This window comes from Xenopus laevis, chromosome 3L, assembly GCF_017654675.1.
Source record: "Xenopus laevis strain J_2021 chromosome 3L, Xenopus_laevis_v10.1, whole genome shotgun sequence".
Taxonomy (NCBI): Eukaryota; Metazoa; Chordata; class Amphibia; order Anura; family Pipidae; genus Xenopus; species Xenopus laevis.
Window position 1 is genome coordinate 59403423 of NC_054375.1, and position 126198 is coordinate 59529620.

Below are 126198 nucleotides of genomic sequence, written 5' to 3' on the forward strand. Positions count from 1 at the left end.
CCGAAAAGTCATCCTACCCTTTTTGTGTTATGATTAAAGAAAAATCTGGTTCAAAAAATGTATCCACTTAAGGAATGACACTGCATGCATAAAAACAGGACCCCCAAGTTGATATGAATTGGCAGCTGCACTCCATATTTATGAATAATAGGATCTAGTACCATCATGATGGCAAACCTCACATATTTATTATGGTGCAGCAAACTGGCAGCCTATTTGTTAATTTCCCATGCTTCATTCATGTGCAAAGATTCATATCTGTGTAATTATAGAATTGCATAGCATATCAATATGGATTTTTTGGTAGTTTTGATATACCATAATAATCCCCTACAATAAATAATAAGGATATTAGAAGTCACTTTGGGGGCCAAATAAAGACACACATTTCTGCAGGTTAAGGCAAAGTTCCAGAGCACAATGGCTTTTAATTGTCAACAGGGTGTACATTATGCATTTTAAAAGATAGATGCAATTGTTAAAAAGGATATTTTTTTAGTCTTAAAATTATGTGTTGGACATTATTCTCAGGCTTTGTAGCGGACACAGGACCCCAAGGATCTTTCCAATTTAATTAAAACAAACTCATCATCCTTCAATAGCCTCTGGCCATAGACTGTTGGCCTGTTGTTGATGGAAATCATCAACAGGTGGAGGGAGATCCCTTTGTTATGGCCCCATACTGATTGCACATTTAAAGTCTAAAATTCTGATAGTGATTACAGGAAATAATAAGCTAATAATATATACCATGTATAATATTACTAAATATTATTATATGTGATATATTGTAGTGTGGGCTTTTTCTCATTCACATGATATTTCTAAATAATTATGTTTTGCTTAAAATTAATGTTGAATGTGGTCACTGGCTGCTTGTGTGAAATTAAAATGTGGACATTAAATAGGGAAGCCCTTAAAGCATTTATCAGTCTAAATATGATGTAAAGAACAGCTAAGATCACTGCCTCTGCTCTTGGTAACATGCGGTAAGTGCCTATAAAAGAGAGGAAATAATGTAATAATTGTCTTGGACAGATTTACTTTAGTAAGCTTTGTGCAGTCTTGCATACCAGTGGTTTTGTGTGCTAATGCAATTAAATAGATGCATATAATAGATGTGCACTAATGTAATGAAATAGATGGGATATTGATGGGTTTGTGACATAAAACAATAGACATGTGCTCACTTTCAGACTGCTTTGCTGCAATATTGCCATTTGTGGATGTGCCATTCATTATTGGCTCAAAAGCAATGCAAATTTTCTTAAAGCTCATAAAAATTTCAACAACTTTAGGGGTAGATTTATATTAAATTTGAATTCGAATTTCCGAGTGTCAAACTTCACACATTCACATTTTAATCCCCCTATTCAAATGTAAATTTGAATGTGAGATTTATCACACCTTGACAATGGAAACAGTCCTAATTCGAATATTCGCCACCTAAAACCTGCCGAGTTCATTTACAAGTCAATGGTCTGTTGAGCCATTGGGGGATGTTAAAAGCCTTCCTGACATTCGAGTTTTTATTCGGGAGAAAAACTCGATTTGTACAAATCGGATACAAATCGGACATGATTCTAATTTTCGGGTCGGAACAATTCGATGAAATAATAGACATTCAAATTTTTTCTTAAATAACCTCCCAGTAAAATTATGAGTATATTTGAATTAAAAAAAATTCACATGAATTCGAAATTTGACTTTTGATAAATGGACCTCCCCATGTTAACAACAGTACAACCACAGGCAGTTGTCTGTATAAATATGCTCCACAGACCAAAGTACCATGTGACACAGTAAGAAAGATGACCCTGCCCTGTAGTGTGTGTGTTTGTGTTTGGGGGGGGGAGGTAACTTACAGGAACAAATAGGTTACTAAGAGGGCACTAAAACAGTGGGGTAAAACACCGCACATCACCAGGCTTCACTGTGTATAAAACGGAGTACATTTTTTGTACTGTATTTAGAATGATTCCGCCAGAAGCAATATAAAATAAAGACAGCAACTCTGGTGTTTGCATGGTGTAAAATTACACACACCTTGATAAATTTGCCATTTATTTTACACAGCTTTTTACGTTTTTGGGTGAATTTAGTTTTACACTGCATAATAAATATGCCCCTAAGTGTTGCTATGCACAATGGTTGGGAGCATTGGCCCTTAAGTGCAATGTTGGCATAGATATGGGGGGTTAGTGTTCTAAGAGGTAGGATCAAAGGTTAGTTTTGGGGATAGGATTTCAGAGGTAAAGAGCAAAAAGATAATAAAGTTTAATATGGGAAATAACAATAGACGTGGGTAGTGTTAAAAGTCAGTGGCTTTAAAGTGATACTGATACTAAATATTTTCTCTTCAAATATTAATATACATTAATAGTTACCTATAGGTCATATTGATAATTTTTCACTGATAATTCTTCTTTTTAAAGTAATTGTTACTTGAAGTCCCTAAACCTGACTGTTTTGCCAACCAGACTGTCCCATCTAAGACTTTGAGTTAGAGTTTCTAATGCTTATGGACTCCTGCTGCACAAATATGGCAGCCCCCTCATAGAGGAACACGGGGGTAAGAAAGGGCTTTAAATAATAGCAGAAGCATTTTGGAGGCATTTAAAAGGGTATAAATAGGTGATCTAGAGAATTCAGACTCAAGAGCAAAAGAATTAAGGGAGGTTGACATAGCTAATGTCTGTAGACCTGGCAGTCTATTCGTGGATGGAATCTTTTTTGTTTTTAAGAAGCCAGCAAAGTGGTCACTAAGTGTGCTTGGGACATCAAATTGATAAAGGGCACATAGATTAAAGGTGGCCATACACAGGCCGATAAAAGCTGCCAACAGACCAAAGTCCAGCTTCTTGCCCATTGTATGGGGCCCTCCAACAGGCAGATTCAAAATCTAGTCGGATCAAGGATCACATTGGTTCATTGATGTTGTACTTGCTCCAACCTCCTGCATTCCTGGTGTTGTGATCCAATTGCTGTAACTCCAAGTATTTAGGATTTGGGTTGAGTTATGAAGGATTTCAGCAGAAAGAGAATTAAGTATATTTTGAGTATCCAAGAACTCTTTTTGACTGGAAAATCAATGCACATTACCTAGTATAAAGGTAATATGATATATTCTTTTCCGTTTTTCTGCCGAAAAAAATACTTTAGGTAGCATGAAAGGTAGATGCTTGGAGCACATTGGGAAGTGACCCAGAAGGTAGCAACCTCCGGTGTACTATGATAAAAGCACTAATTAAGAAAGACTGACAGACAAATGATAAGCCGCAATATATGGAGTCACAACGGAGTTCATACTATGCTATTTAAAGAAGTTCAACATGGACATGGTCTAGAGGATGCTGCTTAATACACTCATTGTTTTGCCATGCACCTGATCTGTTGGGATGAAGCTTACAACATAACAATGTCTTTTACCCATCACTTTTCACTTTTAATCCATATTTACAAGCACTGATTGCACTACTGTAGTGCAGGGGTTATGCAGTCACTGAATCAAGATGTGTCAGAATGTGCAAGCATGGAATAAACTGATAAAGAATTACAACAGGCTTCTGAGCTATTGTATGGACACACTACACTAATCACATTACCACTTCCATTTTGGAACCCCTAGACAATTATTTGTTGTACCCCACCAACAAACAATGAGCAGGAGGGTGGTAGAGTGTTATGTCTTGGGTGGAAGGTTCTTTTTATTAAAGCATTAAATAATTCTAGCCAGGGGCTGGCTTATAATAAAGGAATATCAAGTTGAAAATAAAAGTGTAACCTTTAAGGATAATAAAAATCAAGTCTGCTTAACTGCATTTAAATATGCTTGTTCGAAAAAGATGAAATTGGAAATCATTTTAGGTATAAAGGTGCAGATATTTGAACACACTTGATAAATCACAGATTATATATATATTTTTACACTTATATTTTATGCATCTGCAGCACTTTAGACCCAAAAGTATAACAAAATCCATGTTGATACTGCACAATGCATTTGTTTTGTGGTGCAGACTATGAGGGTTTGCACAATTAATGTTCCCTGCTGCTTTTTGTGTTTTTTAATCCTTCTTGGAGGAAAGTTATCCCACATACTTGGCTCTGAGTTGGCAGCTTATCTGCACCTGCATGGGGTACTCTGATGGGCCTACCAAACTGATATTTGGCCAAAAATTGGCCAGATATTGTTCAGAAAGGCTTGACAGGCATTGACTGATTATGCGGTTCTTGTCTCAATGGCCTGTATACCCATTGTTGTGCAATTGTTTGTTTGCTAAATGGCACTTAGCTTTTAAGATTTGGGGACTCCAACAAATCCTCCAAATCTTGAGTGCCATTTAGGGGCAATGATGTATTTAGTATATTGGATATTGCTGAAAGTACTACAGCATGACTGATATGATAGAGTCCTTTACAACCTTGTTGTTATAGGCTTGAACTCAAAATGTCTGGTTCAAGTCATCCTGATGCAGTAAAGTGAGTGGCACAGCCAATATAAGCTACCTGCTGGTTGCTTCTAATATGATTAAAGAAGGTACAATACTTTGATTGATAGGTTGATAGGGTAACATATGATGCAGCGCTAATAGAGACAAAATATCAAGTACCCTGGGTATGTATATCTACAGTGCACTAGTGCATATCTCCTGGGAAGTTTTTTCCAAGTTTATTTGCCTCAAATGTATAATTAGCAATGTACAATTATGCCACACATATTATCACATTGCAGTTTAGAGGCTGGTTTACAAAGGTGGTGCAATTGCACAAATAATAAATATCTTCGTGTCAAATAGTGCCTGCAGTTGTGAAAATAGGCAAGTATGGCCCTAAGCAAAATGTTGAAACAGATCCAGAAACCTGAGTTTTATAACAACCGCTGAACGTCCATTTAAATATAATTGTTTGGGCCTTGTACAATTTTCACAGGGTGAGCTGTAGGTATTTACAATGACTGTTGTGTCTGAAAACATGTGGCATATAAATGGCAAGACCAGGTGGAGATTGGTGCCAAAGTAACATTATTCCATAAATCTTTGCAGTGCCCCAGCTTATTCAATAATCCATATAGTGTGCTATTACTATGGGCAGCAAGTTATGCTATCATATATTGCAGCAAGTTATGCTAACTTATATTTCAGCTTGTGGGATTTTTGTGTGCAGTGTAGCTTTGCACAATGAAAGACAACGTAATGCAACCATAGGGCATATTTGGTCCTCACTTTCTCCCAAAGTTCCCAAAGTATTCCATGAAGTTTCCTTAGTGTAAAAAAGAAATACACATTATACACAACTAATTGCAGTTAAGAGTTTGCAGTATTTTCTCTAATACTTAAAAAATGCAGGTATAAAAATGGCATTAGGATGCATGTGTTGCTTTTGTAGAACTGTTATAGAAAATGCTAAAAATGAATGTATTCCCTAGATTGTCTTTTAAATATATGGTATCAGCGGACCTGCTGTATACTAATGAGTTAATGAGCAGAGCCTAGTGAAAAATGCACAAGGCTCTCTTAATATGACACCTTATCTTATGTCATCATCACAATTGTTATAAAAGGGTAAGTCCGCCTGCAGCAGAGGAAAACGTGCCAGTCTGCGTGAGCTTGTGCAACTGATACAGACAAGGAGATATCATGCATCACTAATGAGGAAATCTCAGCCAAGCAAGTCACTAGCACATTTTCCAAAGCCTCAAAGGCAACTGAAGACTGAACAACTTAGTCTCTTTAACTCTCAGCTCTGACATGGTAATAATCCACGCTCAATGAAAGATCGAAATAGTCTGCAAAGAAACTTATTACTAAGATGCCATAAGAGTGAAGGTCAGTATTCTGGATGCGTTTCTGGCTGCCAAGCTACACTGAGATGAACATTGGGGGAAATCTCACTTTAATGATACCTTGGAACAAATTCCTCCTGTGCACACTTCTGCTGTCTCTCCTCGGTAAGTATTCCACTACAGTTTATTTACAAACTAGGACAACATTTGTGCAATAAGTTGCTGCTAGTGCAAAGCATTCTTCTAGATTTATCAGAGCAAAATCCTAGTGTTTTTCATGTGTATCTTCTTCTACTTGCCATGTTTCCACTTTAGAATGTTAAAAAATTTAGCTGTTAAATATGCTCCACCAAACAGATTAAACTATAGTTGTTGTTTTAGTGAATAAAAGCAATAGTTCAAATAAGTAAATGTAACTGAAAATACCAGTAATGAGTGAAAGATTATGGGTAGGTGAACTTGGCAAAGCATGTGTTATTTAAAAAAAGAAATCCTGTTCCAAAGAAATATAAGCAGAATCTAATCTTGCACAGCTGCATGTAATAATATGTAACTGTTTGATGTAGTGGGGTGCTATGACTATAATCTGGGACCATGCTGTGGGTTCCCCAGCTTCTATAGAACTGAACCCCAAAAGACAGGTCATGCAGGCAGATGAAGTTCAACGACAACTGGAGGACATCAGGCTGGACATTTCTCTCCTTTCATATTATGAGAAAAGAGGTTGAGCTGTCTTACAAAGAGGGACTTCATAGATATGGGATGTATGAACGTGGATTGCACTTTATAAAGTAGCTTACCAACTAGTGATAGTTTAATAAGAAGATGGTTTCATGTAACTGTTCTGCCTTTTCAGGGTCCATTGCTGCAGTTTCTGGTCTGAAATCGAGGACATCAATGTGAGTGCAGAGGATTCCCCTGGGTGTACTAAAATCTGCAGCCTATTCCGGCTTTATTGCTTTCTGTTAAATGTTCAGCAGTCACTTGGGAGTTTCATGCTACCAAATGTAATTTGCTATCCTAGGCATTTGTGTGGTCTTGCATTTGCTCTGTACAATGAAGACCTACTCAAAAAATTTAAATCATTTTAACTCTAATTCTGCTCCACTGTGCCATTTTAATTATTTTGTACATAGTTCTGTAATTCTAAAATTAGAAATGGAATTACAATGAGGTCAAGTTCATGACCTTGCAATTATAGGAAACTCTATCTACCAACAACAATTTCTCGCCATTGACCATTAAGGGAGTTTGGGAGTTGTAGTTCTCCGTAGCTTGTGAGGTCCCTGTAGTCCAGTAACTATACTTGCAAATATATATTTTTCTCAATCTTTTAAAATCATGACGTAGAATTCTTTATTTACTTTTTAGAAAGTAAAATAATTTGATAGTGTCAACTTAATTATTCACATTTTTAATATATAGGGATTAATTTAGTCCTGAGACAAAAACATATTTTGCCACCATGTTTTTCCCACAATGCCACATACAGTATTTCACCCAGCATGCATCAGTGTACAAATATGTGTATAAGTTAGTAAATTTAATTTTACTTTGCTCAAATGCTAGGAGCAGACAGCAGCCAACATTTATAAAAAGGCATATATTAGTGGTAAAGAAACTTTTTATTTTTGGTAAACCCTTAATAATTTACTTTTTTAACTCTTTTAAACTCTATTAACCAACCATCCTCTATATAAAATAAAAGAGGCTGTGTAAAAGAATTGAAAAAAACCCGTTCTGCTTTCTAATTTCAAGCAGTTCATTCTCTAGAGCACAGATCTGTGAAGCTCTCTCTTCAATTGTGTAAGATGAGATCACGCGCATACAAGTTACCTTTTTAAATGTTAACCCAAGAAAGGCCTCTTTGATAGGTGATGGAAATCAGAAAAAAAAACCTTTCCCCCAGGAATAGCTTATTCAGGTTGCTCCTGGACCTTTGAAAATACAAGATACTTTTTGTTTTCTTCCAGAAACGGGTTTAATGCAATTCGCCAGAAAAGAGATCTCTTAACAGCAGAGGTAGGTTATACCATTCGAGAGAAAAACTCGCCTCTGAAATGAGTCTTGCACTGACAATGGAGTCTTTGTCACACCAAAGAAATGGTAAAAGCGCGGGGAGGATCAATCCTCTGTTTGATACCTATTTTCCTGTGATTCTCAAACTTCATTCTGTCTCACTTATCAAGCAAGCCCGAGTTTATCTTATTCTCACACTCGCCTTCCACCATCAGATATTTCTGCCATTGAACTCTAAATCCCCTGCTAGTCTGGTTGCATACACATTGACATACACATTTCATCAAAAAAAGATGAAATCTCTTTCACACTGACTGTAATGCAGCCCATAAAATATTCTAAGTAGTTTTTGTTTCTAGATATTATCTAGATTTAAATTTTAAAGAACACTTTGAATTTTTTTTAACTTGCATGTTAAGTAAATAAAAGTATTTAGATAGATACTGTAGATAGATAGATATTGTTTTTGGAAAAAAACTCATACTGTATATTTGCATCACAATACAAGTAAATGTACGGACATTACTTTTCATGATTTAGGTTGATATTGGTAATGGCACACCTGTTTACATCTATTCATATGATGATAAAATTATTTCTTTTATAATAGTTAAGCTAAATCCCATAAATCATGTTTCTACATACAGCTCTGACCATCTCCTATAGATACCATTTGAATCAAATAATTAAAATTCCGAAAAATTATTTCCTTTTTCTCTCTAATAATAAAACAGTACCTTGTACTTGATCCCAACTAAAATATAATTAATCCGTATTGGAGGCAAAATAATCCTGTTGGGTTTAATTAATGCTTAAATTATTTTGTAGATTTAAGGCATGGAGATCCAAATTACAGAAAGAACCCTTATTGGGAAAACCCCAGGTCCCAAGCATTCTGGATAACAGGTTCTATACCTGTATCAGCAACACAAAAACCTTTATCTGTCTGTCTGTCTATTTACACATCTCTCTGCAAATGTTTTGCTAATTTTCTTCAACTTGGGAAGCAAATTGAATCTGAAGACAGTAGTCTCAAATGTCTCAGATTTTAAGTAGAGCTGCGCTAAAAACGTATGTTTTATGGAGGGCACACGCTAAATTAATCTGCGTAATGCAAAATAATTCCAAATGTCACATTCGGTTAAAAGTCAATAAAACGATTGCTATTGTTGTTTTTTTTTTAATGAAATATGAGTTATACTTGCTGAGGTCACCACCTCAGTGGTTCATAACAGTCAAATAAAAATATTTTTTCATAATGGATCAGAAGAGTAGAGGGTAATATTATAATGCAAGGGTATGTATTTAAAATTACTGTTTTGAAATAGGGTATCATTAAAAGGGTATTATGGGCAGCACTTAAGTAGTGAGGCATACAGCCTAGCAAACCATTGACCTGTAAATGTTTTTAAATAATTTAACAATATCCAACATTTATCCTATTTTAGGGAGGAAATACAAATGTACAATCTAATTATAAACAGAACTTGTAGCTCTATCTTGTGACATATGATACCATTCTTATGCATGGAAATGATATAGCAAATAATAATTATTGGAGAAAGAATGCAGTTTGCAATTTGATGGTAGTCATCTAGGATTTGCTTGGGGTTTATTGTATGCAACATATATTGTTTATAGTTCAAGCTTGCAATAATTACCAAAAATAGTCCTACACAGATATGAGATATGCTTTTTAAAAGTCTTATGATATGCTGCATAATATAGGGAAGAATGTAGTTGGCATTGCATATATAAGGACTTTATAAAGGCATGAGATTAAAGCACAAGAGCTTTTATGCAGCTCATTTAACTTGCTGGGAAAATATATTTTAAACAAGGGGACCATTAATTTCTTATGATGCACACATTTTGTTGTGACATCAATTACTAGCAATTACATTGATTACATGGCTCATAAGGATACTGTGTGTTAAATTATTTTAAACCTACAGCTGTAATTTTCACAAATTTGTATTAATGTTCATACGGGGGATTATTTATCAAAATCCTAAAATTTCTGATAATTTTCTGTAAAATAGCCAAACCTAATCTGCACGGATTTTCACCCTTACTTATCAATACATTTGTGAAAAAATTCAAATCTTACGAATTTCATGGATTTAGCGTTCGAAAAGTCAGATTATTTCAGATTTTTGCCCGAAATCCAGAGCAGATCAGGATATCCTCTGGACTTCTCCCATTGACTTCTACATGAACTCGGCAGGTCTGAGTTGGATTATTTTTTTTACTCAGACTTTTAACACGTTCGGGAGGTTTAATAGATTACTAAAAAAATTGAGTTTTCCCACTAAAAATTCTGATTTTATAGTAAAAAAAACTTGAATTTTTGAGTTTTTGGCATTTGGACCAACCCCCCCAAACTTCAGTTTTTATTATGATCACATTTTTCAGTCTTGACAAACACACGTAAAATATTTATCAAGAGTGTTGGATCATATCTTCAAGGCAATTCATGGGTTCTGTTTACCCATGTTGTTACAGTAATTCTTACATGCTTAAGATTATTTACCAGAATAGCTCTAGCCCAGTATCACCTTTGTGCATCTGTTATTAGTAAACATTTGTCAGCAAAGCATTTAAGGCCACTAATGAAACCAGTGGAGTAACTAAATGTTACTGGGCCCCACAGCAAATACATTTTAAGGCCCCTAAAATATCCAGAGGTTGTCCTGTTTTACCAATATATATTGTAATTGCTTTTTAATTAGGGCTTCATGGGGCCCATCTATACCTCCTGGGTCCCCTGCAGCCACAGGGTCTGCTTCCTCTGTAGTTACGCCCCTGAATCTAACTAAATGAAAATGTATATAAGGACAGTACAATTGACCTTGAATTCCCGTTCTGACAGTAGGGAATAACAGGCCAAGCTTAATGACATTGTTTATGGATATTCAATGAGCAATATGATTTACCATTACAGAACTATATATCAATATGATAATTTTGAGATCAACGTCTTAGTAATGATGTGTTTTATTATACAAAATGTCCACTCTGTAGGAAATAGTCCGATGATGGTGATTCCATTGTATTTACAAAGGCATGGGTGCTAGCAATCACAACATTTATTAGAAATAAGGTATTTCATGGGCCATTTTCCTTGATGTGGCCTCATATCTCTATATGAGATATATATAATTATAGTCCGATGGGTCAGATGTGTCAGATGTGTACCTCCGTGGTATTTTCATAGCCCCCAGCCTGCCTATGAATACCAGATTTAGTTTCATTATCTCAATATAGTTAGGCCAGCTATCTGAAAGAGTTTAGACAGGAATTATAAGATCATGGTATTGCATGCAACCTGCATCCCACCAGAGCTTTATGGACAGCCTCCTAGCTGCACTAGGGTATACTGGAAGTTGAAGTTTAATTACGCAAATCTGGTACCAATGTGGACATCTCTATGTTATATCCTTTCAACTCATGTAGTAAATTATTTCTTATACTTTGTATTCTGAGAAATTATTTTCCCCATATCAGGGTTATAAAGTACATTTGTCAGAGCTGTAACATAATATTGTTAAAATATTATTATCACATGTTAGAGTATTACAGTTATTCAAATATAACACACTAAAACCAAGAATATCCTGTATCCTTATATCGTCAGTTATAATCCGTGATTAGTGATTTAACTTGAGTATTATAAACTTGAGTATTATAAAATTAATAATGTACCCCCTATTGCAAGATATGAGTATATTAGATGTCACCTTGAAGTTTCATGACCTGTATAAAAGCACTTGGCCTTCGGCCTCGTACATTTATATGTTCATGAACCTCCTTGGTGATGAATAATAGTTGCAATGTTACAACTATTACAATTCTTCAATATGTTGTTTTACAGAAATATGAACCTTCTTCTGGAGCTCGATCTCTTAGGGTTTTTACAGAAACTTTTATTCCACAAGAAGGTTTGTGTTATAATTTACTTTGTTATATATACATAATTTCATTATGTACCATGTATTTATATTCGTTTATGCTGCCTTATTGTCCTTTATAATCAAGCAATGTGTATATGGGCTTCTAGAACTTTCAAGAACTCACAGTATGGGGCAGATTTACTTAGGGTCGAATATCGAGGGTTAATTAAAACTCGATATTCGACTGTCGAAGTTAAATCCTTCGACTTTGAATCTCGAAGTTGAAGGATTTAGCGCTATTCGTTCGATCGAACGAAAAATCGTTTGATCGAACGATTAAATCCTTTTAATCGTTCGATTCGAAGGATTTTAATCCATCGATGGAGCGATTTTTGTTCGACCAAAAATTGTTTAGGAAGCCTATGGGGACCTTCCCCATAGTTAACATTGACTTCGGTAGCTTTTAGATGGCGAACTAGGGGGTCGAAGTTTTTTCTTAAAAAGACAGTACTTCGACTATCGAATGGTCGAATAGTCGAACGATTTTTAATTCGAATCGTTCGATTCATTCAATTCAAAGTCGAAGTTCGAAGTAGCCCATTCGATGGTCGAAGTAGCCAAAAAAAAAACATTTGAAATTCAAAGTTTTTTTCCTCTATTCCTTCACTCGAGCTAAGTAAACGGGCCCATAAAAGTATGTAACAAAATAGATAGGATTTTTTTTTGCTGAGCACAGTAAGCTTTTATTACTAAAACATTGATATATGCCTGCCCCTACACATATTGATATATTGTTTAAGGATTATGGATATCTTCAGATCTTTGTTATCTTAGTGGGAAACGACCATCAATTTGTAAGCAAATTTATTCCAACAGTGTCAGAATCACATCAAAACTAATTTTCTGGCCTATGTTCTTTTAAAATTCATTTTCTGGCCTATGTTCTTTTAAAGTTCATGCAATGATTAGCCAATACCGTCACAATGGCAAAAATTAAGGGAATACGTTGTAGTCTGTCTTATCCTTTGTACTGTACATTTTGGATAGAGATGTAGCCAATAACTAGAGATTAAACATTTATAGCCAACAAAAAATTGCCTAAAACTGCCTATGCTTCTGGTACAGGTTGGTTCTCATCCCAGAAATGTTTATTAGATCTAGCATTGTCAGGTGGTTCCCATTAAAGGCAACGGGAGGCAGAAGGAAAGATTTAGGCACTCTTGAGCTGGCTGAAATAAATCTGAAAAAGAAGATGCCCTCTGTGCTCTCTTTGACTATGTGCTAAATATGCAGCCATTGCAGTGCTCAAATCTAAATTTAAGACCGGTTTTCAGATCTTTACTTTCATCAGCCTAACACAAAAACAGGCTAGTATGAATTTGGGGCATTTAGTTGATTTAATTCATGGATTAGTGTACAAATCTGAGTATAGATGATTATGAGTTGGGGTTACTTTGATCAGATAAGAGTCTGTGTTCAACCTCCTCTGTTTTCTTTTTGGGAGTGGTAATATGGTTTTGGGAATATTCTGACAGACCTTTTCTTTTAAAAGATAGAGCATGCTGAGTTTAATACTTTCTTTGCAGTGGAAACTTGTAGGCCTTTCTGCCATTTTTTGTTTCTTATCCTAATGTAATGGAAAACATTTTAAAAGCTAATTCATAGGATGCATTTTGCAGGTTCTTGCCCTCACGCATGCCTCAATGGAGCACATTGTACAGATGCTGGTGTTTGTGACTGTGAAAACTTTCAGGCACAGGGAAACAGGTGCCAGTTTGGTAAGATTTGCTTACTGTGCTTAATATAAAAATAAATATCTGCCTTGTACAGTTGTAGAGTGTATATCAGGGGTTTTCCAGGTTTTTTAGTTCTGTCCTTCCTTAGCAGTCCCTTAGCAGTCCAATAGTTTGGTCAGAGCCCCCGTACTATGCAAAACAATGTTAATAATATATACAAAGGTGTGTATCAGTCACTCAATCTCAGCCATCATTCACAAAAAGCAAATAAGTGTTTACCACAAATCTACCCCTTAATTATTTAAGGCTGGTAATTAAGCCTAACTGTTCTTGGGACCCTTAAAATTTGAGAAACACAACTTTAGATTAATGTTGCTACTCTCTGGAAAAATGTGCATTCTCTAATATGGATACTTTATTGTTCCTCATATGCTTAAACCACTGTTTTTTTAATACACATTCTCTTTCATTTTCTAAAGCTGCCTACACAAATGTGATCTCATCAGGCCAAATAGCCAGATCATATATGATTCAGCCACTGTAATTGTTTAGCAAATTGTAGTAATTTAATTATTTGATCAGATCAATTTTGATTGACCAAATTAGACCCGAATCCATTACACTGAAAGTTCAAAACAATTGTTCAAGGGGTTGGAGCCACATAGGCTAAAATACTACCAATCAAAGATTCTGGTTTACATAGCTCCCAGTTTGAGAGAAAATATTGCTGGCAGCTCCCAGAATCCCATTTCATTTGCTGCTGGAAGGTGTAGCTCAGCCACAGCTGGAAAGCTGTAGGTGGAAGATATCTACTTAAAATGTTGTCACTTATTACATAAGTTGGCCTTCAAGTCATACTAACAGACATACATTTAGTTGTTCAGTGGGATACATTTTAAAGTTGTTGCATTCTCATCTATCAGATAGATTAAACTGAAATGAATTTGCTGTTACCTTTTCTCATAGTACCTAACACTGGCAAAGAGAGAGAAGGAATCTGTAAAACCTGGGGACAGTATAATTTTGAAACATTTGATGGAATCTATTTTTACTACCCTGGAAACTGTTCCTACATTTTTTCCCGAGACTGCAGCCAGCCTGTGCCTCTGTATACTATCTGGGTAAGTACAAAGATACTATGGTACAAGGCCATCAGACAAAACCATTTAGAACATGATGAGAGTGTATTGCTTTCCTTTGTATTATTTTAAGGTCCACAACAGTCCACAGTGTGGAGGTTCAGTGTATACATGTGCCCGCTCAATCAGCATGTTCTTCTCAAGCCACGATGAGATCACTGTTTCCGGTTATGAAGTCAGAAAAGGAGGAGTACGGTAAGGAAACATAAGCAATAATTGCCATATCCACTCAATATATTCAATAGGATATTATGTACAGCACTTCAGAATAAAATGAGTTGGTGGGAAGGAAAGGAACTGACCAAGCACTTGCCTCAGTGATATCATCCAGCAATAGGAAGCCCTTTATTAAATCTGATACAGGGAAGGAATTTATTAAAATTGAAATTAGAGTATTTTAAAGTTTTTAAATCATATAAAAAAACTGGACCACACTAAAAAACATTTGATAAATCATTTTAATGAGTTTTGATTTTCTTTGAATATTACTTTGAAATTTAATATACTTGAATTTTGTAAATCTCCAGTTGAATTCTACAGAAGCCCACCAGCTTTTAGGAGCCAATTTTTTTAAATTTGAGGTTTTTTTATTTGATAAATCTCTAAAATAATTGTTGTTGTGCTTATGAATTTTGATAAATTGGCCCCATAAGTTTTCAAGGCGTTTGTCATTGCTAGCTCCTGATGGTATGGACTGTAGATTTAATTGTAAGGTCCACAGAGGCTGAAACTGTTGTTAATAAACGCTAATCTCGTAGAATTTGTCATGACTAATAACATAATAATATTTCGATTGACTACCTACATAAACTATAATACAGAGACCTGCTATTACCTTAAAAAAGTCAAAGGGAGGACTATTATTACTACTTATTTATATAGCACTGACATATTCTGCAGTGCTTTGTAAAAATTATACTTCCTATGTTTCTTTATGAAAAGCATGAAGAGGCAGACAGAGTTTTGACTGCGGCTCTTTTCTTCAAGAGTGCAGTGACGATGACAATGTCCATGGTGCAATATGCCTAAATATTCAAATAACTCCAAAACAGATGGCAAAACCAGGCAGAATAGTGAGGGGATTCTGCAATGCCATCATGTAATCTTTTTGTTTATTAATTCTTTTATTTTTCCCATATTTTGTTTTCCAGATTAGAACTTCCACATACAATTGAGAACATTTTTATTGAAAGACTAGCTGACTATATTTTGGTAAAAACAACCTTTGGATTTTCCCTTGCCTGGGATGGTGAAACGGGTGTTTATATCAAATTGTCAGAAGATCATAAAGGCAAACCATGTGGACTGTGTGGAAACTTTAATGGAAATTGGTCGGATGATCTAACAATGCAGCACAGTAAGTCTAGTAGTGGAGTTCTGCTTGGAGTAAGGACTACATTTATTAAAGGACTGCTAACACCATGACAGGAAAGTGCACTAAAAGCATGTACACTTAATATTTCACTTAGATGGCAAATTTGAAAATGTTGTGCAATTTCTATTTGAAAACACCCATATATTTTCATCATATTTCCTAATATAGCAGGTGATTCTACAGAAGACATTGCCTTATTTGCTAACAGCTGGAATGTCCAGACCCCAGAAGAACCCAATTGTGTGGCCACAGAGTCTGATTACCCTAATCCATGCTCTGATGAAGCAGCTCAGGAGGTATGACTAATTATTAATTAATACAATCTTTATGAGGCTTCAGTATTCTTATTTTATATTATCATTTATCCATAGGGTACACTCTTAATTAACAGGTCTTATACCAAATAGGTGACAAAACAGATTGTTCTCTGAATATTTCTTACCTTTCTCATGTTCCTTATTTTCAGGAGGTCTTTCTCAAGTGCCAAGTTCTGCAACAGTTTCCTTTCATGAGCTGCCATGAGACCATAGACCCATACTCCTATATTGCTAGTTGCATGAATGACCTCTGCAAGTAAGTTTTGGAAACCAATATCATGGAATTTCAGTTTGTGTTCTTTTTCACCTGTTCTGTAGTCTTTTTACTAGTGAAGCATTTAAAAACGATTAAGAGCTCCTTGTTGTACTCCATGTGTTATTCCCTTTCCCAAAAGAAAATGGAACATGGGGTGATTTCAAGTATTTTGTTTGCCACATTTTTGTAGTAGCCCAAACACATGAGACCAAAGCCAGTAAAAGCAATCTCAGATGACTTGCCTAGTGTGCCTCAGTTTCATGTATCAATCTTTTTACATGCACATTTAAACAAATGGATATAGAAGACAATTGGATGAACTAGTTTATTTTAGCCATTGGCACAAAGGTAATTTTAATTTCTGCAGTGCTCTCAGGGAGGACCTTGGTAATGAAAAGTCTTCTCTTATTGCAACTGCTCTCCACTGGTTAAACAAGACATTGTAGTCTTATAAACTGCATTCCCAGTTTGGAGTGAGGGGTCTATTCACTGACCAATCAGCATCTCATTCATCCGATTAATGAGTTTATTCACTTTCTAATACATTTTTTCAGTTGGTTTCAGATAGTTCAAATGTTTTTTTGTGACCACTTTTCTAATATCGAAGTTTATAGTTTCAGTTACCTTATGTCTCGGTTCACTGACTGCAAACTGTTCTAAATTAATACATTAGTTTAGTGCTGTACAATAACAAAACCCCAGAACAAACCCTACCAAGCACAGGAAGAGTATGGCACACTCAGGGAGCATAGGTCAGGCAGAGTATGGAGCATACAGGAAGCATAGGGCAGGCAAAGTATGGCACACACAACGAGCATATGGCAGACACAGTATGGCACACACAGGGAGCAACGGGCAGGCAGAGTATGGCACACACAGGGAGCATAGGGCAGGCAGAGTATGGTACACACAGGGAGCAAAGAACAGGCAAAGTATGGCACACAATGGGAGCATAGGGCAGGAAGAGTATGGCACACACAGGGAGCAAAGGGAAGGCAGAACAGAGCAGGAGACAGGGAAACCTATCAGGACCATACCAAGATATACTACATATAGTAACAAAGTGCTGATGCCCCTTCAGCAGTTTATATGAATTATAAACAGGTGAACAATGTGGGCAGTTTCAGTCAGTACAGAAATTTAGGGTGTGAATAATAGAGGTGTCACATGTGTGAACAATGCAGGGGATTACATGTGTGAACAATATAGGGGATTACAGTCTTAATTTGAGGTTTACAATGCAGGGGCTAGTTAATCTCTGCAGTGATACCTTTTAAAGCTTACATATGGTAAGCAGACACAGCAGGCAGACTTTCATGTGGGGGGCCACACAAGGATTGTTGCAATTTGGACAACTTTGCATTATTTAGTACATTTCTTATCTTTGGCCCTACTGAGCAGAATCCCTGAGTTTCATTAAAGGCAGCATTTTATAATTGATACACTAGTTGCTAATATTCCACAGATGCTGCTGTGATATGTATCAACTAATGTAGCAAATTGTAACAGTTTAGATTCTGCACCTGTATTACTGAACTGCCAGACTGAAACACCAGAGACAGGAACATTAAACTTTATTTAGGAAAAACAGTCAAAAGTAAAAGTGAATGGAAAACAATTAAAAAAAGTCTTTATTTTTGGTGAACTGAAAAAAAGTGTTTGGAAGGTGACTAGCCCCTTTAAAACAGCAGTCATGCCATGCTTTATATCTGAGATTTTCAAATGCCAGCACATTTAATTCAAATGTTTTAATTTGCTTTGGATATGTAACGAGTTATGAAAAAAATACTTTATCTTTAGCTAACTGTATATGTGTACAATCTATTCTTTTTACTGTCAAGTCCTTTTCATGTTTGACATGTATAACATGTACATCCTTAGGAAAGATGATGAAGAAACCTACTGCCGAGCTGTAATGGAGTATGCTAGAGCATGTTCTCATTCAGGCTTTCCCATTCGAGACTGGAGGGATGACTTTCCTGCATGCAGTGCGTACACCTTTGCTTTCAACATGCAAATTGTGTCATTATTTTTGGATATTCACATCTAATTTGAAATGTTTTTTTAACATACATTTGAATATTCAGCTATTGTGTAGTTAATGTTAACTAGCCCCATGCAATGTGTTACTTTATTCTTGTACCAATACTTCTGAAACCTATAAAGCTGGCTACTCATTGAGTGGGGTGTCCAGCTATTCCATGGGACTAGTAGTCAATATGGCCCAACATATGTCTGTTGAGATCATGCTAATTTCACCAATTGATTAGATTATTCAGTGGGCTTGGTTATTTCCTGGTTTGTCAATTACAGGATAAAGCCAAATAGGTCAGTGGTCACCCAGGTTTTTGAATTTTGATGATCATCTTTGGTGTGATCTATTCTTAAAGACATTGTTTCTGCAGCAGAATTATCAATACTTTTATAAATCAAATATCCTTTGATATTTATGCATCCTCTGCAGCTGAGAAGTGCGAAGATAATTTTGTACACCGTGACTGTATTAGCTGTTGTCCGCCAACTTGCACATATGAAAAAGAATGCTTGGGAAGCAACCTCCACTGCCTGGATGGCTGCTATTGTCCAGATGGTAGGTCATAGCTTTGCACTGATGGATTTGCCACACTAATCTTGATTATTTTGCCTTTGTTATATTTGCCTGATACTGCAATTAAATAAAAACGATAAATCATCATTTCTTGTTAAACAAAAAATATTGACTCTTGTAACTTCTACAATGTTGCTAAAATCATATTATCTGAGAATGTTTTGAAATATGTATCCAAACTATGTACAATGTTACATATTACAGGTATGGGATCCGTTATCTGGAAACCCTTTATCCCGAAAGTTCCGAATTACAGAAAGGCTCCCATAGACTCCATTATAATAAATAATCCACATTTTTAAAAAATATTTTCTTTTTCTCTATAATAATAAAACAGTAGCTTGTACTTGATCCAAACTAAGATATAATTAATCCATATTGGAAGCAAAACCAGCCCATTGGGTTTATTTAACGTTTATATGATTTTCTAGTAGTCTTAAGGTGTGAAGATCGAAATTACGGAAAGCCCCAGGTCCCGAGCATTCTGGATAATAGATCCCATACCTGCATATGTAAATATATGTATATTATGATACATATATATGTATATTATGATACATATATTACTTTTAGTATTTTATAGAATGGCTAATTCTAAGCAACTTTTCAATTGGCATTCATTTTTTTCTCTTTTTAGCTTGGGGTCACTGAGAAAATGCTCTGTGAGGCTACATATTTATTGTTATTGCTACTTTTTATTACTATTACAATGTTTTACTATTATTATTTGTAGTCTGAAGACAGTAACTAGTTGCACTCATAACCTCTCAATCAATGCAAATAGGGTTTAAATATATGGTAAAGATCTTGATGGTGGATTTGGTGTTTGCATCTTTATTACTTCCAATACAACATATTTGTACATTGAGTAAAAAGTTGCACCCTGTGATCAGTGTTGGATTGTTCATGTTATTTAGTTCTCATTTCATAAACTAGGTTTGATTCTCAACAACGGCTCCTGCGTTCCTGTGACCAGTTGTCCATGCATCTATCATGGAATGGCCTACCCAGCAGGTTCTGTGATTGAGCAAGAATGCAGCATGTGGTAAATATGGCAAATTATCATTTATTTTATTTGTGCATGTATTAGCTATTAATTAAAAATGAATAATTAGTAGCTGAATTCTCTAGTTACCAGAATAAGGACTGTTGCATATCACTAGCTTTCAATGAATTTTGAGGAGCACTATGTAAGTTCATTGGTTGTTTGTGAATTTAAATAAAGAAAGGAAACATGACTAGCTTTAGAAGAAGGAAATGTAAATTTGAAGTTATTCTTAATATTTGCAGTGTTTGTGCTGGAGGCATTTGGAATTGCACGGAACATGAATGTCCAGGTAATTATGAAATTCTACTTTATATTTTCTTGTCATATCGTCTATAACTTTAAAATTTTGTTGATAAAGGGCATATTATGAATGTTTGAATGCTCTGATTTATTACTGATATTTCCTGTAATAGAAAAAGTCCCTAACTGACTGCAGGCTGTTTCCGATTGGCCCACATCAAAGCTGGTTTCACCTATTGTGAAGGAGCAGTCACAATACCCACTCATGCCCCAGTAAAATTTGCCTAAAAAGTAGCATCTAGATAATCACTGTAATAAGATGCCACTCTGAACTGAGATGAAAATATAATGGTCATTTTAACTAAATCCATAATACGTAAAATAGAAATGTGGAGAACAATACCACTGCAGGATGCAATGCAATAAGTCCTATGGTATGAACTGTCTCATTTATTGCTCTGATTTGGAGTCATGGAAAAGCAATTGCAAAAATAGCAATAGAAAAAAAAATGAGACAGTAGTGACATATAATGCCAGGCTAATATTTTCTCCCCTAGAAAAAATAGTTGTGTGTTCAAAAAGATTTGTCACCCATCAACTTCAATGCATTTCAGCATTTCATGAATTTTCAGCGAAGTGAAATGGATCAGATTTGCCCATCACTATCCATATCCATTGATGCATCCTACTTAAGAATGCTGCATTGAATTGTGTTTTCCATAACCCACATATTGGTGCATTAATTCTTTTTTTTCAAGCTGAATGCTCTGTAATTGGAGACGCGCATTTCACAACATTTGATGGCCGTTATTATACTTTCTTGGGTACATGTCAGTATATCCTTGTAAAAGGGATTGGAAAGGAAAAATTTACCATCACTGTGCAAAAGACCTTATGTGAACAGGTAAGCACCATTTTAGTGTTATTGTAAATTGTAAATGTAAATCAAAACCAATGGAGTCTTTTTTGAGTATAACAGTACGGCTCACTTATGATCAATCTTATAATGCCAAAAGAATAGGCAGTCACTTGCTTTGGCTATACAGTATACCGTATCTAATATGTTTAGTTTACTCTACTAAATATAACACCATTAGATTATGGAAATCTTCATAACCAAACTCAAAAAATGTTCTCTATATTCATGCCTTATAAAATCATTTTTATTGTATCAAAATAAAATCCCAAAAACCCCACATGGAGCCTAACACCTTTCATGCTTACCTAGCACTTAGTCATAGGCAATCCCAAATGGGACACATGTCTCCATACACACACACATATATATATATATATATATATATATATATATATACATTTGCAAATAAACTCTCTCATTATTAAAACCAATCACAATTGAGCAAAGCTCTTGTTGCATAAACAGCTCATTAAGGCATACTAGACAAGCCCACTCAACTAAAACACTTAGGGGCACATTTACTAATGGTCGAATATCGAGGGTTAATTAACCCTCGATATTCGACTATCGAAGTTAAATCCTTCGAATTCGAATATCGAAGTCGAAAGATTTAGCGCTATTCGTTCGATCGAACAATCTTCACGAACGATTCTCTTCCGATCAGAAAATTGTTAGAAAGCCTATGGGGACCCCATAGGCTAACATTGATGTTCGGTAGATTTTAGGTGGCAAAGTAGTTGGTCGAAGTTTTTTTTAAAGAGACAGTACTTAGACTATCGAGTGGTCGAATAGTCAAACGATTTTTAGTTCGAATCGTTCGATTCGAAGTCGAAGTTGTAGTCGAAGGTCAAAGTAGCCAATTGGATGGTCGAAGTAGCCAAAAAAACACTTCAAAATTCAAAGTATTTTTTTATTCTATTCCTTCACTCGAGCTAAGTAAATGTGCCCCTTAGTCTATTAACTGTTTTCAAAACATGTTCCAGGGTAAAATGTATCAGAATAAATATATAAAGTACATTCGAGTATAAAATGTATCTATGTAATTACACAAAACAAGTTACATCAAATGTAAAATTCATACCTAGTGGTAACCGCGTCTGTAAATAAAAAAATCAATAAACTTCATGTTGATGTAATCTAGTTATCTCCTCCCCTTATGCCTGTTTTAATTTGTTCAATTGCTTGTACTTTGTTTTTTGTGTAACCAAAACTACAAAAGGAGGACAGACTTCATATCATGTTGTATTCCTTGAATCCAACATCCCCCCATCCATATACAATACTTTTTATGAAATGCTAAATCCCAGCTATTGATATAAACTATAGGCTTGTGGTGGAATGATATTGTGGAGACTGTAGCTAAGAGATCTTATAGCCCCCTTCTGTATTATAATGTTCAAGAAGTATTTCTAGGAACATACTATATATAAAGTACAGGGGTGTTTCTGTAATTTGGACCTTCATACCTTAAGTCTACTAAAATATAATTTCAACATGAATAAATCCCAATAGGCTGGTTTTGCTTCCAGTAAGGACTAATAATCATATCTGAGTTGGCATTAGGTACAAGCTACTGTCTCATTAATACAGAAAAATGAAATAATTAAAAATATATAATTATTGTTAAAATGGAGTCTATGTCAGATTGCCTTCCTGTAATTCAGAGCTTTCTGGGTAACGGGTTCCTGATAACAACCCATACCTGTATGTGCGTTTTACTCTTCACTGCAGTGTTTGCTGGATTCACCTATTTAATGCAATATAATTGTTGATTTATCTCAGGAATCTGTGTATTTGAAGAGTACTAAGCTGCCGTGGTTCCCTGGATATCTTTTGCATGATTGCACAAGTTCTAGGTTCTATTACAACACAAACAGGTGTCTTAATAAGATACATCAATCTGCTGATTGGCAGGGAATGGTCTAATTTACCAGCAGGGAGATGAATGAAGCCTCTCATTAGACTAAGCTGTACACTGGACCTTGTTTGAGGAGGGCAGTGACAGACCATACGAATATAAGGCTACTAGCCAAGTGTTCAAAAGTGCAGTGGGAAATAGTCTTGTAACCAACAAGAGACTCTTTGTATGAAGTGCCCAGACTGGCTGTTTTTCATGAATCCCAAAATATCAGTTTTTTTTGTAAGTATTTGGGATTGTTTCAGTGTGCATAGCAGGCGTATTTCTTTGGATCAATATGAGTTCTCTAGCATATTTTTTTTCTGCACATAGGGCTGGCTTGTATTACCAATTAAAGCATTATCTCTGGATGCCATCTAAAAATTCCTATCGTGCCTTATGGGAAAGGCTGAGATAATTCCAGTGCTAAACATAGCACAGGGAACAGAACAGAGCTCTTTATATCTTTTTTTATACAGGTAGACATAGTAGTCATAGTAATGACATTCCCAATTGCAGAATTGGAGCATTGCCAGTCAAACACTCTATTGTTCATAAGCAAAGTCTTAAAACATACGTCTAGATTTCCATTTGTATCTCTGAGGCCCATGTTTGGGAAGCACTGAAGTAGCAACATTTACTTTGCTGGTTTATGTCTATGTTGAGGTTGCCTATTTCTATTTCTATGTCTATGTAATAGACAGAAATAGAAATATTAGAAAAATGGAATTGTAATGGAAAGTTAGTCAGTTAGTTATTAGTAATGGAAAGTAGCAAACTGGATCTTCATACCTTAAGTCATTATGAAAACATTACATAAACCTAATAGGCTGGTTTTGCCACCAATAATGTTTAAAGGGGAACTCACACAAACATAACTTAAGCTTTTTGAAAAGTAAACAAAATTTCAAGCAACTTTGCAATATACATCAATTAAAATATATGCAGACTTTCCATGATTTTTAATGGTTTGAAACAGTTCCCTAAGCCTAGCCCCCTGCTCTCCTGCTGATCTGTCTGACTACTTTGCTGAGCTGGCTGACTACTGTTATTTTGTATCTGTCCTTAGCCTGCATCCTCCAAACCCCACAATTCCCTGCACACTTGATTTTAATAAGGAACTGAACATCACAGTGCAATGCATTGTGGGTTATGTAGTTCCTGCATGCTGTCTGTAAGCTGTGGAGAAGTTGTTACAATTTGTAACATCAGTGTGTAGTCCCTCTTTCCCTGCCAGGATTTCAAATGATGCAGAAAGAGAAGATCTGTTGGATTTCAGCACAGACAGTGGCATTTATTCATACTTTTTGAAGAAACGGGTAACTGTGATGGGTATATTAAGGGTTTCTGTGTTATGTGGACCGGAGTTCACCTATAATTATATATTAGTTTGGATCAAGTACATGCATGGTTTTATTATCACAGAGAAATAGAACAGAGAAATGTTGATTATTTGGATAAAATGGAGTCTATGTAGCTTTCTGGATAAGAGGTTTCCAGATAACAGAGTAGGTCTTGTACTGTTGTTAACTGCAGTTTGATCTAGGGCTAAGATGCATAGGCAGAGTGTGGTATTTTAATCATATACAATTATCCTTTGATTCATAAAAATCCGTTGAAATCCATGAAACAAACAGCGCCCTACTAGTTTACTGTTTTTGGCATCTTCATGGTGCATTTACCATGAGTATGTGCTCAGCAGTGGAAACAAGTTCCAAAGTGTTAACTGATCTTGTGAGAGGAATCTGGTGTATTTATGTGTATCTGCGTGGGAATATTGCCCAGGTGAGCGGATGCCTTGCAGGTCCATAACCTGCAATCAGATCAGAGTGCCTGTAACTTCACTATACTTGGCAGCTGTTCACCTGAGTAGAAAGGTTGCCCAAGACACATTGCACTCATGTATTCCTGAGTTGTCCTTGATTCCCAGTCATTTCTGCTTTTACAGTAATTTGGTAGTGCCGTAGGGTACAATTAATAAATTCATCATGCAGCACAGAAGAAAAATGAAAACATATCCACACTCAACAAATGTTACCATTCCCCCCTCTTTATTTTAAATACTTTCTTCATGCATGCAGACTCCCCACACAGCAAAACATTCAAACATATTCTGCCCACTTCGCATCAGCTTTGATAAGTTTGTCTGTTCAAAATTTCTTGACTGTCAGGATAATATTCAGAAACAGAATCAGAAGGCTTGGAATTCATCAGCATTCCCCAGTTCAGTTGTTGATATATCAGCTCCTATATGGAGGAGTCACCTTTAAAACCCAACTTTAGTTGAATATTAATGACATACAGTATATCCTTTTGGTGACTACTGTCTGTAGCAAGAGCAGTCCATAGGTCAAGAATTCCTGCTTTGGCTGCAATTAGTCTCAATTTTCTTTTCACAATTGTGAAATTTAGCATGATTTAAAAAAGCACCAAAAAGGTACATACAAAATAGAATGAAACTCCATACAGTCATGAATATGGTTACATATATAAATTGAATTAGGTCTATACATGTTCATCGACCCACCCCAATGTAGTATAATATTTAATAAATACATGTTGTGTATTCATCTGGATTTTTAAAAATTATTTTTCATTGTGCTGTTTTAATGACTTTCTTTAGTTTGTTACTTGTATTACTGTTCTTTATTATTTTCCTTCTCCATTTCAGCTTAGCTGTCCTTGTTCAGATCAGCTTTTTTATATACTCAACTTCAAATTCTTTGAAGCAGGCACTCAAAAAGGCAAACTTCCACCAGGAAAAAGTTTTCAAAGTGAAAAGTAGTTTATTGTATCCATAGCCTTACGTGTTTCGTGTAAACAAACACTTAATCATAGGCCCTTAACTGAAGGCTTCCTTAACTTTGGCCATATTATATTGATCTTCTCTAAAACAGTTTTTATCTTCGTGTTTTCATTTATTTCATCCTTCTGTAATGAAAATATAATATATCCTGTAAATAGTAACTGAATATTGACTGTGTTTATAATTAATATGATTGCTAATACCAATGGTGTTCATAAAATGGTCATTTTTTTTTTTTACTCATGCCTTTGTTTAAGTGACTTTCAGGGGATCAGCTCAGCCCAGAGAGTGCATTTAAAAAAGCTGGGTATTTGTTACACTTCTTTCCTTTAGTGACAGTGATCTGGGAAACAGAGCTGGTTTGTGGAACTCACATTGATGTGCAAATGTAGTCTATGGGCACTTTGGGCAATAAATACCTTGTTTCTTTGCTTAATTAGACTTAAAATAATCTCAGCAGGATATGGGAAGTCAGAGAAATCCATTATTACTCTGGTTGTCCACATTACATACAAAATTACGGGGAAAAATCCACATAGAAAGCATAGAAACAATTTTGCTGCCACATGTCCTCTTTGGGAATAAAACATCTTATATTACATTATTAACATAACACTGATAGAGCTGCTTTTAAGAAAATGGAAAGTAAAACAATGGCTTTTTGCTCAGAATGAATGAAGCCCAGAATTTAATGACAGGATACATTTCCCTACAAATACGGTATATTGCCAAAACTACTCTGTATAATGCACAGGCTGACTCGCCTATTATTCCATTTAAAGAACATTTTAGCATAAAGTAGAGATGTAGACACTATAATTGGCTGTGTGCAAAGCTGGCAGTAATGCTCATTATTTGCAAATGGTGAAATATATCCTATTAACGGGGTTCCATTTTCATTTTGTGAAATGTTTAAAATGACAAAAATGATTTGCACAAAGAGCCTTGCCTATCTACATATACATTTGTTAAAAGGTATAAGGCCTGCAATGCTGCTTACTTTGCAGAGTGAAAGTGACATTGTATCAACAGACAGATGATCAACAGTGGCCTACAATTTTCCAAATTATAGTGAAAATATATATGGTGTATGAATGGTATATACAGTAAATATTGTAATAACCAATGACTCCATATCATAGTCATTCTTACTGTGCCAACAAAAACCTCTGTTTGTTTCTGTATTGTCCCTGTATTGTCCCTGTATTGTTCTGTATTGCACATGCCCTTATTCAGTATAATTTAGGAAAAAATTGTGAAGGCACACCATTGTAGATCTTGTATTTTGTAAAACAGGGAGCCCTGCAATTGCTTATGGTAGGTGTTTGGTACATTATGTGCATGTGTGTACTCTTTTAGCTCACACCTCTGGTGCAGGAAATAATTTGATGATAGGCACCCTTTAGTAAATGAGTTGATGCTTCTTTAAGAAATACATCTTACCTGCTTCATTTGTAGCCAAACTGCTTTGTTACCATGTGCCGTTAGCCCAGTTCACCAGTCTAATAATAAGTATCTAGATAAAGCAGATAAAGCTAGATAAAGTAACAATATTCTTATTCTGTTGTAGAACTTTGACCATGCCTGCATCCAATCAATTACACTCGTGATTGACGAAGACATAAATAAACAAGTGACACTTTTCAGAGATGGAGAAGTCCAATATGGTTCCAATCAGGGTTTTATCATAAACGGTAAGTCACTTATGAAAAATCAATGTCATGTATGATTTGACACCTATCATATAAACCGTAACATACTTAGGAATCATAATAACATTGAGCGGCATATTTCAACTTTATTAACCAGGCGAAAGAACTTGTTTTTTTCTCCTAAAGTTTTTAGTGTTTTCTTTACCAGGCATTATTTTAGCATTTTTAGATATTTATGACAGCTAGAAAACGTTCTTCTCGCCAACCACAAATTTACCAAAGATATCATCTGAGTGAGAAATTGTCTTATCTTTGTTTTTAAACATGCAACATTTTTGCCTATAGGTTCTAATAGGTTTTTTTAGATAGATCTTAGACCTGGTGAAAAAAGCCTGTTGAGAAAAGCATGATTAATGTGTAGCTAGAAAAAATTTTGACCACAATTTTTTTTAAAAAAAAATCCCAAAAATTCACCTCATCATTTTTCCTACTTTTCATGACTGTGGAAAAATGCAGCCCTTGGGAAAAGTGTATTGACCACATTCATCACTGTTGCAGTGCTCATCAAAAGCTCTAATGTGAACCCACACTGCTGTACTTCATGTATGCTGCATACTAATGCAGGAGAGCATACTAAGCAGCAATAGAGCAGTGAGCATCACCTGGACTTACCTATTCTTTATCCCTTTACTGTGCTGTCAAACTTTTCCCTTGCAGTGGGCAGAGTATTCTAAAAATCTATTTTGTTCTTGTCCTCATACCCCTTTAGGAGAGATTGAAGTTCGGAATCTGTCCTCAATGTTTGTGCAAGTGAAAACTAAATTTGGAATAAGGCTGCAGTTTTCAAAGGGTGGAGACAGACTTTATATTAAGGCAAGTAGTGCCTGGAGGAGAAGAACCTTGGGCCTTTGTGGAACATTTAACGGCAACCTAAGAGATGATTTTTTGTAAGTATTTTCTTATACATCTAACATTGGTTTGTAAAATCTAAATTTGTAACATGCAAGATGTAATTCTGTGTGTGATTTAATGTATAGCACTGTTTCATATACAGTCCATGTACAACAACCTTACCAAGATTTAGCCTCAATCCCCTTCTTTACTCTAAGGTTTTCTTTCCCGTGTACATGATTTGCACATGCATTGAGGGTCACCTCTTTTATAGTTCATTAAATACAATTTGCTCTGGGTGAAAGGGGTATTTAAGGAGTAAATTAAGGGATATTTAAAACCACTGAGAAGATCTGTAGCATTGTCTTCATTTACTGTTTCAGAAATGGTAACATCATGCCTGATGGAGCTATGATTTTTTCTCGAAAGCATGCATTCATAAATCACTATCAGCCAATAAATGGAATCACTTTAACACAGTACAACTCTCTACTACTATCTAATATGTATACAACATACAGTTATATGAAAAAGTTTGGGAACCCCTCTTAATTCTTTGGAGTTTTGTTTATCATTGGCTGAGCTTTTAAAGTAGCAACTTTCTATTAATATATAACATGCCTTATGGAAACAGTAGTATTTCAGCAGTGACATAAAGTTTATTGGATTAACAGAAAAGATGTAATATGCATCATAACAAAATTAGACAGGTGCTTACATTTGGGCACCGCAACAGAGCTATTACATCAATAATTAGTTGTGCCTCCTTTTGCCAATAAATGGAATCTAATATGTATACAATATACTGTAAGTAATGATTTTTAATACCTCAACTGTAAGATTATAATCAACCATCAATAATATAAAAATATTTTATAATAATAAAAATAAAGTTTTTATTTTGCACAGTTTATCTATTTACCCAGTTTAATTTTGAACAGTTCCTTTAAGGCTCTCTATATTTGGGGCCACTCAGGCAGACCAGACTGCATAAGGAGCACTATAAGTCATATAAGGCATTATGGTCTGTATTTTCTCTCTGCTGTAGCTCTAAAAAATACCGCACTTTGAAAAGCTAGCTGCCATCCCATATTGGTTCCTGGGGGTGGCACTGCTGCATTATTTAGAAATTCAAACTGCTGTTAGTATCACTTTAATAGTCTGCATAATGTTTTGCTAGTTATAAATATAAAGTCTTACAAACACACAGTTCCTAAAGTTATATAAAGGGTAATGTTCTCCCATATAAAAGGATGTAACCGTTTCCCTCACACTTTTTTAACCTGTATAAATTAGTGTGGAGCATTTTTCCAGCACACAGAAAGATGTTGGCATTCTGGAAAAAAATAATGCATTGTTGGTAAATACATATTGAATTGCACTGAATTGTATTATTCTGCATAGTATTACATGTTAGATTCATTTCAAATGAGTTTGTGAAAGACACCTGTCTCCATGTTTATTAGGTCTCCAGCAGGGATGATTGAAGGAACTCCACAGCTCCATGCTAATGCCTGGAAGATATCATCTGCTTGTGTAACACCAGTTAACATCCCAATAGTGGATCCATGTGACATAAATATCCAAAATGGTAAAAACTGAGCATGCATAACTGTGAGCTGCTGTTATTAGATCTATCTACTATGTATTTCATATAACATATGCGCTAACATTGATAGTACATTGAGTTTAAAATTTCAAACCATGAAACAGTTTTTGTCTCTTATAGAGAGATTTCTACAGGGAAAGTCAAAGTGCCTTCATCTGAGTTTAGCATCCAAGTATAGTGTGCCCTGGGAATCATGATTCCCTACTAATATTACATAGGTGGTACTTCCATGACCAGGAGGCACCTGGCAAATGAGTTGGATCAGTGCAGATGAGAACATCATCTTGGTATTGCACGGTTTTTCACATACCATAACATCACAATCTACTTTATTGCCTGCTTTTGAAGTAACAGCACACAGACGAATTCGATAGTAAACAACGGTAAAGGTCATTCATCATGTATATAGCTTGGTGCACATTTGCACAATCACTACGCATGGATGTCATTTGGTGTTGGTTTGGTGTAAACATATTTTACATTCTTTGTTGTACATGGATACTCATTCTCTGTTTTTGCCAGCAGTTTCTTTCTTGATGGTTACATTTGATACTGCTAATCGGATTATTTTATTTTGGTTCTTTCATTTGTATTTGTGCAATGTCTTTTTATGCTCATTCCTTGTCTCACTGATTTCCAATTAATCCCATATTACACAGTTAGTGCCATGTATCAGTATGTTATTAATAGTTATAAATAGTATTAGTATTACATTTGATTCCAGTCTGAATGGACAGATTGTGCAGAGAAATTATGAGTTTCCAACAATAAGTTCCACACTAGAATATTTGCCAGATCAGTCCCATCCTTTCTTTGACATCCTTAATACCTGGTATTAAATATTAAAAATGTTAGATCCTTTTAAACCACTATATCAACTGAAGCCAAACTCTTGTTATTATTACTGGGTTACAGAAATTATTATTTTGTTAATCCACATTTATTGTGGATTAAGAAAAGAAAACTAAGCAAAGTGAGGTAAATATGAAATTGGTTTGACTGTAAAAGTCATTTGAAATCTGTTTATCCAACTGGTGGTCTTTAGCAGTTTGCTAAACAATATCAGGTAGAAACAAGCTGATGGAATGAGGTCCAAATCTCATCTGCATACTATGGTAATTTACTATTATAGTTTAAATTTAACTGAAATAAGTCTTGCCAATGAGTGGAATCAAACTGTCGACTGAATGGGACACGTAATAAAATACATTTTATTTTATTCATTTTTCTAATGAATACAAAAAACATTTGCAAACGTCAATGATCTACACATTAATCTTTTGCAGCTTACATTAAGATCCTAATTAACTTTGTTAAATATTATGTAGGATGTACAGAAAATATGGCAAATTTACATTTTTATTGCCATCCTCTTCTGTACTGCGTTGCTTGGCACGTAAATTCGACTTGCTGCCTCCCCTATTCTTGTCTATTACCTACGGCCTCATGCTCGAATCACAGTACAAGTGTGCCACTATTATTGGTTAGAAGCAGTAAAATCTGTGGCATGTAAATTTTTCTTTTTTGCAGTTGGTTTTGCTGCACACTGTGATATCATCAATCAAGAGCTGTTTGCACCGTGCCATACATATGTGAACCCGGGCCAATATTACCAGTTATGTCGGTTTGATGCATGCAAATGTGGAAGCAGCTGCCTATGCAATGCCCTTGCCCACTATGCCTATGTCTGCAACAAGCATGGGGTCACTGTTAATTTCAGATCTGAAGTTTCTTTCTGTGGTGAGTAAAAGAAAAATTAAAACAATATATTACAACTGGAATTACATTTTGGCAGTTATTTCATGTTATCTACTATTAACACTCAGTATAGTTCGGTATAGTAAAAAACAAAATGGGTTATTTATTCATGGGAGGGAAGCAGGTCCGGACTGAGAATTAAAATAGGCCCTGGCATTTCAGGTACACAGATGCCAAATCATCCCACATAGAGGCCCAAACAGCCCCCACCAGCCCACTAAATACTGACTTTCTATGGGACCTTATTATGGGACCTATATAACAGATTGCCAGTCCGGGCCTGGAGGGAAGTTTGCAAGATAATGGGGGCAGTTGCAGATCTTTTGCAGCACAGAGATGTGTGCAGGGCAGGGTGCATAGCAGAAAAACAGCAGATTGCTGGATTACAGGGTGCTGGAGTTCCTTGTATCACCTTTTCTTATTAGAATGCATTATTGTGATGTCAGCATTAAAAGCTGAAAGATTCAACATACTATTTTGTCCTTCAGGGGTCATATGTCTTCATGGAATGTTATACCAGCAGTGCACCTCATTCTGTGGACGGACCTGTGCGTCTCTTACATCTGGAGAAGTCTGTAGTGATGATGAATGTGTTGAGGGATGCAACTGCCCTGAAGGAAAATACTTTGATGAGTCAGTAAACTTTTGTGTTGGAATGTAAGTCCATTGCATTTTTATATCGGTCTCAACATTTGCATTAACAATAACCTAGATAGGACATAATCCTTCTGTAAAACTTAATATAAAAGTACAAGACAATCATCCAGTATGAATCCTGACTACCAGGGCACTGTCTGTCATCTTGTTCTCTAAAATAGAGAGATTACCGGTCTGGTGATTTATACATCATTGTACTCGATATTCTGTTGGGTGGACAATTTGCTGTTCAAGGATGAGTGAAGAACAGAAAGTCATGTATTCACTGGGCATTCAGGATTTTATTTTAATGGAAAGGCTTTCTTTGTCAAACATTAGCTGTATTTGGGCTATTATTTATTTAAAACGTTATTAAAATAAAGCCTATAAAGATCTCACTTCCCAGCTTGGGACTCTATGCTTATCCTTTATGCCAGACTGAGCTTCAAAATAGGCCTTGGCATTTCAAGTACACAGAAGCCAAAGACGCCTCACAGGCCCAATTAATAATGAGGTATCTTACACAGCCCTTCCCCCATTTGTCAGACTTTATAGATTTTTAGTCTGGATTGTGCCAGTGACATGGAGCTGTCCCTCTCCTACTGGGACTGGACTGCAAAGTTTTTTTCTAATACACCCCCACTGTGTGTGTGTAACAGTGATGTTATTATATGGGCTGTAGAGGGGAATTTTTGGGAAACAGCAATATCTGTAAATGGTATGAGGATTGGCCCTAGTACCATTCACCATCATGAATGGGGTTTAGACAGCGCAGGACTACAGCCCAAATGAGTTTCTTTAGGAGCAACCTAGGAGGTAACCTATGCTTCTGACTATTGGTACTGATTGTGTCACTAGGGGGCAAATTTACTTAAGGTTGAATATTGAGGGTTAATTAACCCTCGATATTCGACTGTCGAAGTTAAATCCTTTCGACTTCGAATATCGAAGTCGAAGAATTTAGTGGTATTCGTTCGATCGAACGATTTTAATCCATCGATCGAACGATTTTTGTTCAACCAAAAATGCTAGCAAAGCCTATGGGGACCTTCCCCATAGGCTAACATTGACTTTGGTAGCTTTTAGGTGGTGAACTAGAGGGTCGAAGTATATTCTTAAAGAGACAGTACTTCGACTATCGAATGGTCGAATAGTTGAATGATTTTTAGTTCAAATCGTTCGATTCAAAGTCGAAGGTCGAAGTAGCCAATTCGATGGTCGAAGTAGCCAAAAAAAAACATTCGAAATTTAAAGTTTTTTTCCTCTATTCCTTCACTCGAACTAAGTAAATGGGCCCCTAGAAGTACTGCACATTTTGGTGTCACTACTGATACTGCTATTGATCTGGAATGTGTTGTTACAACCTTTTTCTAAGCTATAGATCTAAAAAATGTACTTACTGTATGGCACATAAAGGCATATTTATTAAAGGATGCACAGCAATGTATGCTCAGCAATACAATAAAAAACACAAATGTGTCATATGTAAATATGAGACCAGCTAATTTTGCCAAGGTGCAGTAACCTATAGCAACCAGTAAGATGTTTGCTTTTATGCTAGCTGATTGGTGGTTCATATAAGTGATTAGACCTGTACCAGAATCTTTAAATACATAACCCCCAACATTCTCCCTTTGATTTCCCACCTAGCAACCTGTGACAAGCTCTATTACACCTTTTAAAAAGTATAACCCATAGTGGTGTAGATGAACAGGAACTTGGTAACTATAAGGTTTAATATCCCTGGGGTATTTGGTTACAATGAAGATAAGTGAAACTATGATACAGTACATGTTTACAGATTCTACAGAGCTTTAGCATGTTAATTAATGCTTTTATCCAATAGATCCAGCTGTCGATGCTACTACAGAGGCAAAATGTTTCACCCAGGGGAAGTCATGTTAAGGCATGCTGGATCTTGGTAAGATTCAGACTAATGTTTAATTGTGAAGTATATATGTATTTGCGGTGCAAATAAAACTGAATGGTTTATGGTTATTAGATATAAGTAAATCTTTCAACTAATTTAAAAATATTTCTGTATGTGCTGTCAAATTAGTTAATTTCCTGTTTGGAAGTACAGTATAATACCTTTCAAAACTCAATTCTGAACTGGGGCAAAGCAATGAAGCGTGTCTAATTCTAAGTTGTGTGACTGTAACTGGCTGCTTACTATCCCATATACCATGGTTTCCTACTGCACACACTGGGGTAGAAAACATGGGACTGGTTAGATTATTGTCCTCCTTGAATTTGACTTGTCTGTTCTGTTATTGTCCTGTTTTAATGTACAATCATTTTTACATTAGTAACAGTATATAAATAATGGACATACATACATACAGTGCATGAAATCATGCTCCACAAAGAAAATAATGGAGCTTCTGTATTTCTTTGCATCTGAAGGACTCCCTGTGGAATGCTTTATATTTGTGGCCTTTATTGGCATTAGGTAATGTAATTGATTATAGTCACCATCACTGCTCACAGCTCATTGCAAGCTAAGGCTTCCCACTAATTTATGGGGGATTTCAGATGATTTTGCTGCTGCTACTGTTCCAAAAATAAGTTGCAGAGATTGCAGCACCCCATGTGCTAAATCCCTAAGACCTAGTAGACTCTTATCATGCTATGGGTACATAATAGGACATGAGGTAGACAAGATTACATGCACCTATATCATTCGCTTTTTAATAACCATGTATTATATAACTCATAACCTTACAGAAATAAAGATGTTTCCTTTTTATGCTAGCCAGTGTTTGAATGGAACAATGAAATGTACTGAAACAGCTACATCCATAGCAGGTAGGAGTATTTTGATGCACATTTACTACATACCTGTTTACGTAGATTCTAATGATTCTAAATCTGACCATAAAATTAAGAACTAGAGACCGATGAGTAGTTATTTGTGAGAAGGACTACATAAACAGAGCATTGTGGTCCGCCTTGATCAGATATTGGCTGGGAATGTAACCAAGGCCAGCGGCTGTCGGACTTGCAAGCAATCAGAGTTCCACACAGCAGGAAAGCATCATTTGTGTCTGTTTCTTGCTAGAAGCCTCATAAGCAGACACGCATGGTGCTTTCCTGCTGTCCCATAGGAACATAAAGGTCACTGGGATATAGACAATATACTACCTTTGGGATTTACTTACTTCCACAATGACTAAGGGCAAAGGTCAAATGCCTTAAAGTATTCCATAATTTTTTTACTCGCCACACCAAGGACCAGGATAGCAAGGGATCATAACGTTCACTGAACCAAGCAGATATGAATGAATTAACCTTGTTTAGCATGAATTCAATGAATACAGCTTGTGCTTGACCATTGCTCGACTATATATATATCATAATATTGGCTCTTAATGAAATATGGCTTGATTTATTTACAGTTCTTTCAGTAATCATAATTTATCAACATGGGATAAAACAAATTCAAAACATACTCAGAGGTAACGGAATAGAAAAAATGCAATGGCAGTAACTATAATTGAATAGTGATGGGCGAATCTATTAGCCAGGCACAAATTTGGGGGGAATTACTGCATCTCACCACCGGCGAATAAATTTGTGAATTTGCTGCGAAAATTGGTCAGCGTCAATGTTTTTTTTGATGTCTGTGACAATACTGACGCCGGTGACAATTAAACGCATGCCCATTAACTTTAATATGTGTCAAATTGTTGCCGGCGTTGTAATTGTTGCCAGCGACTATTTTGATGCCTGCAAATTTTTTGCTGTTTTGAAAATTTGGCGGGAAATTCGAGAATTTTTCAGCAAAGCAAAATGAGACAAATTCGCCTATGACTATAATTGAATTATTACTCCTAATATATAGAATATATGGTGCAGAAGCAAACTGTTGTTATTTTCTCTCTTTGACTGAAGGCCACACATGCCCAGATGGAAAAATATACTTTGACTGCCGAAATCCCATACCTGGTTTTCCATCAGCTGGGGTTAACTGTGAAGCCACTTGTGCCAATCTGGCTATGAATTTCACATGTGTGCCCTCCCCACCCTGTGCCAGTGGATGTATTTGCCCAGCAGGGTAGGTACTAAACTCTCAGTGCTCTCTACAAACAACTAAAGCACAGTTAAAAAAAAGTTAAAGGAACACTAGGCAAGTGAAGCAATGACTAGGGATTATGTTCACCCTCCGGAATGCTTGGTAGACATGAGAGGCATCTGCTAACATATAAACAACTCTATAATCCTTGTTTTTTACGATTGGTTTAAAAGTAAAACTTAAATTATGCTGAGATTTATTTAGACATCTGACTTTACGCAGAACATTTGTTCTATTAGGATCAAATACTTGTTGCAATAGCCTAAAAACAGCTATTATCTGCTGGGACTCCCATTTGAAGTCATAGAAAGACTAAATACAAACACCATTACAAATATTAAATATTTAGAGATCAAACAAGAGAAAGGTGAAACCCCTTTTATACATGATTCTATATATAGTAAAATGTAGTGTGACTGCACTACCAAAGTGTTTGGGATTTTTGATTATTGTTCCCTTGTGCATTAATCAATGTTTTTTATTTTTTCACCATTATGAAGAATGGCAGAGCACAAAGGGAAATGTTATGTACCAGACAGCTGCCCATGTACATGGAAAGACAGGGAATATCTGTCAGGAGAAGCTATCTCTACACCCTGTTATACATGGTAGGTACCTTTACTAGTGTTTAACCTTGGCTAGTGAGTTTGGAAGTTAATTCAATGATTGCTGTGTCAGGGGAGAAAGGCAGCAACTACTGACATCTTCCTCTAAAAATGTGGAGTGGGTTGGTATGATATAAAGCATCAAGTGTGCATAGTGCCTAAAATGTTTTTGCACCCTGCCCTGCTTTTCAATACCATAGTTGCAGATCTTTGGGCTCCAGAATCGAGCTGCATTCATAAGGAGTGGGCTGATTTGGTATGTGGGCATCCCTTTGGAAGTTATTCAGTTATTATGCAAGATAGTGTGGGTCAACTGTTGCTCAATGCAACATGGCCGTGTACTGCTTGCTATGCCACACATAAAAAACAAAGCTATGTTACACACACAGCACTGCACTTGTACCTTGCTCCTTACCAATGGCATATGTGTTCTGTAAATGATTTTGCACTCCTGTAGCCCTATAGCGTTTGCCTTAGGGGATTTGATAAATGACCCATATATATATAGGTTACATTATGTAATTCTATCTTTATTTGTAGTGTATGCAGAAGAGGGCTCTTCAACTGCACCAGTTACCCCTGCCCATCAGTTTGTACCGTGTACGGAGACCGCCATTATTACACTTTTGATGGACTCGAGTATGATTATGCAAGTGACTGCCAAGTCTATCTAGTCAAGGTAAGTGTATTTTGCCTTGTTGTCCTTTGTTGCAGTATAATGTATTAAAAGCTGTTGTGCAGTTTACAGTATTTATATAATCATGTATAACCAAAGCAGGATGCAGCAGAGTTTTAAAATAAAACCAGTATATAATGCACTATTAGATTAAATGTTTTTTTTACATTGGCTCATGAATTTCATATTTTTGTTAGTATATATATGTATATATGTATATAGAATATGGATTTTATGCACTGGTGGTGGGTTAGTTATTTGTCATGCGTTTTTTGGTAGTCATTATTTATTTGTTTTTTATATACACTGGGTATAGTCTAATTATGACATCAAATTGTTATTGTTATTTGGGGAACACTTACCAAAATCATGAGAGGATGTTACAATATGAGCAGTTTGTAGTGATATATACACATTAAGTCCATTTATGTATTTAGTAGTGTGGTATGTAAACTCCGTAGAGATGCAGACCCATGGAATCCACACAGTGCACTGCCCCTCATTAATATGAAAAAACAGAAAATAACATAAGATGGTATATAAACACCGTAGTCATACAGACCCAAGGGATCCACACAGTGCACCGCCCCTGATGAGTATAATAAGTACAAGTAGAATAACGGAGAGCTGCAAAAGGATTAGGCCAATGTGAATTTTAGTATTTAATATTGATCAAGTAAATTGATAGAACTAAGGTGTAAAATAGTATTGATAGGGGGAGCATAGAACCTCCCAATAAGAATTATGAATCAATTAAGTATTGGTATATTGTCAATGAATGTATTCATGGTGATAAGTTTAATTGGTGATTGTCTGTGATGCTGATCATGTGACACCATTACAGCTGCTGTTTTCCTATCAGTATGTAGATGTAAGGCAATTTCTTGATCAGTTTGGCACTTGGAGAAAGGCCGTAGGGTAGGCTGAAACATTAGTCCTTTGTTACCAATAAAACATTTTTATTCATAATTGTAAGACCTGTGAAAAAGATTTTTTTCACAAGTATTCCCATTGAGTGTGGTACTATGTCACTTTATTTACCTTATTTACCAGCCCCCGGGCAAGTTGCTAAACAAGATTAGGGTGTGCTCCTCCATGTTATATATATATATATATTCCCTGCAAATTCTGTTTTATCACAATGCTTTATTCTTGAGGCATCAGAATGGGCTTTTTTTGACATGTCAATGCTGCAAATAGGAAAGAGGGCATTGATCTAAAGGGGTGTTCCTTATGTGGATTGACTGGCTCTGTTACTCTACATAGTAGGGCTCATTTACAATGCCATTCATAAAAAGTACTTGTTACTAAAAATATTTGGATGTATTGGAGGAAATCGGCATTGCTCAAACCTAGTCTGTTCAGGTGAATCACAATATAGGGAAATTTATGGATTCCCCTTGCAAGATCCGTCAATAGTTGCATCTGACTTGTGCTTAAAGAATCACATGCAGACATTATTTTGATGCTGAACATGAAGCAATCCCAACTGAAAATGCCCACTTGCCCAAAGAGAAGGTGAGTTCCTACTTTACTTTTTCTTGAGGTGATACATTTGATGAATATATTCTAAGCAATTTTAATGATGGTGCATGTTCATTTGGCAATTATGAAGTTCCCTATTTTGTGTGTATAAAAACCATCTTTGTGTCAAGGAACTTTACATTTGAGATTAACCTGGGATATGGAAGAAGTTTAAAGGAGACATATAGGATAAATGAAAAAACCCTAATATTGTAGGGGGTTTCACTTTATGCTAAAAATAAATGTATTATATTTAAAATGGGCCCTTTTACTAGGGCTTCCACCCTAAAAGATCTGCTATGGTAACGGTCGTCATTTCAAATTAGGGGTGTACGTGTCCTAACGGTCCCTGCCAGAAACATAGTAGGAGTACAGCCAATCACAGCCCTGCAGTCTCACAAATAAAGCCAGGTTTCACTTTCCTATCAGGTTAGCCTAGCTGTTGATTGGCTCCTATAATAAGCATATAAATAAAATTGAACCTTTGCGGTTCATTGTGTTTTGTGTACTGGGTAGAAATAAGCAGAATAGAATTTAGAAAATAAATAATGAAGCCAGTAGAAAATTTGCATAAAATAGCATTGTCTACAAAGGTAACATCACCTTTAACTATAACCAGTATTGGTGGGTAACTAGTAAATGAAGATAAACTTCTTAAACTCTGTGCAATGGTGGATTACATTGCAAATTAGAATGTTGCATGAGAATTTGAGATTCCTTATGTTAACTTTTTATGACTTATAAGTAGATGTTATGTTTCCATGTTTGTGTTTACAAATGCTTATTGTGTGTGCCCAACACTTCTTTCCTCCATGTTTGCATGCATACAATGCATAGGAATTTAAAGGGACAGTATACACCCCTTTTCAATATGAGCGTAAACATGAGTGAAAACAGCAACTTGGGGTGCAAAGTGCAAAATACATGGTTGCTTATGTTTATTTTTGCACTTTGCACCCTGCTTTGGTGTAAATGCCCTGAATTCTTCTGTTTACATAATAAATGAATGAGCTATGTATACATTAATACAAGAGTGCACTCTTTTTCTAGATCTGAGTTTATAGCATACTAGAATTTGTTTCCCCCTATGGGTAATTGTAGGTAATAACTAACTTTAACAAGTGATATATGAGATCCAATAATGACCAGAAGAGAATATAAAGTGACACCCTACCAGCTTAGAATAGCCTGTGTTGTAATATGAAGGCAATGGTATCTTTTTCATAATGGCTAGGATGCCGTGTTTGCCACAAAACAATGCCCAAAAAAATGCAGGATTAATCTAGGCTTTTATTAACTTGTGGCCGTGCCAACATGCAGCCCTGCTATGAGTAATTGAAAATGTCAGAGCTTCTCAATCAATGCTGCTTAATAAAAAAATAATGCTTGTATCAAATAGCCGAAACAATGCAATGAAATAAAGGAGCCATTTTGTTCCCACAGCACACATTCAGACTTTCATTTTCTTAACGTAAAAAGTCATCAGCAGGGACATGAGTGAATAAGGAAGGATAGACATAAAGCATTAACAATTCAACAGAGAATTTGCAGCTGAAACTGTAACCTGTGATGAGTGAGGAGTTCTTTTCGGAACATTTTTAATTTTAATGAGAGGCTTTCTATATGCGGTGGTTGAAGCCTTAGTATATATCTGTAAATAGGATTAGCCCTAATCCACTCTTAACTTAATACTAGAATTGCTTTGCAGCTGCCATTTCCCTCTTTATATAAAAGGCTGTGCAGAAAAGGCCAAGATCAAATGCACATTTCTGCCAGCGATGCTTCTCATATTATTATCCATCTAAAGAATAAGACATCAAGTCTGAGCTTTTAGCTGAAGTCTGTGCAATTTATCCTGTGGAAAATATAAGGTTTGGGAGGATCATTTTCGTTTTCAACCCTTCAGTAAAATGGATATTACATGGTTCTCAACAATTGTTAAAATAAGACTAAACTTCCAAATTCTTACTGAAATGCTTCATAGAATGTCTAATTTTTCTTTAACATGGATCATGTATCATATAATCTATGGGACAATTAATCGAAACTCAAGTTTTTTTTTTTCACGATTGGAGAAAAAATGTAGCAAACCCGCCCCCCCCAAACACGAATATACTCGTGAATATTCATTGGAACTTCGAATAGTCAGGATTTATTAAAGAATGAAACCACAAAAAGTCGCTAGAAAAAACTCAGCAAGTAAAATGTGGTGAGGTTCAATAGGAGTCAATGTGAATTGTCTCTAAAAGCTTTAATCATATATTTTTTTCATCAGTTCATTAAAACATTTGAGTTTTTTAAGTGTTAGTGAAAATTAATGGAACAATGTGATTAATTTTTTATTAAGAAAAAATGCTCAGTATTTTTCATGTTTTATCCCCTCAATCTCAAAAATTACTAAATAGGCCCCCACATTTCCCATGAGAACAACATGGCATTTTATCTATCTGATGTTATTAGTTTGAAAGAGATGTTACAAGTTAAAGGCACAGGCCAGATTTGTAATAATCAAACATGTTCCACTGAGAGATAGATTATTTAGATTTTCCAGTAGAGATATATATATATATATATATATATATATATATATATATATATATATATATATATATATATATATATATATATATATATATATGGGAACATCAGGGTGTAAGGCTGTTTTTCAGCAAAATGGTACTGACAAACTTCATATAATTGAGGGAAGGATGAATGGAGAAAAAAACTTGATAAAAATCTGCTGCCATCTACCAGGATGCTGAAGATGAAACAAGGGTGGACATTTCATCAAGACAATGATCCCAAACACACAGCCATTGAAACTCTCAATTGGTTTCAGAGAAAGAAAATAAAGCTGCTAGAATGGCCCAGTCCATTTGAATCCAATTGAAAATCTATGGAAAGAACTGAAGAGCATAGAAGAGGCCCTGGAATGTTCAAGGTTTGAAGATAGTTTGTGTGGAAGAATGGCCAAAAATCTCACCTGAGCAATACAAGCTAATAGTTTCTCCCTACAGGAGGCGTCTTAAAGCTGTCATTACCAACAAAGACTTTTCTACTTAATATTATATACTTATATACTTAATAATAAATATATATATATATATATATATATATATATATATATATATATATATATATACATTTCAGTAAGTGCGTTCAATACTTATTCCACTTTATTACGCATAATTTATGGATTTTTTATTTCTTTGTATGTGTGGATTACTTGGGTTGTTACCGACATTGATGTGTTCAATACATATTTTCCCTGTTGTAAGTACATTGTGTTACATTGCTAGACAATGCAGAGAGCCTTAGATGTGTTAGAAGTTTAACTGATACATACAGTATGTCTTACAAATTGTTTTTGGGTAAAAGGATTGATTTAAAGGATGGAGGAGATGCTGGGAGAGAAAACTAGAAAATCTCTCTTAAATCTCTCTTACAGCACACACTTAGGGGCAGATTTATCAAGGGTCGAATTTTGAACTGCTAAAACGTAGAAGTTCGACCATCGAATTGAAAAATTCGATAGTCAACGGTTTTTTTGTTTAAATTTAGCTGTTTACGATCGAATTAAAATCGTTCATTCGATCGTAGAAAGATTTCCAAAAAAAAACCTTTGACTTCTAAACACCTAGCCAAATGTTGGCTGTATTTTCTAGGAGGTCCCCATAGGCTAACATAGCAATTCGGCAGGTTTAAGGAGGCGAAGTGTCAAAGTCGAGGTTTTTTAAAGAGACAGTACTTCGATATTTTGAATATTCTAAGTATTTTCAATTAGAATCAAAGTCGAATTTGGCCTCTTCAATGGTCGAATTATCCAAAAAATACTTCGAAATTCAAAGTTTTTTAATTCGAAAATTCACTTCGACCTTTGATAAATCTGCCCCTTAGTGACTGGGTTTTCTATAAAATGGTTTCACTATGTTATTCATCTGAAATCATTCTCCGGGAGTAACGGGAGTTCATGAATATAGCGTGTAGAAACACAATCGCCACAATGGCAAAATGCCTGCAGACTTCTCATCACACAGGCCATATGACTCAGGTGATGAAAATCCTGACTGTGTGGTTTTGTCATATTAAAAGTAGGCTTATTGTGTGGGGGACAGGTGCAATACATGGCTGGTCTTCTGGCCTTTGGGCTCTGACTCTTAAATGAAGCAGACTAACTCACAAAGGCTAATTTGTTCATGTCTGCGGAATTGCATTGAGTAATTGATGAAGGATTGTACCTCCCTTTGAACTAAAACTAATTACCAATTAAGAAACTGATAGTGATCTGTTGGCAGATAATTCCTCAGATTATCGTGAGAATCTTTTTTTTTATAGAGTAGATAGACTTTTTCATTCATTTTTATTTAACAAGTAGGAAATATATATAGTATTTATGAAAGGCTGAACTGGGAAACACAGAAGGATTCACAGTAGAAAATAAATTGTTAAATCCAAATCACTTATCAGTTTAACAAGCATTACCCATAGTATTTGTATCACTCGTAAAAAGTTAAGTGCTAATAAATCAAGCCCTCAGTATTTAGTGCAAAAAAGTACCTATTATCTGATTTCTTATTTGTCATACCAATAGGGCTTATATCATATGAAAATAATGTGGTTGATTTATAAAGGATGGTTGTTTTTATTCAGTGGTAACTATGGTTATTGATCATTAAATAAATAAACAGATGTTTTTAGATTAACATGCTCTACTGTGCGGGAATGATTTACTCTAGAGTGGGAAAGAGCAGTCCTAATGATTAATCCCCACAGTCAATGGCATTGGAGAACAAATATTTGGAGGGGTGTTAGATCATTAACACTTTCCTGACAGTCAGCAATACATTTCAGAGACAGTACATTTTTTAACAACTGAGAAAAATTAAAGATGCTGGGATTCCCCAGTTCAAATCTCAGTAAATCTGGACCTGTAGCTTATGGTTTTAAAACAGTCCTCTTTTCTCCATCTTGCAGTCTCGAGCAGCAGTTGATCAAATGATAAAAACGTATGTGAAATGTTTTAAGTTGTGAGTTATTAAAGAGACTGTATGGGAAATTGGTGAACAGTTCATTGAAACTTCACATGTTCAGATGATGCTCCATGAAGAAAGAAATACAGCTGGGGCCTTTGACAAGTAACAAAACAATGATGCAGCACACTGAGTCACTTCTCAAATGGATGCAAGAATCCTGACAGTAGAGATGGAAACATAAGACAAATCGGTGGTCATTATATGCCTGGGCTTTGAAGCAGCGCGATGGAACCTGTCCACACTTTATTAGAAGACACTCTCCTCTTTATGTTTAGCTCTAATGAGGTGAGAATGTGTTAAAATGGTGATTAATTTATGCTTGTAATAAATGCATCCTTTTCCTTTATTGGTTGTCTGTGCTGTATGTATTCATTATGTATTTATAATACACAAGATCATAGTACCATGCCTTCTATTTCTGGTGATTCTATGCACTTTTACAATGGCAGAGTGGGCTGCTTTTTGTTTTCATCTTTTTCCAAGACATTCGATTTGCTGTTTCTAGTCACAAGATGCACGTGAGGCATTCAGTTTCCACTGGAAGGATGATGGCCAATGGAAGGTAAGTTTGATTTTCAGAATATATAATTTAAGCATTTTTGTGTATGTGTGATGCATTTTTTGCAGCTCTTTTTAAAACCATTATGCAACTGTCTCACACTGCCATAAACTGTGCTTACCTATTTCTGGATGTTTATGTATTGTTTATGTATAGATTGTATATAACTGTTGACAAATAAATCTTACATCTAATGCCTGTTTGTTTGCATTTAATATTGTTACTCTTTAATTGTTCTGCTACTTGTAAAATGCTGATTCTAGTCTTTTTGAAAACAGATGTTGGAGTTTGTTCTTTTTGATAAGACTTCTATGTTACTTACACACAACTGCTAAATCTGGCATCAGTCAAAGATAGCAATATGCTTAGCCATCTGGAACAAGGAATTCTGTTATGTTTTTTAAACCAAACAAATGCCTCCTAAACTTTGCACTACAACAATAGTATTATTATCCTTATTAATATAGGAGGCCAACAGGGATGGATTAATGATTAGGCTACCATAGGCTATAGCCTAGGCGCCCAGAGTAGTGATGGGCAAATCTGTCCCATTTCGCTTCGCAGAGAAATTTGCAAAACTCCACAAAAATTTGCGAAATGCATTGAAGTCAATGGGCGTGACAATTTTTATGCGCGCAACAATTTTTACATGCGCAACTCTTTTGTCCAAATGCATTAAAGTCAATGGGCGTGTGAATAATTTTGGCGTGCAACAATTTTGACAAGTGACAATTTTTTTGTCGCAGCAAATTTTCCCACTGTGAATTTTCCCGCCAGTTTAGAAAACATTCGCCGTCGACGGAATCCAGAAATTTGCCACAAATCCGTGCCTGGTGAATAAATTCGCCCATCACAAGCCCAGAGTGATTAGGGGCCCATCCAACTTTTACAAATATTATTTTCTTAAAAATTTATTTTTATCTGCGCTGTTGGTCCTCGGTGCCTAATCTTCTTCCAGCAGGTACCGACCATGCACTATCCTGACTGGACCCGGGCCCAGCAGTGCAAATTAAAAAAAAAATATAAAAATAATAAATAAAAAATAAAGAATTCAAATAATAATTGAAAAAAGCTAGATCATTGGTCCCTTGTGTATCCAGATGCACCTGTGTTATATATTTATAAACTTTTGGGCGTGGGAGTAGACATGAAGGAGGACCTGTGGAAAGTGTAGCCTAGGGACCTCACATCTCATTAATTTGCCCTTGAGGACCAATGCATTTTTTGCAGCTCTTTTTAAAACCATTATGCAACTGTCTCACACTGCCATAAACTGTGCTTACCTATTTCTGGATGTTTATGTATTGTTTATGTATAGATTGTATAACTGTTGACAAATAAATCTTACCTCTAATGCCTGTTTGTTTTCATTTAATATTGTTACTCTTTAATTGTTCTGCTACTGGTAAAATGCTGATTCTAGTCTTTTTGAAAACAGATGTACATATGAATAAATTGAGGCCATTCTGTCAACAATTACACAATTACTATAAATAAAGTTTTGTTCTCAAAATATATTAAATATGTCGTTAAATTAACTACTTTGTCAGGTTTATTTTTGGTTAACTAATCTAAAGATGGAACTATTTGCTAATAATTCACAATTTCTTGCAAAACATTATATACTGCATAAACAACACGGCCTAGTTTTGTATTATGATACAATTTCTTTTGTTAAACATATAAGTATGAGGTTAAATGCTGCCATTCTATGATGGCAGCATTTGGAAATCTGGATGGAAATCTATTAAATTTAGGCTTTATAAAATTCATAGAAATGTCAATGCTCCTGAGGTTTTACTGTGGTTTGGACCTGTTTAAAATTGTTAAATCCCTAAAAAGCTTAAGGTGCATGCTTTGTTGATTTCACTGCCAATGTCACATTGATGACCCTTTCATATTGGTGGGATCACCTATGGTCTGGCTACAGCTCCTAAACTACTACTTCCAGGCAGATTGTTTATAAACCTATATGAAAATGTGAAAATATGTATGAGTCTTTGTGCTACTGTAGAATAGACTGACTGGAAATATGATTTGATAAATTCTAAACTAATAGACAAGAATTAACATGGTACTTTGGGCCAATGTACAACAGCTACCAGCTTTTTTTTATCAGAGTGATACAGGTGTTTATTGGCAGCATCTCACTCCCTCATCAAGTTAACGTTCAAGCTCAGTGGAGCTGAAATTCCAGCCACATGCAGGGAAACTGCAAGGTAATAATGATAAATGATAGATTGAGCCCATTTAGTCTTGCCAAATTGGGACTGGCAAGGACTGTGGAGGCTGGCATGCGTAACAAGAAGTCTTATTTGAATAGATAAAGAACAATTCTTCACAAAACACCACTCACTGATATAAGAAGCATGATAATCATTTCTGAGGATAAAGAGAGTGTTAGGTGGCAACGTTCCAGACTAACAATAGTACTAGTAAAACACTGTCTTCTTATAAATGGTTTCTTATGTCATCCTAAATCCTTTGTTAACTTATCTACTTACAAATAAATGTAAAAAACAGTTACAAAGATTCATACCACATGAAAACACATCAGAAAATAGTTCTCAAGTGCTAGTGTACACAGACTATGTGACTGACTGCAAAGTAAATTCTATGAATACATAGCATGAATGCCACTATCTTACCAGGCTGATAAAAAAGGCTGCCCTTATGCCATTATGAGATACCCTTCCAGTTATTAGATGTTTGGCAGGATTTCTTTATCTCTTCATCTTCCATCTGTTCATGTTTAATGATGCTTTCCAGATAATTCAAGAATTTGACTTCCTCTGGGTCAACTTGTAAAGTGTTGGAAAATGTCAAGTTGGTGTATGCAGTTTAAAAATTGAGATTACCATTTCACTTTATTTGACAAACTCAGCAAAACATATGTATTATCTAAAGCTATTCTGAACAGAAAGCTTTCTTTTGCATTTGGGTTTTTAATCCAATAAATTTTGCTATTCCAAGCTCTCTGTCAACAAAAAGGAACTGTACACCCTCATCAAGTGGATAGTTTAATTATAACAGTGGTAGAAAATAGTGTTGATTTAACATTTGTCAAACACTGGTAAATCATTATTTTACACAGCATGAAAAATATTCAAATCATCACTTTAGGGTCTCTATGTAAACTTGCATTGTACTTTATCAGATTTCAGGCGGTTTCACAATTAGTTTTATGGGATTCTGACACTTTTGTGTAATGCAACAATAAAATATCCTTTCTATATTGTTAAAAAGAGATTATGCATTGTCTAAATATTCTGCTGTATGTATTATATTCATTGACACTCATTTGTGGCCATTGGCTCGGCTGAAGCGACCTTTCTAGTACTGGATGTTGGAAAGAGTAGATGGCAGAAGAGAAAGACTAAGCCATGGTTACAAAAGGAGGGTTGCAAGAATTTAAGACCTTTTGTAGGAATTAGGCAAAGGAATAGTCAAAGTCCAGGGCAGGCAACAAACAGCATAAACCAAAAGAGAACAGCTTGGATGCAAAGTCAATAAAGAGGTGTTACTGTAAAAACACTTTTGTACCATATTTTCAAGGTCATGTGTCATGACACAACTATAGGTAACTTTTAATGCACATTCAAGTAGTTTTTTAGTGTTAGTATCACTTTAAGGTGATGCTTAGCTGCACCATACTGGGAGAGAGCATGCCCTCAAAGTGTCTGGGAGGGAGATGCTGAGCTAGTTCCTCAATGCATTGATGAACAAGTTAGAGTGGGCTCATTAAATTTGTGTATCTGTAGTTTGCCTTATGTTCCTTTTATGACTTAAGAACTTCCAGGAATGAAATACACAGCTGAAGAGATATTGGTTGTACAATGTAGTTTTATTATTATTTTATGCTTGGAATTAAGACTGCAATGTACAGAAAAATCTCTATGTCCCTACCCTTGTATTCAGATCATCGTTTAAACTGCGGATGCACAGGATATCAGTCAGAAACAGATAATTGCAAAATACTATTTTGGGAAAATCAGAGGTATTTTTAATTAGAACAGGATTGCTGAAATGCAATACAAGGAAAAGCCAAGATAACTAAGGTGAAGCCAAACAATGAAGACAAAGGAGATCTTGTTTGAAATAATTTTATGCATTATTTGTTTTCTGAAAAGACATATAAAGGTCATTTCCACAGAATCAAATGTTATTTTCATAATTTTTGATATTGCAATCCCAAATGGATAAAAAAAGCAGTAGTGTTTCCTTTGTGGGTGTTTTTAGAATCTGTAATAATTTTATTTGCATGCTGTTGTCATTTTGTGGTCAGAGTCCAGGGTCCAGTTTGAAATACAGGTATAAGATCTGTTATCCAGAATGCTTGAATATGTTTATTGAGCATAGCTGCCATCAAGTACAAGGTACTGTTTTATTATTGCAGAAAAAAAGAAAATCTAAACATTTGAATTATTTGTTGAAAATGAAGTCTATTGGAGATGGCCCTCCCATAATTTAATAAGGGGTTTCTGGATTATGGATCTCGTACCTGTACTGCAAATTAAAATTGTGGAATAAAATAAAAAATGATACTGTATATGTAGATTGTAATGCAGTTTGATCAGTATTTATTTTTACTAATGGTTCTACATGGTTCCATATATTACACATGTGATGACAGTTTTATTGTGTAAATACCCTTCCCCTTTGCCAAACTTTTCTACCAGATTGTGTTACTCTAGGTCATTTTCAGATGTATGTACTGGCTACATTGAGAAATAATCTTATAATCGGCTCATTTATAGTAACTCATTCCATGATCTAAACAATATGGGAATATATATATATATATACAGGCTGGCAGTAACATCAGCCCAACTGTTCAGCGCATAAAATAAGAGCCTTAACTTAATATGCCCCCTCCTCTTGTACTTGATTAACAAAATTTACTGTCCTTCCAGCAGATGTTTCTTCTTAGTTGTAGAACACTAACATCTGGAACTGAGCGAGATATCTTATACAAAAATGTTAGAAATTTGAAAATACTGACAAGGTGTAGGCCATGCATAATATTTTTTTTGCAATTTCTTTTTATTGTAGAGTGTGGACAATTCCAATGTTTCAGTCATTGCCCAGAATAGGAAATGTTTTGACAATGACATTATTTGCTCCAAGAATCTTGTCATTTCTTTGGGTGACACAGACATTTACTTTGGTGAAACGTCGGGTGCCCAGGTCAGTAAAATTCCTACAAGAGAATTAAGCAAATTTCATTGCTGTTGCCTTCTGTTGTGTAAAAGACATTCCCAGTGTCTCACCACTGGCTTTATGCAGATAATATTGATCTGTTTATCTCAGACATCTGTGTTTTTCTGAGTTATTTGAAAATTCTGCCCATCTGAACTGTTTTCCTTCTATGAAAGTGAAAAAAAAACCAGCCAGTAATACTGTAGTTTCTCTACACCGTTACTTCGTAATGGAGTAGACTTTGTTACAACAATGAGGAAACAATCCCACTTTTATAGAAGAACTCTATTTGCTGAGCTAATACTGAGCCTATGGCGCTAGGGTAGACATTGTCCAACCTTTTCAAGCCCTCTTGCTGGTCCAGAAAAAACTTGAATGTCTAAAACTTGAACAAATATTACCTACCTGAAAATTCAAATCGAATTTGAATCGAATTCTACTAAACTCGAATTGATTTTTTTCTCTAAAAAAACTCAAATGTCAGGAAGGCTATTACCATCTTTAAAAGGGTTACTGGACCTTTGCTATTGCTTGTTACATGAACTCAGCAAGTTTTAGGTGGTGCATAGTCAAATTCGAGTTAATCCCAGGTTCAAGGTATGATAAATCTGGAATTCAAATTCGGGTTTGGATTATTCCTAACTCGAATTTGTGAGTTTTGGCCAAAAATCCAACTAGAAAATTCTAATTTACAATCAAACCTTAATAAATCTGCCCCTAAGTGTGAGTTGGTACAATGCATTTGGTATGTTGTTGTGTATTTGTTAGGATGGGCCCATACATGTGGAACATGCATGTGTTTGTACTCTTGTATACATAAATATCTGTGTTTTTATATGTTGGTATCTCATGTTTGTGTTTAAAGAAAGTTATGCATTCTTGGTATGCATACTGTATGTCCCAATGTTACATTTCTTTTTTTTAAGCTAATTGGCAAAGTAGAAATGACCATTACTATTGGTGTTGTATGCTGCTTTTTAAATACACTTTGATTTTCCATCTTGATCTTTGTATTTAGAAGATATATAGAATGCAACACAGTTTATACAGATACGAACATTGGAAGGCTGGTTTTTATACAGTGGTGCACTTTCCAGAACTGGAAATGACAATACTCTGGGATAAAAAAACCACAATACATGTCAAAGTAGGACCTCGGTGGAAGGTAAGTCAGAGCTCCTAATGGGTTTTCAAAAGTATTAGAGAACTATAGGTAGAGTATTACAATTGCTGGGCAATTATAAGCATCTGACACTATGTATGGTTCTGTAAATGAAATTCTCTCTATCATTGGGATTTTGTATATTCTTGCTGTATCATTTATATTTTAAGGTTTTAAAAAAAACAAAAAAAAATTAAACCCTTTTTTTAAACAGTGTTTTAATTAATATTAGCTTCCAAAAAACATGCTGTCATTGCCAGTGTCTTCATCCAGTCTTCTGTAAGATTGAGTGCTGCTGTGCTTATTGATGCAGGGACACCCTGGAGCTACTTCCACTTCTGAACCAGGTGATAGCTTCAGGGTTCCCACAGCGGCCTGCATCAATAGACACAGCACAGATGTGGCAAAAGAATTGGGCGCACCCATCACTCGCACTCTGAAATTTAAAAATGATGGCAATTCTTGTTGAAGTGCAAGCACAACTGTGTCAATTCTGATGCATTAGCAACAAATTGATGAGGCGCAACTCATTCATGTGACCACAATAACACTGGAATTCTGGGAACTTCAGAGAGATTGGTGTTCCTAGCTTCTGCTTGAGTACCTAGTGCCCAGCACTAAAACCATCAGCTCCCTGTTCAAGTATTCCAGAATCTAATTAAAGGGTTTGGGAGGAGAGATAAGTGTAGCAAATGTACTGTGCCACCTGGGTGAACCCAAAAAGAGATTTTCAGATGTCCTGAGTGGCCAACTGGACCAACCTGAAATGCAACATGAAGTATATAAAATAAGTCAAAGAGAAATGCAATGAGAAGCTTCAAAATATATTCAAGTATTGATATATATTTTGTTTGTTAAACAAGGGTAAATTGGCAGGTCTCTGCGGAAATTTTGATAAGTACACTTCAAATGATTTCACAACATCAAACAACATGGAAGTGAGAAACCCCCAAGTTTTTGGAGACAGCTGGACAATTGGACAGGTATTGAAATATTTGAAAAATGCATCTGAAAACGATGTTGTTAAAAATGTTAAAATTATATTTTAATGCTGTATACCTCTTTAAGGCATAAAGGCATGGTGCTTCATGTTAGGAAAAGACCCCCTTATCTGAAGAAAATCCGTGTCACAATCTATAATGATAATATATTCCATACTTATTAATAATGTGTAAATGGAAAATGTAACCATTGTGATTCAATTGAAACTAAGCAAAACATAGTTTAGAACTTGATCTACTGTACAATATACAAAGAAAAATAATTTATGATAAAAAATACTCACATATAAAGCTTACATCATAAAATATAGAGCAGTTTCATAACTAAGGTAATATGTAGATATTACATAGAGTGCATTATTAAATACAATATGTATTTATACAGTAAATATAGAAAATATTTGGTAAAGTTACAATATGCCCTTTCCTGACATAAAAAGTATATGTGAAACATGCAGAGAAGATTACTAGGATAATATTTATATCTGCTTGTTTTAGTGTAAAAGTTCAAATGAGACAGTGAGACCTTGTGAGGTTCATCAGAGCAAATTTCCATATGCCAAAAAGGAGTGCTCAGTTCTCTACAGTGATGTATTTGCTCCTTGTCGCAATGTGGTAAGTTCAACAGATTCATTCAATACATGTTAATACTGTAACAAATATAATGGCATCCAATTGGTGCAATAAAATTGTGCAACAAAAAAACAATGGTACCATTTAATGAAATGTAGCATTCACTGCATATTAGATTACACTGGGGTTTAAATAGTAAAATAAAAAGTTCACACTCAAGTCCATCTGTTTTTGGTATTATTGTAAAGTGCAAAGGTTTGCTTTAATATTCCACTTATTATAGGCCAATCCAAATTTGCATACTTCTTTAAAAAATATTTAAAAGAAACCTAGAAAACACACTTTCCTCTGACTTCTATAGATGCTCACCAGGTTTTGTTGACATATTTTTTATTTTAAATTTAGATTTTTTCAGTTACTAAAACTTAAGAATCTAAAGTTTGGAAAGCTCACATTTAGAAAAATTTGAGATTGCTTGTCTTTGGGACTATTTTCTTGAATAGCGGAAAAAAACATGATTTTTAACATGAATTTTAATAAATTTGCTCCTAAGAGCACATGACCTGAGAAAAATATAATACTTCCATGGGGAAGTCTTTTCAGCAGTTTCAGCAAAATTAGAAACACATGCACGTGTCAGTCGGATGAGTACTTCAAGCACTGTAGTCTTCTTGTGCCAACAGTAATGAAAACTTCTAATATCTCTTTTAGCTATTATAAAAAATATATGTTTACATGTGGTCCATGCAGTGGCATTTCAGGGTCTGCTATTACTTGAGGGAGAAGGCCAGATGCTATCCTCTGTGGTTACCACTAGCACTGTGAGCAAGTTGGAGGGGGCATATTACTAGTTCAAAGAGCGCAATTGTGCTGGTCATTTATTTGAAGTTTCACTAGACTTTTGGACTGTGGTAACCAAAAAAAAAAAATATATATATATCTACAGTATATACATAAAGTTGAATGTAGTCATGCACATATTTTATCAACAGATCGATGTGACATCATTTGTGAAAAATTGCCATACAGATACGTGTAACTGTAACCTGGGAGGGGACTGTGAGTGTTTGTGCACTAGTATAGCGGCATATGCTCACAAATGCTGTCAGCAAGGAGTATCAGTCCACTGGAGATCTCCCAATCTATGTCGTAAGTATTCTTACACAAAAATACAAGAAACATGTAGGCCTATGTCTTAGTAGTGTTGGTTGGAAAGTACTAAGCATGGGTAAGTTAAAATAAAGACTTTTGCAGAATGTGGTGGATAGTGGGTAGACCAGGTATGGACATGTACTTATTTGCAGTTACTCATTTAATGGGTGTTTGCCATAAGACATATGTTGTTTATTTTTATAATTGTTATAGCTAAAACTACTACATAGTACTTTACAGAGTTTCTTCTTTATTAATATAGGCCCTTGTCCTGAACATGCACACGCACAACCACACTTTGGTTAACCTGTCTTTGTGTTTTTGGAGAGCATAAAGAAACCCACATGTGCATGGAGGGAAAATAAAAACTCTCTACAGATAGTGCTCATTGCAGAATCAAACCGAGGAACCCCAAGACCGATAATCTTGTTATTTATAGCAATAACGGATTCAAAATACATGATAGTTTTTGTGCCTTTAAATGAAAAACAACTTTTTAAATAGTTGCTTTGTGTTTTATTTTTCAGCCTACGACTGTGATTACTATAACCAAGGTAAGCGAAGGCGGCTATGTATAGGATCCCACAATGAACTTTTTCTGAACTGGGCTTAGTAAATGTAAATACCTCTACTATGAATGGTTTTATGGTATGGCTCTATAGGCTATAAAGAAACTCATTGTTCTTTTTGTTGTTTCTTTGACTGGTCTTTGCCATTGCTGGCCGGTTTGGAATTGCAACACCTTTAGTGCCAAGTAAGGTAGTTACAGTGACTAGATATGGCAGAATCTACATCAGAGTCAGTAAAAGAAGTCTTCTGATACTAGTATGAAAACTCTTATTTGGAAACCAGAAAGCTTGGAATAATTAACACCCATAGACTCCATTTGAATCAAATAGTTATAATTTTTAAAACGAAATAAAACAGTGCCTTGTACTTGATTTTTAAAACAAAATAAAACAGTGCCTTCTACTTTAAAACAGTGCCTTCTACTTTAAAACAGTGCTTTGTACTTGATCCCAACTAAGCTGCATGAATCCATATTGGTGGACAAAACAATCCTACTGAGTCTATTTGATGTTTAAATGATTTTTAGTAGTTTATGTATGGGGATCCAAATTATAGAAAAAACCCTTATCCAGAAGGGTCCCTAGCATTTTGGATAACCTAAGCCTGTATGATTAGTGGTTCATTTCTTACTATATCAATTTGATATGTACAAATAGTAAATCATATGAAATCACTAATTGCCTTTTTTATAAGAATTTCCCTCTGAGCAAAATCTCACATACAGGAAATGATCAATTGATTGTATTTTTTTCCTCATATTTAAACATCTACTGTATACTGAAAGTAGTGTCACTTTGTAAAGAAACTTTAAAAGTCATTTGATGCATTGGTCATGTGTACTGCTTTGCAAAAATAGAACATTGTGTGCTTTGTCAAGTTAGTAGAAACTCTTCACTGCATTCTAATTACACCAAGGAATACACCTACAAACAATTTTACATCTCTTTAAATAGTTCTATTAAGTACATTTATCGGGGGAGGAAACAGGAAGGCTTACAAGGAAGAGAAGGAGTGAAATGATTGAAAGACATGTTACATGAAAAGAAGCAGGGATGGCAGATTGATGGAATGTACTAAGACTAGTAGATAGAAAGGACTGAGGCAGTGATGGATGAGAGCGGAGAATGAAGATACTGAAGAGGAATAAAATAGAATGTCCCCCTGAAATCTAAACAAAATATTTTGGAATGTATATCATATTTGGAAAGCAACAAGTTGTAGATATAAAAAATACCAGATATCCTGAAATGGAAGTGTGTGCCAATAGCCATCATTTTTAGAAATATATCTTAATAATACATGTCTTTTCCTTTTTCTTTTCCACTAGGCCTTGGAGAGGGTCCTTACATTCTTTCCAGTTGCGGAAATAAGGATATTGTTTTAGGTGTCAATGTTACCAGCAAACATTTATTTCCCGTGCCAAGAATGAGTGCACACGGACGGGTTTTGTTTAATTTCATGATAACACCTGGACTTTTCAAAGATAAGGACCTATGTGAGTCATCAGTTATGTAATAAGTATTGCCACAACAAATTGTACATGCATCGCATTTCATTTTCCATCATTAATACGTAATGTTTGTTAGCACTTTTGTCACATTTATTTACTTGAGTTGTATAAAGATACTATTATAGAAAAACTACAAATGAATCATTTTGCAAATAAAATACACAGGACACATTAGACCTCATTTAGAAGAGCAAGTGCAGTGTGCAAAGTGCATTATCAAGCATAAAAGCAGTTGAGAGTTGGCAAAGTGTCTGACGCAATTCTGTGAGGGGAGGCTCGTGGGCGTCCCCTATCCCACATTGGTTGGTACAGGCTGAACAAGACCCTGGCATTACCAACTGCTCCTTACCTCATGCCAGATTTGAAATGAAGTGCAGAGTGCTGCACGTTTTTGGCGAATGAGAATTATTTTGTGCCCCATAGTACTCCATCACTTGCATTTGGTTTGTTGGTAAATGGCCCCTTACCAGAGTAAAGTGTATCCCTTCTTGGTTTACAGTATTTATGTGCTCCCTTAAACTCAGAAAACAAGATTCTTAACTCTGAAAGCATAATTACAGTTAAGTTAAAACATTTAAATAATGATGTTTAATGAATTGGACCCAGAATAATTAAAAAAAAAAAGTATATTATTAAAGAAATATGCAAAATGCATTTCCAGCAGGGCCTCACACTGAACATATTGTATGTACATATGCAATGTATATGCTACCTTTAAAACTTCTTGTTGAGAGTAAACATTTATATTCTAAATTATTTTGTTTTTTTCTTTATGCCCGATGTTATTATAAAAGCCTTGTCACTTGTCTCGTTGGAGTCTGCGGAAAGGCCAAACTATTTCCTGTCTGTTTATGAAAATGACACTGTTCAGCTGGAACAATGGGAGGCAAATTCATTGTTTCGTAGAAGGGCAACGTTTTTCCACCATCAAGGCCTTTGGATTCCAGGCTTTAGTGCCTTTGAATTGCACAGCAAGAAAGGATTTTTTATTGTGCTCACTGCTACAGAAGTTAAAGTTTCCAAATATGACAATTCAGAAGAGTTCAAACTTTCAAGCAGCTTTAAAATTGAAGGTGAGTTTGTTGCCATTTGTTTCATAATTGCTTGAATCGTCCGACCCAGCAGTGCACTCATGATTCCAAGCGATTGCCTTTGAAATGAGTGAGGGGCAATTCCAGGCTTTTTGTCATTCACCTACTGAGCTGGAAATCGCTTGGGTGAAAAAAACACCCCTAACCCTTATGGTGTAATGGAAGATGGAAATTGAATATGTCTGGGTGTATTAACTAAATACTATATATGAGATTTAACATGCCATGATACTGGACAATTTAAAGGGACATTTATGTTAGACAAAAGTGCAAGAAAAGTGGTTCATCTTATAGTTTAATTTCTTAAAAAATCTGATAAAAGGCACCGCCCCCCCAAAAAAAATAAATAAAAGAAGAAACAGGATTATTTTTAACTGACATGTTAGTAGTTTCTGTACAACTGATATGCTAGCAGATGAGAAACTAAAGGGTAGCTGCAACTCTTCTTCACTTCCTGCAGTTATGCTTCTTCAAAAACAAATAGAAAATTGTGTATGGTCAGTTGTATGGTATTCATATGTTTGGGGCAGTTGGTCGGATACACTGGAGGGTTGGCCAGCATATGGCTAACTATACACAGAACAAAGCACTTTCAGTTAAACATATTAATGATCTGTCTACAAATCTTATCAAAATGCCCCTTAACTATCAACAGTACATAACACATTAATTAAACAATGTAGTAAACAGCGTTGGCGGAAAAAACTTTTTTCTGTGCACAACTCATTTTTCCTTTGGTTACAATTAAAATATACCAACCACCTTGCAACTCAGCAAACAGCCAGAAAAGCATGCTCAGTGAATGTAATAAAATCATCATTTCGCATGAAAAAACGTACTCCACCTTCAAGATGGTCTTAAAAGTGTGCAATAGAGAAATAACATTTGCAATGTGCACATTGAGGAATGCAAATTTGTATTCTTGTTTTATGATTTTATGTATTCCATTTACATGTGTTATTACATAGAGTCGCTAGAGTGAATAAAACAATAACAGTGGACAGGACCTCTTTAAGCTGTTACATTTCAGCATTTATATAAGATGCTTGTCCTTATTCAACAACATCTCAGATAATTTTTATTTATATCATAGGGGATCCAAGTCCCGGCATTCTGCACAAATCAGAAGAGAGCTAATGTTTAGTGACAGCTTAGGGAATACATAGTGAAAGTCCATACATCATGACACATTAAGATGACATCTCTTTTTATGTAGGTGTGAAGGTATTTCTGAATACTGAAAGGAGGTTGAGACTAAGGGGCACATTTACTATGGTTAATTAACCCTCGATATTTGACAATCGAAGTTAAATCCTTCGACTTCGAATATCAATTCGTTTGATCGGACGATTCGAAAGGATTTTAATCCATCGATCGAACTATTTTCCTTCGATCAGAAATTGCTAGGAAAGCCTATGGGGACCTTCCCGATAGGCTAACATTGGTGCTCGGTAGGTTTGAGGTGGCGAAGTAGGTGGTAGAAGTTTTTTGTAAAGAGACAGTACTTCGACCTTCGAATAGTCGAATAGTCGAACGATTTTTAGTTTCGAATCGCTCGATTCGAAGTCAAAGTCGTAGTCGAAGGTCGAAGAAGCCAATTCGATGGTCGAAGTAGCCAAAAAAATACTTCGAAATTCGAAGTATTTTTTATTCTAATCCTTCACTCGAGCTTAGTAAATGTGCCCCTTACAGTAAGTGGAAGGCAATATGCAGTGTTTTTGGCATTACTGTTTTATTATTGTTTTTATTGTTATACAAACAAAGGTAAATAGTTAAAGGTAAAAGGTTAATTTGTAAAATTATAAATTATAGAGATCGTTGCAGCTGTTCCATACAGGAGAATGTGTGAATGGAAATATGAACCATGCGCCAACCCTTGTGTCAAAACCTGCAGTGATCCAAATGCCACAGCATGTTCATTTCTCCCTCCGTAAGTACACTCTGTACAGCACAAGTTCTTGGCTATTCTTGAACTACAGCTACTAGTCTGGTTAACCACCACTTGCTTAGGAATGCTGGAATGAAATGCAGTTTAGCAATAATTGATTCTATCTAGCAAAGTTATTACGTTTTAATCTACTGTTGCACTGAAAACATTCTTTTTTAAAACATTCTTCTTTTAAGGAATACTGTCATGATTTTTATGGTGGTGTTTTTATTTGGTGGTGTTTTTATTTCTCAATTACACTATTTACACTACAAATAATTCACTCTACAATATAAAATGTAATTCCTGAACCAGTGTATTTTTTTAAATTTATAATATTGGTGTGTAGGCAGCCATCTCAGGTCATTTTGCCTGGTTATGCGCTTTCAGAAAGAGCCAGCACTTTAGGATGGAACTGCTTTCTGGCAGTCTGCTGTTTCTCCTACTCAATGTAAATGAATATGTTGCAGTGGGACCTGGATTTTACTATTGAGTGCTGTTCTTATATCTACCAGGCAGCTGTGATTTTGTGTGAGGGAGCTGCTATCTGGTTAATTTCCCATTGTTCTGTTGTTAGGCTGCTGGGGGGGGGAAGGGAGGGGTGATATCACTCCAACTTGCAATACAGTGGTAAAGAGTGACTGAAGTTTATCAGAGCACAAGTCACATGACTGGGGTCAGCTGGGAAACTGACAATATGTCTAGCCCCATGTCCGATTTGAAAATGAAATATAAAAAAATCTGTTTGCTCTTTTGCAGCACTATTAACTGATGTTTTTTGAAAAAAAAAGTTTTTCCCCTGACAGTATCCCTTTAAGGTGTATATATATATATATATATATATATATATATATATATTTAATGAAATCAGGACAACATTTTTTTTTAAATAGTGATGCACTAAATCCAGGATTCGGTTTTAGATTCGGCCAGGATTTGGCCTTTTTCAGCAGGATTGTGATTTGGCTGAATCGGAAAATAGTGTATTCGGTGAATCAATATTTTTAAATGCAACCAGCAGTACATTGAGTAAAAGTCATGTTAGCCTCAGAAGAAAACATGTTCACATAACATTGTGGTGAACATGCCTTGCTTTCTTACATAACTCATAACATATAACTCATAGTTACATTCTGTCTGTATGTTCAAGCTGTTTTGTGGATTAGACTGTGCTCAAAGCAAAACTTATCTTTATTCTTAGTATTCTAAGCAAATAATTATGATTTTTAAAAAAAATAACATATTTTTCTCTGTAATTTTAAAACGGTACTTTGAATGTGATCCTAACTAACCTGCATGCATCTGAATTGATAACAAAATAATCCTATTGTTTTTTTATTCAATATTTAAATGATTTTTAGCAGACTTAAGGTATGGAGCTCCCAATTACAGAAAGATCCATTATCTAGAAAACCTGAGGTCCCAAGTTTACCTTCAATACCCTCTTACAAGGTTAACTGGAGTCCTAAAATAATTGGGAGCACAGCCAGCTAAATCCCATGAAAACTACTGTTGTTTATGTATTATTTTTTTTACTTGCAGGGTAGAAGGATGTGTCCCATACTGCCCAATTAATATGATTCTTGATGAGGTCACACTGAAATGTGTCTACCCAGAAGACTGTAAGTATTTCCTGAGGATTTTTTATATTACTGAGGATATGTATATTTGTAGAAAACATTGGTAGAGATTCTACTGTTGCGAGGCTTGTGTATACTATGGATTAACCAAATTAATTTATAACAAACCCCAAAATATATAATGCGTGCTAATTTCCCCTATAAACTGCACCATCACCTTCTCCCCAAAAATGTCACCTTCATCTGTCTAGTGCTGTAAAGTCGCATAACATTAATGTCTGGGGATCAGTTTGACCAGGATTTGTCAAATCAAAATCCTGTGCTTGGATTTGGCAAAATCACAAACCCTTTCCAGGATTCAGTGCATTAATAGTCCATTCTAGTATGTCAGCTTCAACTCCAAGCATACAGCCTCATAGTACTATCTATTTACATAGCACATATGCACACATTGATTGATAATTAAGCTTTGATTGCAATTATATACTGCTCTATTTGATATTCTAGAGACTGGTTATATTCAGCCCCACAATGTATGTATAGACTCTAATCTGAATATGATACTGAAAACAATAACACATTTATATACCTTACCTTCCCAACTTCCTGTAACTTGATAGAACTATGGCATTCATCTGTCACTACATCATATAGAAAAACACAGGAAATGCTCTTCCTGTGGCAGACGATGAAGTTATGCTTAGTCATTTCTAAGCAAATGCCACCTGTTCCAGTCAGTTTTCATTTTGCTGCATTGTTGTGCATGCTATTGATGTTGACATACCTAAAACCCTTTGCCTCAAACAACAAAATAATGTTTATTTATTACTGTGTTTTAATCCCATTCATGATATTCTACTCATTATTGATTATAATGAATATATTACTAATGTTAAGACAAAAATCTTAAGTAGCCACACTTTGGGAAGCCCTTAGTTGGCCATTGAGGGGGGGCGGACAAGTGTTTTTTTTTTGTAATCCAACCACATATGTGGATTGCAAGATTTGCACATGACATTCCCACTTCTGGTAGGTAACAGACTGAATATGGGCAGAGTAACAAGCTAAGATAAAAACATAAAAACTCCTTGTACTTCTTTCCCTTCCTATAAAATAATGTCATACCTTGGCAATAAATGTGCTAGGCATTTCTAAATTCTGTATCAGTATACAGTTTATTTTTGTTTATAGCTTTAAAGCTTTACATTTTTTGCTATACATTTTTTCCAAAGGTGTTCCAGTTACAACAACTGATTTGCCAGTTCCAACAAAACCAATAAAGATAAGACCAACAGTTACAGCTTCTTATGTGGAAACAACACCTTCATCAATTCCACTTGTTTCAGTTTCCCTTGAACCACTCTCGACTGAAAGCCCATTACATTCTACAATCCAGGACTCCTTTAACACGACAAGCAAAATTCAAACAAGTTATCCAGGGCTAACAACTGCAAGTACAAAAGCACAGCATGAACTATCTACACAAGAAACAGAGCAATCAACATTAGGTGTGAGTCCTACAATTCCAACAACAACGCCAATTAAGTCTTCTTCAGATGTCCATTCAGTTTCCTATCATACGCTGACTCCTTTTCCAACTGTTACAAGTGCGCCTCCAGGACCAGCTCTTGACACAACCAAAACACCAACAAGGATGCTGGGCCCATCCTCCCTGGGTCATTTTCTACTGACAACAAAGTCTGTGACTGTATCTCCCTATCCACCCTGGATAGATAGTACTTATTTATCCACTCAAGATTTATCAAAATCACAATTTCAGTCAAGTCAAACATCACCTATTGAAACAACAGGATCTTACATGTTATTGTTATCTACTAAATCAATCACCCCCATAAATATGTCTACTACTCTTACAAAATTCACATCTCTGACAAAGCCTGTTGATGAAGAAGCCGGTCTAAGTGGACAAACCACTTATAATGTAACTGATATACAACAATTTACCAGCATTCCAACATCATTATCAAATATGTCATTATCTTTAACGTCAACTCAGAAAATCACCACTGATGTTTCTCAAACCACAGGGACAACAGAAACTCCTTTTACATATGTACCTCCATTAGTGACACTCTTAGCCACAAGTTTTATAAGTCCAACACAGTCTGTTTCAGCTGAACGCCAAACTTCAAAGGCTGTTACACAAACTAAAATGACAGAGAGAAAGGAAGAAATCTTTGCTTCAATAACCTCAAAAATGCCTTATTTCACGGATGGTACAAGCTTACCCACATTTTTGCAGACTAGTACCAATATTTCAAAAACTGATTTTCCACTGCAAAATACTACCTCTGTTACAGATTTAGACATGCCCTCCATTTATTTGCAATCAACTATGTCACCATCAACCCCAAAACAACCAGCTTATATTCCATCAGTTTCTTCACAAGTCTATACTAATACTTCTGCAGAAACCACCACTCCTTTGATTTCCAGTGTAACCATTATTCAAGGTACTACTGTAACTCTGAGTACTAAAAAATTCCCAAAAAGTACTGAATCAGCTGCAAAGACTTTCCCTCAGTTAAGCACTAAAGAAGTTTCCAGTACAAAATTCCCTACTCCGGGTATGCAGTCATTAGATACAATCTCAGTTATGAAGCCCTCTGAGAAACAAGAAGTAACAATGGCAGTAACAAGTCATTCAATAGTTCCATCTACAACATCTTCCAAAGAAAGTTTTTCTACATATTTTCCTGTTTCAGTCTTTGAAACTTTGAAATCTTCTTACCCTGTGAGTTCATCCACACCTTTAGCAGAATTAGCCAAAATTACAGCATCTACAACCAGTCGTTTCAAAGTTGACACTGATTTGATTTCAACTGAAAAGGACAGGGAGACATCACAAGCTCCTACAGTACAATTATTGACAACAACCGAGTCAGTTGTCACACCCACCACAGAATCTGCAATCAGTTTTACAACAACAACAACTGAAAGGGTTTTGGATATAACTTATACACCCAAATACAATGCAAGCCAAACTAGGGCAACAACAGAAGAACAGCCATATACATCAACACCATTTGAGTCTACTGAAACATCCTCATCTTTTACTGAACAAAGGCTAAAAACTGTTAGTGAGCCTGTTTATACTTCTGAACCAGCAAACAGAACAACTTTTGAGAGAATTTCCCAACAGACAACTTCCGAAACCCTTTCTAATTTTACAGAGTTCACACAATTTGGAAGTACTCCAGAAATAATTGTGTCTGGATCTTCTGTTGCTCCTATTCTTGAAACAACAAGCTCAGAAACAGTTACTGAGATATTCATGAATTACACTGCATCTTCTGAGTATTATTCATATGGCACCATGGTCCATACAAGCGGTGCCTCAGAATGCATGGTAAGAAATATATGTGTTTGCATCTTGTATTTATATTTAACCTACAAGAGATTTATTACTTTGCCATAGGCTACATATTTGTAAATGCTACGTCAAGATGTTCTTTGTGGTCTGATCTAGAAGCTACTTCAGTATAAATGATGCTTAAATGTCCCCAATTTATATTTCATTATACTAACAGAGATACATAACAATAGGTCCCCACTAGAGTTTTTATAATTTACTTTAGTAAATTATTACTAATCATTAATCTACAATATAAAAACCTGTTGAATTTTTGGGTTCAAGGGGGTGGATAGTATGTTAGCTTACTGCATATTGCCTGTATTCTGTTTTTGGCCCTGACTGGCAGAAGGCATTGCATTTTTCATGTGTATATCCTTGTGCAAGGTACAATATGCAAATGCTTTTAATGTACAATATACTGTTTGATGCAAGTATCTGCTGCCGTTATTTAAAAAGGAATATTAAAAACATTTTAATTGTAGCTAATGATATAATTGATTATTTTTATCCTAGCCAAGATACATCGAATCCCTGGACCCATGCAGTCAATATGTCTGTATAAATATGGGTTGGATATTGTACAATGTTTCAAGTAACTGCCACAAAAATGTAGAGAAGCCAAATTGCGGCTTTCGTGGAATGCCTGTTCAAGTGAATAGTGATAGTTGCTGTCCAGAATGGGAGTGTCCATGTAAGTATTATTTTTAATTGTTCCACCCCATTTTCACTTTATGACATTATGATCTTTTAATCCATTTTCTGGTTTTACAGGAGATAGTTACAGTATCCCAACAATTATAAACTACCCAATTTCTTTTGTAATATGCAAATAAATAAAGTAAACCGCACCTTTTTCTATTAAAAATTACTTTGCACTGAAATCTGCCTTGACAAGGTGTGTGGAACTGTTTTTCCTCATGCTTTGGGAATTGGATTAGCATGTTACCATCAAGTTCAACCCCTCCAAAGGAACCACATTGGCCATATATACATACAGTATACTTATACAGCACCTTTCTATAAACTCACATATATATAAACTATATATACCGATATGTATATCTCGTATATCACATATATAAAATATATAAATAGATATATATATCTAGATATATCTAGAATAACTAACTAAATTGAATTACTCTTTTCAGACTGCATATAGTGTATGTGTTATTGCAGCCTAAGAACATAACATTTATCCAAACTGGGATTGTAAAGTTCCCCTAAAATGAACTAATTTGCAAATTCATCCAGCCAAGGAGAGAGTATAGTGTTATCAAAGCAGGCATTATTGCCTTTTGAGGATCCTCTTGCACCATCTCCTATTTTAAGCCTGTGTTTCTTACTACTAAATCAAAATGTTAGTGTACTTCTGGTAGTGTATTAAAAACACACTCTGCTCCTCTCCTGTAAGGAGATCTATTCACTTCCTTAGGCTTTAATGAATGTTCATATTTAATAACTCAGAACATAATTTTTCATTCATGATTTTCCAACTTGACCCTGACAACTTGAACCTTAATGTTATTGATGGTCTTTTAAACCATACATTCTTTGATTACAGGCCAGTGTTCTGTGCTATCAGAACTGAGCATCATCACATTTGATGGAAATAATATTGCATTGTATAATGCTGCTCCCTACATCTTAGTGAGACTTCCAAAAGAAACTATTGTAGCCCACATTGAAAAATGCCCTCCGAGTCTTGTAAGTAGTACAAAGTCCAAGTGAAACCGTATTTTCTTACAGTAACTGTTTCATGGTATTGCCATATAACTTTTATCTTGTTTGATGTCAGATTTTGTTTATATAATACCAATGCACAAACTAGAATTACTCATTTTATTACCTCTAAAAATTACACTATTGTATTATTCTGTTATGTTCATGCAAAGTAGTCATCTATTAGCAAAATTAATTTTTTCTTTTTGCAATTAAAAAACAAAGTTTTGATCTGATTGCATTTGAATAATCACAGATAAACAATAAAATATTAGTTTAGAACTGCAATAATTATTGTACAAAAAAAAATACCACAGATTTTGCTGAATGTTGATTAAAGAAAAATTTCCCCCCCAAATTAATACTGAAGCAACATATACAGTAGTTAATAGTTACTATATATTATAATATATAATTATATATATATATATATATATTATATCATATTATAATAAGTGGCATATTAAATAATATTACCAAAGTGGAATATATATTTAAGTAAATATTATACTTATCTCTTGCATACCTTGAGCCGCCATTTTGTAAAGGTCTGTGCGCTCCTTCAGAGATCACCTGACCAGAAATACTGCAGCTCTAACTGTCACAGATAGAAGTCCGGAAGCAAAAGACAAAACGTTGTCTGTTAAAGTTAGGGATGCACCGAATCCACTATTTTGGATTCGGCCACACCCCAGAATCCTTCGTAAAAGATTCGGGCCGAATTCCGAATCGAATCCAAATTTGCTTATGGAAATTAGTGGTGGGAAAACATTTTTTACTTCTTTGTTTTGTGACAAAAAGTCACGCGATTTCCCTCACCGCCCCTAATTTGCATATGCAAATTCAGATTCGGTTCAACCGGGCAGAAGGATTCAGATGAAACCTGCTAAAAAAGGCCGAAGGCTCATGTGACCTAACATGTATGGTTTGTTTGAATTGTTTGTGTGCACCAGGAATCATAGGATACCAGGGGGTGGCCCTTAGTTCTTAAAATTGCAGTTTTATATTTAGGATACATACTACTAAAAAATTATATTAAAAAATATCTATTATAAAAATATCTATATATCTAATATCCAATATTTTTATGAAAATGTTTTATTTACGTGAAACAGGGATACACCTGAGCTATTTTATGCAATATATTTTTATAGAGACCTACATTGTTCGTGGGTATAGTTTTCCTTTAAAACTGCTATGGATTAATCACTGGAAAACAGATAGCTGTTTTTATATTCATACAACAAATATAGTGACCTATTTATCACGCTGTGGAAAATAATGGAGACAAAATACACCACACATCAACAAGCATTACTGTGTAAAAAAGGGTGTATTTATGAAGCTGTGTATTGATTTTCAACAATCGTGAATCTCTGTGTAAAAATCCGGGGTAAGCGCAGGCAGATATTTGAAAATGCTATGGGAAAATATGATGTTCATCCATTGCTTTGTTTTCCCCACTGGAACTTACTTGCTGCACAAGGTCTCAAGTGAGAAAGGGCAATTACAGCCCGAAACATGTTGTGTATAGCAGCTTAAATAAATATTAATCACAAGCAGTTAATCTGCGTCAGAGTGCTCTCCTCTCTCCTATTGAAAGTTCAATTGCTTTAACATCATATAGCGTTACACAGAAATGAACAACGTTTTTTTTTTACCCAATACATGCTTGGAAAAAACTACCAACTTATCAGAGTGATTGGGTCTACATTGTCAGGTTTCTCATTGATCAACTAGCAACATATGGCACATCGTAGATTACAATTGTCAGCACAGAAAGGGTTAAAGCAGTCACATTAAGACAGTTTCATTAGAGCAAGCCAGAGTAGATCTGCAAGGATTTACTATTTATTTTCACTTACATTTCTAACTGCATTTCTCTGTATTTTTAGAGTGTCAACTCAATAAGAAAACTGGTGAGTAATATCAAACGGAACTATATAATATCTACAGACCACTGTAAACCAGTTTTATAATCTCTGATATATAAACAAGATAGTGTCAGATATAATCTCTGATATATATACAAAATAGTGGCAGATATACTAAAAAGTCCACATTTTGGGGGAATTATGTTTTTTTACCTACTAAAGCAAAGTTCAAATGACCCTGTGTTTTTTTTTTCACAATAACGCACCATTTCTTCTAATGGCAATATCCATTTTAAATTCTGGCCTTATTTTTTGTCAAATAATAAGTTTCAAATATTTTCACACTATTTTACAAAATATTTTTAACATTTGAACATTAATTCCCTCAGCAACATTTTCAGCAGGTCTGAGATGGCACAAAACATTATAACCTATGGGAAACTTTTTGAAAGCTTGAATAAAATGGAAGTGAAAAGAGGCATAGATTCTCACAGTGGTTCTCAACAAGCAATTTTTTAAGCGCATTTTTGCAGAACTTTTTTGAAACAACATTAAATGCCTAAAAATTAAACATGTTTTATATATATATATATATATATATATATATATATATATATATATATATATATATATATATATATATATATATATATATATATGGAATTTTATTAAATATTTCCAATTTTTGAAGAATGTCACATAATATCACATTGTGATAAACAAAATCCCCCCCCATGCAAGGGGAAAATGTATATAAAGAATGTGGATTTTTACCCAGGGGCATTATATTCATGAGAGATAGGCTGGGATATGGATATGCATAAATCAGGGAACACCTACAGTTGCATATTGCTAAGGAACCCACTTTGTACCACATGCCCTATGGCAGGCAGTAAATACAGGGCTGTCTTATGTTTCTCTCTCCTCCCATTAGGTTCCTGCTGGAGGCACCTCTGGACTTTGTTTTAAAAAATTAAATGTGACAACAGCACATTTCCAAGTCCTCATAAACCGTTTAGAAAGAAAGGTGAGGCTTATTTTTGTTTTAAACGTCAGTGAAGGGTTTATCTATTCATTTATCAATTATCTATCTATCTAACTGAACTAAGGATCATGGCATGAAATCTGGCTTGTTTGCAGTCTTGATAATAGCAAGTGACAACCTGCCTAGTTTTTGTTCTGAAATAAGGGACTATTTCTTTCTTGTGAAACATACAGTACATCATGAAGCTTTAGATGTTTCAAGTTTCAAACCAATGCCAATGTTGAAAATATTAAACCCTATATGGGCTTTTGCTCCCTAATGATGAATCTAGTAAGTCAAGTAATTATTCATGCCAGAATACTCATAGTCACCTCTCTACCACGATTACAATACCTCACTAATGCCCTATGGATTATTCTTTTGTTTTAGGTAGAAGTGAATTCAATCATTCAGCCTGTGCCTTTCTCAAAACAAGGACTCTGTATTCAAGATACAGGTGCAATGTATGTCATTAACACTCCAGCAGGCATCAACATTAAGTGGGCTCATGTCACAGGCATCATAGATATACAGTATGGTCTACATTCTAATCTTTCAACCAAAACAGAGGGACTTTGTGGTAAGTGCAGCCATTAAAAAAGTTGTATTACAATTGATCTATTAATAAAATAAAGAGTACACAGTATTCCAGATGCATATTTTCAGTGTCACTTCCATAGAACAACTGTCTTAACCTGCAAGGGCAGATGTCCAGCAGTCATCTTACCTTCTATCTCCCCATTTCTGGCTGCAACTGCTCACATTCATGCTGTGAGTTACTGAAAGATTTCACCCGCTTTAACTGCCTGAGTTAAAAAAAAAAAGTTTAGGATGAGGAATGGCAATTTATATTTAAATTTAAAATATATTTATATTAGCTCTTACCTGACTTGCCACAAGTCAGTTGCAGTCATTGAAACAAGCTAACACTTACTGATACCTTCTCCAGGCTGCTGGTAATTCCAGGATTGCATGGGATTGTATGGGTGCATATACCTTTCTGAATAACTGGTTATGCAATAAAATGCACTAAAATTGCCCAGGTGCAGTAACCTATAGCAACCAACCAGCAAGTATAATTTACTAGTCACCTGTTTAAAAGCAAACTTAATGCCTTTTATTACATACAGGGGTTTCAGTTTTGCTTCCAAACTAATTTTTTGCACTTGCGTTCTAATATCTTAACAATTTGATAATTCCAAGAGATGGGGGGGTGCAAGGTAGCTTAGCTCTTTAGATTTTCATGATGTTCTTCTATAAATAATGCAATCCTGGTTTTTAAGGTATTTGCAATGGAGATCCAAGTGATGATCTGAAGATGCAAAACAGAACAATAATTACCAACAAGGAAGACATTGAAGCTTTTATCAAAAGCTGGGAAATTGAGAAATCAATTGATGTTACTACAAGACGTCCTATAAGAAATTGCACAGAGGATAACTGTACTTATTGCCTAGAACTTTTAAATAGAAAAGCTTTTTCTCCATGCCACAGGAAGGTATGTTCCAAAAGCTATGATTGTGTGTGTCTGTCTAGTAGTTCAGAGAATAATGACAATTGAAACAAAATTATGATGTCTACATTGGGGGGCCCATTTACTTAGCTTGAGTGAAGGAATAGAGGAAAAAAACTTTGAATTTCGAATGTTTTTTTTGGCTACTTCGACCATCGAATGGGCTACTTCGACCTTCGACTTCGACCTTCGACTTCGACTCGAACGATTCAAATTAAAAATCTTTCGACTATTCGACCATTCGATAGTCGAAGTACTGTCTCTTTAAGAAAAAACTTCGACCCCCTAGTTCGCCACCTAAAAGCTACCGAAGTCAATGTTAACCTATGGGGAAGGTCCCCATAGGCTTTGCTAGCTTTTTTTGGTCGAACAAAAATCTTTCGATCGATCGATTAAAATCCTTCGAATCGAATGAATAGCGCTAAATCCTTCGACTTCGATATTCGAAGTCGAAGGATTTAACTTCGACAGTTGAATATTGAGGGTTAATTAACCCTCGATATTCGACCTCAAGTAAATTTGCCCCATAAGGTTAATTTAATGCTGAAGACTTTGCTAACATTGACATTTATGCAATAAATATTATAATTATATATTATAAGGATATAATACACAAAAGCCATGAATATCTTGTAAATGATATCCTTATAAATGGTGAGTTCTGATGTCATCAGTTATAAACGGTGAGTTCTGATGTCATTTCTGTCACATGACTCACTGAAACTTGTGTATTATAATAAATAAAGTACCACCTGTTGCAAAGTATGAGGATATTATAAGTCACCTCGGTAACTTATAACATCCTTATATTATAAGGATATAGAGGGGGTAATTACTTCACTATATTGCCATAAAAAAGCCTTCTGCTTATATACAGGTCATGGAACTCTGAGATGACTTCTAATATCCTCTTATTTTGCAACAGGGGGTACTTTTTTTTATTATAATACACAAGTTTCAGTGAGTCATGTGACAGAATTGACATCACTAAGCTCCGAAAATAACCGATGACATCACTAAGCACCATTTATAAGGATCTAATTTAAAAATATTCATTATTCTTGTGTATTATATAATTATAATCTTCAACTCTTGCAAGTTCTTTACATATTTCAACCCATATGGCCATAGGAACTGTGGGAAGTAAATATTTATTTTGTCACTGCTCTAATGCACAATATACTAGTTTCCTTGGCTGGAGATGCCCAAAAAGTGTTAATAAAGACAGTATATTAGCATTTAACTTATACAAAGACAATCAAATAGATGCTGTCCTGGCTACAAAAATAAAAGTAAATAAGAATCCATACTATGTGATGTATAGCTGCACTGCACACCCGCACAGCAGGTAAAGCAAGCACTCTTTCAACTATTTTGTGCACAATGTATTATTATATTTAAATCAATTCAAGGCTAATTTAGACAGCATTACATGATACTCAGTACTATCAGTATAACATTAGAAAGAAATAGGTATTAAAATAAATAATTAATAATAATTGATTAAAATAATTAGTGCAGCATAAAGAATGTATATAAATTAAATATTGATTCCAGAATGCTTCTCGTTTATAAATGCTGGAGGGATTACAGTATATAACAAAAGCTGATAATTTAGTTTTGATTAACAGAGATCTGATGCATATAACAATGATTTATAGGTTTCACCACAAGACTTCTGTGAGAAGATGTGGATCAACAACACATATTTTTTAAACTATGAATGTGATGCTCTTTCTGCATATGTAGCTCTGTGCAACAAGCACAATATCTGCATTCGATGGAGGACCAAAGATTACTGCTGTAAGTCATTATAAATAATCTGCTCTTTTTATCCATACATCAGTTGTTACCTATACAGGAAAACCTACATCCATCAATTGTGGACCATAGAAAAATTTCCCCAGCTAGAATCTGTCTGAAACTTACAATTAAGTAGGAGTTTCTATCTATCTATCTATCTATCTATCTATCTATCTATCTATCTATCTATCTATCTATCTATCTATCTATCTATCTATCTATCATCTATCTATCTATCTATCTATCTATCTATCTATCTATCTATCATTACTTTCTGCCTCTCCTCCCAGAAATGGTCTGAAGAGCTAGAAAGTTAGAAACTTCAAGTACATTGAGTTTCCCATTGTGCATTTATTGCAAAAAACAAAACCTATTTTAATGAAAACAACAAGCAAAAGGTCTGCTTATACATATGCATACATTTCTTTCACTGAATATTTGGATCTGTACACAGTCAGAGCTAGAAGTAATAGTCACGCAGTGCTTTGACATTTGACATGGGGCTAGGCATGTTCTTAGTTTCCCAAGTGCCATCAGCCATGTTACTTGTGCTCTTATAAACTTCAGACAATCTTTACTACGCTGCAAGTTGGAGTGATATCACCCCTCCCTTCCCCCTCAACAGTCTATCAACAGAACAATGGGATGATAACATGATAGCAGTTGCCTGACACCTACATTGCTAAAAATCCTCCCATATATGAGATATCTGAGAATAGCACTCAATAGTAAAAATACAATGTTCACTGCGACTCCTCCAGTTATACTGTGTAGAGAAACAATAGCCTGGCTGAAAGCAGTTCCATTGTGAAGTGCTGGCACTTTCTGAAAGCTCAGGATCTGGCAAAAATACCCAAGATGACTACCTACTCATAAATATTACAACTAAAATGAAAATACATTTATTGGTTTAAGAGTAAAATTTTTACCAGTATAACAAATTATTTGTAATGTACACATCATAATTTAGTAATAAAAACGACATCATAAAAATCAAGACAGTCTCCTTTAAACTAAAGTAATACAGTAAACGAATAAGAAATGTCTTTAACAAATAATGGTTTCCCTTTATAGGGATTCTGGTGTTTAAAAAAATAATCTTATGTCATCCCGAGGATCTCATTTACTTGAAATTACAGTTGCCTTATAAGTGAGATAAAAAAAATTGGAAAAGCCATTTTATGAGCTAAAAGTGTTAACTCAGTTAATGATGTCCTGTGGCTTACACAGAAATTTTGCAAGTGTGGGTGTCAATATCCCATTAAAAACACTAGCCTAAAGCAGTCGTGTGCTAATAAAGAGTTAGAAAGTGATGTAATTTCACATATTTCAAATTTTGGCAAAGTATACAAGATTTCTAAAACCTTTTTCTGAATGATAGGCACTAATTTAATTTTTATATTTCTCCAGAATGCTTGGGATCTTGGGTTTTATGGATAAGGTATCCCACACCCACACTGATATACTTTACCTAACCATTGTTTTTTTCAATAGCACTGACTTGTCCAGAAGGGAAGGAATACCAAGCTTGTGTGCAACCCTGCGCGGCTAAAACCTGCTTAAATAAGTGGTATTATGAAGAATCACCCTGTTCATATTTAAGGGAAGACTGTGTATGCCAAAAGGGAACCATACTTCATAGAACTGATTCAGAGCTCTGTATTCCTGAAGAAAAATGTGGTATGTTTTCCTTTGTAGTAAATAATTTGTTGTTCTGAGATTCAGCTGAATCCGAAATCTTTCATGAAGGATTTGGCCGAATCTCGAACAAAATCCGAACCCTAATTCGCTAGCAACCATGCACACAAATTTGTCTTTCTCTTTTCGCATGACTTAAAGGGTTCAGATGCAGTTAGGCCAGGCACTCCCAAACCAACTTTGAACTATGAAGCAATGAAGAACATTGTGTGAATCAAAGAGTTTAATAAACCCAAAGAGAAAACAGAAATCTAGAGACCACAGACAAACAAAAATCTAGGAAGCTATCTAAATATAGTTAATATCACCAGTAGATCATGGACACATAATTACAGCTTCAGGCATTACATTTATTAGAAATAGTGAGATTTTATTGTCTCTGAATACTTTCTGCAAAACTACCTGCAAACAGAGCACAGCAGGTTTTCTATACATTTATGAAAAGTGGCTTTATAATTTACAGTAGGAAAAAAAATCTCCAATTCACTACTTAACCTTAACTAAAGCAAATCAAGAGTTTGTACCAAATGCATTCAAAATGTATAACCTGAACGATATTTTAAAACAAACTGAACTCTTTTAAAGTTGACTCGGTAAGCAAAAGGATCACTGGCATTTTATTTGTGGGAAATTACATTAATAGTAGCTTTTACAACACTTATAATAGAGGAAAAATAATTTCCAGCTAACAGGCAACTAAAAGGTTATGTTTGTTGTTTGATATTTGTAGGCCTACAAATGACACAGAATACTCGATAACAGTTAAAACTGTGGAATGCTTTCCTCAGTGCTGAATCCTTTTATCTATTTTTCTGTTAGCATGTACTGATAATGCAGGAAATCCACATTCACCGGGAGAAGTCTGGAATTCATCAATGAAACGATGCTGTATGTCTAAATGCCAAGAAAATGGAACCATTGTAGCTATAGAACCTGACTGCAGCCAAGAGTCCGTGCCAACTTGCCAACGGAAGGGCGAGACACTTATTAGTGTTATTGAAGAAGGAGAGTGCTGTCCTAAAAAAGTGTGTGGTAAGTAAACCATTAATTTACCAGCAATTCAGATTTTCCCTAGAATTCCACTGCATGTCATTGCAACATTTTGCATGTGTCACAAGGTGCTAGCTATGCAAGAACCTGAGTGCACAATATGTTTTTGAAAAAATGTAGGCGTAAGTGGGAGTAGCATGGACTTTATTATTCATTATTTACAGAGTGCCGACATACTCTGTATACTTCATACACACCAGTCCCTGCCCCAGTGGGTTGTACAGTCTAAGGTTCCAATTACACCTGTGCCCTAGAGTCAAGTTTATCAGGAGCCATTTAACTTTCCTATATGTTTTTGAGTGTGGGAATAAACCGGGAGTCCCTAGAGGTATCCCACACAGACATAAAGAGAATATACAAAATCCTTGCAGATAGTGCCCTGGCTAAGATTTAATAAACCACCCAAGCACTGCAACTAACCGAAGGGGAGCTCCTCAGTAGTGCTTTACAACATTTGTTATCAATTTTGTGCTAACTGAAAATAAAGCTTGTCCTAGTTTACAGGAAACATAAAGCAGGTTTCGCTTTTAAAAGATTAAATAGTACGGTAGAAAATGTTGTTGCTTCATGAAATAGTCTAACAGCCACCAAAATATAGATAGATGAAGCACTACTCTGACATACCAATTATACAAATACATTTATCAAGCAGAATAAAGCTAGGGAAATATATCTGATCCTACTCAAAAGGGATTGTGCCTAGCTGCCAATTAATTGCTATCTCAGTTCTATTTACCCTGATATAAGTATATGACAGTAATGAATACATTCTTGTAGTACTGCCCTTGAGCAGTTACATTTCTGAGAAATGTAAATAATATAATGCAATACTTGGAATTGTCCAGAGCTTATTTTAACCTAGTCCTTGCAGCAACCCCACCTAATTCCAATGACATTGCGTTCAACATTTATATTTAGAGAGATATATACACATCTATTCATGTGAACTTAAACAAAGTGTCATATTTTATAAATATGTTTTACTAACAAGCATGTTATCGTACTATACACATCATTTGGTAAGATAAACTTGAAATGAATGAATATACTTAATATTATATACATTGTAGACTCACGTACAGAATCGCATATTTCTTTTTCTAGAGTGCAATATGTCTTTGTGTGAAACTCCTCTTACGTGTAAGACTGGTGAACGGCTGGTTGCTGATTATAAACCTGAGACATGCTGCCCAAAATATACCTGTGGTAAATGTATTTCTGTTAAATCTAGCTGATATTGTTTCCTTGCTGTTTATACTAAATAGTTTATACTGATTGCTTAACTAAAAGAATGGTAGTGGTGTGAATTGTCTAAGTATGTTGTGGTCATATAATTTTTTCTGTTGAGTAGTGATGGGCAAATACATTTGCCTGGTGCGAATTCATGGCGAATTTCCAAGTTTCGATGTGGGCAAATAGATTCGTGAAACTCCTGCGAAAATTCACCAACGTCAAAAAATTTTGGCCACTCAACAGTAGTGATCTGTGAATTTCTCCGGTTTCGCCAAGAAATGGTGAAAAATTTGGTAAAAATTTGTGAAAATTTAAAAATGCCGTCCGCATCAATTTTGCCGCCACCGTTAAAGTCAATGGGACATTGACTTTAACGGTGGCGGCAAAATTGATGCGGACGGCATTTTTAAATTTTCACAAATTTTTACCAAATTTTTCACCATTTCTTGGCGAAACCGGAGAAATTCACAGATCACTACTGTTGAGTAAAAATGTATACCCTGCACAATGAGGTGGCAGGGTGAAAAATTCAAAAAGGAGGGGGGGATGCTCAATGATTTTTGCATGTTTGCACTCTGCCCATACACTGATATTTGCACTTTATTTATGAATGGTAGGCTGGGAGAGGCCCATAGGCATCCCCCACTCTACTCCCTAACATGCACACATTCAGACATGCTAGTTAGGGGGTGCAGGATGCTAAGAGTCCTGTACTTACTGTCTGCCCTATGGCAAACCATCACTGTGCTCTGCACCTTTCTAAGGAGTTCTATTCTAGTGAAAGGTGGAGTGTAGCAAGGGCCAGGAAGTGTTTAGTGAATAAACACTAAGAGGAAATAAAATTTGCACCCTTTAGTGTGCTGTCACTTGTGTAATTTATTAGTGTGAGATTACACAATACAATTCTACTTCCTATTTTTTAATACTAAAATAGTATTTTCTAAGATACTGACCCACCAATTTTTCAATTAGAGTGTGGACCCTCTGCACATAAAGGAATACAGTATATGCTAAATGAGTGCAAAGGACAAAAAAGTTAGAATTCTCCACATTCTGGTACCTACAAGATTCTTCCCCAACGGTCCAATGTAATCATACAAACTGAAAAATTTTCATGCTCTGCAACTTGCACCTGATGTTTCAATCCTAGTGTGAAAGAAGTGTTCATTTCATAATGGCATTTCAGCATTTTGAAATGTTTGGCATAACAGAGTTTAAATAGAGCTTATTTTATAGGTCCCATATATAATTATACAGATTGATTATATGCCACTTTAGCACCTCTTCTCCATTGTAACCAATTCGAGCTTGGCCAGCCTTTCTTCATAACAATAATTTTACCACACAGTATCTTGCTGGCCCTTGTTGCTGTTGATTGGCTCATACAGAATAAGTAGGAGCTTATTTTGATAGAAGTCAACTTTCTTGAACGATACAGACACTAAGGGGGTTATTTACTAAACTCTGAATGCAAAAACTTACAAAAAAATTAGTGTTTTTTTAATATAAATTAGGACTTTTTAAAAAATCAAGAATTTTTCGGAATTTATTAAACCCAGAGGATGAAAAAGTCTGAATCAGAAAATCCGGCATCTCAGACCTGTCGAGGTTGCATATAAGTTAATGGGAGAAGTCCCAATGATTTTTTGATGTGTGCAGGGTTTTGTGCAATACTACTTTCTTAAATTCCGAAAAAAACGTGAAAATCAGTTGAAAAAATCCGAAAAAATCGTGAAAATCTGATTTTTTCCCACAAAGCAAATTTTCGGGAAAATATAATATTAAATAGGCTTAAAAAACCTTAGCGGATTTGATCAGAGTTTGTAGCAGAAAATATTGAGACAAATTCGGACTTTGATAAACAACCCCCTAAATGATGTGCTACGTTAGGTTATTTACCTTTCAGAATTGGAAATGGCTGTTGTCGTATATACTGTAACCAAAGTGCAAGATTACAGCAAATAGCCTATACTCACATTGATTATATGCACCTCTGGCTAACACTGAATTAAAATATTATTAAAGTTGCTTATTTAAAAATGTTAAAGTACCTTATATACTCGAGTATAAGCCGAGTTTTTCAGCATCCAAAATGTGCCGAAAAAGTTTACCTCGGCTTATACTCGAGTCAGTGGGCAGTAGCTGAGATTGCAGTCACTTTTAATCGTTCCTATACCAATAGTTTGCTTGCGGAGAGACTGCAATATCCCACAGCGCCCTCTGTTGGTTATATGAAAGAATAACAGTGCGCCCTCTGTTGGTTATATGAAAGAATAACAGTGACTGCAATATCACACAGCGCCATCTGTTGGTTATATGAAAGAATAACAGTGCGCCCTCTGTTGGTTATATGAAAGAATAACAGTGACTGCAATATCACACAGCGCCATCTGTTGGTTATATGAAAGAATAAAAGTGACTGCAATATCACACAGCACCCTCTGTTGGTTATATGAAAGAATAACAGGGCGCCCTCTGTTGGTTATATGAAAGAATAACAGTGACTGCAATATCACACATTGCCATCTGTTGGTTATATGAAAGAATAACAGGGCGCCCTCTGTTGGTTATATGAAAGAATAACAGTGACTGCAATATCACACAGCGCCATCTGTTGGTTATATGCAAGAATAACAGTGTGCCCTCTGTTGGTTATATGAAAGATTAAAAGTGACTGCAATATCACACAGCGCCCTCTGTTGGTAATATGAAAGAATAACAGTGACTGCAATATCACACAGCGCCCTCTGTTGGTTATATGAAGGATTAACAGTGATGGCAATATCACACAGCGCCCTCTGCACATGGCAGTGGGACAGTGGGACAATGCGCACAGTAATCTGTTTGGCAATTCTCTGTCACCATCAACTTTGCAAAGAAGTCCGGTTTGGGGGGGGGGTCGCTTTGGCAGAATGTGCGCTGCTGGGAGACAGGGCTGTAGTTGTGTCTAGGCTTATACTCGAGTCAATACGTTTTCCCAGTTTTCGTAGGTAAAATTAGGTACCTCTGCTTATACTCGGGTCGGCTTATACGCAAGTATATACGGTATATGCATAAATCACTCCCAATACCTCTGCTGTTAATTTCAATATCATTTTTCTTTTCTTCACTTAGAGTGTGACCTTTCTGCTTGCCCAAAATCTTTAGCACCAAACTGCAGTGAGGACAAGATCCTAGTGGAGGCAAGGCAAGAGGACCCATGCTGTTTCACTTATATTTGTGGTAAGCAAATAGCTAACATTGTATGTATTGATTTAAACTTGGATTTGGTTAATACTTTTTAATATTATTGTTACCACTTTGAAGTTGTCTTCACCTTACTTTCAATATCTACAGAAAAATTACTATTACACTCTTTAATATGTACGGTATATGTTTAGCACTGAATATGTTTATGCTTATATTTTGGTTCATTTACTATTTATTTTGATTTCAAGTGTTAACTTTTTTTAAATATCACTGAGGATTCGCCCTCAAATGATATATATGTATAGTCAAATACAAGAGTCCTCTGCACTCAACCCATTATCAATATATTTAAATATATTTAAATATATATTGATAATGGGTTGAGTGCAGAGGACTTTTATTTCAAAGTTTCGGCTTACAAACTCAAGCCGTCATCAGGAAGGGCTTGAGTTTGTAAGCCGAAATGTTGAAATAAATATACCAGCTTTTTTTCACTTATCAAGACCTATGTGTGCGGAAGTTTTTTTGCTTTATAGATATGAATTTTTGTTCCAGCACCTAGGCATCACCATGGCTAACTGAGTGCACCTATCTAGTTATATGTCTATATATACATATATATATATATATATATATATACATACACACACATATATATATCATATCAAACAAAAATATATTTCTATAATTATAACTGTGTTGGTTTTCTTCATTGAAATATATGAAGCCTTTCTAACATCCTCCTCAAGATGTTGGCTCTTCCTGTTTAATGGATGTAAAAGACAGCATGGAACTTGAGCTCTAGCTGTTTCATTGTAATAATGTACAAAACTTTAATAATGATTTATTTTACACATATGTAGTTTGTGAATCCTGTACAGAACCTGTTCCAGTTTGCAGTGAAGGAGAAATCCTTACCGTTGATTTGAACACAACACACCAGTGTTGCCCTCATTATATCTGCGGTAAGAATATTTTCTAGTGCAGTTCATTAAAGGAGAAGGAAAGATTTCATACACTTGGGGGGTGCCAAATGTTAGGCCCCCCCATGTGATTGTACTGACAACTGAAACCCCGGGCCGGTGCTCCTATCAGCAGAAAACTGCACCAACCCAGGGTTATACCAGTGAGCACCACAGAGCGATCTTCTTCCATCTTCCTCCTTCTTTGTGCTGCTGTGCATGCACAGTATAACGGAAAGCCAAACTTTAATGAAAAAGTCGCCTATTTCATTAAAGTGCGCATGCATTTGTCCCGGGAAATTCAAAAGAAGAAGAAGACGGAAGTGGATCACTCTGTGGTGCTCACTGGTATAACCCCGGGCCTGTGCAGTTTTCTACTGATAGGAGCACCGGTTCAGGGAAGTCAGTATAATTACTTGGGGGTGCTTACATTTGGCACCCCAAAGTGTATGATTCCTTTCCTTCTCCTTTAAGGGCCAATTGTAAAGATAGCAGTTTTCTGATTCAAGATTCTTTTTCTGTTTTAGTATGTGATGAAAATCTCTGTTCTACACCACAGCCTCAGTGTGCGGCTGACACTAAACTGGTTAAAAAGGAAAGCCTTGGAAACTGTTGCCCATCTTGGTCTTGCGGTCAGTATGATGGAATTTTATTATGATAAACCTAATCACAGTCTTGAAACACTGGCCCAAAACATAAAAAAGGTCTGAGTGTGACCCCTGCTCCTTTTGACTTTGAGTTAGTCTCTTCACTTTATTATTATTATTATTATTATTAATAATAATAATAATATGCATTTATAGAGAGCCAACATATTGTGCAGCACTGTGTTTATACAACTAAATCAAATGAATTACATATGTAGAACATATGGAGTTACATACATCACAACCAATACAGTTACAAAAGGTGAGGAAGGCCCTATCCAAAAGAGCTTACAATCTAAAGGGAAGGGAATAAGACACAAGGTATGGGAGTAGGCAAGATCAGAATTAAGTGGGTGAGAGATGTGGTACTGTATGTGGTATTGCATTTGGTAGGTTAAGCAGAATGAGGGTAGGTTTCTCTAAAGAAGTGAATTTTAAGAGAACTTTTGAAAGCAGAAAGGTTGGGAGAAAGTCAGACAGACTGTGGGAGTGAATTCCAGAGGAGGGGTGCAGACCTTGCAAAGTCTTGAATGCGAGCATGTGAGGAGGTTATGAGAGAAGAGTTGAGTAGCAGGTCAGCAGAGGAGTGTAGTAAGAGGTTGGGTGAGTCACTTCTTTCTGTTGCACCTTCCCAAAATATAAGGATGTAGGTTTGCACTGTGGTTAATAATATAAAGAGCATAATGAAGTGTAGTTTGCAGTGCCAAGTCTAGAGATGTATTGCTTAGCTTAAATCAAACAAATGCCTAAGTTTATATAATAGGACAAACTGAATATCTGTTGAGCAGGCACTCAGTAAAGGCAATCTTCTAGCGGGCGAGTAAAAGTATAGACTTTTGTTTAGATCATGAATGACAGCCTTACGCGTTTAGTGTTCCAGTACTAGTCATAAGCCTCAAATAACATAAAAAACCTACAGTATATACCCACAAATGTATCTATTAATTATTATGCACAAAACCTCAATATTTCCCCCAAAACCTACAGAATCCTCATGAATCTATCTATGAAATATTATACAGGAATGGGACCTGCTATCCAAAATGCTTGGGACCTGAGGTTTTTCCAGATAATTTGGATCTTCATACCTTAAGTCTACTAGAAAATAATTTAAACATTAAGGGGCACATTTACAAAGCTCGAGTGAAGGATTCGAATAAAAAAAACTTCGAATTTCGAAGTGTTTTTTTATCTACTTCGACCATCGAATGGGCTAGTTCGACCTTCGACTACGACTTCGACTTCGAATCGAACGATTCAAACTAAAAATCGTTCGACTATTCGATCGTTCGATAATCGAAGTACTGTCTCTTTAAGAAAAACTTCGACCCCCTAGTTCGGCAGCTAAAAGCTTCCGAACTCAATGTTAGCCTATGGGGAAGGTCCCCATAGGCTTGCCTATGTTTTTTGGATCGAAGGATATTCGTTCGATCGATGAATTAAAATCCTTCGAATCGTTTGATTCGAAGGATTTAATCGTTCGATCGAACGAATAATCGTTCGATCGTTCGAACGAAGTATTAGCGCTAAATCGTTCGACTTCGATATTCGAAGTCGAACGATTTTAGTTCCTGGTCGAATATCGAGGGTTAATTAACCCTCGATATTCGACCCTTAGTAAATGTGCCCCTAAGTAAACCCAATAGGCTTGTTTTGCCTCCAGTAAGGATTAATTATATCTTAGTTTGGGTCAAGTACAAGGTACTAAAAGGCCTTTTATCACAGACTCCATTTTATCAAAATAATCTACATTTTTAAAAACAGTAACTTGTGCTTGATCCAAACTAAGATATAATTAATCCTTATTGGAAGCAAAACCAGCACATTGGGTTTATTTAATGTTTACATGATTTTCTAGTAGATTTAAGGTATGAAGATCCAAATTACAGAAAGATCCATTATCTGGAAAACTCCAGGTCGTGAGCATGCTGGATAACATTCTGGATAACAAAAAAGCTAATTGCTGCTTGGTTGCTTTGAGTTCCTGCACTGAGGCAATTTTGTTTTGTGTTGGTAAATTAGCCCCTACAAGTGTATGTGGGAGAAGAAGCCAACTCCTCACTAGAGTATACAAGATACTTTGCTCATCTTCTGTTCTTTTTATTTTTATAGAATGTGACTGCGAAAATGTGACAAATATAGAGTGCAGCCTGGTAAGACCATTCTTTAAAAAACTTTCTATAAAATACATTATTTTATTGAAACAAGTGTATAAAAATTGTATGACAGTGCACAAAATTGGTGCAAAGCTCTCACATTTTGAAGCATGTTTGCTGTATGTTAGTGAATATGTTAAGATAACAAAATTCATTTGTGTGTTATCTGGAGCAATATATTGAGATTCATTTTTGATGCAGGGAAAAGGGCAAATATTGAACACAAGGGGGCCGATTCACTAACTTCGAGTGAAGGATTCGAAGTAAAAAAACGTTGAATTTCAAAGTGATTTTTGACTACGACTACGACTTCGAATCGAACGATTCAAACTAAAAATCGTTCGACTATCCGATAGTCGAAGTACTGTCTCTTTAAGAAAAAACTTCGACCCCCTAGTTCGCCATCTAAAAGCTACCGAACTTAATGTTAGCCTATGGGGAAGGTCCCCATAGGCTTTCCTAAGTTTTTTTGATCGAAGGATATTCCTTCGATCGTTGGATTTAAATCCTTCGAATCGATTTGTTCGATTCGAAGGATTTAATCGTTTGATCAAAGGAATAATCCTCCGATCGTACGATCGAACTATTTGCGCTAAAATCCTTCGACTTCGATATTCGAAGTCGAAGGATTTTAGTTCCCAGGCAAATATCGAGGGTTAATTAACCCTCCATATTCGACCCTTGGTGAATCTGCCCCAAGATGTTAAGTTGGGCCAAATATCCTTGTTGTACAAATATCATGGTTGTATATGTCCATTTATGCTCAATTTCTTTATTAATAGGGTGAAATTCGGAGAATTAATGAAGACTATAAAAGCCCATGTGGATGTAATCATTATATTTGCGGTGATTATTTTTATTCTGTCTTATACTGTATGTATCCTAGGTTTTTCTGTAAACCATTCTATATTACCCATTTCTTCTTCCATGGGGCAGATTCCATGGCATCTAATCAACAACATTATTTTAACATAACTGCATCTATCTATCCTTCTAGCATCAGCACAATAACCCTAAAAAGTGTATCTCTGCTATGTCAGCACTGTGTCCAAAATTGTATCTTTGCCGTGTGTTTCTGGGACTATTTGTGACTTCCTTAGCCTAGCACCAGCAACACTAGTGACAGGAAACAACAGATCTCTTGTTCTGTAGCAAAGAACCTCGCTTGGTTAGGGCGAGACAGGCTAAAAGGAGCCAAAAAGCCCTTTACGTGCAAGACATGCAGCATAAGGCCTTCTGAAAATAGGTAGTTACTTGCCTCGTGCCATACACATAGCAATACCAAAAATGAAAGTTTTATGGGCGGTGACATGCAAGTCACTCCTTTATGTCCCTTTGGCCAACTATGCATCCAGAAACATTGGTTTTATAGCACAGATAGACTGTACAAAGACTCTAGCAAATGGTGTGACCTTTAACTCTGAGTTCTAAAATATTCCTACAAATGGAGTCATTTCATATCAGTGTCCTGTTCTATAATTTTTATTCTTTGATAACAGGTAATTTAGGTGTTTACACCACACATCTACCAATATCTACACCCAACACTGTATATTCTGAGTTACAGCTGAAGTGTAGTGTAAGCAACACATCTCAATCATCACACCAAAAAACCTCTGTGGATTGAAAATAAAACAAATATGCAAAGATAAAATGTTCTTTTTCACAAAGAACTTTACTTTTATGTAGTATATAAAAGTACTGATGCCATTATTCCTAGCCAGGGCCACAGGTATGAATGGATGAACTAGACGCTTTTATGTACATGTAAATTTGATAAGAAAACCGCTCCTGTCCACTACTAGATAGATGTAACTAATTTTTTTTTCTTTTACCTCAGAAAAACAAGAGGTCTGCATCTTTCAGGGAATCACAGTGCTACATCCTGGGCAATCACTGATCCAATATGTGGATGGGGAGCTCTGCTACACAGTACAGTGTTTACCTGAAATAAATGAAAATAGTGGGTTCCATTCCATCAACATTTCAGTTCTGAACTGCTCAAAACAGTGTGAAGCTGTAAGTATTAAAATGTGACAATATGCTATATATATGGAAAATAAGGTAATGGAAAAAACCCAATTTTGGGAAGCAGATAACTGTACTTTCAATCTCACCCTTTTTCATTGTAGTCTATGGTAGTAGCTCTCAAAGACGGTGATTCTGATGTTGTGTGGTTCTTATTGCTGTGAAGTTTGTCCACATAAACGACACGGAACATGTTCCATCAATATGCCTGTATAAACATGTTTTTCTTGCTTATATTGCTGCTTACTAGTATATCTAACCTAGATATCAAATTCAGGATGTCCTATTAATTGTTACTTTATGCTGGATACCATACAAAACTTTATTTTCATAATATAAGATGAAAATCCAGCTTAGTACATAAACTCCAGAAAATTGAGATGGATCAATGATAACAGGAAAAGTGTTCAGTGCTGGGCGACTGAAAAGCTAACCACCACATGTGCAACTGATATATGAATTTATGTCTGTTTTTTTTTCTCCCAGTCACGTCATTGTTCTTCTTTCATGGTTTTTCTGCTTAATTCACAGCTACACATGTCCATAATATGTGTGATAGCATAAAATGCTTACAGAGCATTGGATCAATTATCTCAAAACGTATTATCCAGAAAGCTTCAACATACTTACATTCATTTTAAGCAAATAATCCTTGTTGATGAATTATTTTTTCTCTTTAATACTGAAACGGTGCCTTATACTAAATGGTGACCACAGTGATATGGTAACCAGCTAATATATTGATGGCAAAAAAATTATACTGGGATTTTTGCAATGTTTAAATACTTGTTGGTAGACTTAAGGCATGGTGAACCAGTTTACAGAAATTTTTGTTACCTAGAAAACCCCAAGCATAGAGCCCATGTCCTCTATCTCCTATATGATTTGCTAAAAGAAAATGTCATGTTATACTATTTCATATTATTTAAAAAGAAGTTAATCCACCATGAGAATATAAAACCAGCTATTATATACTGTATAATAGCTTCTTGAGGAAAACTAACATAGGACCTTCTATTTCATAGAACCAAGTCTATATTCCATCTCCAAGCCATCAGATGTGTTGTGGTACATGCAGAAATGTGTCATGCTCCTTCTACAGTGATAATGAAACACTTGTGTTTTATGAGGTAAGATTAGTTTATCATATTTAATAATGAATTATGTCGCTAACCAACACAAACACTCTGTTAACAAAAAATCCCACATAAGGGATTTGTGAAGGAATACCAATTGTTGAAGAAGAAAAATAATAAAAAAAACAAACGCAAACAGAACCTACATTTTGTTATATCTGTAGAAATAAGTCAAATCAACTGGACTTGCTGTGCTTTCTTTTCTTGAAGACGTTTCACCAGTCATCCAACTGGCTTTCTCAATTCAGAATAACTTGTACATAGGATCTTGCTTCGGAATATATCCTCTGGAATGTTGCTCCAATCAGCATAATCTGTTTATTATAAAGCGCAATGATGTCATTAAGTTAGGTGTTGATTAGCAAAATTGGATCTTTGATGTGTTATTAAACCTTCCAGGGAGAGGTGACAAAACAGTATTGTATGTGGCAGACAATAGATGTCAGACTCCCCCCCCCACCTCTATTCAAACTTAGTTTTTCAGTTTTTTACATATATGGCTTCTTTAACACCTCTTTTGAACCAGTCGCTCTCCTGTCTACAATCTGTATTTGGCAATCTTCAAATGTGTGTCCTTTTTCTTTTACATTTTGTTGTAGGATAATATTATAACATTACAGCCCAACACATTCCAGTTACTTTAACATTTAATGGACCAGGCTGAAAAGATGAAACCTCAATTTAAGTGTAGCTGACATTTCTGGTGCATGTAATAGTAAGAGCTTAGGCAGTGTTGGTTTTAAAGATGTGTGTAAGTTTAGCCTTTTATATTCAGCTGGTGTCTTTTTTAAGAGTGCTTGCAGCTTTGCTTTTTAAATAAGAATTTTACACTTGGCTAGTTGGCTACACACACCTCAAATCATAAGCTTTATAAGTATGATGATTTTTACATGGCATTATATAGTATTAATGTCTATTTGGTGTATTTCAACCCTGCTTTTTAAACAAACCTTTGTAAACATGTCCCTAGGTTTGTAATGAAAGGAATCTGGAATAAGCCGTTTTTTTGTAGTTCAATGTGTTATTTCTGATTCAGTAAATATCTGATTCAGTAAAGTATTGATGTTTCACAAATACCTGCACAATCAAGTCAAACTCTGAATGCAGCGATGTACAGTTTCCTGAATATGCTTGATTGTGATTACTGAAAATGGATAATGACTTGATTGTGATCAATTAATAACTTGATTGTGATGACTTAAAATGGATTCTGCCTGGTAGGGATCAGAAATTAATTAATTAATTAATGGCTGACCTATGACTAAGGGATAACTCCCGAAACGCGTAAGGTTTTCCAGCAGGAACCCCAATAAATCCCATTCTCAGAAGTGCCGTCTGTTTTCCTGAGTCTTTATCACCCCCACGTGTTTAAAATAGATTTATCTTTCCTCACTCTAATAAATATGAATATGAACTAATCATAAATATGTGGATGAGCATTCTTATGCAACCGTACTTCCTATCAACGATGACAAGGTCCCTTTTATGTTACAGGTTGGGGACACATGGATTTCCAACTGCACCAAATTTGAATGCACAAAGACCTCTGTAGGTGCTATGATACTGGGCTCTAGTGTGGTCTGTCCTCCTTTTAATGACAGTGATTGTCTGAAGGTTTGTGTTAAGCATGCATGCGTAAATATTTGGAAACATGGGATGTATTAGAGATGCAGGATCTCTTTTAGAATCAATGAACATCATTCACCTAGATCTGTGACTGATGAAACCACACATAAACATTACTTTCTTTTCACTGTTTAAATCAACTCCATTGTCACATTTCAGCATAATGCAAAGCTATATTTGTTTGCTCTTTAATTTTAGGCAAAATAGTCATTATTATTTTGGTAGGCATTGATTTTCAATTTCAACAGGTCTTATTTCTGCTTTTTGAATACATTCCTTTTTAAAGCAACTTTCCCATTTTGAGTTTAATACTGTAAATGCCAACAAACCTAAAAAAGGATCCTTGTGTTGGAACATATTCTAAGTTTCTCGTTCCTTTTGCTCTATGCTGTGCCTCCTCATAGACCAAGTGATGAATTAGTGTGCACAGATATGATTGTCTCAAGAAAAGATTTTTAGTTCTGTGTGAAGATGTGAGCAAGGGTAGGCCAGTTTGCTGTAAAATGTCGGCATCCTACCACAAGTAGACAGAAGTAATTTACTGCATGGCATTTTGACTTCTGCACCATTATTTAAGCCTTGTGGCTGTCAATGAATAAAATAATCTTCTGCGTAATAAATGAAAACATATCTCTAAGCAACTTTGCAATATACATTCATTAGAAATTTTCTATGGATGTTACACAACAATTTAGTGGCACTGAAGTTACAGGTATGAGAAAATGTAAACGTGTAACCATGACATTTATGACTTTTTTTTCGCTTTGGAAAATCATTTTACAATGCATGTTTTGTAATGACAAGGTAAGGTAATGCATATTTAGCTTGCTCTTTTTTGATAATCATACATGGATGGTATGGCTGGGTACTGTGGTCATTCTATTACCTAATGGATGGTATGGCTGCACTGTACACATCACAGCATAAGAGGGCACAGGCCAGCCCTGTGTTATGGCAGGTGGTAAGGACAGGTAACATTTGGCCTGCTTCTTATGCTGCTTCCTAAGTTGTTTTTCTGATGAGTAGGGCGGGGTTGCACAAATGCACCTTCCCCTGCTTGTTCCACTTGAATAGAATATTGCTGAAATGACATCAGAGGCTAGAACACTTGCCACCAGTACTCATGAGTGTAGGGGTACTTTACAATTCTGACTTGGTGTAACTGAAGCTGTATTGAATTCGGTAAGAATAAAAGATGAGGATCAGTAACATGTCTACATTCTACTGAATCATCCTTTTGTAATATATCTTAGGTCAAGGAATTCCACACTCTTAAAAACATAACATAACTAGATATAAGATATAAAATGCCATTATCAAAAGAGAACAACCATCAGTGTGTCACTCACAGTCAGGCACATTATTTTGTGCCCCATAATGGAGGCAGAAGGGTGTACCTTTGCATTTTTGTTTACATTTTGTGCCTTGCTTAGGCTTGTAAATTAGCCTTACAATGTTACCAATAAAGGATTTGTGTAAGGATTGCATTGGGCCCCTATGTGCAACCTTGCCAAGTGGCACATTTTCCACTGTATGTCCAGTAAGTAATGTGTAGATTTCTGATTCTATTTGTGTATCCTGATCTGCTTATGTGTGTCACTTATAAAAGATTCCAGAGAAAGTTGAACACATTATTTTTTTGATATTCTTTTATTTTTTTCTATTTCTGTTTAGAATGGGGGCACTATAGAGACCTACAATGATGGCTGCTGCAAGATATGTAAGTGAAAAAAAATGCTGCATTATGTGCTAGTTTCTGCTTTACTTTGGAGAGCTGTGTTTTAACTTTTTTGCTGGGACATAAGGGAGGAAAGAAGCATGCAGTGGCCGGCCAAATCACATTACATTTCTTTAACATCTAGCACTCACAGGTCTTGCTTTTTTGGCTGACTACGTGGTGAATGATTTAACCTTATCATTCTGGAGTATAACTAGAATTTTTATCAAAAATATGTTAAAAGAGAGACACTAAAATGCAGAACAGGTTCTGCATATAAAATTATAGACAAAAGATGTTAAAATAAGAAGACCATATATATTTTATGTATGTATAAATTGTTTTACCCATGTTTTGAAAAGATAAAAGGAACATTAATGTCAAAATATGACTTACACAGAAGAGCACATATACATGACTAAGGGGGTTATTTACTAAACTCTGAATGCAAAAATCACGAAAAAAATTGATTTGATTTTTTTTTTTTATAAAATCTGGATTTATTAAATCCTGAGGATGGAAAAGTCAGAATCTGAAAATCCGGCATCTCAGACCTGTTGAGGTTGCATATAAGTCAATGGGAGAAGTCCCAATGATTTTTTTGATGTGTGCTGGGTTTTTGTACAATACCCCTAAGTTTTCGGGGTGAAAGATCTGAAAAATTAAGAAATTCGTGAAAATCGGATGAAATAATCAGAAAAAAATGTGAAAATCTGATTTTTTCCCGCAAAGCAAATTTTCGGGAAAATGTAATAATAAGTAAGTGTAAAAAACCAGAGCGCATTTGATCGGAGTTTGTAGCAGAAAATACATTTGGACTTTAATAAATAACCTCCTAAATGTTTTTGATATTGACTTATAGCTTAAGATATCCAAATTCACAAGCCATTTTTCAGCATACTGCAGGAAGCCATAAGTGCATTCCACCCTACCTGCTCTGCTTAATCAACTGGTACTAAGCATCAGTCATCAGAGAAACATAAAATTTATTCTACTGTATTTCAGAAAAAGCTGGAATAACGAAAGCAAGGGAACTGGTCTTTTCTATAAAACACAATCTCATAACAACATAGTAATTTTCACATTTAAGCATTAAGTATGGAGTTACCTGTGTGAATGTTATCCTATTTTTTCACTACATTATAGTTGCATTTTAGCATTAATGTGCCTATAACAATATAAGACTTCCCACTGAAAATACATTGCATCTGAACTTGTTTAAATTGCAATGAATTTGCATGAATTAGCATCATTACAAAAATGAGTTGAATAGACAAGGTGCAAATTATTTTCCATGACAATTTCTTTTAAAACAGCATACAGATTTGTAACAGCATCTCCACAATATAAATGTAATATTCTCCATTGTTTAGCGAATTCGGTGAAGATAAATGGTTAACAAACAAATGCCACTACCTCAAAGTGCAAGATTCAGATACAGTTTATTTTCAAGCGGTACTGTGGATTATACAGTAACCTTTCAAAATGCACTACATTAGCGGCATTTGCAACCACTACTGTAAAGAGTCAACATCAGTTTAAAAAAAAAAAAAAATCAGTAACATTTCCTGCAATAATAAAAACGGTTACTTCTATATGACATAAATATATTGAAGGATGTCAATAATAATGACACGGAAGCCACAAAGTATTCAATATTTTGTCTCAAGAAGAAAGCGTTGCTGTAGATTTCACAATACTCTGTGGCCGCATGAAAGCCAATGTTATACTTCAGAAAACATCTGTCTATGTGGCTTCTGAGACTAAACAAGCATCTATAACATGCTATTTCAACTGCTGATTAAAATGGGAACTAAAAGCATGTGCTCTGTGGGAACCACAGGTTATATAAGAACGCTTGCTGAGAGGGGTGAAATGGGCAAGAAAAGATGAAACACTTGATCAAATGCATGCAGAGTGCGTCCATGTATTTAATTCTTACTTTGCCATTGCCTCATTTCTACAAACACTGTACATGTATGTCAGTGAATCCTCTGAAGCTAGAAGTCAGGAACTGCTGGTGTGATCATTTTATACATTTTAATTTTATTCTGTTGATTCTGCTGAGTAATTCATTTTGTATTTTTACATGTGAGAGAGAAATAGTTGGCAGTGTAAGAATTAATGAACATGTTATTTGTGTCAAAATGTTTATTTTTACAAAAAAAATCTTATATTCTAATAATTCTGCCAGGTTCTGGAATGGGTGTATTGCCCTTTACATTTACCCCCGTAGTTCCTACTGCTAAAATAAATTGTGAACCAGGTACTATAATTATTTTATGCCTTTTTCTGTACTGTACTAATGCTGTAATGGATGAATTTGACGATATTTGAGATTCTGTATTTGGGGCTTATATCTGTAAACATAGTTCATCCCATTTTTTCTATTCCAAAAAACATAAAAATAACTTCTGACAATGAAATTTCCAGCAATAGTGGCCACTTTAATATTTAGCCATGTTCTCATGTGTATGTGCAGAAAAATGAGTGGGTGCATATATCACCTGGAAATACTGTGGTTGGCATTAATAGTATAGCAGTCCTTTTGTAACCCATGAATAAATGTGTTTATCTATCTTATCTATACTTATATTATCTAATAAAATCAAATGTATTTGCCATTTTTAAATGCATCCACATTTAAAAATGTCAGAGCTATAAAGTTGAGATATTCTAACAATTGATTCTGTTTTTTTCTTAATTAAATGTAGAAATTTGTAAAAATGTCCCTCATTTCGACTAGTTTCAGTATTTCACCAGTTTATCTAACCATGACAACCAAGCAGGAATTTTCTTTTAGTACTGTTGCCCTACAGGAGTTGGCATTGCATGAATACGCTCTAAGCTCTGCCGTGGCACATGTAGTAGGGCTTCCAGCAATCTGCTGTCCACATAGGTTTTAGGCAGTGGTCCATATGTGCTATTGATGCAATTAGCATAATTTATATTGCCACCTTCTAATTAAAACTCAGTTTAGTGATGTTTCGTTTAGTTATTGCTCAAATATTATGACACATATATGGGGTCATTTAAAGGTGTAATTTAAAAAACAGAAGAAGAAGAGCACAAAGGGGAGCAAAAGTGTGCCCCTTGTTAGTTATTCAGGGAAAACTTCTTTAAGGTATCTGTATCCATGTCTGAACTCTGCACCTCACAGCAAATAAAAAATGAGCCGTGTAACCCCATCATTAAAAGCAGGCAGATCTATATTCATGGGGGTGACCTGCAACAATTCATCTAGCATGAAAGACAGGATGCAAAGTGAAAAAACATGGTGAATGCAGGTGCATAAAATGTATGAAGAGCTAGCTTTTTAATAATGGCAGCTCTTATTGCAGTTCCATTAGAGATTCTAAAATGTGGATTTAAAATATTGGCATGTTCATGTTGCTTTTGATAGGCATACAAACCGGAAGTGTCTAACATAATTTAGAAATGTTTGAAAACACATAGGGGCACATTTATTATAAATCATAGCTCAGGTTTGTGGTAATTGTTGTAAGAAAACGCTTGAGAGATCTTAATCATTCTCGCGTTTCTTACTATAATTATATCAAAGCCTCTTGGTACAATGGAAAATAAATCTGTCCCATACCATATTAATACAGTGCATTCAACTGATTCCCTGACTAATTTTAATCCCAACTGCATTATTGATGCATTCTGCCATTCTTTCTTGTATAACTCAACACTTCAAAGGTATTATACCCTGACATAAGGAAATTTCTCTTTATTAGCCACAATGCAGGAAATGTATGAAGTAGATTATATGGAATTATAATCAAAGAGGAACTCGGTCCACAGAGAAAGGAAATGCATTTGGTCTTGCTAGCTTGGTCTTAAAGGGGTTGTCCAACTTTAAGTTAAGAAGAATTTTAGTTGAGGTGTTTATTTGTGCATATAACTACGTTAAATTAAAAATGCCCCTTTACCTTTTGAATACATAGGGTAAGTGAACATAGTTCTACCTCTCAGTCGCATAAAATGCACATTGTTGTTAGGGTTTTAATATTTTTAAATGGACTTCAATATGTAGTACACTGTGGGCAGTGTAGTACTCATGGTAAATGAGTGGCCTTGAAGTGGCATGTAAGGTTATATATTTTACCCAAAATGTGATAATAACACCTCAATGTTTTAAAAATGTATTGAAAGGGATTCACTCAGACTGAATTTGAGTGCTGGCAATTTTTTTTTGCTCTTTCTTTACTCTTTTGTGTGTCCAGCTGTAATGATTGTGCTGGAAACATAATTTAAACTAAGTAGCATAGGTATATAGCTTTGAAGTAAAAATAAAATAGAAACCTAGGAAAAATGTAGAATACAAATCAATATGCAAACCAAAAATAATTTGGCATATCAAATATTTGTAATGCTGCTTCATACATTCTAGCATGTGTGAGTTTTCCATTTCATCTCAACCTGTATTAAAATGTAAATACATTATATTCTAACTATTCGTTTTTTTGTGTGTTTTATCCCCTGTAACATGTTTTATTTTACTTCAATAATGGTTTGTTACAAATTGTATTTGTTTTGGTGGATCTTTATCAGCATTACAGCTGTAAAAAATATATACCATATACATGTTTACATAGTATAATTGACAAGGTAGCAGCATTATAGTAACCCATTGTCTGTCTACTGCAATTATAATATAGAACTGATTGAAATAATTCTGATTGGTATATGACAAGGGCAGATTTATTAAAATTAAAATTATTATTTATTTCATTGAAGTAAGACATACAACTGCCATATATATGTGTATATATACACACACACTATTTAACATATTTTAACATATTTCCAATACATGTAATAAAACTTGAATATTTAAATAAGGTGAATTCCAATATTGAAGAAAAGACCCAATGTACAGATTGAGCATACGGTACTGCAAGGAAATATATATACTATTTACTATGCTACTAAACTATAGGGCACAAGTATTTCTCTTAAAATGATGCAATGGTTGTGCTGCAGCATTGTATTACTTAGTGATTTATGCATATTCTCCTGAACAGGAAAACAGGTAAGTGCAGGAAGTTTAAGTGGAATTGCATCTGAGGTCATATATTATATGTGTAGGTTCACATAAACTGTTTATTTTTTTTTACATTACTGCATTGCAACACTAAGGGGGTTATTTATCAAAGTCTGAATTTATCTCAATATTTTCTGAAAAAAAAAACTGCGACCAAATCTGCACAGGTTTTTTGGGCTTATTTAGTAATAAACTTTCAAGAAAATTTTGTTTGCAGGAAAAAATCCGGAAAAATAGTAAAAATTAGATTTTCACTTTTTTTCTGATTTTTCATCCGATTTTTAAACTTTGGGGAATTGCCAAAAACCCATGTGCGTATCAAAAAATCATTGGGATATCTCCCATTGACTTATTTGCAACCTCGAAAGGTCTGAGATGCTGGATTATTCTGATTCAGACTTTTCCCATCCTCGAGGTTTAATAAATTCAGAAAAATTCGTGATTTTTGTAAAAGTCCAATTTTTCATGATTTTTGCATTCAGAGTTTTGTAAATAACCCCCTAAATCAGTTTGTAAAGCCAATAATCTAACAGGTGCAAGATTTTCTATTTTTGCGTTTGCTCTATTACCATTGCATTACTGAAGGAATTGATAAATTTCTGGGACGAAAGACTTGTAAAGGGAAGCCTTACCAAGTGGCACAATGTTTTTCTTTTTAAATACTTAAATAACCAATGTATAGTAATGCCTATGAAGTGTAGGAATGACTTCAAGCTTCCTCTCAGAATAATATAAACATGTGCTTTATATAAAGCTTCTGCTATGGAAGCAATACAGTACTTAATGGGAACCATATGGTTTGACTAATCCCAATGAAAGATTTATTGTTTATTAACCTGCCCTTTTAGTAATAAATTAGACATGAAAACCATTGCTTAGATAAATATATCCAGCAAAACATACAAACATACTAATCTATATATATAATCTATATTATATTAATTTACAGTTCTGGAGATACTGGTTATGTGATTTCCAAACAAAATGTACATTTTATTTTTTAAGAGGTCTGAGAAAGGAATATGTATGTACATATTGTAGGTGCAATATATATAGAAATGGTACTAGATTGTCATCATACTGATCATTGTCTACTTTTGTTTAGGTTCAAAGGAAGAAAAAATTTGTCAGAAAGTAGCAGTTAGAACTACAATAAGGAAAAGTGACTGTTTTAGCCAAAGCCCGGTATGTACATACATTTTAAAGAATTCTTGAAAGTGCTTTACAAAATTGATAAATAAGTTACTTCATGTTCACAGTCTGCTAATTAAGTTACTTTGTGGGAATTAGTCACTGCATCAGGGACATCCCAAACATGACATTTGGGGGCAGATTTATCAAGGGCCGAATTTTGTAAAAACTCCCATAATCTCCTATGAACTCAAAATTAGAAAAAAAACAACCAATCCAAATTTTTTAAAAAAACTGAATTTTTCAAAATCATGCGAATCGAATCGAATTTGGTTCGAGTTTTTTCACCGAAAAAACATGATTTTCAGGATGTCTCCAAATAACTCCAAATTGATTCCACGATGTCCCCCATAGGCTAAAACAGCAATTCAGTAGGTTCAAGGTAGCAAATAGTCGAATTTGAATTCTCAAAGGGCCAGTACATGATAAATTTCAAAATTCTATTTTTTAAATTTTTTAATAAGGAAAATTTAATTTTAACTATTCCCTAGTCGAATTACACTAAAATAAACTTGAAAATTAGAATTTTTTAATTTGAAATTCGAATTCAGAATTATAATTTTCAGTTGATAAATCTGCCCCTAGATATTTCAGTTTGTTGGGCCTTACCAAGTTTTGTTACCTAAACATGGAGCAATACTGACTATGCACATTAACAATGGCATGTTGTTATCACAAAAAAAAAGTCATTGTATCAAATTAAGTTGTAAGATGGTAACCTAGATGTTATTTTAAAGTATGTCCATTCATTATGCAAAACTATTATCTTATGAGCCATATGGTTCTTATACTTAACTAATATATAATGATGGTATATAGTAGCCAAAAATTGAAGCAGGTAAGCAACAAGTTGTGGACAGTTTGCTCATGGACTAGTAACCTATAGCAACTAATCAGCAGGTAGCACTTAATGGTCACCTGCCTGAAAGCTAGCATCTAATTGGTTGCTATGGGTTTATCTTGCCTTTTATTATGTTTATCACTACATTAGAGTTCACATTAGAGTACATTAAGGGGCAGACTTATCAAGGGTCAAATTTGAGTTTATGGGAGTTTCTAAAAATCTAAATTTATTAAAAAATTAGATTTTTTTTTAAATTTGGGTGAATATGAACGACCTGCAAACTCCAATCGAATTAGAAAAGAAAAAAACACTAAACAACTCCAAATTGATTGTAGGAGGTCCCCCATAGGCTAAAACACCAATTTGGCAGGTTTTATATGGCGAATAGTTGAATTTGAATTCTTAAAGGGACACTACATGAAAATTTAGATTTTTTTTAAACTTTGATTGAATTTGGACTATTCCCTAGTCGAATTACACTAAAATAAACTTGAAATTCGAATTTAAAAATTCGAATTTTCGATTAGATCCTTGATAAATTTGCCCCTAAATTGAGTGTAGTAGGAAACTGGTATACCCTGAGGTGACCAATGTGAACACCAGTGAACTTCAGTACTTACATGTAAAACATGTGCTGGATGTGCATTTAATCTTGTCATATGTATTATTAAGGGGCAGATTCACTAAGGGTCGAATTTCGAAGTAAAAAATACTTCGAAATTCGACCCTCGAATTGAAATCCTTCGACTTCGAATATCGAAGTCGAAGGATTTAGCGCTAAACGTTCGTTCGACGATTCGAAGGATTTTAATCGTTCGATCGAAGGAAAATCCTTCGATCAAAAAAAGGTTAGCAAACCTATGGGGACCTTCCCCATAGGCTAACATTGACTTCGGTAGGTTTTATCTGCCGAAGTAGGGGGTCGAAGTTTTTTTTAAAGGGAAAGTACTTAGACTATCGAATGGTCGAATAATCGAACGATTTTTCGTTCGATTCGTTCGTATTCGAACGAATTTAACCAATTCGATGGTCGAAGTACCCAAAAAATACTTCGAAATTCGAATTTTTTTCATTCGAATCCTTCACTCGAGCTTAGTGAATGGGCCCCTAAGTGTGTTGCACAAGGTACAGAAAATATCAGCTTTTATCCTTTCTGTCATTCTGCTCCCATCTTACGCCTCCCTTGGTGTACTCTTTGCCTTTCATTACTTACCTTATTTTATAAAGGTGTGCGGAATTCTATAAACTTATCAAGATTCCCCAATGTTCTATGTGTTGTATGTATATTTTGGTGTAAGGTATAATCAGTTCTACTTTTTTTACCCACTAAACAGGTAACTGTTGCATCCTGTGATGGGAAATGTCCATCAGCTACAATTTTCAATGTCAACCTTGATAGCCATATAAGATTCTGTAAGTGTTGCCGGGAAAATGGAATACAGAGTCTCACTGTGCCACTATACTGCTCAGGAAATGGTACGGAAGTGATGTATGTCATACAAGAGCCCTTGGATTGTTCATGCCAGTGGAACTGAATTTCGTGGATGCTTGTCAACAAATTTTCCTAACACCGCAAACAATTTACAAAAAATACATTTTATTATAACTAATCATGTCAAAAATTGTTAAATAAATTACAAAATGTCATTAAATGTTGACCCATTAAAAGTTAATTGTATAAGGGAGATGAGTTTCATATGCCAATTAAAACAATTTTTAAGTAAATAAATGCTACACTCACAGGAAGAATGACTAATTTTTTTAAAATGGGCACATTTGCCCCTGTAAAATAACCCATAGCAATAATTAAAAAGTGTAGTTTCATTATTCTGCCTGTAAGAAACTAATTAATGCTACTTGCTGATTGGATATTGCCAGTGCTCCCCCAATGAACCCAGATAATATATTTATATTACATGCGTATATCTGGTTGGATTTATTAAACATCAACATCAAACACACACCATTACTAGAGGCAAATTCATCACCGAAAACACTGTAAGAAAACTTCAAAAACATCTAAAACACAGGACATCTTTAAAAAAAATGTCTGACAGTCAGAAATGTCTTTATTATACTAAACTTTTAATATATTTGCCTCTATGTTTTTTCTGTCTACAATGGAGGATAGCATTAATACACAGTAATATCACATCATGATAGTGGATATTTCAAAGTGCAAAAACTATTTTCAGCTTCTCCCGTTCAGTGTTATACTTGAATTTAGGGAAATGGTTTTGTCAACTTTCCAACCTGATCCCAGGTAACCTCCTTCTTGCAATATATCCCTTCAGTCATAATAATCAATATTATTGTACATAATATTGTCAATAAACTGTAAGTATTATAATTAATGTATGAAAGGAAACATAAAAATACTGGATTGAATAATAAATATTACACTAAAATACAAAAATAGTAGCTCACAAAGATTTATGATTTTGGTGTCCAATAATAACATGTATGGTCACGTCGCAATATTGATTTTAAAGCATATGCCACTGGACCAATTCATGTAATAAATCAATAAAGTAGAAGGATGAGTAGCTGATGCTGTGTATGTATTCAAATAAGAAAATAAAAAAGGAGAACGTTGAAAAAAATTCTGCATGGCGTTTAAATAGAAAATACTTGTAAAGCACTAGGATTGTCGCCTTAAAGAAAGTTAAACAATTACTGGAAATACTGTTGTGTATATCACTTTGCTGGCTAAAATTACTGCTAGACTGTTACTGCAGAAAAATTTATACTTCAAAATACTGTTGGCTAATAGATGGTTTGGAATTATGTTAAACATGTCTTTCAGTAAAGCACTTTGAATTATTTTGTATTTGTTTGGTGAAAATATTTAAAAACTCATGACCATGTTATAAGATGTTAGTATTTGTCTACCAGTCAAGACAATAATCTTAAGGAATATTCTATGTTGAGTTTTTTCCATCATTTTTTTTTTCAAATAAAGGCAATTTTTTAAAACGTTTGTTTATATGTTAAATAACGACATGGTTTATCTGCTACGAATATAATGTGACGTTAAAGGAGACATCTATTATCCCAAATAATATGATCTAAAGTTGAAGGAAACATATAATTTCAATAACACAGTACAGGTATAGGATTCCTTATCTGGAAACCCGATATCCAGAAAGCTCTAAATTACAGAATGGCTGTCTCCCATAGACTCGATTTTATCCATATAATCCAAATTTTTAAAAATGATTTCCTTTTTATCTGTAATAATAAAACAGTAGCTTGTACTTGATCCCAACTAAGATATAATTAATCCTTATTGGAAGCAAAACCAGTCTATTGGGTTTGGTTTGTTTAATGTTTAAATGGATTTCTAGTAGACTTAAGGCATGAAGACCCAAATTACGGAAAGATCCATTATCCGGAAAACCCCAGGTCTCGAGCATTCTGGATAACAGGACCCATACCTGTACTATGCTGTATCCACTATTTTGAGGTTTGATGCATTATTCTCATTATGTTCGATTTTTAGCAATGTTAAAAAAGAAATGGAAACATTCGGCATAGCCTACTATGGGATTTGATATCTCAGACCAGAAGACTATTGAACACTGTAACAGAGCTAAAGTAATGAAGGCTTTCCAACTGATGTTTACTTTGGAACCAGTGGATAGGCTGATACTAACAAATGTGAGAGAAAAGACTATAAGTAACTTTTGGATGAAAGTATATAATATATGGGACAGATTCACTAACCAGCGAAAAGTCGCCAGCAACCCATCTTCACCAGGTGAAAATTTGCTCAGACAACGCTAATTCACTAAAATGCGGAGTTTCGTTGTGGGTGCCGAACGCTGGGCTCTTTTCGCTAGCGTTACTTCGCCAAGGCGAGCAATTCAAAGCAAAAATGAGATAGTGTTCATTTCTACCTAGTGCAAATTCGCTAGAGGTCTTGCGCTCAGGTTAATTTGCATACAGCAGAAAATTTAAAGTTGAATGGACATGTTTATGTTATATGTTGCACCAAATACATTACATTTCTACTGCTAATTACACATGGCAGGGAACCTTAATAAAGACATTAGAGTTGTTATTATGCCCTACACATGAGCCCACTGTATAATTAATGTTAAAAAAAATGTATGGGGAAACCGGTTACCCAGAATTTTTTTTTTTTTTAAGGACTTTTGCAGGCTATAACGCTTAAAAAAGGAAAATAAGCCAGTGTTTTTTGAACTTGGATGCTTTTTCCACTAAAGAATATGATGTAAGTAACAGAAGACTGAGCAAGATCTATGTACTCCAGTGCACTTCGTCTGGTATGAGCTGGCAAAAGCAAGTCTGGCGAAAGAGGTAACGTTCAGTAAAATCTGCATTTTAGGTAATATGCAGAGTAACGTCCATTCGCGAGAGTGAATTGTCTCCTGCTGCGAATTGCAAATGTGCATGTTAGTCAATCGGCGATGTCCATGAGGTCGGTAACGATGGCGAATTGTCGTCAGCGTTTGCCCCTTCACCCTTTAGTAAATCTACCCCCATTTGTCTAGTATGTCACTGATACTAATGCTATAATTAGTATATGGTATTTCTTTGTAGTAACATGTGGTAATTATTTGCTTCAGCCTTTCTACATGCATGTTCCACTCTCAAGAAACCTCCATCTTTAATGGAACACATAAGGCAGGCCTAGTGATTATGCTATTGTCACATTTATCACCCTATGGTATACCCATAACTATTGAAGAATCACTTTTTTGCTTTTGTAATCATCAAGCCACGTTTGTTGTCTGGAATGGTTGAATTGATTTACTGGAAATTAGAACTGCAAAATTAAATAACCCCTGAGTACATTTCCGTAGTCACTGTGAGTTTCTTCAGCAGTCCTTTTGGATTTTGGTACATTTATGAAAACATACGATTAATATTATCACATTTCAGATATCATCTATGTTTATTTTCAGTTCCATTAGGTATAAAGAAGAGTAAAATGAACTTTTGGTTCTGCTCCACCAAGCATATTTCCTTTTGTGTTATCACAGAACTACAAATTCCTTTTGTCACTGGAGGAGCAGTTATTTTTTCCTTGCTCTGCTGGTTGGTGATGTCACGCTATATATATGGAAAATAGGGGTTTCCTTAAAAGGGATGTATACCTTCACTTGGGGGCAGATTTATCAAGGGTCGAATTTCGAGGGTTGAAAAACCCTCAAATTTGACCTTCAAACTAAAATCCTTCGAATTCGAATATTGAATTAGAAGGATTTTATCGCAAAAGGTTTGATCAAATAAAAATCGTTCAAATGATTTTAAGCGATCATCTAAGGAGTCCACACAAGGTTCTGAACTTCTACCTGGTTGCCAATTCAATTCATTCTTCTTGCCTCTTCTGCCTAATAGTGTGAAACTGCCGATGCTGGGGAGCCCTGGAGGTACCACCACCCTGGACCTGGTGGCAGCTCCAGGGCTCCCACAACGGCTAGCTATTTTGAATTTGTCAGAATTTACATATGTTAGTTTACAAAAATGTAGTTTACCAAACCTCAGGAAATCTGGGAGAAATCACAAACATTTCAAAAACAGCTGGCGTATATCATAAGTGAGTGTGAAAATCGACTACCGCAGAATGAGATAATGATATGTTATGCTGAAGTAAGAGTAAATGAATATTTTCTTTTTAAGGGATTTCTTTAGTTTCTTATTTATTATGTATTCACAGGCTGGGTAATGTAACACATCTGTAAAAGGCTGTAAATTTAAATGTGTTATCAGTTGCTGAGTGATAAAAGTTGATAAGGTTTTCAGCAAGTAGGCAAATGTATGTTTTGTTTGTATAATTTGAATACACGCACATATATATATATATATATATATATATATATATATATATATATATATATATATATATATATATATATATATATATATATATATATATATATATATATACTATGAAAGAGAAGATATTGCCGTACAACCCTCTTAGTTTTTGGGTGCAAATAGTCAAAAAGGCACTGCCAAAGTAGCCAATATCATAGAGAAAATAAAAACTGACACAGCACTCCAAATTTTGTATTCAAAAAAGGATATATATTGTAGAAAAACATACCAGAGGCTAGCCCATAGGGCAAAATCATACCAGAGCCCATAGGGCGACGTTTAGGGGTATACAAACCCCTTTCTCAAGCCAAGGGCATCATTCAAGTAACAAGCATTAGTTTACACCTATTTATACAAATACAAATGCTGTGTCAGTTTTTATTTTTTATATATATATATATATATATATATATATATATATATATATATATATATATATATATATATATATATATATATATATATATATATTTATACATTAAAACTTCTCTAATATCACAATGCCATGAAGTTGTTAAAAGTTGTTAAAAGATGTTGTTAAAAGATCCAAATATAAAAATAGAGAACGGAAAAAAAGTGCAGAAAAAAATTTTTTTTTTGATAATTACTAGCGGAAAAAATATCCAAAAACCTCTAAAAGTCTGAATGGCTATAAAAAGGTTCAATAGGATTAACGCAGCTCCCACTGACTTCTATGGGACCTTGACTGCTTTTTACTTTGAGAAGTATTAGAGTTTTTTCTGGTTTTTACTAAAAATCTAGAATTTATCAAATTTTTTAAATAAAATAACCATGAACAAACATACCCAATTTTACATTATTTGTAATTAAAAAAAACTTGACTTAATCTATTTGGGTGAAAACTAGAAAAAATCATACGATTTTTTGGGGGTTTTCCCAAAAAGCACCAATTTTTCAGATTTTTGCCCAAAAAACGCAAAATGGTTTGGGCTTAAATGTGCAAAAAAACGGAAATCTGAATGTTAGTAAATAGGTCCCATAGTCACTTATGTCAAACTAAACAGTAATTTTCCTAAACCTTGCTGTTCAAGACAGACAGAGCTTGCTACCTAGAAAATGGGCCTATGTCATTGGCTTCTGTGGTGCCTGACTGGGAATTCAGAATAAACTCTTCCCAATTCCAAAATTCCCATAAAATTAACCCATTAAACCTACATATCAAATTGAAGCTTTCAATAAAAACATGAAAAAAGCACCTCAACAGAAGTAGCAAGTGTGGCATAAAAATACAAAGTGCAAAACCTCCCAACACAAGAGTCTAGGAAACTGGTCACCCCCTACCCTAGGGAGGCACTTTATCCAAGCCCTGTACACGAATGTGAGCAAAGCTGGGTTACTCAAATAATGCTCACACCTTGCGCAAAAGTTTTCCACACCTAAAGAGAAATAAAGATAAAAGTGTGTATGCACTTCCTGTAATAAACTTTTACCAATCTTTAAGTCCCTCTTTCGTTAGAACGTCTTTCTTATCTCTTAGGTTAGATAGAGATGTGCCTCCCAGCTGTGAAAGCGAATACAGTTTTCTCCCTCCAAACAATATAGCACCTCGCCACTCAACCTCCGAGACAAGACAAGAAAGAGAAAACACAGTTGCACACAGTCACCGCATAAGTGTAGGTTCCCTGCTTAGTTATTACTCACAGAATCCTCCTGAATTCAGTCGCATATCGGTGCTTATCCACAGTGTGGCTTATCCACAGTAACAGAACGAGGATTAAGAGAAATGTCAATAGAAGACAAGTCGTATGAATGGGAAAATTGGAAACCTATATAAATATAAAAATTTTCGAAACAACAAAAAAAACTATTGATTTTAGTAAAAAAAAAAGAGCTTTCAAGCAACAGGACTTTAAGAGCTTAACTTCTTTAAGAAAAAGGTCATGGATGCCCAATGACAGTTTGCAAAGCAGTGTAGAAATTACTGTCCTTTTACCTGCTACTTGCTTGAAAGCTGGTTAAACTATTTATTTGAAATTCTTAGCATTGATATTAAAAATGACATGTTTGTATATAAGCATATAATGGCAAATCTGGTGACCCCTTCTTTATGGCACCCTATGCAGCTGCATGGGGTCGGATGCCACAAAGGCTGGCCACAAGGTCAGGTGTTTTTAAAGATTTCAACTGTTTTCCAGTCCTTAACATTTAAGTACACCCAGTTAAAATGTATTTATGTTATTCTGTGTACAGGTATTTAAATAAAAACACCCTACTTATACTGCATCAAAAGTGTTCTGTATTTTGTCCTCTTAGGATCATCATGTTTTGAGTCTTGTTCCTTTTGAAAGAATAAAATGTAGAAGAATAACGTAACAGTATTAAGACTTGTCTTTTCAACAGGGGTCTGTTCAGATGGTTGGACTGCATTCAAGCTGAGTTGCTATAAAATAATTTTGGAAAATTAAAAAAAAATTGACGGGCGGCAAAATTATTTTGACACCCATTGCCTTCAATGCGTTTTGCAAATTTTTTGCCGTTACATGAATTTCTGCACAAATTCACCATCACTACAAGTAACCTCCAGGCTTTGGTGTAATGGTGGCTATAACGTTGACAGTGCACCAATGTGTTGGCAAGTGCACAAATGCATAATTTCCTTGCACCACAGGGTAAAATACAACATTTGAATATGCTGGAGGAACTCCAATAGGAATAGTCTGATGCACCATATGGCTGCTGGCCTTGAGAATGCCACTGATAAAGCCAAGTTAGTTCCATTTTAACTTAATATTCAACAAAGAGCATGTTGGCTGTTGCTGTTTTTTCCTTCAAAAAGTAATTTTGTTTTATACATGTTTATGTTGAATGGGAATACTGTGGACAGATGGTTCTCCTTATAAACTAGATTGTGGTGTTTCATTGATGTCAACTTTACATGAAAATGAGACAGCCTGCTATACTTTATAGAAAAATGCAAGTGGACCAAATTACTTTTACACTTCCTTTTTCTGTCAGCTGGACTTGCTGTATCTTTGTGATTATGAGTGTAATTAATATTTTATATGTAGATGACAAATTTAGTATTAAATTGCACACATACAAAAAACAGACACACAGAATATATATATATATATATATATATATATATATATATATATATACTTTATTCTCCATGATATGGAGCTGACCCCATCTCATGATGGTGATGGGGAACATAGCATGTATTCTCATAATACATAGTGATGGGCGAATTTATTCAGCAGGTGTGAACTTGCGGCGAATTTGCGCGATTCGCGGCCCGCGAATAAATCCGCCAAACACCCGCGAAAATTCGCCCATGTCAAAAAAATTTTTCGCTAGCGCCAAAAAAAAAAGGCGCCGGCGTCAAAAACGAGACGCTGGCGCAGTTTAACTAATTTTTTGCCATTTCGTGAATTTCAAATTCGCCCATCACTAATAATACACAAATTTCAGTGTCATATTAGATGTGACATCACTTAACATTGATTATATCTTATAATAATGTGTTATATTACTAATCAAGTTTATTTAGGATAAAGTTTTACTTACTTGTATGGGTATCACTAACCAATGATTATAACTGAGAACATCTTAGACACTATTCATACAGTTGTGCTTATAAGTTTACATACCCTGGCAGAATTTATGACTTCTTAACCATTTTTCAGAGAATATGAATGATAACACAAAAACTTTTATTTCACTCATGGTTAGTGGTTGGCTGAAGGCTTTTATTGTCAAACAACTGTGTTTACTCTTTTAAATCATAATCACTTCACAAACTACCCAAATTACCCTGATCAAAAGTTTACATACCCCAGTACTTAATACCGTGTATTGCCCCCTTTAACATCAATGACAGCTTGAAGTCTTTTGTGGTAGTTGTAGATGAGGCTCTTTATCTTCTCAGATGGTAAAGCTGCCCATTCTTCATGGTAAAAAGCCTCCCGTTCCCGTAAATTCTTGGGCTTGCATGAACTGCACGTTTGAGGTCTCCCCAGAGTGGCTCAATGATATTGAGGTCAGGAGACTGAGATGGCCACTCCAGATATGAGTCAGTTTATCCTGGTGGTTACACAAAAGTTCACATCTTTAATCATTTAACTAAAAATTAACTATCATAATAGTTTAATGAAACTATTGCTATTGGATCATGGTGACATTATAAACATTTACACTTTATACTCACAAACTGCCACTGCATGGGGTGTTTGTGTGGGACCGTTTCAGAGTGCAGAGACCTTGATTACATTAGGCAGTGCTCGATTAAAAAGGGGAGGGCAGGAGGAGGCACATAGGTGCCCCCCCACCTGCACCCAACAAACATGTGAGCAGTAAGGACAGGACTGCTGCTTCTCCTGACTGCTTTCTGCACTGGTATTTTAATTATCCAGCTCTTAGTGCAGAGACCAGTAATCCCAGGCACACAATTGATCACTAATGGGGGGAGGGGGCATTTGCACTTGTGTCCGGGGGTATGTAAATATCCTCTCAAATCTCTTTAAGGCAGCCATTGAACCCAGCTATTTGCCCTGCAATTACTGGTGCTACATTATTAGTAGGTTACTCCAAATTGCATTAATCTCAAGCACAATGCTGGCATAGGATATTTACAGCAATGCTTCTGTGATCACTTCAGGCAGCAAATGTCTTGTAAGCTGTTCAGCCATATGGTAAAACCACATTGATTTGGTAATATTTATAAATGGTAAGAGCATTTACCTATAATCCTATAAATTGTAAAATATTTGGGGCAGAACAGTGATAACCTTTTTTTTACAAATGAACCTTAGTATGGGAAGCAAACCATGGCTAAAGGTTGAATCAGCTAATTTTAATAAAGAAAAATACTGGTGAATAAAACAGCAGAAATTGGATGTCAGTCATTTTATTTTTCAACATACTCCCACCAAAGAATATTTTACATAAAAAATAGCATGTTATTTTTCAGCTAGAAAAATATATATATATATTTGCCTTGTATAGCATAAATCATATCATAGAAAATATTATGCATTATTGATTAACAATGTTAAGTTGTACCATTATGTTACTAAACACCTTAGAATACAGTACATCCCAAAAGAAAGAGATTTTCAGTTCATTAATATATATACTTGGCAATGCACATACATCACATCACAGAACACCTCTGCATTTAGAAAACTCAATATAACTTAAAAATAAATTTAGAATTATGCTATTTTACTGATGCTCAATATCATTTTTTTTCAGCTCTACCAGTTCCAGATAATTTTTCATTTTCTGTGGAAATTGCAATGGAAAGTAAAATTAAATTTCAGTGGAGTAATTTTTCAGACTGGTCTCAACAAGGTTTTGACATTTTTATTAAATGTGTTTCAGATAACATCAATGCACACTACATGCACTTGCCTTCAAATTCCACATATGTATCAGTTCAGAAACTATATCCAGGATACATGGATTGAAAGAGATATTTTATTTTTTATATGGAGAATAAAATAAGATTACAGAATTCAAGCCCAGTTATTTCAGCAGAGACAAGTGAGTTATACTATATTATATCTCATATATATATATTTTTAATTGGTATAAATCTAATAAGTATGTGTTTAGTGTAATTAACAAAATGTAGTAGTTGCATAACAATACTCAATACAGTTCTTTAGTCCAGGCTGAAGGGTCACTGGTGGTGAGTGGTGCTGTTACTACCATGTAGTAACTCATAGCAATCAATCTGCATTTTATCCACAAAATTTATTAAGACTATTTAATGCTAAAATTGTTCTTAAAAGTATATATGTACCTAAAAATATTCAAATTTATATAAAGATACCCCAGTCCGGTGCTCTTATTATTAGAAAACTGCCCCGGTACAGGGTTCTTATTAAGCACCATACTCTAATATTAGTACTCTAATATTAATCAGATTACTAGGTGCCCTGGGCACATCTCAAGGAAGGCATTATAATACTAATAACTAGGCAGAAAACAGCAGAGATTAGGAAACAGTTATTGTGACACCAATGTTGGTAGTTACATGTAGTTACATTATTAACAATGGTATAGAGTCCTCACTTCTTCAGGTGTTAGACATAAAATTACTTGCTTGTTACTGAAATTATAGATATAATCTAGCTGTATATAAAAGCAAATATTAATCACATAGGTTTCACACTCAAGGAATTTGCTTCCAAATAATCCAAAACTATATCTAAAACTACTATTAAAAATATACATATAACAACAAATATTTTATCAAGAAGCATTAACTTAGAATGGGATCTGGCAGAGCATCAGTTATCTACCATGGTTCGTGGATACTTATTGACAGTATGCGATGTTGAATCAAATGACTAAGATTTACTAAGCTCGAGTGAAGAATTCGAATGAAAAAAAATTTGAAGTATTTTTTTGGGTACAGATTTGGTTTGTCTGTTTGACACAGAATAACTAAACACAGATATATCCCATTTATCTCATTTAACACAGAAAACTGTGTCACAACATCCCATCTAATTAAAGCATTCACCATTGTGAACAATGGTGCTTTGGTATGCTAATGAAAAGGTTAAATGCATTAAATGAGTTAAGATAACTTTAGATAACACAGTTTCTTCAATTAACTCTGAGTCATGACGCATTTAACTCACAAATCCAAGTGGCTTCATCTGTACTTCGACCATCGAATTGGTCAAATTCGATCGAATCAAATGATTCAAACGATTCAAAGTAAAAATTGTTCAACTATTCGACCATTCAATAATCAAAGTACTGTCTCTTTAAAAAAAAATTCGACTTCATACTTCGCCACTTTAAACCTACCGAGCTGCAATGTTAGCCTATGGGGACCTTCCCCAGCACTTTTCTAAGCTTTTTTTGATCGAATAAAAGTCCTTCGATCGATCGCTTAAAATTGTTCGAATCGTTCGAGACGAAGGATTTTATCGTTTGATCGAACGATTTTTATTCGATTGTTCGATGGAAGCATTTGCGCTAAAATCCTTTGAATTGTATATTCGAATTCGAAGGATTTTACTTTGAGGGTCGAATTCGAGGGTTTTTTAACCCTCGAAATTCGACCCTTGATAAATCTGCCCCTACGAGTTTGATTAATACAAAAGAAATAAAACACAACAGTAATCACTAAACTGAAATCATATCGACAATACATCATTTTTATACAAACAGTAACAAAAAGTGGCAAATTAAGTTCATCTGAAAATGTGCTGACGTTAGTTGTAGGTATAGTATCATTTTCATATGTCATCATATATTTTGCAAACACCCACTAATTACATCAGTTATTGGAAAGATTTTTTTAAAAATGTGCTTAAAGGGGGACTCCACAAAAACATAACTTGAGCTTTTTGAAAATTAAATATAATTTCAAGCAACTTTGCAATATACTGTATATCATTTAAAAAAATATGCAGAGTTTTCATGATTTTTATATCAGTTTTTGGATGATGCTACAAACATTTTACTAATGAATAATGTATGGTTCATGAGCTTCTCTCATGTTTTACAGACCAGCACACTCACGCTGTGATTTTATATGCTCACATGTCTAATGTGGGAATATTTGATGAAGTATTTATTACAATTAAGAATGGAGCTAACAGAAATATTTTCATGTAACCCTGCCGGCAAATATGAGCTTAATGACTTTTCTCCAGGCATGAATTCAGCATTTATACTAAACGTGACGGCATGCAGAGCATACCATATGAAAGTAGAGTAAAAATATTTGAGTAATTTAAGCAGAATCGGTTTATGTTTTGTGCAGCCAGCTATGTTTAATTTCATTTTGCCTTATCACTACCCAACTTGATTAATTGTCACATACAAGAAAAGGTTAATATGTTAGCATTTATTTTTGCAAGGCATTATGAATAACGTGTTTGTAGAAACGTAATTATTTATTCTAGTCTTTTCTTGGAAAGGGGGTTATTATCCCCAATGTCTAGGGTAGAAAAACTCACAGTACGCTCGAAGTCCCCTTGTGATTTTCTTTCAGCAGTACAAATATAATATTCGGCACACTTCATTTTTGTTTTTTTTCTGCTAATATGACACCATAGTGTTACCTAGCAGATCAAGGTAATGCAAAATGTCATGTTGTTCTGGAATGAAATCCAGCCACTTGCCTGGTGTTTTCTTTATACTGTTGAAATTCATGCAGAATTAATTTAATACACTTTAAGCCTCTTCTGGACAGGGACCTAATTCCAAATTTTCAAACTTCTAGCAGTCACTCTCATTTATAATAACTGTTCCTCTGTTTGTGATCATGCTTTGTAAAACAAATAAATACAATTGCAAAAGATACTTTTACAGATATATAAAAAATATGTTCAATTCTAATTTTAGGTCTTGCAAGTCCATTTAACCTACGGGCATGGTCAATTAAACTTGGGTAGTTTGGGACAAAGCAATATGAAATTACATGTAAGAGCAGTTCAAATAGTTCTATGGTAAGTGTAGTTACATTGAAATAGGTATTAAAATAAGTGCAAGCAAAAAAAACAAGAATATATTATATTATTATATGCATTAGGAAAGTGTTGGGTGAAGGAAGCATATATTATAGTAAAGAATTTGAGACTTTGTAATGTATTTTGTAATTCTTCAGAAGCACCAAGTCTCCTGTTGTTGGGTTTATCATTGTTCCTTGGATAACTCAGATATATTCATGATGCTATCTTGTTTGTTATTCAGGTGCAAAAGTTAACTGAGGAGAGAGCTTTCTTTTTTAATTTAATCTCGGGTACAGTTTATATATTTTGATTACGCACTGAAAAGGAGCAGTTCATGGACAGTACACCTGTTACAGTGGAAATTCAGACAGGTAAGCACCTTTCTATAAGAGAAATAACTATTAATAATTATACTTAATAGGTGAACATTTTCTTTTATATTTTCCGCTTGATATACAGTGCAAGGAATGTGTGTAACCTGTATGTCAGAACATTTTGCTTCTTTTCTTCTGGCTTCTGGCTTCTCATCTTTATTAATTTGCTACAGTCACTATAATTAAATCTGGATTCAACTTTAATTGACAATTGAATAGAAATCCCTTTAACACGTTATATCTTAACTGCTAACAAGAATCCCTTGCACTCTACTGAAGACTTCCTGTTAACCTCATCTCATTCCCGCTTTCAGGATATTGCTAAAGATGGGCATACATTTTAAGATGATTGACAACATACTGGGCCAAATCAGGATGATCTGATTGTCCCCCCCCCCAGACCACTGGTTGGACTGCAACTGTTGGACCGTGACCTGTTGAATGAGGACCATATCAATACTCTGTTGCAGTCCTTGCCTAACTGGGTTTTTAAACCTGATGATAGACATCGGCACAATATTTAAACAGATATTAGTTAGGCAGGTGTTTCTGAGGTCCCCAATAAACTGATTACTCTATCTGGTATGGCTCAGTTGGCAGCTTATGTTGCCCCCTCCTCTGCACTCAACTACTTTACCTGAATGGTTAGTGGTAGGTTGGAATATTGGGACGTCCGATCATTCATTGGTAAACTCTGCACGTCTATGGGCAGTTTTAGGCAGAAAAGTGTATTCAGTAAGTATGTACAGCCTACATGACATTTGGTTCCCTAACAAACAAGGCCCCAATAGGGACCGGAACGTCACATTGGCTGTATATGTGTGTGTAGTTTGAATATATTTGCTTGCTTGCTGCTCACCATTAGTGCAGCTCATAATATTATTTTGTATTCAAGTTAATGTACTTATTGTTTATTTATGAATGCTGAGTTCTTCCAGAGTTAATCTCACATGGCAAAAAAATAATTATGACTGATTCTTATAGTGCTATTAAACATAACTTTTAAAAATAAATTTGTTTTCTATGACAACAGTGCCAGCTCCCACAGAATACCTAAATTATACCAAAGATTCAGAGTCATTATATTTCAACTAGTTAAGGGCATTAGGCCAGCTTGATGGCTATTTAATTTTCATGACTTCTGAAGACTTCCACAGAACAGAAGTATTGCCTCCTACTCAAAGTTATTCATTATCAATTAGGGTTGATGGTTCTCTGTTTTTTCTCTGCATTTATTTTATATGTGACAGCCAGACATGGCCTTAGGATGGAAAAATGATTTTTCTAGGTTGCAACTGAATGTGCCTTAAAAGCTGAATTTATAATTTACTAGAGATGCACAGAATCCAGGATTCGGTTCTGGGTTCGGGCAGGATTCTGTCTTTTTCAGCAGGATTCAGATTTGGCCGAATCCTTCTGCCCGGCCGAACCGAATCTTAATCCTAATTTGCTAGGGGCAGTGAGGGAAATCGCATAACTTTTTGTCACAAAACAAGGAAGTAAAAAATGTTTTCCCCTTCCCACACATAATTTGCATTTGCAAATTAGGATTCGGATTTGGTTTGGTATTCAGCCAAATCTTTCGCGAAGGATTCAGCAGTTCAGCCGAATCCAAAATAGGGCATTCGGTGCATCCCTATAATTAACACACAAAAATACAGCCAAAGTACGCTTCCATTCTGCAGACAGGCACTTTTGTTTACTACATGTTCAAAGTTAGGCAGCCATATAAATAAACACATTGTGCCTCAAAGTTCTTTAGCAACTCTGATGTACTTTAGTTGAAATGAGTCATTATAGCTTGTTGGACTCACTGGGGCTTATTTATAAATTGCCTGCAGAGACCATACCCCAGGTATTACCCATCTACCATACAGTACTATTCTATGTAGTTATTCTGTTTTTCCTAAAGAAACTGGACTGATTTGGCTCCTGACTCTTGGCTGCAGCCTATATAGGAAGCAAAGCTACAGTGCAACATGCTGTATTTTTTTTGCAGAAAATAATAGATTACATATACACTGTATGGTCTGTTGCCAAAACCACTAGAAAAGTTGCTTAAAATTGCATTTTCTTTCATGATGCAAAATTGTATATTTTATTTAACATCCTATTTAAATACATTAATATGTTTCCATATATCTGCTTCTTAGCCATTATACTGTTAATGGACTTTCACCTGGAACTGAATATCTAATAAACATAGTCACCACTTGTGGGTTCAAGAAGAGCTCCCCTACAATTATACATTTTACCACAGGTATGTTTATAATGTATTTGTAGACTACTCTTTAAATAAAATCTTAATATATAAAATATTCAAATATGTATTGCATTTCTCATATACAGGAAATACAAGCTAGTATTGGAAGGTGACATACAAATAGAGTTTTCCTGAAAAAATCAAATGTGCCAGCTTGTAGATAAAATATTGCACATGTGCATGATGTTTTCTTAAGTATGTGTGGAATGTTTGAATTTGATTCTGTGTCTGGTTCTAGGATTAAATTTATGGTTAACATGTAGAGAGACTCAAATTCTTGGTAAATTACTGTTCCTTTATACACCCTTATCTTCAGATTACCATCTCAATAAAAATTCTGATTTATAAATTGCTTTTTAATCTGGTAACACATGTTGTTTTGACTGGAAAATGTAGCTCTTTTTGACAAACTGGATAATTGTTTATTAGTAAATATGACTCTACATGCCTAGATTTACTGCCAAACCATGTGGGAATGCGGGATACCTTGGGGTGACAGCTACAGGATAGACAAACTGCACCATATCTAGTTCTTTGCCCTGTGGGCCAGTCAGTCAGATAACTGCAAGGCTGGATTGTTTATGGACACATTTAGTTTGTGGGCTTACAAACTATATTTGGGGAACCATTAAAATCTGAATTGTGGTTGGTTGGACAGATTTGATAATTAGAGATCCCATCTAATTGTACTGCTTCTAGGGTCATACCTGGCTAACAAAATATTTTGGTCTGTGATCTGATGGTTTTGCCTGAATATCAAAGATCAGATCTGTGACTATCTATTTGCCTGCTACAAGCACAATTTTTATTGTTATTTTGGTTCAACGTCAGGGAGCTAGGTAAAATAGTACTCATATTATGTGAAAATCATACAAAAATGCTCCCTTGTAGAAGGATGTATTATAGCTATAGAACAATGCATTAGTATCTTTTTAAGTTATATAATGTTTTTTCTATTTTAATTTTTTTTTTATATTTAATAATTATAATATATTGATAATGCTAAATCTAACATTACCCTTTTTACTTATACAGAATACATTATGGTAATATCACTGTATTCGTGTGCTTTAGGTAAAATCATTGTGTTATGACTTTTTTCCTATTTTCCTATAAATATCTCCTTTAATTTGTAGAGTATGTGTTTTCTGCAGCATTGGGAATACATTGGAATTTTTTGGAAATTTCCTATGTACAATACAAGTTTTTGTCACAAGTTACACTCAGCCATGTTTCCTCTAATATATAACATTTTTGGTTTTGTTTGTACAAAAATGTGTTATGTGGTGAATTATTATCTTTGGAAATAATGTATGCACCATAGTGTTTGTGCTAGTGTAACTACCACATTTAACTGGTAATTAGGAACATGCAGAATGTCACTGTTTGGACTTCTATTTTTTTCCCTCTGGCTTTAATAATGGAAATGCCCAGCCAGCTTGAAATGTGCTCTTTAAAAAACAATTGAACTGTTGATTAAACTTTCATGTGTTGGGAAACAGTATACCAGTTGCTTAGCAAATTTCACTAACTCAGCCAAGATCATTTTACTAATCATGCAACATTTATCCATCTAGTTAACCATCTTAGTTCTGTTAAAGGACAAAAAAGAACAATATTCCAAATATAAATAGTTTTAGTATTTATTATCTCTTAAAACATTTGTACATGAAGGAGGAAGAAATCTGGAGGAGGCATAAGGACATGGGAAACAATTAGAAAAGAAAAGCAATCATAAAGAAATGACAGCAGTGATGTGGTTTTAGAATTTATTAGCATTCATATCAGGTTTCTCAGATTTGCATTGTACATAGTGAAAACCCACCAAACCACTGTTCAATTTACTGTACATAACGTGAAATAAAGGTGATATAAGGATGTTAGCTCTCAAATAGAGACTTTCTACCATGTCATATAGGAAAGGTCAGGTCCGGACTGAGAATGAAAATAGGCCCTTGCATTTGAGGTACACAGAGGCCGAATCAGCCCACATAGAGGCCCAAACAGCCCCCACCAGCCCACTAATTACTGACTTGCTATGGGACCTTATAGCAGCCCCTCTGGCATTTGTCAGAACCTACAGATTGCCAGTCCGGGCCTAAAAGTCAACTCACTAGATAAAGTTATGTATGTGGATATTCCCACCACTTTTATTATAATAGTTACATTCTGACAATAATTCATCTTATTAAACATATTGCTCATCTCAAATCACTAGCAATTTACTAACTACAGTTAAGCATTTTAAATCATATGCTCTAAGATGATTAAAACATACTGTATGTCAGCAATGCAACTGTTACAATAAAACAAAATAGTATGATGGATATATGGGATGTCATGGAAATGCTTGAAATTATAAGCAAATGATTTTCAGCCAAGCAAGCAGGGAAATTAGTTACAATTCATGCATATAATGTATTTCTTTACATATCTATTGCAGTATCAGTTCTACCTTCATTACTGATTTTTACTGCTCATACTGGTTCAAATTGATCCAAATGACATTTGAAAACTATGGTTTACAAAAAAAACAGATTTACTAGCAGACCATTTAAAAACACATTTGATTGATGATTGTTCTTATAATTGCATTTCTGGTATCTGCTATCTTTAATTCCTTTTTTGCATTTTTCACTTTCAAAGAACCATGTAAGCTCCCATCAATAACAGTAAAACCTTATTCTTTCAAATGCACTTCTCAAATCTTAATCATTTCTGATATGAAAATATTTTCTTCCTTAGCACCTCACATTCTTTTCTGTGTTCAACGACATAAATTATATCTACCAGTCATCTGGCAGACAGACCAATATGAGTGGATGTTCCAGTAGTGCATAGAGGCAAGTTGATAGATAATACATACATATATTTATTTTTTTGACAGAAATCTGAAGAGGGTTTTTCTTTTCTTTTTTCACCCCCTCTGAAATGATGAATGCTGAATTAATGTTTTATTCAAGCGTTATACGATGAAATAATGGATATTATCCCACTTCTATGGGATCTCTTGTGTGTCTGGAGGAGAAAAATGGGTCTGGCTGAGCGAGGCCTGTGAAAGAAGCAACCTGTGGTGAAGATGTTGTTGTGAAGTCTGTGTACTGACTGGGTAAATAAAAAAGGTGACTCTCCGGACAGCTGCAGCTGATTGTAGGGAGCAGAAAGTTGCATTGTACACCTTGTATGTGTTTGGGTGGAGAAAACCCATATAGACTCCAAGGAGTTAGTGTTCTTGAGCTATATATCCTTTGGGAAATTGACTATATTTTGTTACAAATTTTGTGTGAATGCTGAGCTGTTTATTATAAAGTGCAGTGAGCACTTTAAACTGCAATTTGGTGTCCCTGCCTTAACTCACTAGTAGCTTTAGCAAATCCCTACTATGGATATACAAATTTTGTCACAGTGTTTAATTTACCACCCTCCAGTGGGGGGACTATTTATCATGCTGTTTAAAAAAACAGCAAGCAAATACATCACACATTGCTAGTCATCACAGTATAAAAAACACCTACATATCAAGCTGTGTATTGATTTTCACCAATCACGTACCTCGGTTATAATGTGGAGTAAAAGCAGCCATTAGAAAATGGTATGCAGAAATATGGTGTTCATCCATTATATTTTTCCCTATTTTTTTTTTCATTGGAACTTCCTGCTTGAATTTTTCCCATTCACCTTAATAAAATATGCAAGGTCTGAAGTGATGTAGAATAACAACGTCTTATCCGGTGTTTGGGAAGTATAAAATGAACAGACCTTAATAAATTTACCAACTTCTTACACTGTTTTCCTGCAGTTAATTGTTTTACACATGATACATAGGCCTCTGAAAAAAAAGCCCCATGTGGGTATAAAAAGTTATGGAGCTGTGGTGTATGACCAACATTAAACAAGTCCAATCTATGTGGTTTCCTCATCAGATGCATATAGTGGCATATTTACTAGCCGGGCACATTCACTAGTCTGATACAACAAATAACAGAAATCAGGAATTGCGAATTTAGGGACAAATAAAGTATGTTCTGTTATTTTTTCTACAAGTGATAACAGTAATAGTAGGGCTGATCCACTAATTTTAAAAGCACCTCTTGCATATAAAATAGCTTCCCCACCGTGGTACAAGAAACACTTTTATATTGTATATGCATGTGACGTAAAATCCAGATATTACATTTTCTGCACATTTTATGCAAGTGTCTCGGGATCTGTGGGGGCATGTGTGTGCCCCAGCATGACCATTGGCACGAGAACAGGAACCCATTTCTGGCCTCAACAGTCCACAGATGTGAGAAATATATTTCAATTTAGACTTTATAAGTTTACAGCTGTAGTGCTTGGAACAATTTATGTCATAGGTGCCCTGTAATGCAATGCAAATTCATTTTCTGGAGTTTAATGATTCAGTGGGATAGAATGTCATTTGATTGCTCAAAGCAGCCAAATACATTTTGCCAAACTGCTAAAAGCAGAACATACTTTGATCAGTTTGTCAATTAATTACACACTTTACATAATGGGAAAATGTTGCATTCCTCACTTTAATATTTAATAAATCTGCTTGTTTATGCTTCAGCTAACCAGCAGCCCAAAGAAACAATCTTGTTTCAGCTGTTTGGCTCTCTAACTCCTGAGAACCTAAGGTGATGCTGAGAGTTGTACTACCCTTAAAATGCTTAAGCCAATGGCACATGGGATGAAATATTGGGCTTCTGTTGTCTTGGATTTCAGCACCTTAAATGCACTTTTAAATTTACCTTCTATCATGAGTGAGGAATCTGTGAAAACATAAATTGTCATTTAATTATATTTTTGCAAATACCGATTTTGTTGAAATTTGTAATATTTGTTTGCATGATAAATTTTACTCAACATCACTTTCTTAAAATATTTTGACAGCTTACTTTTCACCCAGCAAACAGCAACACCGTCTCTAAAATTACTGCTGCAAATGAAGTAAAAGTGTGAAATAAACTAGTGTGCTTTTAGAGAAAGTAGTGAGTACAAGTAAGAATTGATCATTTTTAATTATCAATCAGTTTTAAAGGTGGTCAACACAACGGCGAGGAGTGAAGGAATGCCATTAACTAACCCACCAGGAACTGCCAGTGATTATAAACAATACAACCTATGAAGGATTGAGCTTTTCCTAGACTATGCTATGACTGTTATTGTATACAATTAATTAACTACTATTTAAATATGAATTCATCTGTCATTTTTTTAAGATTGCCTATTTTCTTGTACTGCAGGACCAACTGGAATTTTTGGTCTTACCATACAATCTGTAAATACTTTTTCAGCAACCTTAACATGGGATAACAATGAAAGCAATTTTACACATTACAGAATAATACTATCTAACCAAACATTTTCAAGAGAATATAATGTGTCCAACCAGCTCACAGATTATACTGTATCATATTTAACCCCAGGTGCCATTTATCATTTTACAATTCAGAGAATGAAAGGAACTGTTGAAAATGTTCTCACAAATATTACAATTCAGAGAATGAAAGGAACTGTTGAAAATGTTCTCACAAATATTAAGCTGGTTACAGGTATGTGTTTGTCATTTTCATGAAAGCAAACATTTGCTAGGTTTCTATGGTTTACTGTACAGATGCAAATTGGTCCATTAACCCCAAGTGCCTGTTTATTATGATGAAAATTCAGAGAATGATGGTGTGATAATGATGTAAGTACTTTGTGCATGATTGCAACAGCCCTGTATTTAAAGGAGAAATAAATCCTTAAAAAAATATGGTTAGGAATATCATAAATATTAATCTTACTGCAGCAGCCTTAAGTTCACAATCTCTATAACAGTAATGATTTAGGACTTTTATGTTGTCGCAGGAGCTCACCGTCTTGGATTTTATTAGGAGTATAATTTTTGTGCTCAAAATTTTCAGAGTGCCATTGATGTAAGATTACTGCGTGTCTGTGTGTGATTCTTTAAGTGCAAGTCTGCTGTACGTATTGACATAGCCCACAGTGGGAACCCAGGAATTACAGCCACTATTAAGACACACGTTTGGGATTCACTAGAAAAGGATTGAGCAGGTGCAATCGCAGTTGGTGCAAATATACATGTTGGGTGTGGGGCACGTGTTTAGGAGCAAGTATGGTTAATGAAAGATGCCAATATGTGAAACAGTTGCATTCATTTTTGTTCATTTCATTTTATATATACATATATATATATATATATAGACAAATACAAGATTCCTCTGCACTCAACCCATTATCAATATATTTAAGACAGAGACATTTTGTGCATACTGCTACTGAAAAATGCCTTACCCTTTAAACAAAACAGGGATTGTTTGTCCATATATTGCAATATATTTAAGCTGGCCAACTACGTCAAAGTCATCCCATATCTGGCCAGTCCTATGCTCAATTTTCATTTGATTCATTAAGAATTCTATGGTTTCATTATACATTTTATAAAAGGGACGAATGCGTTTTACCTGCAACTTACTAGCTGCTTTCAAAGTAAAACTCCCAAACTTGGCTGCCCTTTTATTAGACACCAGTGGGATCACCTGACTATAGTTGGAGGGGGTGGGAGCTACAACATGGAGCTGGTCACTGCTCTTGTAGAACTATAACAAACAAGGGAAAGTTGTGCTCACCACTAGTTTTTAAAATCATTAGGCGGGGGTGCAATGAGGGTGTGACCACAAAATACATATAGACAAATACAAGATTCCTCTGCACTCAACCCATTATCAATATATTTAAGATATATATATATATATATATATATATAGATAGATAGATAGATAGATAGATATATATATATATATATATATATATATATATATATATTATACAAAATTATATAAACACAAATGGATGCAAATATATATATCAAGTTTTGTAAAATATGAATATAATTATTGATATTGATATTCTCATTGGATGGTATCCAACTTGTGTCTTACTTGCTGAAGTGGTCCATTTGCCTGTGTATGATTCTTGTTAGAGTGGAGTCCAGCCATTCATCTCTTCCAGATAAGACTCCCACCAACCTACAGCTGTAAAAATAACAGATTAATTGCAATACATTTGTTAGAGATCACATTCTCTTTCAACTGATAATCTCAGCCATTTCTTAGAAGCTTTACACTGGAAACTTTAATGAGGTTAAACTGATATCTTCAGAAAAGGACCATTTTTTACTCTGACTCCTTTTTTTCAATACATTACATATATTTTTGCCAACAATTACATTAAACACGCCAACCTTCAAAAGTAAGAAATTGCTTTTTATAACATTCGATGCATATTGTATGTTAAACTACAGTATAAAGATTTTGAGTAGCAATTCATTGTTAGGACTCTTTGTTCCTTGTTCTTGAGTTCTCTAGTTAAGTCCTATTTTAGTTAGCTGTTCTGTCATCAGAGTTTCTAGGTTGGCCATTGTAAAAAGATTGTTCTATTTGTGATATGTATTGTGCAATGTATTTATACTAACATTGATTCAGAATATTTGTTAAAAATATCTATGACATTTTTAAGAAAAAAAATGTTGTGGTACTCTTCCAGGAGAATAAAACAAAAGGACTGCCATTTCTGGGAGATGCTTCTTTTAAACATGCACTCAACTGACCAAATGAGTTCAAAATAACTCCAAGGGCATTTTTGTGATGATAAAGGCCAATACTTTGGCACAGGAAAAAAACAACTCCAATTTTTGAGATTTACCAACTCTCAAATTTGAATGAAAAAATATCAGCAACTAAAAACCTGGCAATCTTCAATAGGTGTCAATGGGAGGTGTATTTTCAACATTCAGGTGTTTTATTTTTCTTGTTTTTTAAACAGTCAAATATTAATGGAAAACATTTATCTTGTGACCTAACAGGATTAAGTTTTTCCAATTTGAGCTTTTTATTCTAACAGTTGCAAGAAAAATTGTGAAAAAAAACATTATTACTTTTAGGGGGCACATTTACTTAGGGTCGAATATCGAGGGTTAATTAATTCGACTGTCGAAGTTAAATCCTTCGACTTCGAATATTGAAGTCGAAGGATTTACCGCAATTCGATCGAAGGAAAATTAGAACGATTAAATCCTTCGAATCGAACGATTCAAAGGATTTTAATTAATCGATCGAACGAAATTCCTTAGATAAAAAAAAGCTTAGAAAGCCAATGGGGACCTTCCCCATAGGCTAACATTGCACCTCAGTAGGTTTTACTTGGCGAAGTAGGGGGTCGAAGTTTTTTTTAAAGAGACAGTACTTCGACTATCAAATGGTCAAATAGTCGAACAATCATTCGATTCGAAGTCGAAGGTCGAAGTAGTCAATTCGATGGTCGAAGTAGCTCAAAAACCGTTCGAAATTCAAAGTATTTTTTCTTCTATTCCTTCACTCGAGCAAGTAAATGTAAATAAAGTAAATGTGTCCCTTAATCTTGTTTCTCAAGTTTACAAAATATTTCAATATGTAAAATAATAAATAGGCACCCCTACATTTTCTCAATATATCCGTAGTTACTTACAACTGACTCTTTTCGAGTTCCCTAGGTCTCCAGAGTAGGCATTCATAACTTAATTACGGATGCAAGATAATTTTTCAGTCTTCTGTAGTAGTGCTACATCACTCATCTTCTTACCTTACATATTGTAATAACTGCATTGGCTTACCAATATTACACTGTAATCAAAATTCAGAAAGTGTATATAGTGCTTATTATAGTGTCAGACCTAGAAATCTAGGAGACTGTCTGGAGTGTTTAATTCATCCAAGTCATGATATGCAGTAAATACAGTATTAGCATGTGGACTCTGAGTAACCTTAAAAATGTTTCAGTTCAAGTGGTAGAGAATACACAGACATTTAAACCCTTAAGCATAATACAGTTATCAATATCTAACCACCACAGTTCCATTGAATTGTATGCTTTGCATGTATAATGTAATTTATAAAGAGCTACTATAAGCTGCAGAGATGTGCAATTTTATTTTGTAGAAAATTACAAAAGGGAAGGCGAAATTGTAATAAATAATCATAAGTATAAATATACAGATATTTATTGCCATGTCATAGAAGACACAGTAGAAAAGAAGCCCTACCCCATTGGGTAGATAATGTACAGGCACAAAATAGGAGGGAAAAGTGCACAATGCTTTAGGCAAGATTGGGCAGGTAATGTTCTAGTGCTCCACAAGGTAGGATTTGACTACGGAGAAGCTAAGGGATAGAATTCTGAGGTAAGAAGCATCAAGGTAGAACAGTTAAAGACAAGGAGACAATCAGGAAGTAGAAGAGTGGGGAGCAGAGGCGTGAAGAGCTTTGAATATTAACAGAAGGCTTTTGTATGGCTTTTGTATGTTATCCTTTGCTTAACAGGCAGCCATGATAGGTATTTTACCAGGGGATGAACAGGAGGATTCTATCAACAGAATTTGGGATACCAGTTAGTAAGCTGTTGCAGCAGTGGGATAAGATAAGGGCATATATTTGTGTTTTAGCACTTACTTGTAAAAGATGTGTGTATATCTTTGCAATATTACCAGTAAAAAGTGGCAGATTTTGGCAATGCATTAGTATGATTAGAGAAGCATAGGAACTGGTCAAAGATAATCACCAGGCAGAATGCAAAATCAACAGGCTTAATGGTCATTCAAGGTTTGGGTGGAAAGATCATGAGCTCTGTTTTAGCTTGGTTTAGTTGGAGGTGGCATTGGTTCATACAGTTTCAACTTTTTTAACTAACAGACAAATTACTCACAGCAGACTTACATTCTAATAATAATTTAGCCATTGGATCTTATGAAACATCAGAAAAATTAATAATCTTAGCTTTTTGTTGCTAATTAGTTGATGTATTTGCTCAGACTTATACCTATATGTGGAGGATATGTCATTAGCCAGTTGGACATATTTCAAACAAAATTGATATCTCTACCACAATACCTCCAACAAGTATCACATTCCATATCTCATAAGTGTTTAAACTGCTTTTAATCCCACAGTGTGTTATGGGCTCGTTTAGATACTATCAGTGTAACTATAATGGATTTGCTGTGGAGTGGCTAAGAATAATATTTTTGACTGCTGTTGCAATAATTTTGTACGTTTGCCCAGACAAATCATATTACGTTGTAGCATGCTAACACATATAATGCTATTGTACCACACAGATGCAAATGAATTAAGGGTATGATGCAATTCTCAATACATTTGTGAAATTTGAGTTTAAAATCCCTAGGAATTATACAGTAAATATAGGAAAATGTTATCCCTGTTAAAGCAAAACTCCCTCTCACTATTTTCATAATGTTTTAGATAGTATTTAGCCATATCTTTGAACTTTAATTAGAATTAGACATAACTGATTTTGATGTTGAAGATTTTTATTTGTGCGCATACTTGTGGGCCTTATTTATCAAAATTTGATTTGTGTAATTTTAGAAGTTTTTGAGTAAACTTACATTTTTTAAAAAAAGTTGAATGTTTCCTTATTTATTGAAACATCTGAACATAACATTTTACAAATATACAAGTAAGTACTTTATAGTTTAGACATAATGTCAGATTGGCTTTATTGAAATGATGTCTCCAGTTATGTATGCACACAGTTAAAAGAAATTTGTGTAGAATTGATCAAAAATGATATGCACTAGTCACTTGACAACTGTGTTTACTTGATGTACAGCAGCCCATTGCCAGCACTGTACACAATCACACGGGTGTTTTTGCTGCACCATGATACTCTACTGTATTTGACAATGACATCCCTCTTAGCCTTCCTGTGAACCAAGCAACACCCTGGGGACTCACCTTCCTTGCCCATCCCAATCAGTGGTTGGCAGATCTGATGTAGTTAGCTGCTAAATGAAACAACATCACATAGAGCCATGTTGGGAAACCTAGGGCTCATCCTCAATATCACTTAGTTCACATAGAGTTACAAATAATGCCGAGACTTATTATCTACAACATCTGAGAGTCAAGTACTTGACTAAAAACTCTGTTGATTTTATAAACTGTAGCTGGAAAAGGGCTAAGTATTGAATACAATGTTGAAATGTTTAGTATCAAAATAAAAACAGGCTTGTTAATGACTTGTCAGATCAATTGGTACAGCACCACGAGAACAAATTGTATTGCCTACCAGGTGCTTAATGCTGGCATGATTACATTAAATTATTAAATCATATAGCCACAAAATCTCATTTAAATTCCTAGGATTTCATAAGTTTTGAAAAAAAGCACACCAAGGAACAAATGCATTATATATTAACACAACAACCAAAAGCAACCACATGTCCGAAAATTCTGCATCGATGATATAAGGACTACACAAAATCACTTCTAAAGTCAATAATGAAATGATTGTATACATTAGAGATTAGAGTGATTCAGTACTTCAAGACAGGATCAGAATAATTTACACAACCTTTAATTAAATTATGTCAATGCTCTTTAACAACTCAGTACCACCTGTTTGAACAGATTTTTGGCACAATAAACTGCTGTGAATATCCTTGAATGGGTGGGCTGAACACATGTTTTATATACAGTATATTTTTTCACTACACCAAACAAGTGTACTTTTAATGTGGCCATCAGACTCAGGAAAGCAATCACAGTATACTGTTGTTCTCTTTGTTCGCTGGTATAGCTTGTAAGGTTACACCTAGTGACCAATGCCACAGACGAGAGCTCTCTGTTTCTTTTAACATATGATATGTGGGAACAGTTAAGTAACTGCTCAAGTAATGAAAAAACGTCAGTGTAGCAATATCTGATGAAAAAAACTATACAACACAAGTGAACTGCATTGGAACTTATTAGTAAGTAGTAACCTGTAACGGCACCTGGAATAATTTTATCCATTTTGATATATTAGTTTAATTACTGTAGAAAGTATTGCTCTAGACCTCTTCAAAACTTCCACACAGCTTCTGGTTTGTAATCACTAGATCAAACAGTAGATGTGGCCGCTATTAACTATTAAAGAAAATCTGACTGCAAAAAGTAAAAGCAATCTCATTAAAAAACTAATGACAATTGTGTATATTATCCAACCCATACACCGTATGCTAACTACTGTTAATATTTTGCAAATATGAAATTAGTCTCCTAAGATATTGGCGTAAGACCCTTTTAGCTTTACTCACCAATATCATCCCCTTTTTGTGGCCTGTTTATCCAGCCAACTAAATAAAACTTTGAGAACAAACATAACCTGACACCTGAAAATAAACAGAAGTAAAAGAGTGGGTTGTTGACACACAACTCTGTGTCAGAATTAACTTACATGAAGTCCTACAATTACTTAGCTTTTGCATTCTTTACATTCAACCAACCATTTAATTGGTATCTTGAGCTGCCCTGCCCTTTGATGCACTTAGAATCCACAGCATACCTCTTTGAGGCTTCTAGTGCAGCTTATATTTTCATGCTGAATGTATTGCTATTTAAAGAGAAAAGAAGGCCACCTTTTTTTCTTTATATATATATACTTCTGTTGGAAGTATTTTTTTCCATTTGACTTTATAATGGAGATACTACAATTTCTGCTTGAATGTTTTACATTGCCCCAGAGAGGCACAGTTTCCGTATTATCCCTCTTATATAGGTCC

At 35.0% G+C, this 126198-nt stretch overlaps 1 protein-coding gene across 1 annotated transcript; it reads left to right on the top strand.

Annotated features, from left to right (window-relative positions):
- Positions 1-2068: 2068 nt before the first annotated feature.
- On the top strand, positions 2069-99630 carry otogl.L (otogelin ike L homeolog). Its single transcript, XM_041585568.1, has 59 exons — positions 2069-5994; positions 6352-6508; positions 6642-6684; positions 7759-7807; positions 11679-11745; positions 13377-13475; positions 14400-14554; positions 14646-14767; positions 15724-15929; positions 16119-16224; positions 16392-16520; positions 18402-18508; positions 18985-19110; positions 20065-20173; positions 20419-20465; positions 21175-21320; positions 27609-27732; positions 28460-28637; positions 30048-30172; positions 31721-31930; positions 32437-32605; positions 34431-34505; positions 35340-35392; positions 36479-36641; positions 37160-37267; positions 37805-37949; positions 45003-45059; positions 50109-50243; positions 51274-51420; positions 52281-52400; positions 52917-53033; positions 53984-54140; positions 54671-54697; positions 56041-56208; positions 57018-57296; positions 59127-59244; positions 60784-60863; positions 62054-64191; positions 64711-64888; positions 65762-65904; positions 67815-67838; positions 68728-68820; positions 69208-69397; positions 70101-70315; positions 71992-72133; positions 73628-73813; positions 74651-74863; positions 75986-76087; positions 79229-79336; positions 80167-80268; positions 80793-80897; positions 83025-83065; positions 83851-83914; positions 84909-85087; positions 86122-86226; positions 87727-87846; positions 89533-89578; positions 95731-95810; positions 97995-99630. Exons 1-59 carry the CDS (start codon positions 5842-5844, stop codon positions 98193-98195), a joined length of 9351 nt encoding a protein of 3116 aa, XP_041441502.1. The 5' UTR covers positions 2069-5841; the 3' UTR covers positions 98196-99630.
- Positions 99631-126198: the final 26568 nt, after the last annotated feature.

Bases quoted from the DNA above. Each gene is read 5' to 3' on its own strand.
- otogl.L (XM_041585568.1), top strand. From the start codon at position 5,842: ATGCGTTTCTGGCTGCCAAGCTACACTGAGATGAACATTGGGGGAAAT. The intron at 37,950-45,002 runs GTATTTTGCCTT...TGCTGTTTCTAG, and splicing joins TCTATCTAGTCAAGGTAAGT to TCACAAGATGCACGTGAGGC. The intron at 95,811-97,994 runs GTATGTACATAC...CCCACTAAACAG, and splicing joins ACTGTTTTAGCCAAAGCCCG to GTAACTGTTGCATCCTGTGA.